At 43.7% G+C, this 144,179-nt stretch overlaps 1 protein-coding gene and 1 long non-coding RNA gene across 2 annotated transcripts; one reads left to right on the forward strand and one right to left on the reverse strand.

Annotated features, from left to right (window-relative positions):
* Window positions 1-1,133: 1,133 nt before the first annotated feature.
* LOC141092976 (bombesin-like) lies at window positions 1,134-32,911 on the reverse strand. The gene is made up of 3 exons (XM_073579361.1): window positions 32,672-32,911; window positions 7,114-7,277; window positions 1,134-1,463 (listed from the first exon to the last, which is right to left on the reverse strand). The coding sequence occupies exons 1-3, from the start codon at window positions 32,832-32,834 to the stop codon at window positions 1,413-1,415; spliced, it is 378 nt and encodes a 125-aa protein (XP_073435462.1). The 5' UTR covers window positions 32,835-32,911; the 3' UTR covers window positions 1,134-1,412.
* Window positions 29,952-97,367, forward strand: LOC141092977 (uncharacterized). Its single transcript, XR_012232966.1, has 3 exons — window positions 29,952-30,060; window positions 96,139-96,280; window positions 96,612-97,367. It is a non-coding gene; the product is annotated as an uncharacterized lncRNA (long non-coding RNA).
* The last annotated feature ends 46,812 nt before the right edge of the window (window positions 97,368-144,179 follow it).

The following is a 144,179-nucleotide window of genomic DNA, read 5'->3' on the forward strand; positions in this document are numbered from 1 at the left end:
TCTATTTATTTTTGAATAATAAGTGTTCTAACATGGTACAATCCCTTTAAATGGAAACTGTTTATAGACTCAAGTAAGTCTTGCACAGACAAATCCAGCCATACTTTTAACTAGACTGTCTGTTCTCCTGTTACAGGACATTCAGTATTTGAATCAATTTACAAACGACACTGAAGTGCTTTTGTCATATAGAAGCACTTCCCAAGCCACTCCTCTAATCCCTGCCCTTGGTGGTCTTCTGCTTGACTTTTTGATTCTTTGCTGTGTGACTTCAAGCAAAGGAACTGTCAGTCAAGCAGCAGAAGGCTCCGGAGTGTGTGGCTGATGTTTTTGTATGCAGCTGAGCGCTCCTGTCCGAGTGCCCGCGGCAGTGCTGGGTATTGAGTCGCGAGACTAGTGCAAGATTCTCACAAGTGTGACCCCGGCCTTCCCGAGTTTTCTGTTCCTCCATGGTTCTCTCTATCAGAATCATGTATCATCTTCAGCATGGACCAGCTGTCATTGGCTCTTGGAATTCCTGAGAGATCTTCTATGTCTGTAGTAGGAATTCATAAAGAGACTGACTTCTGGTCCACGCTGAAGACACTTATAGGATGTGTGGTACAGGAACAGAGGCTATGGGGGGAAAACATTCTGCAACAAAACTGACTGTGGGCAGCAAAATGACTTCCATACACTACTGGCCTGACTGTACAAGCCTTGGTTGGTGTGGCTGACATCTAAACTTATTATTGTAAGAATTAATTACATTTTACTTGTAATCTCAGGGTTTCTATTTGTTGCCCATGAAATTATTTCAGCTAGAAAACCTCAGCTATTGACACCCTCAGGTCCTAGGAAGAAACTAAACATGAAAAAAAAATCCATCACCCTATGGCCTTCCTTTGATGATCATGGCCTATACAAAAACATGGAATTGCTGCATTGACTGCACCCTGCTTGTGATATCTCTGCTGAGAAAACAAGAATCAATAGAAGTGTAGTGAAAAAAAAATCAATTTTGCAGGTAGTTGTTCTATTCCAAAGTCTACATATCTACTGACATGTTTTCTTTCCATTCCTTGTCGTCACTCAGCGGTTAGATGTGTAATACATCAAAACATCACATTAGTACAGAGAGAATGATGTTCTACTTTGTGTGCAAAGAACGCCTTTTATTTATAGATTTGCTTAGATAGAACACTGTGTGAAATGGCACAAAGGATACTGCACATATGTTTAGCATGAAGGAACTACTTGTTATCACTTAACAGAGAAATAAAATGCAGGATTCGGAATGAAAACACTCCCATTTTCAATAGTATTTTCTTTTTATTTGTAAACAATAGCCTTTGGAATGTCTGAAATAAGTTCGGGATCTCAGGCACAAATATATTTATACGTTTTATATGTACAAGAAATAAATATCTTCTCTACTTCTGGGACATTTTAGAATACTGCTCCAGGAGTTTCCTTAGTATTCGCTGAAAGATAAAAAGGAGACTATTAGCACAAGACAATATTAGTAGTAAGCATACATTTAGCAGTAAGGCAATTAGCATAAGTCTTAAATAAAAAAAAAAACAACTTATAGTGTCCCCAACAGGGAAATATCCTAGTGAAACATTCCTAAGGTACAAAAGATCAGATTTTACTATAACCTTATAGATCCTACAACTGTGAAATAGTAAATTGTGTTCATTGTAGAAAAATCTCCTGGGTTTCTTTAATTATATACGTACATCATGTGTATTTTCTATAACCATTCAAAATTCTGCCAATATGTTTGATCCCACTTGTTCAACCCCTAAAATGCTGTGGTCAACAGTGATCGAAGTGTGATTATGGGTTCCATGGAAGCTGGGGCCGAATCTAACCCCCCATGATTGCCGTTATCATACTCCTATTAGTCCCCGCAAGAAGTAAGGCCTAATATGACAACTATCAGTGTTCCACTGACAAGAACAATGCCATGCTATGCTATGTCCCCTATTGCTGTCTTTTTTTGGTTCACGTCACCTCCTAAAATTTTTTAGAAAGTCCATTAAAAAGTCTTAAATACAAAAAATGGTAGTAATGAAAAGATCAACTCATCAAACACTCAAAAAACATGATGGCACAATACATCTCTATGGGGTTTAGAGAACTCTAAACTTCTACATGTAGCAGAAATTTTCTACCTTAAGGATATGTACACACGATCCGGAAGTGACAGTGCTTTGGATGCAGCACATATCCGTCCAAAGCGCTACCGTCTATTGAACACAGGTGAATCCACATGTGTTCACTGAACCGTGCGGATTCACTGTGTCCACTACATTTTATGGGTGAAATTGACATACGGCTGTCTGGAGAGACGCGCCGCATATCTGTCTCTGCGGGTGAGTCGGGGGCTTCTCTGGATGCATATTGGGCATCAGATTTCTTGAAACCCCCCTCCACCATGTTGTAAGTTGGTGGCCACCAAAAACATCCAGCAGAAGTGTGTTGTGGGGGTCTGGAATTCTCAGGTGATTGGGCCGTATCTGGTATCGGCTGTCCAGGGCCCGGAGACTTACCAGCTGGAGTTACCCACATACTTGCCCATACACCTCTCGTTCCCCAGATCGGCGCTTTGGAGATGTGTGGTGCCTCCAGAACATACATTGCCAATAGCAGCGGTGCTCGTTTGTCATAAACCTGAAGTGCAGGTAGTTGCTGGGGTGAACTCTGGACCAGGGCATCCCCGCTGTAGGTGGTTCCCTGATGAGGAGCGGTCTTGAGGGTCCAGAGGCCCCTCATTAAGGGGAGGGTACTGTCATGATCCATGCTGGATCATGACAGATAAAAGCACATGTAACCTTTTTTTTTTCCTTAAGCTTGTGCTTAAGTTTTGGTTTTGCTCCCGGTGGGCATTAGGATTATTACACAGTGGTGTCTTTTGTTCTAGTTTGCCCCCGGTGGTGGTGAGCGTTATTGCACATGATTATGAACCATGTGTGATTGCTGGCTCTTACCTATAAAAGAGTGTCAGGTGGTTGCAATCACTGTTGGTGATAGTGTTCATTTCAACCATCCTTGGTGGAGGAAGGATGTAGAGAGAGGTCCTGGCAGCTCAGTCAGAGCCCTGGTGTGGAAGAAGTTAGAGGGGATTTCCTTGCAGCTCTGACAGAGCTTGGTGGCAGCTATTCAGGAGGAAAGCTGCATTCTGGTGGTGGACTCTGTTGCTGGGATCAAAAGCAACAGAGCAAAGCTAAGTGATGTTTCCCTGTTTGTATTTTCCCTGGTGTGTATTAGTACAGCGGTGGGGCCAGTGCCTGCACCACCCAGCTCCCTAGCAAGGGATAGGTGTAGGGTGTGCTAGGGTGACAGGTATCCTGATTGGCGCCCAGTGCAGAACCGGCCTAGGGAACGTTAGGAGTGTGAGGGACACTGACTCAGGGGAGTGCAGGAGGTCTCCACGTCCCCGTTCCCTATCGCAGGGCCCACCATTGTAACTGTTTCCCCTTTCCCCGTGTCTTGTTGTTTTAGTTACCGGCCTGCGGGCCGTGTCACACAGGACAGTTTCATGTGCCGTGTCTTGTTGTTTCAGCTACCGGCCTGCGGGTCGTGTCACACAGGACGGGTTCACGTGACAAATAGGCTGCCTATGGGGAGTGCATTATAATAGGCTGCCTATGGGGAGTGCATTATACTATATTGAGGACTATCTGGTGTATTAGGATATGGATGCTATCTAGGGGGCCATCATACAGTGTGGGGATTATAGTGTTGGGGCCATCATACAATGTTGGAGCCATTAAATAGTTTGGGGATATTAAGGGGTCAGTATACATACAGTGAGGGGGCGTTATACTGTGTATAGAGGAGCTGTACAGGGGGAAGCTTGGGACATTATTAAACGTAAAGTGGGCATTTTTTGTTATAGGGGAACTCAGGTTACTGTGACTGTCAAAGGGGTACACAGGGCAATATTACATTCTAGGGGACAAAATGTGGGCCCTGATTTCTAGGGCACTTGCACCCAGTATTACCATTTTCTAGAGAGTTGCTTTAGAATTTAGAGGTCACACAGAACCACACAGCAGGTGCAGTAATAGAGACACATACAGCAGCAGCGGCTCAGCATTGGGGTATCCGGTGCAGTAATAGGGATACATACTGCAGCAGCGGCTCAGCAATGGGGTATCAGGTGCAGTAATAAGGACACATATGGCAGCAGCGGCTCAGCATTGGGGTATCAGGTGCAGTAATAAGGGCACAAACGGCAGCAGCGGCTCAGTATTGGGGTATCAGGTGCAGTAATATGGGACACATACGGCAGCAGCGGCTCAGTATTGGGGTATCAGGTGCAGTAATAGGGACACATGGCAGCAGCGGCTCAGCATTGGGGTATCAGGTGCTGTAATAGGGACACATACGTCAGCAGCTGCTCAGTATTGAGGTATCAGGTGCAGTAATAGGGACACATACAGCAGCAGAGGCTCAGTATTGGGGTATCAGGTGCAGTAATAGGGACACATACGGCAGCAGCGGCTCAGTATTGGGGTATCAGGTGCAGTAATAGGGACACATACGGCAGCAGCGGCTCAGTATTGGAGTATCAGGTGCAGTAATATGGGACACATACAGCAGCAGTGGCTCAGTATTGGGGTATCAGGTGCAGTAATATGGGACACATAGGGCAGCAGCGGCTCAGTATTGGGGTATCAGTGGCAGTAATAGGGACATATGGCAGCAGCGGCTCAGCATTGGGGTATCAGGTGCAGTAATAGGGACACATGGCAGCAGCGGCTCAGCATTGGGGTATCAGGTGCAGTAATAGGGACACATACGTCAGCAGCTGCTCAGTATTGGGGTATCAGGTGCAGTAATAGGGACACATACGGCAACAGCAGCTCAGTATTGGGGTATCAGGTGCAGTAATAGGGACACATACGGCAGCAGAGGCTCAGTATTGGGGTATCAGGTGCAGTAATAGGGACACATACAGCAGCGGCTCAGCATTGGGGTATCAGGTGCAGTAATAGGGACAAATACGGCAGCAGCGGCTCAGTATTGGGGTATCAAGTGCAGTAATAGGGACACATACGGCAGCAGTGGCTCAGTATTGGGGTATCAGGTGCAATAATAGGGACACATGGCAGCAGCGGCTCAGCATTGGGGTATCAGGTGCAGTAATAGGGACACATACGTCAGCAGCTGCTCAGTATTGAGGTATCAGGTGCAGTAATAGGGACACATATGGCAGCAGAGGCTCAGTATTGGGGTATCAGGTGCAGTAATAGGGACACATACGGCAGCAGAGGCTCAGTATTGGGGTATCAGGTGCAGTAATAGGGACACACACGGCAGCAGCGGCTCAGTATTGGGGTATCAGGTGCAGTAATAGAGACACATATGGCAGCAGCGGCTCAGTATTGGGGTATCAGGTGCAGTAATAGGGACACATACGGCAGCAGCGGCTCAGTATTGGGGTATCAGTGGCAGTAATAGGGACATATGGCAGCAGCGGCTCAGAATTGGGGTATCAGGTGCAGTAATAGGGACACATGGCAGCAGCGGCTCAGCATTGGGGTATCAGGTGCAGTAATAGGGACACATACGTCAGCAGCTGCTCAGTATTGGGGTATCAGGTGCAGTAATAGGGACACATACGGCACCAGCAGCTCAGTATTGGGGTATCAGGTGCAGTAATAGGGACACATACGGCAGCAGCGGCTCAGTATTGGGGTAGCAGGTGCAGTAAAAGGGACACATAAGGCAGCAGTGGCTCAGTATTGGGGTATCAGGTGCAGTAATAGGGACACATACAGCAGCAGCGGCTCAGTATTGGGGTATCAGGTGCAGTAATAGGGACACATAAGGCAGTAGTGGCTCAGTATTGGGGTATCAGGTGCAGTAATAGGGACACATACGGCTGCAGCGGCTCAGTATTGGGGTATCAGGTGCAGTAATAGGGACACATACAGCAGCGGCTCAGCATTGGGGTATCAGGTGCAGTAATAGGGACAAATACGGCAGCAGCAGCTCAGTATTGGGGTATCAAGTGCAGTAATAGGGACACATACGGCAGCAGGGGCTCAGTATTGGGGTATCAGGTGCAGTAATAGGGACACATATGGCAGCAGCCGCTCAGTTTTGGGGTATCAGGTGCAGTAATAGGGACACATACGGCAGCAGCGGCCCAGCATTGGGGTATCAGGTGCAGTAATAGGGACACATACGGCAGCAGCGGCTCAGTATTGGAGTATCAGGTGCAGTAATAGGGACACATATGGCAGCAGCGGCTCAGTATTGGGGTACCAGGTGCAGTAATAGGGACACATACGGCTGCAGCGGCTCAGCATTGGGGTATCAGGTGCAGTAATAGGGACACATACGGCAGCAGCGGCTCAGTATTGGGGTATCAGGTGCAGTAATAGGGACACATACGGCAGCAGTGGCTCAGTATTGGAGTATCAGGTGCAGTAATAGGGACACATACGGCAGTAGCGGCTCAGTATTGGGGTATCAGGTGCAGTAATAAGGACACATATGGCAGCAGGGGCTCAGCATTGGAGTATCAGCAGGATGAGCAGTTTGTGCAGGTTGAGAATAGTCCAATTGGTGACAGTGCTGAAAATATGAGAAGTGAAACGTGTCTTTGTTGTATCCTCTGTAGCTGAGTCCTGGCTGGAGGAGTCGCCATGTCGGTCTGGGCCAGATGGAAAAGATGTGAAAAGTGAACGATTCCATCAGAAAGAAAGTCAGCAGTAAGTCATTATCTGTAACTCTGCTATAATCTATTATATGTTCTGTAGGACTGGTATTATTTACCACTGACCATATGGTGGTAATATTAATACTGTTTTTTTAGATATAGATTATTTTTGGCAACAGTGCGGTCATCTGCTGAGGTTCTCTGGTTAGGGGCCCACTCAGAAGTTTCGCCCCCCGAAGCAAAACCCTAGCTAGGTCTATGCTATGGATTTATATTTTCTTTGCTGTGAGATCAGGGTAGGAAATATTCTGTCATGTCTCAACTATTGGGAAGGAGAATTAACCTAACTATTTAATGCCTAATTTACCTTTGTGTAAATTCCAGCCATAAAAGTCACTACTTGAACATTTCTGTAGTTTTAAAAGAACACCTTAATAATATATCCATTATACCTGTGGTCCTTGAAATTGAATGGGTGATGCTACTCTGCGTTGCTCTTGTAAAAGCGCAGCTCTCATGCTTTCCATAATGCGTGGAGGGAAGACAGCCGATTCCTCCAAATCTTGTTCACTCAGTCTATTCGTGTCCTGAAGACTTTTCTTTCCCATAAAGTGCCCTGGTCAGATAAATGATGTGACATTCAATGTTGTTGTTTCATAACTACATTACTATAAAAAGCCTAAAACAAATACAGCAAAAGAAATAATAAAAAAAAAGTTTGGTATAATTATATTGACCTTCAAAATCATGTTCACAGGTCATTTTCACCACACAATGAAGTCTTTAAAAACCGAACCCCAAAAACAATGGCGGAATTGTGGGTTATTTCACTGCACTGGGAATTTTGTTTCCCTGTTTTCCAGTACTGTACATTGTATTGTAAAATGATGGGTGTCTTTCCAAACTACAGCTCGTCCCTGAAACAAGCCTACAAAGAAAAAAAAAATTAAAAAATCATGACTCTTGGAAGAAGGGGAGGTAACGACAAAAATTGGCCACGCCAGGAAGATAAAGTCACTTTCAGAATCATCTATAGGGGACAGCATGATGCAAGGCATTTAGAATCATTCAGTGGTGCAGAATTTTGCCTGAAAACAAATAAAGCTGTTGTCTTTAGCTGGCCATAAATATGGAATAAATGTTAGCCAGAAAGTTGATTTTAAACTATTGTTCACAGTTGATAGTGATTTATCAGTTACTTCAGAAACAACCAATAAATGCCAGATAATGGATTCATTATTGATCCATCTTGTTTTTAAAGTTATGAAGATTTTTTTCGCTGCTATTTCCTGATTGCGGACACATAGCCTTAAATGGATATAAGTAAGTTGTTGATAAAAAAATGGAAGGAAATGTGCTACAGATCTAATATTATGCATATAGAAAACTAGTTACATAATTTCCAGGTACAGTTTGCTAAAAGTTGACATAGGATATAAATGAAAAGAACATTTTTTTCCTTCCCCAAGTGGATGAGATTAACATTGATAATAAAAACACTATATAATTACATAGAGGTTCATGTTATTTTTTTCTAAAAATTCATCAAAGTCTTTTTGAAGCCAACCGTTCCCCCTGTAACCTATTCCTGGGATGACCATTCCACGATTTCACAATTCTCATAGTAAAAAAGTTGTGTTGCCTCTGGAAATTGAACCTTTTTGTTTTTCTCTAGATCAGCGTTTCTCCAAACTCCAGTCCTCATGGACCCCAACAGATCATGATTTTAGGATTACCTTATTATTCCAAACATGATCTGTTGGGGGCCGTGAGGACTGGAGTTTGGGAAACGCTGCTCTAGATGGAGAAACGTGATGCAGCGTTTAACCATATTTTTATGTAAGGCTAATTTATATAATAATTCAGACAAAAGTAATTCATTAAAAATCAAAACGTCAAGAAGGAACATTAATGGTTTATGGGTACAGAAGGGTTGTATGTAAAGAGTGACATTGATCCTCGGCAAATCGCTAGATGTTAAACAAGGAAGTGAAGTGAAAATGAAAGGTCATGTTGTGGATTGGGAAACGAGCAGAATATATTAGCACATTGCTAGATGTTAATAAGCGGCATTGATATGGCTTTGTGCTTGTCAATGTCTTAATTTCTCACTTCTGTTGCAAATGCTGTGATAGCAACACGTAGCAGTCAGCCTCATGGGCACGTGTATTAATTCACTGGTATCACAAATATCTACATTATTGATGTAATGTAGCTAATTAATATGATGTTCTTATCTCTTATGAATTACATGACTTGTCTGCTACTTTGCCACCTTCTCTTTTGTCAGTGTAGATCCATTCCAGATTCGAGTGAGGTTTGACCTTAGTCTAGTTTCTAGTAATAAACCTGACAACCACATAGTGCTCAATTATTTCTCAGGTGTTGAGTCTCTAGAAATACATTTGCCTTAAATTCCTCGGATCTTCATCTAAAGATGGAGCTGCCACTAAATCGAGGATCAAGACAGGGAAGGAGTTTTGGCAGAAATAAAGCCATGCCATATTAAGTGTACTTTGATTAGCAAAATGTATTCTTTAAAAAAATTGTATTAAAGTTTTTAATATTTTAAAAAATAAGGTATCCAATTATGGAAAGTTATATAATAAAATAAGAAAGTTAAATAATAAAATAAGACTCTGGTAAAACTTATTACATGAATACAAAACATTACAATTTGTATAATAAAAACTGCAAGAGATTTTTCAAAGATTCATTGCATCAAAAATTCAGGGCAATGAGTTAATAACAAGATAGACTGACTGCTTTTGAACATTTTTCAGGATTGACGGTAAATTCTTGACAATATAAGATATAGCTTATGTCATAACCATAAGAAAAACTATATACATATGTAAAAATAATAGAAAGAAAAGGGGAGGATGGAGGATGTCCATGGGTCCTTGAATGCTCTATTTTTTTAAGTTGCTTGACAAGATTTACATAAGCAGCTCTTCTTGTATTTCACTTTAAGTACAAGTAGTTTTTCTATGAATATTTTATGTAGTTCATGTGGTGGTTTATCCATATTTGGAAGACTGATTTTTTTTTTTTTGCTGCTACTGAAATGAGATGTAGGAGTTTTCTAGAGCTTTTGGGGTCTATCCAAGCGAAGAAAAGTTACGGTTGAGTCAGTCATATGATGGCTATCCAGACAATAATATAAGAAAAACCACGGTACTCTTTAGCTGCAGTGAAGAAAATTACATTTAGCATGTCATTATCAGGAGTACCATACTTTACAAGATGGCTAATGTTTTGGTCTGGCTGGACCTAGATCATGGCCTGTTAAGAGCAGTGTGGTGGATGCTCTATGATGAGGTTAAGAGCTAAGAAGTGCCGTGGTTTTTCCATTATTACCCAGTCAAAGAGGCTCCAAAATATGCGGAAAGGCGAAAATGTAATATTTTCAATAGGGATGAGCGGACCCATGGAATTTCGGGTTCTGGTACTTTATTACAAAGTTTAGCCTGGGTACCAGAACTGTACGTGAAACTCTCTCTCGCTCTCTATTTTTCTCATTTTAAACAATTACTTTAATTGTCAATTTTTTTTCTATAGTAGAAACTCTTGTGTCATTTTTATTAAGCTGTACAGTCTTGATTAAGCAGCAATCTGGAGCGTCATTTCTGAGAACTTTGTATTGTATTGACCCTCTTATTTCTCCTACAAGTGTATGACTAGGTAGATAACTTGCTGGAAATGGTAACACCTAGTTGGAAATGTATCCATGAATATTTAGGAGGCTAATAGAATAATAGTACAATGAAAATATTCTACAATTGTCATTTCATGAGGAAGACAAGTATCTACTAACACAGACATGTCGGGAGATATGTCAGGTCCCTTTTGAAGGCAATGTCCTGAATCTATTCAAACTGAGCCATGTAAGTAAATATCTGAAAAATATGGATAATGAAAACATGAATAATGTGATATATTTTATTTTAGAGGTATTTTATTTGCAGTGCCATCTTGACTCCATACAACCATGCCTGAAAAATGGTCCCAATGGTTCTGCCATAAGGACATCCTAATAGATGGGTAACCCATGAACTCTGAAAATTAAGGTAATTTGGTTTTGGATTATACCAAGTATAAAATTACAGTGTTTCAAAATAAAATTATTCTCTTTTTCTATTTCCTTCCTTTGTAACATTTTAATTACATCAACAGATTAACCTCCGTAGACGCTATAAACGTAGATTACACATATGAAGTAAACTGATTTACACGTCGCATGCAGTCCAGTTCAGGGAAACTGTCTGGAAATGATCCATAATGACAGCAGCAGAACCCAACAATGTAATACAATTATTGGATTCATTTTACAAAACTTTTCTCCTGAATAACAATCTTACATATACACAAACATTCTGCATTTGGTTTTGCAATGCGAAACCCTGTAAAAAGATATTTTCTATATATCGTTAAAAAAAAAAAGCTTGGAGAAAAAATTAAATACTCACCATGTGTGATCACCAGTTTTAGGAAAGTTGACTGCAGTATGAAAACACTTCCTTAAAAACTTTGCTTTGATTTTAAATCATTACTTAAATCATCATTTAATCATTAATCAATCACTACTTAAATAATTTCCCTAAAGACTGCTTTGATTTTGAATCATTACTATGCCAATTCGTGTGCACAGCTTTACCCAGATGAAAAATGTTAAGCAAGCCAATAGGCAGTGTAGATAAATCTGTGCTGTGCAGCTCAAGGAAACAGAAAAAAGCAACTTTTGAGGTTTACATGAATGCGAAAAATGCCAATACAGAAGATATGGTCAGTTTCGGGGTTCTGACTGGTGGCATCAACTTGTGGTTGGTGTTGGATGAAGAACATTGGGACCCAAGAGCTTTTCCTACCTTTTTTCTTTCCAATACTCTTATGGTTTGGGATAACTAAAAATATTTGGAACTTTATAATTCCACTAAATAATTTTACATAATCAGAGTTGTACATTCGAATAATCCAGTTTCACATGGTCTTTGTTCATGGATCCAGCTCACATTGGACTTGACCACTAGGTCTCCTGACTTGGGTTAGCAGTTTCGTAGGCATATATGAAGCAGTTAGCTCAGGTAGGAAACCTTCCTTTCCAAGCACGGCCTTGATTGATGAAAGATTAATATATGTATTACAGTTGTGATGATTATAAACTATATTTTAGCTGTAATGTCTGACATTTTTAATTTATCAATGCTAAGAGGTAAGGTGGCCACATTTATAATGTCTTGTATGAAACTCAATTTTCAGTGCTGTGCATACTGCTGGGAGCGTTAATAACAAATCACCTGCAGACGATTACTGTTCCTTCTGATCCATCTCACTTTTAGTCTAGATACAATCTTATTATTCATAGTTGGATTATTGGTTTGGCATGGATGCAAATTATAAGCTAAGACTAAAAATTTAATGATATCATGCATTACATGGATAACGGAAGCACTGGCAGACACAGACCGAAAAGGGCCCCTCTTCAAGAACAATATATGGGCCCTTTGCCATCCAATAGCTCATCATAATGTAGAATTTCACCTGCTTTAGGAGTGCAAATGGACCCCCTTGCCTCTTGGGCCCCTGTATGACTGCACAGGTTGCACCAATGATATAGTATGTCCACCACTGAGGTGATGGTTGGTAGAAATTTTTAGCCCTTACTTTTAACTTACCATTATAGCAAAGATTGCATTGTATACTTCAAACTATTTTTTTCTTTCTCTACATAAATATAAAATGAAGAATGAAGTAATTTTACAATAGATGTTGATGTAAATCGGCCTTATTTTACATGCAATCCTATTTGTGGGCAGCATGATATAGAGCAGGAGGAGCTGAGCAGGGTGATATAATGTTATGATGTTTTGTGGGAAAAGATTCAGTCTAACTTGTAGGTGTCATTATTCAAATCCCTTCCATGTATACTAGTCCAGGGGGCACTACTAAATAGTGAGTGACAGCTATCTCTGTATGAACGTATGTACATCCATACAGGGCTGCCAATCACGGAATAGTAATACTAAATCTTTTGCCATAAATCTATATATCCATGTTATGTGCTCCATCTACATACAGATCTGACAACTTTATCAACATAACAGAGGCCCTTTAAACCCCTCCTGACATGGCATAAATGTGTGTAAGTAGTCGTGTTGTAGTGGTATGAAGTGTATACTCACAAAATGATTGATTACCAATAATCTCTGTAAAGCGCTGTGGAATTAATGGCGCTATATAAATGAGTAAAATAAAAAAAATAAATTAATCTTTCTTAAAGGAACCTTAACTTATATTTCAGACTACTGAAACTTTTATTAATATATTACTTTAACTAATCCATCCACCCAGTTAAATAAGTTCTAATCTATTTAAGTCTGCTTTAATGTCCAAAAGTATACAAATATTTAAGGTAAAGTTAAAGAATAGATGTCTGAACTATTTATGTAATGATCTGAAGCATGATATTCAAATTAACATGTTGTCCCTCAAAATACATATAAAAACCATCTTATCTATGTACCAGAGTCCAGTGAAACCACATAGTAGGAGCATTTCCATAGATGGTGCTTCAGGGTAAGATTTAACACTAGTTTTATGGTGGTGAGTATCCTGAGCTCAAGTCACATAGTTCCAAAAAAAGAGACTGAACAAAAGCTTCTTAAGAGAATTTCTGTGACCCATAGGTTTATGGAATTCCTGGCATTCTCATAATATATTGGTCCACCATCTTTTGTACAGTCTGTTAAAACTGTTTTCCATTTCTCTGACACGTACTGCTCACCATGTCTCCTGTCTTACACTGACTGTCCATGTCCTGTACTCTGTAGTGCAGCGGTAGCATACTTATGCAGTGAGGAGGCAGTGACCCTCAAAGTTCAAACACAAAACTCCCTTAATGCATTCCTTCCCAGCATTAAATGTCCAATTCACACACAAGTGCATATAATATTAGTGCCCATTTCACAGCACTACATACAGTACTACACGGCATCCTTTAGACTACAGTCACTAAACACGCTGGACTTGCCTTTGACCAGTAGCCATGGGAAACTGCACCACCGTGTCAATGTCTCTTACTCACAGCTTTTACACAGTACACGATATCCTTTAGATCACAGTCACTAAACAGACCAGTCTTCCTCTGACCAGTTAACGTGGGCGACTACACAACCGTGTTAATGTCTCTTTACTCACAGCTTAACACAGTCCATGATATCCTCCAGATTGCAGCCAGGAACCATATCCTCCTGTTTGCAGGCACTAAACACGCCAGTTCTCCTTTGACCTGTTGCAGTGGGCATCTGCACAGCTGTGTGCGCTGGGGTGCCAGACCTTTCAGCTGCCTTGGCTGTTCGGCTCTGCTTGCTTGTGTCTCTTCACACACAGCCAGCGCTCCGCAGGGCCTCCTGCTCTGCACTCCTTCCGAACACCAGACTCACACTGACATTACACCTGACACACCTAAACCTTTTCCTGCAGGGCTTTTAACAAAGAAACTTGTGGCCTTCAGCCACATGGAAAACCCCGGCCTGGAATGAAACTGACTGCATGACTACCATCCTGCAGCCTGTTTCACAACACAACATCCCAGAGCAGGTTTTCCCTACATCTGCCTTGGACACTAGCATGTCCAAGACTACACTTATTTTTATTATTTCTCATCTGCATTGCAGTCACCGCTACGCCCGTGACTGCCATGCACTCCTATGGCCTTCATACGCCTCCATGCACACCCTGGGGAGAACACAGTGACCCCTACCTGTGACATCAGTCACTGCTTCACCATTGCAATCACACCTATACCTGTGACTGCAATGCCCCCTCATGACCTCAATACGCCTCCATGCGCATCTTGGGGCGCACAATCAGCGACCCCCTACCTGTGACACCAGTCACTGCCTCACAACTCTCACACAGACTGCTCCATATGCTCATATCTCAGTCACAGACAGTCCTTTATGACCACACTCATATAAACTACTCATTGCACCCCACTTACATGAAGCTTCCCATAACACTGACCTCACCATACACAGACTACTCTCTATTCTTACTCTCTCACACTGCCCTTCAAGTCTTTGGCAGGAGTGTGAACTCTGGTTATTCACCTGCCTGTTCCCTCCCTCTGCTGTTCACAGAGGACTGTCAACAGATATCAGGATTATGGCTAGCTGAGAAGCTTAATCAGTGCTGTATACCGCACTACCTGAGATCCTCAGTCTCAGGTTAAAGAAGAGACACATGCTTAATTGTGCTTAAAATATAAATCTTTTATTTAAATATGCATTAAAAAAATCACAATAAAAATGAGCAGGAATTACCCAGAGAGAGCATGAATAGTGCAGAAAACACATGGATAGATTGTAGAGGATGTCCTTATAGTTTAATAAAAGTACAAATGAAACACAAATGTTAAAGTGCCAGTGCCAGCTATGGGGAAAAGGGAACTGCACCTCCAGCAACTCCCATAACGGCAATTAAACATATGCCTTAAACTATTTACATGAATATCATTATCACGCGCATACTTATCTCTAACTACACTTAGTTATTAGGTGAAAGCATTATTTTTAGTTTTGATCAGCACTAGCACTTTAACCTAATTTGATCCTATCTATGGTTATGCATGACTACATTTGGCTTTACCCTGATAGCAGCTGTGGTTTACACTGGCACCTGCACTTTAACATTCGTGTTTCATTTGTACTTGTGTTCAACTATAAGGATAACCTCTATAATCTATACATGCATTTTCTGCACTATTCATGCTCAATCTGTTTGGGTAATCCCTGCTCATTTTTATTGTGAGAGTTTTTAATGCATGTTTACATAAAAGTTCTATATTTTAAGCACAATTCAGGCACGTATATTTTCTTTAGGCCGGGATCACACTACCACATGTGATGCAAGAAACTCGCTCGAGTCTCGCACAAACACCCGGAGGACCAGAGCTGCAGCTGCATAGAAAAACATTACACACGGTAGTGTGATCCCGGCCTTAACCTGAGACTGAGGATCTCAGGTAGTGTGGTATATTGTCTATGTTGAAAAGTTATGTACATTATTTGTGGACAAGTGTGTGTTTAGCAATTCATCAGTGACCATTAAGGGGAGAGCTCAGGGAGCAATTGTTTCCTTGTCAGAGAGAGGAGGTTTTAAGTTGCATGGCATGCTGCCAGTGGGCATCTCTATTAGTAACTGTTCACAATAAGCTGTGTGTCACACAAACAAGGGTAGGTGGAGCTGGTGGTGGAATAGAAAGACGCATAGGCAAGTCAAATATTGTGACAAAAGTAATACTAGAACTGAGACCACCATCATTCCTTCTTTATCAATAGCTGAGTGACAAGTGGTTATAGTTCAATTTTGGGAATCTGTCACAAGGTTTATGCTACTCCATATGAGAGAAGGATAATGTAGTTGTAGAAACCCTGATGCTAGTGATGTATCACTTACTCGCTTGCTTAGTGTAATTATGATAAAATCACAGTTATATAAGGAGGAGATTATCAGTAGAGGAATAGTTAGCCTGCTGCCAGGTAGTCAAGCATATTCATGAGCTATCAATAACCCCACCCACAAGACTGTTTTGGTAGCTTTCTGTGTACTCTGTACAGTGTTGTGGATGGGGCTATTCTGAGCTCAGCATTCAGAGATCTGATAGATCTGCAACAGATAAAACAGTGATTTTATCAAAATGACAGCAAGTAGCCCAGTAAGTGATACATGGCTGGAATTAGGGTCACTGTCCCTACAATGTGCTCTCTGATGGGCTAATGAAAACCTGGTGACAGATTCCCTTTAAAGCATTGCATTGTTCCTCCTAAACATCTCCAGCTATGTTCTAAGGTGATCTCTTAATACTTGCATTACTTATGAATAACAAATTCTTGAGTGTCCATTTTTATAACTCTGTATTGTATTGTTCATCTGGTATTCTCTTAGAAATTTATTAATAAATTGCTAACTGTGTATTTTCCTTTTTCTAATGAGTGTTAGTACTAATTAGACAATGTCAAAGTATGCAAGAGAAATCAGAGGACTCTGAGACAAGTAAGAGAAGTATGAAAACATAGTTAAAAACAGCCAGAATTGTTATATCATAGGGAATATAGCTACTCATTAACCCCTTAACCCCCAAGGGTGGTTTGCACGTTCATGACCGGGCCAATTTTTACAATTCTGACCACTGTCACTTTATGAGGTAATAACTCTGGAACGCTTCCATGGATCCTGGTGATTCTGACAATGTTTTCTCGTGACATATTGTACTTCATGCTAGTGGTAAAATTTCATTCATATAACTTGCGTTTATTTGTGAAAAAAATGGAAATTTGGCGAAAATTTTGCAATTTTCCAACTTTGAATTTTTATGCCCTTAAATCACAGAGATACGGCACACAAAAAACTTAATAAGTAACATTTCCCACATGTTTACTTTACATCAGCAGAATTTTGGAACCCAAATTTGTTTTTCTTAGGAAGTTATAAGGGTTAAAAGTTGACCAGCGATTTCTCATTTTTGCAACACCACTTTATTTTTACGGACCACATCACATTTGAAGCCACTTTGAGGGGTTTATATGATAGAAAATACCCAAAAGTGACACCATTCTAAAAACTGCACCCCTTAAGGTGCTCAAAACCACATTCAAGAAGTTTATTAACCCTTCAGGTGCTTCACAGGAATTTTTTGATTATTTAAAAAAAATGAACATTTAACTTTTTTTCACAAAAAAAATATTTCAGGTTCAATTTTTTTTATTTTACCAAGGGTAACAAGAGAAATTTGACTGCAAAAGTTATTGTGCAGTTTGTCCTGAGTACGCTGATACCTGATATGTGGGGGGGAACCATTGTTTCGGCGCATGGCAGAGCTCAGAAGGGAAGGAGTGCCGTTTGACTTTTTCAATGCAAAATTGGCTGGAATTCAGATCGGACGCAATGTCAAGTTTGGAGAGCCCCTGATGTACCTAAACAGTGGAAACCCCCCACAAGTGACCCCATTTTGGAAACTAGACCCTCCAAGGAACTTATCTAGATATGTGGTGAGAAATTTGAACCAACAAGGGCTTCACAGAAGTTAATAACGTACAGTGGTGCAATTAAAAAATCATATTTTTTCCACAAAAATGATCTTTTCACCCTCAATTCTTATTTTTCCAAGGGTAGCAGGACCCTAAAAGTTATTGTGCAATTTGTCCTGAGTACGCTGATACCCCACATGTGGGGGTAAACCACTATTTGGGCGCATGGCAGAGCTCGGAAGGGAAGCAGCGCCATTTGACGTTTTTGGCTGGAATTGAGATCGGACACCATGTCACGTTTGGAAAGCCCCTGATGTACCAAAACAGTGAAACCCCCCCACAAATTACACCATTTTGGAATGTAGACCCCCCAAGGAACTTATCTAGCTGTGTGGTGAGCACTTTGAACCCCCCAGTGCTTCACAGAAGTTTATAACACCCGGGCGTGAAAATAAAAAAATCGCATTTTTTCCACAAACATGATCTTTTAGTCACCAATTTTTTTTATTTTCCCAAGGGTACCAGGAGAATTTGGACCCCAAAAGTTGTTGTCCAATTTGTCCTGAGTACGCTGATACCTCATATGTGGGAGAAAACTACTGTATGGGCACACGTCGGGGCTCGGAAGGGAAGTAGTGACGTTTTGGAATGCAGACTTTGATGGAATGGTCTGCGGGTGTCATGTTGCTTTTGGAGAGCCCCTGATGTACCTAAACAGTGGAAACCCCCCATAAGTGACACCATTTTGGAAACTAGACGCCCTAAGGAACTTATCTAGATGTGTGGTGAGCACTTTGAACCCCCAAGGGCTTCACAGAAGTTTATAAAGCCCGGGCATGAAAATAAAAAAATCGTATTTTTTCCACAAACATGATCATTTAGTCTCCAATTATTTTATTTTCTCAAGGGTACCAGGAGAAATTGGACCCCAAAAGTTGTTGTCCAATTTGTCCTGAGTACGCTAATACCTCATATGTGGGAGAAAACTACTGTATGGGCACACATCGGGGCTCGGAAGGGAAGTAGTGACGTTTTGGAATGCAGACTTTGATGGAATGGTCTGCGGGTGTCATGTGCGTTTGGAGAGCCCCTGATGTACCTAAACTATTGAAACTCCCCACAAGTGACCCCATTTTGGAAACTAGACCCCCCACGGAACTTATCTTGATGTGTGGTGAGCACTTTGAACCCCCAAGTGCTTCACAGAAGTTTATAACGCCCGGGCGTGAAAATAAAAAAAACATTTTGTTCCACAAAAATGATATTTTTGCCCCCAATTTTTTATTTTCCTAAGGGTAACAGGAGAAATTGGACCCCAAAAGTTGTTTTGCAATTTGTCCTGAGTATGCTGATACCCTATATGTGGGGGTAAGACACTGTTTGGGTGCATGGCAGAGCTTGGAAGGGAAGGAGCACCATTTGACTTTTTCAAAGCAGAATTGGCTGGAATTGAGATCAGACGCCATGTTGCATTTGGAGAGCACCTGATGTGCCCAAACAGTGGAAACACCCCCATTTCTAACTCCAACCCTAACCCCAACACACCCCTAACCCTAATCTCAGCCCTAGCCCTAACCCTAGCCCTAATGGGAAAATGGAAATAAATACATTTTCTTTTAATTTTATTATTTTTCCCTAACTAAGGTGGGTGATAACGGGGGTTTGATTTACTATTTATGGCGGGTTTTTATGTTTGGCAGCTGTCGCACGCTAAAAGACACTTTTTATTGTAAAAATAGTTTTTGCATCACCACATATTGAGAGCTATAATTTTTCCATATTTTGACCCACTGAGTCATGTGAGGTCTTATTTTTGCGGGTCGAGTTGACGTTTTTATTGGTATCATGTTCGGGCACGTGACATCTTTTGATTGCTTTTTATTCCGATTTTTGGGACGCAGAATGAACAAAAACCAGCGTTTCATGAATTTCTTTTGGGGGGTGCGTTTACACCATTCCACGTGCGGTAAAATTGATAAAGCCCTTTTATTAATCAGGTCAGTACGGTTACAGCGATACCTCATTTAGGTCTTTTTTTATGTTTTGGCGCTTTTATGCAATGAAAACAATTTTATATAAAAAATAATTATTTTTGCATCGCTTTATTCTGCGAGCTATAACTTTTTTATTTTTTCACTGATGACGCTGTATGGTGGCTTGTTTCTTGCGGGACAAGATGACGTTTTCGGCGGTACAAAGCATATTTAAATGTGTCTTTTTGATCGCGCGTTATTGCACTTTTTGTTCAGCGGTATGATAATAAATCATTTTTTGTTTCGTTTTTTATTTTTATTTTTTAAGGGGTTCGTTAAAGGGGTTAACTAATGGGACAGTTTTATAGGGCGGGTCGTTACGGACGCGGCGATACCAAATATGTGTACGTTTATTGTTTTTTTTATTTCTAAAAAATGAATTAGGGAATTTTTTTTTTTTTAAATTATTTAGCGATTTTTTAAAAATTATTTTTACACTTTTTTTTTTTAAAACTTTATTACATTGTCCCAGGTGGGACATCACTGTCCTGTGACAGATCGCTGATCTGTCACATCACAGATCACTGTGACAGATCAGCGATCTGTCACAGGCACTGCACAAGGCTTCCTCCTTGCCTGCGCTTTGCTCCCTGCAGGCCCCCGAAGGTACCCGTCGCCATCTTGGATTCGGGAACCTGCAGGGATGGAGCCCCCCGCAGCAGCGCTGCACATTGCGCTGCTGTGGGGGGCTCAGGGAAGCACGGAGGGAGCCCCCTCCCTGCTGATGCTTCCCTTTAAGCCCCGGTACACCGCGATCGTGTTTGATCGTGGTGTGCAAGGGGTTAACGTGTTGGGTTGTCAGCTGAGGTAATCAGCTGACACCCGGCTGCGATCAGCAGCGCTCACCACGTGGGCGCCGCTGATCGCTGTGACGTACTATCCCGTCCCTGGGAATTAAGTCCCAGGGCACATGGACAGGATAGTACGTCACATGACAGAAAGGGGTTAATAATGTTCTCGAAATGTAATTAGTCAATAATGTATGGCAATTAAAAATAACATAGAAAAACCACAATCTTGTGATATAACATGCACCTCCCTATGCAGCAGCGACTTTACTTTTTTTTTTCAACAAACGTACATATATTAACCCCTAGTGACCGAGCCAATTTTTACAATTCTGACCATTGTCATTTTATGAGGTTATAGCTCTAGAATGCTTCAACGGATTCCCGACTCTGACATTGTTTTCTCGTGACATATTGTACTTCATGATAGTGGTAAAATTTCTTCGATATGAGTTGTGTTTATTTATGAAAAAAAAATAAAAAAATCTGGCAAAAATTTTGAATATTTAGCAATTTTCAAAATTTAAATTTTTGTGCCCTTAACCCCTTCACCCCCAAGGGTGGTTTGCACGTTCATGACCGGGCCAATTTTTACAATTCTGACCACTGTACCTTTATGAGGTCATAACTCTGGAACGCTTCCATTGATCCCGGTGATTCTGACATTGTTTTCTCGTGACATATTGTACTTCATGTTAGTGGTAAAATTTCATTCAAATAACTTGCGTTTATTTGTGAAAAAAATGGAAATTTGGCAAAAATTTTGAAAATTCCGCAATTTTCCAACTTTGAATTTTTATGCCCTTAAATCACAGAGATACGGCACTCAAAAAACTTGATAAGTAACATTTCCCACATGTTTACTTTACATCAGCACAATTTTGGAACCAAAATTTTTTTTTGTTAGGAAGTTATAAGGGTTAAAAGTTGACCAGCGATTTCTCATTTTTACAACACCATTTTATTTTTAGGACCACATCACATTTGAAGCCACTTTGAGGGGTCTATATGATAGAAAATACCCAAAAGTGACACCATTCTAAAAACTGAACCCCTTAAGGTGCTCAAAACCACATTCAAGAAGTTTATTAACCCATTAGGTGCATCACAGGAATTTTTTTGAATATTTAAAAAGAAATAAACATCTAACTTTTTTTCACAAAAAAAATACTTCAGGTTCAATTTTTTTTTATTTTACCAAGGGTAACAGGAGAAATTGGACTGCAAAAGTTATTGTGCAATTTGTCCTGAGTACGCTGATACCTGATTTGTGGGGGGGAACGACTGTTTCGGCGCATGGCAGAGCTCAGAATGGAAGGAGCGCCGTTTGACTTTTTCAATGCAAAATTGGCTGGAATTCAGATCGGACGCCATGTCACGTTTGGAGAGTCCCTGATGTACCTAAACAGTGGAAACCCCCTACAAGTGACCCCATTTTGGAAACTAGACCCCCCCAAGGAACTTATCTAGATATGTGGTGAGAACTTTGAACCCACAAGGGCTTTACAGAAGTTTATAACGTACAGCGGTACAATTAAAAAATCATATTTTTTCCACAAAAATGATCTTTTCACCCCAATTTTTATTTTCCCAAGGGTAACAGGACCCTAAAAGTTATTGTGCAATTTGTCCTGAGTACGCTGATACCCCACATGTGGGGGTAAACCACTATTTGGGTGCATGGCAGAGCTCGGAAGGGAAGCAGCGCCATTTGACGTTTTTGGCTGGAATTGAGATCGGACACCATGTCGCGTTTGGAAAACCCCTGATGTACCAAAACAGTGGAAATCCCCCACAAATGACACCATTTTGGAAACTAGACCCCCTAAGGAACTTATCTAGATGTGTGGTGAGAACTTTGAACCCCCATGGGCTTCACAGAAGTTTATAACATAAAGCCATACAATTAAAAAAATCATATTTTTTCCACAAAAATGATCTTTTCACCCTCAATTCTTATTTTTCCAAGGGTAACAGGACCCTAAAAGTTATTGTGCAATTTGTCCTGAGTACGCTGATACCCCACATGTGGGGGTAAACCACTATTTGGGCGCATGGCAGAGCTCGGAAGGGAAGCAGCGCCATTTGACGTTTTTGGCTGGAATTGAGATCGGACACCATGTCGCGTTTGGAAAACTCCTGATGTACCAAAACAGTGGAAACCCCCCACAAATGACACCATTTTGGAAACTAGACCCCCTAAGGAACTTATCTAGATGTGTGGTGAGCACTTTGACCCCCCCCAGTGCTTTACAGAAGTTTATAATGCCCGGGCGCGAAAATAAATAATTCGTATTTTTTCCACAAACATGATCTTTTAGTCACCATTTTTTTATTTTCCAAAGGGTACCAGGAGAAATTGGACCCCAAAAGTTGTTGTCCAATTTGTCCTGAGTATGCTGATACCCCATATGTGGGAGAAAACTACTGTATGGGCACACGTTGGGGCTCGGAAGGGAAGTAGTGACGTTTTGGAATGCAGACTTTGATGGAATGGTCTGCGGGTGTCATGTTGCCTTTGGAGAGCCCCTAATGTACCTAAACAGTGGAAACCCCCCACAAATGACACCATTTTGTAAACTAGACCCCCCAAGGAACTTATCTAGATGTGTGGTGAGCACTTTGAACCCCCCAGTGCTTCACAGAAGTTTATAACGCCCGGGCGTAAAAATAAAAAATTCGTATTTTTTCCACAAACATGATCTTTTAGTCACCATTTTTTTATTTTCCCAAGGGTACCAGGAGAAATTGGACCCCAAAAGTTGTTGTCCAATTTGTCCTGAGTATGCTGATACCCTATATGTGGGTGAAAACTACTGTATGGGCACACGTCGGGGCTCGGAAGGGAAGTAGTGACGTTTTGGTATGCAGACTTTGATGGAATGGTCTGCGAGTGTCATGTTGCCTTTGGAGAGCCCCTAATGTACCTATACAGTGGAAACCCCCCACAAATGACCCCATTTTGAAAACTAGACCCACTAAGGAACTTATCTAGATGTGAGGTGAGCACTTTGAACCCCCAAGGGCTTCACAGAAGTTTATAATGCCAGGGCATGAAAATAAAAAAATGGTATTTTTTCCAGAAACATGATCAATTAGTCCCCAATTTTTTCATTTTCCCAAGGGTAACAGGAGAAATTGGACCCCAAAAGTTGTTGTCCAATTTGGCCTGAGTACGCTGACACCCCATATGTGGGAGAAAACTACTGTATGGACACACGTCGAGGCTCGGAAGGGAAGCAGTGACGTTTTGGAATGCAGACTTTGATGGAATGGTCTGCGGGTGTCATGTGCGTTTGGAGAGCCCCTGATGTACCTAAACTATTGAAACTCCCCACAACTGACCCCATTTTGGACACTAGACCCCCACGGAACTTATCTAGATGTGTGGTGAGCACTTTGAACCCCCAAGTGCTTCACAGAAGTTTATAACACTCGGACGTGAAAATAAAAAAATCATTTTTTTCCACAAAAATGATATTTTTGCCCCCAATTTTTTATTTTCCTAAGGGTAACAGGAGAAATTGGACCCCAAAAATTGTTTTGCAATTTGTCCTGAGTAGGCTGATACCCTACATGTGGGGGTAAAACACTGTTTGGGCGCATGGCAGAGCTTGGAAGGGAAGGAGCACCATTTGACTTTTTCAACTCAGAATTGGCTGGAATTGAGATCAGACGCCATGTTGCATTTGGAGAGCCCCTGATGTGCCCAAACAGTGGAAACCCCCAATTATAACTCCAACCCTAACCCCAACACACCCCTAACCCTAATCTGAGCCCTAACCCTAGCCCTAACCCTAACCCTAACCCTAACCCTAGCCCTAACCCTAGCCCTAACCCTAGCCCTAACTCTAGCCCTAACCCTAAGGCTGTGTGCACACGCTGCGGATTTTACTGCGGTTCCGCAGCGGTTTTGGCTGCTGCGGACCCCAGTACCATGATTCCCTATGGGAATCAAAAACCGCAGTGCAGACGGTGCGGAATTTTCCGCGCGGATTATCTGCGGTTTTCAATCCGCAGAAAGAATTGACATGTCAATTCTTTCTGCGGATTCTCCTGCGGTTTGCCATCTCCTCTAATGAGGAGATGAAAAACCGCAGGACAAAACCGCGAGCAATCTGCAGGTAAAACCGCAGGTCTTTTGACCTGCGGTTTCACCTGCGGAGTTTACAAAATCCGCGCAGATGAATCCGCACCTAATCCGCAGCGTGTGCACACAGCCTTACCCTAACGGGAAAATGGAGATAAATACTTTTTTTTAGTTTTATTATTTTTCCCTAACTAAGGGGGTGATAACGGGGGGTTTGACTTACTATTTATGGCGGTTTTTATGTTTGGCGGCTGTCACACGCTAAAAGACGCTTTTTATTGTAAAATAGTTTTTGCATCACCACATTTTGAGAGCTATAATTTTTCCGTATTTTGACCCACTGAGTCATGTGAGGTCTTATTTTTTGCGGGATGAGTTGACGTTTTTATTGGTACCATTTTCGGGCACGTGACATTTTTTGATCGCTTTTTATTCCTATTTTTGGGACGCAGAATGAACAAAAACCAGCGTTTCATGAATTTCTTTTGGGGGGGTGCGTTTACACCGTTCCGCGTGCGGTAAAATTGATAAAGCGGTTTTATTCTTCGGGTCAGTAAGGTTACAGCGATACCTCATTTAGGTCGTTTTTTTATGTTTTTGTCGGTTTTATGCAATGAAAACTATTTTATATAAAAAATAATTATTTTTGCATCGCTTTATTCTGTGAGCTATAACTTTTTTATTTTTTCACTGATGATGCTGTGTGGTGGCTCGTTTTTTGCGGGACAAGATGCCGTTTTCAGCGGTTCCATGGATATTTATATGCGTCTTTTTGATCGCGCGTTATTACACTTTTTGTTTGGCGGTATGATAATAAATCATTATTTTTTGCTTCGTTTTTTATTTTTATTTTTTAAGGGGTTCGCTAAACGGGTTAACTAATGGGACAGTTTTATAGGGCGGGTCATTACGGACGCAGCGATACCTAATATGTGTACTTTTATTGTTTTTTTTATTATTATTTTCAAAAAATGAATTTATTGGGGAATATTTTTTTTTTTTTTTACTAATTTATTTGGCGATTTTTTTAAATTTATTTTTACATTTTTTTTTAATTTTTTTTTTACTTTATTACATAGTCCCAGGTGGGACATCACTGTCCTGTGACAGATCGCTGATTTGTCACATCACAGATCACTGTGACAGATCAGCAATCTGTCACAGGCATTGAAGCAGACTTCCTCTTGCCTGCGCTTTGCAGGCACTGAGGAAGCCAGCTTCCTCAGGTCCCCGAAGGCCCCCGTCGCCATCTTGGATTCGGGGGCCTGGAGGATAGGAGCCCCCCGCAGCAGCGCTGCACATTGCGCTGCCGTGGGGGGCTCAGGGAAGCACGGAGGGAGCCCCCTCCCTGCCGATGCTTCCCTTTAACTCCCGGTACACCGCGATCATGTTTGATCGCGGTGTGCAAGGGGTTAACGTGTCGGGGGCGGTCCGTGACCGCCCCTGACACATAGTGCCGGATGTCAGCTGTGATAATCAGCTGACACCCGGCCGCGATCAGCGGCGCTCACCACGTGGGCGCCGCTGATCGCGGTAGACGTACTATCCCGTCCACGGTCATACGGGCCCGGGTACCGTGGACGGGATAGTACGTCGGATGTCAGGAAGGGGTTAAATCAGAGTCGTGTCACACAAAATAGTTAAAGTGAACCTGTCAGCAGTTTTGGCCGATATAAGATATGGCTACTGTCTTCCAGGGCTTATCTACAGCATTCTATAATGATGCAGATGAGCTCCCGATCTGACCTGCAAGATATGAAAAATAAGTTTTATTATCCTCACTCGGGGGCAGTCCGGTGCGGTCCAGTCCGATTAGTGTCGCAGGTCTATGTCCGGCGCCTTCCATCTTCTTGCGATGCCGCCCTTCTGCTTGCTTTATCACTCCCCAGCATCGCCTGGCGTACTTATCTGCCCTGTTGAGGGCAGACCAAAGTACTGCAGTGCGCAAGCACTGGGAAAGGTCAGAGAGGCTCAGCGCCTGCGCATTGCAGTACTTTACTCTGCCATCAACAGAGTAGAGATGTACGCCTGCGCAGGAGTGCGATGCCGGGGAGCAATGAAGCAAGCAGGAGGGCGACATTGCAAGAAGATGGGAGGCGCCGGACACGGACCCCCGACACCCATCGGACCGGATCCCCCCCTGGATGAGTATACTTAAACTTATTTTTCTTATCTTTCAGGTCGGACCGGAGGCTTATCTACAGCATTATAGAATGCTGTAGATAAGCCCTGAAAGGCAGTGGCTGCATCTTTTATCGGCCAAAACTGCTGACAGGTTCACTTTAATAAATAACATTTTCCACATGTCTACTTTACATCAGCACAATTTTGGAAACATAATTTTTTTGTTAGGACGTTATAAGGGTTAAAAGTTGACCAGCGATTTCTCATTTTTCCAACAAAATTTACAAAACTATTTTTTTAGGGACCACCTCACATTTGAAGCGAGTTTGGGGAATCAATATTAAAGAAAAATACCCAAAAGTGACATCATTCTAAAAACTACACCCCTCAAGGTGCTCAAAACCACATTCAAGAAGTTTATAAACCCTTCAGGTGCTTCACGAGAACTAAAGAAATGTGGAAGGAAAAAATGAACATTTTACTTTTTTCATAAAAAATTTATTTAAGACCCAAACTTTTTTATTTTCACAAGGGTATCAGGACAAAATAGATCTCAGAATTTGTTGCGCAATTTCTCCTGAGTATGCCGATACCCCATATGTAGGGGAAAGCCACTGTTTGGGTGCATGGCAGGGCTCAGAAGGGAGGGAGCACCGTTTGACTTTTCGAATGCAAAATTGTCTGGAATCAATGGCGGGCACCATGTCGCTTTTGGAGACCCCCTGATGTGCCTAAACAGTGGAACCCCCCCCAATTCTGTCTCCAACCCTAACACAGCCCTAACCCCAACATAACCCTAATCCCAACGCTAACCAGAACCGTAACCCCAACACCAACACCACAACCGTAACTTCATCACCACAATCACACCACATCCGTAGCCCCAACACCACAACTATAACCCCAACACCACAACCATAACCCCAACACTAACCCTAGACCCAACCCTAACCCTAGCCCAACCTTAACCCTAGCTCTAACCCCAACCCTAACTCTAGCTATAACCCCAACCCTAACCCTAGCTCTAACACCAACCCTAGCCCCAACCCTAACTGCAAAGAATAGGAAAAAATACATTTTTTTTTATTTTAGAATTTTTACCTAACTAAGGGGGTGACAAAGGGGGTTTGATTTACTATTTTTTTTATTTTGATCACTGTGATAGGCCCACTGACTGGCAGATCATGGTGGGCGCACTGCGGATGCACCCACCATTTTCTTTCAGGAAGAAGACGTGGAGGGCCAGGGGACGGAGCTGTATGGATCGAGGATGGTGGAGGTACCGGGGGAGCTTGGGGGACCCCATTTATCTCTTCTCTGGTGTACTAGATCATATCAGAGAATAGAGAAATGAATGGGAAACTGGACTTTTTTTGCAATCATAATACTGGGGGCAGTAAAAACCGACCCGAATCATGTTCTCCGGGGTCTCAGCTACCCCCAGTTGCCAAGACCCTAGAGATTTTCCAACGCTGGTGGGCGCTACACCCTTATATGTCACTCCCAAAAAAGAGCAGCGCTGAGGAATAAGTATCCTTAATTACGGCCATTAAAAAGCATATCGACGGTTGTTAAGGGGTTTATCACAGTTCTATGGTTCTCTTCTTATTTTCTTGGAATTATAGTTATATCGCAAGATTGTGTTTTTTCTATGAAATACAATTACTACAGAGAGCTGACAAATCCTCTTTAAAGGGAATCTGTCACCCCCTTGGACGTATTTAACCTATTAATAAGGGTATACAGGTTCTAGAATGCTTAAAATTGTCATACCTGTATGTCTCATATCTGCGGTCTTGTTGTGCTGAAATCCTCTTTTATTCCTTTATGTTAATGAGCTTTTCCAGGCGGGCGGTGCCTGGAAGAAAACTCTGCCTCTGGTCTTCATTAGCATGTCTGTCATCTCCCATCAGCGTCACCATACCCTGTGATGCCTAAGGGTTGTCCCGCGCCTGCGCCCTGCAGTGGCGATATTCCATGTTAATTTTCCACCTTTCTATGGGCATTGGCTTCTTGTTTGTTCTGTGCAGGCCAACACTGTGACACCAATGGGAGGTGACAGGTACGCTAATGAAGACCGGAGGCAGAGTTTTCTTCCAGGCATCACATGCCCCAGCGCCTGGAAGAACTTATTAACATAAAGGAATAAAAGAGGATTTCTGCACAATACCGCAGATATGAGGCATAAAGGTAGGACTAGATAAAGCTTTCTATAATCTGTATGCCCATATTAATAGGTTATATACATCCAAGGGGGTGACAGATTCCCTTTAAGCTTCGGAAGCGTACTAAATGACCCTATGGGATTTCAGATGATGATTCCCCTGCAGAATACAGACTGCCATTCCTACTTGTATTCTTTCAGGACAGAATACAGGCTATCCTAAAGCATGCAGAGGGATTCTCCTTCCATGAAGCCATTTTATGGCTTGTATATAGTCTCTATTAATCCCCACAGAAATAAAAATTAGCATGAATTTATTTAATCAATATTACGAACAAAAGTAACTTGTGTGTAATGTATTGATCACACTAAGGCCTGTTTCACATTTCCGTTTATTAGATCAGTTGAAACCCGCTAAAATGATGGAAAACGGATCCGACAGCGGCAGGATAGCAACGTGGGGCACCAGAGCGTTGTGTTGACGGATCCGGCGAAGGTTGCATTTTAAAGGAGAGATAGAGAGATTCTTCAGCCGCCAGAACGGGATTTAGGGTTAAATTTCCGCCAAAGGCAATTCTTCCGGGCATGCGCAGTGACAAATGCGGATCTAGCCAGCCAAAAAAAAGTTTCATTGTCCGTCCTCACATGTCAGCGGACGCCAATCCGTGAAAAATCGGATCCAACGGATGACCATCCGTCAAGATCCGCCGATAATGCAAGTCAATGGGAAGAAAAACGGTTCCGCCAAGAAAAATGGCGGATCCGGGTTTTTTTGCAAAACGGCGGATTTTGACTGATGGAGACAAACGGACGTGTGAAAGAGGCGTAAGCAATACACACGTCTTATGAAACCTATGGCTCTCCCAGTTTGTGTGAACATGTGAAAGCCTCAAACTATTATGTCAGCAGCAGGAGAGCCACAGACTGTAATGCAAGTCAATTCATAGACACTTAAATGTTTGTAGAAATATATAAATAATGTATGTGAACATAGAAAACATGCACGTGCAGGCTGCAGCCAATCAGTGGGCGCTCGTGAGCTGCAGCTTTTACTAAACCATCAGAATGGATGTCTGCTCTGACCGAATATTGATTAGCTGCAGCCTGCAGGTGACATGACAAATCGCGCCAATCTCCGGGAACATCGCTGGAACTGCGTCGATGCAGGAGGTGAGTGTCCATTATTTTTATGTTAATTGGGCTCCTGAAATATTTAAGATGGGGTTGTCCGGTAGTGGACCACTACTTTAATCTAGACAGGCACTGATAGCTCACCAATTTACTACATAACAACTAGGCATTCAAGGCAAAGAGTCATTACATTCTCAAGGGAGGAAGTAATTGTAGTCCAGATCATTCCAACTTTAAATGGACTCTTACTCCAGGTTTTTGCTCCCCCATCTGTGAACAGCGTGATGTAGGGGCAGGGACTCGGAGTCCAGTGATGTGTCATACAAATACTAGGCTGTTTGGTTACTATTTTATCTGCTGCAGATCTGCCAGTTCTCGGAATGCTGAGCCCTGTATACCTCCTCCAACACATTGATTGGCAGCTGTCTGTGTACACTGTGTATAGGCAGAAAGCTGCCAATCAGTGGTGGGGGTGGGATTACACAAAGCTCAAAGATATGGAAGACTACGTGGCAGCATTCTAGTGATAATCTGCTGATAAAACAATGATTTTATCAAAACTACAACAAGAAGCCTAGTAAGTGACACATCACTTGAATCAAGGGCTTTGTCTCTACCTCATACTGCTCTCAGATTAGGTGTCAAAAGATTCTCTTTGCATAAGGTTAAGCTACTTGTTTTTCAAGAAACATTAACAGCAATTTTATTATAGACCCAATAACACATACTCTGAATGTTGATTTTAATTAACTAGAAATGGCTCAAACACTTTATAAGAAGTCAAATTATCTGGACATTTCTCTACGCTCTGGTAGATTGCTTGGCAGTGAGTAATATTTATATGCATATTTTTGACTCCGGTAATTTTACCCGTAGCTTTATTGTTTTACAATAGGAATGTGAATGTAGGGTGTATAGAACTTTGTGAAAAATTTCATTTTTAAGATCAGCCTAGTTTTGTAATTTGGGTAAACTTAAGTCCAACAACATTTAATGCCTATCCAAAAATAGATGATAATGGTATGATGAATGGGGATCTGACCATTCAAACTGCCACGATCAGGAGAACTGGGGTCCCATGTCCTTCATGTGAAAGAAACCATAAGGCACAAATGGCCATGGCTACCTGTCACTGTCTACACATCTAGTTAGGCGGCGGACATTCATATGCATTATGGCTCCATTCACATGGGGAACAAGGGGCCCGATTTCTCATGATCATGGTCCTGTTAACCTATTGATGAGGCCCCCATGATCATACATTTATTACCTAAACTGTGAATGACTGATAAAAGTTTGCATTGGGTTATCCCCTTTAACATCAGGCAGCCTGATTCTGCTATGACATGTGTTTCCTTTGCTTTATTGTGCCCAACTGTTCAGTGTGTCAGATAATACAATTTCTGTCTAATCAGACTAACATCAATTTAAATAGTGTGTAAACGGCCGATTCATCTCAGTGAAGTCTGTCTTATCTGACACAAGACTGACGTGTGTAAAAATTTGTCCGGCACAATCATTGTAGCGTGTAAATGGTATCTGACAGATATCTACATTATAAGGGATAGAAAGGTTATATTTTAGGATATTCCAGATAAGAATTGGTTCTAAGCTAAGAAAATATCGGTAGGACCAGTCCGGTCAGAAATCTGTGTGTTATACCAGCTTCAAGGAAGTGTTAGAAATAAAGAATTGTTCCAGATCAGTCCAACTTTCTTTTTACAATTTCTAAACTTTCCCATATGGAAGTGATCTTTAGTGTCTCACTCAGATATTGCTTAGATACCTGCTGCATTGTATTACGCTACACAACTGTAGTACTTATCAGTAGCTACCAAGAAAGTCTATACTTGTCCCTATCGTTAGAATGTCAGTATTATTACAATAGACCTGATGGTCTTTACTGTCAGATGATCGTCATCCGACAACGGCCACCAGCTATACCAAGTCAAAGTAGAATCAGAGCTGCCAAATGAAGCCTTGGCTTCTTGCTGTGCTTCCCCCAGGGTGTAGCATACATGTCTCAATTATTCTGGGCATTTATGCATGACAATTACAAAGAATACAATCAGTTCATTCTGCATAAATCATGTAGTATGACTTTATCCATCACATACATGTACACAGGTTACTAACAATCAAGCATATAGTTCATCTTAAATTTCCTTTTCATTCTGATTTCTCTTTCTTCATCACTTTTCATCAGTAATAGTATTACTCCCTATTATGTCATTACTGCATTATCACCCCGTGAAACATGTCGTTGACTCTTTTGGAAGTGCTAGTAGGACCATTTGATGGCACAGAATACTTCCCCTCTGAAATCTTAAGTGGCAATCCGTCCCTATGAGCACACGCCAGAATGACTCTTTTCATGTATGATACATGGCACTGCCTGGATTTGACCCCATATTCTTAAAAGGCCATTGTAAAGGTCATTGTGGCCATTGCAAAGGTCATTGTTGTCAAGTCATTTGCCTGTCTTTACATCTAGTGTTTAGCTTCAGTGCCAAGAGAATATTCATTTTACTTCTCTTTGATATAATAAATGGTCAGACCAATGTCTTGCATGGTGGCGGGGTACCCGGTACTAACCCTATAACCTAGCGTTGGCAGTGTCGTGAGTGTAAATTGTCAAAGTTCTCCTTACCAATTGCCCACTGGTTGCCTCCTCTCTGAAGTAAGTTGATTTTGCCTAGTTTGCCGGATTCTTCAGTGAATTCCACGCAGACAGTGAGTGAGACAAAAGAGAAGAGAAGTAGGTGAGCAAGGAACCCGATGGGCAGGATCCTAGTGAGAGGAACTGCAGACATGTCTGTGCTGTGCCTTCTGTGGGGCTGTGCGAGTCTGAGGGATGTGTGCGCTGATCTCTCTCCTCTACCCTCAGCCACTTTATATAGTAGGTTCTCTGGGAGGGGGCAGCAGGCTTGTGAGGAGTAACGCATGTGTTTGCAGAATTTAACCATTTCCACTGTCCTTGGTGGCACTTTGCTTATAGTGCGCAGGTGGAAGTTAATACGTAATATGTGTGAAAGAAATAGGATATCATGCAACAGGCGCAGCTGGTGAACTGCGACGGATGCATGAAAACATAGAGTAACCCCTAAAGTGCCAGCAGAGTCGTAAACCAGTGCGCACATAGAAACATGTTTGGGATTCTAACAATATTGATATTAATAATTATCTTAGAAACACAATTTCTTGTATTTATAAATATCAGACACAATTGCAATTTGTTATACTCAACGTGTCGTTAAAAAATTTGTTAATGGGCTTCTCAATCTGAATTTCTTTTTTTCAAAAAACCATCCAGCATAAAGTCTAACTCCTGCTGTTGAGCAAATGTAAGCCCTTCAGGTTCTGAGATACTGTAATTATTGTGGTTCAGAATATGGTTTTTTGCTGTTTTCTAAAAGATATGTTTCTTTTGTTTTATGCTATGGGAGTTTTTGCTTCAGAATTTCATCTGCTTCAAATCCTCCCTGCACACATCTGATCAAGTTTACAGACTCTAACAGATAAGCTTGAATAGAGGTTGGCGAACCACTTCTGCAGAACTTACCAGCTTTCCTGACATGTCTATTTTTCAAATACTAGAAGTCTGTGTTGTGCCATTTTTCTATTATTCATCACTGAAATGTGTGATTAAATGACAACTAGGTTTAGTAGAGCATACCATTACACACCTTGACACAGTCCAATCAGTACTGACAGCAAAAAACTAGGCCTATAATATGGGGCATCCGCTTATTCCAATACTTCTCTCTATAGCAGAGGAATAGCGATTTCTAATAAACATTGCGCTAACATTATTTTTTCATAGTGCATCTAAATATTTATGAAAACTGCCATGACATGAGAACTGACAGAGCTTCTTTAAACTTATTTGAAGCTTTTTTGTCACAAAAAACTGGGAAAGCATTCGCGTATAAGCCTAGGGTGCACAGTGAGTGGCCCCAGATAATGCTGCACAGTGAGTGGCCCCAGATAATGCTGCACAGTGAGTGGCCCCAGATAATGCTGCACAGTGAGTGGCCCCAGATAATGCTGCACAGTGTGTTGTGGCCTCAGATAATGCTGCACAGTGTGTGGCCCCAGATAATGCTGCACAGTGAGTGACCCCAGATAATGCTGCACAGTGTGTGGCCCCAGATAATGCTGCACAGTGAGTGACCCCAGATAATGCTGCACAGTGTGTGGCCCCAGATAATGCTGCACAGTGAGTGGCCCCAGATAATGAGGAAAGTGAGTGGCCCCAGATAATGCTGCACAGTGTGTTGTGGCCTCAGATAATGCTGCACAGTGTGTGGCCCCAGATAATGCTACACAGTCTGTTGTGGCCTCAGATAATGCTGCACAGTGTGTGGCCCCAGATAATGCTGCACAGTGAGTGGCCCCAGATAATGCTGCACAGTGAGTGGCCCCAGATAATGCTGCACAGTGAGTGGCCCCAGATAATGAGGACAGTGAGTGGCCCCAGATAATGAGGACAGTGTGTGGCCCCAGATAATGCTGCACAGTGAGTGGTCCCAGATAATGCTGCACAGTGAGTGGCCCCAGATAATGCTGCACAGTGAGTGGCCCCAGATAATGCTGCACAGTGAGTGGCCCCAGATAATGCTGCACAGTGAGTGGCCCCAGATAATGCTGCACAGCGAGTGGCCCCAGTTTTGCTGCACAGTGTGTGGCCCCAGATAATGAGGACAGTGGCCCCATCATGTTGCTGCTGCTGCCTCCGTTACAAAAAAAACAAAAAAACCCAAAACTGTATACTCACCTCCTGCTGCCCGCTGCTCATCAGCGTTGCCAACTCTGCAACGGGGACTGGTGAATATGGCTCCCCCCATTCATGCTCACCCCCTCCTGGCACTCGTCTATGCAGCGCAGCCCCTGCTTGTTCCATGTTCTCAGAGGCTGCTCTTCGCCTCTTCCTGCTTCAGCGGTCACGTGGTACCACTCATTAAAGTCATAAATATGCACATATTCATGAGTTTAATGAGCGGTAACACGTGACCGCTGAAGCAGGAAGAGCAGGGATGCTGAGAACATGGAACAAGCAGGGGGCTGCAGAGAAGAGCCAGGAGGGGGTGAGTATGATCTCTGACACCCCCGATCCCCCTCCCTCGCCGATCCCCCTGGTATATGACCTGTGTATAAGCCGAGAGGGGGACTTTCAGCCCCAAAAAATGGGCTGAAAATCTCAGCTTATACGCGAGTATATACAGTAATTAAAAAATTAGTGTAATCCTGTAACTAAAGAAGTTTATACCTGATTTAATGTGATATTCAATTTATTCTCAATAATAAGGTAATATTGTAAACTCACTTTAATGCTACGTTCACACGTTCAGTATTTGGCCAGTATTTTACATCAGTATTTGTAAAGCATAATCAGGAGAGGAACAATCAGAAGAAAAGTATAATAGAAACACGTTGTCATGACAGCTGTCGGGTGACCCAGGACCAGGTGCTCTTTCCTTGTCCCTAACACTATGGGGCACCCTAGATTGCCCTATTACCTGGAATACTTCTGAAGATGAAGTTGCCAGGGCCGCCACCCTTGCCTTATCTCCTGAATCAGCCCTCCATCTGTTCTCTTCCCCCATCCAGGGAAGAGGGGCGCTACCGTGCACTGCAGTACACCAACCCGACGAACAAGGCAACGTGAACAAGGGTAACTGAAAATACCAAGCATATAAATATTCACTCACATATAACAAAGGAATGCATCGGGGAGTGGAGGACAAGGAAAAACCAAAGTAAGAGGAGGGAAGGAAATTATCACACTTACAAACCCACTCACAGATAACACCTCTTCTCCAAGCTATGTAGCATAAGCTTGCTCTGACAAAGGTTTCAATCAGGACCCAGATTATAAAAGGAATGGGAGTGGCTAACCGAGCTCAGCTGAGAGCTCAGACTACCAGAGCTCAAAACATGCCGATTAACCCCTATTCTACCAAAAGAAATTAACGTTATTTAAAAAGAAGGTGAATTGCTTCTTTTCAGTGCAGAAGTAGGAGCAATCAGACGTTGCAGTAACCCCATGACAGTACCTCAGGACCGGGTTTATCGGAGTGTGCCACGTGAAAAGACCGGATTAGTCTGGCCGCATGGACATCAGATGATGGTACCGGCATCCTCTCCTCAGGACCATACCCCCTCCAATGTACCAGATACTGAAGCCACCGACGAACTAAATGAGAATCCATGATTTTCACAATCTGAAGCTCTAAGTTCCCATAGACAATGACAGGAGATGGTGGTAGTGGTGGTAGTTCTGAAGCTGTAGCGTATTTTTTGAGGAGAGATGAATGAAATACATTATGGATCCTAAAGGTGGGTGGCAAAGCAAGGTGGAATGCTATGGGATTGACGATGGCTACGATCTTATAAGGACCGATTAACCTGGGACTCAGGTTCCAAGATGGAACCTTCATCTTAATGTTCATAGAGGACAACTACTATTTGGATCCCATCTTCCTTAAATTGTTAGTATCCCCCTGCCATACGGACCTAATAGATTATGAAAACCTTTCCTCTTCAAGTAATCCAGGAGAACGATTTTTATTAAATGAGCTGAAATGAGGATGGAACCCATACGCCCTGAAAAACGGGGACTTACCAGTAGATTCCTGACAACGATTATTTACTGCGAATTCGACTAACGGTAAGTAGGTAACCCAATCCTCCTGATTCTCAGACACAAAACACCTAAGATAAGTCTCTAGATTATGGTTAACCTGTTCAGTCTGGGTACCCAAGCAGTGTCCTCGACAATACTCGCTCCACTTTACCACTTCCAGAGTCTTCCAATCTACTACAGGATTGTGCAGAGCAACCTAAAGAAGTCCAAGAACCACAGGTGAGGTTAAACAGTCTATTACCTCAGAGTGCATGGCTCCTGCCTTAAGATGTAAACCTTGGACAACTTGAGTAAAATACCCCTGTCTCAAAGGAGTGAAGTCAATGGCAATTATGGGTCTGGACAGAGTATGGATTGAGGCTTTGGACCTGGACGAACCTAGCGTCAATCAAGTTAAAAACTGGCCCACTGTCCAGAAATGCAGACACATCTACCTTAATTTCACCCAGGTGAATTTCAGCTGGCAGAAAAAATTGTGTCCTACCCATGGAGGTGTTGAGTACACCCGGTTGCTAACCTAACCGCAATCCGAGCCACTTAGTTTTCCGTCGGCTGTTTACTGTGAGGTAGGGAAAGACACGTGCCCACAAAATGACCCGTTTCACCACAGTAAAAACACACTCCCCCTTTCCGCCGAACAACAGACAGTTTTCCAGAGTGAGTTGCCGCACTCACCTGCATGGGTTCCTCAGATGACTCAGTCCCCAAATCCCTTGGCTCTGAACCTCCCGCATAAAAGGGTGTCTCCCTATGTCTCTGGCGAAGACGGCGATGAAACCAGATTGGCAGAGACATGGCTGCCTCAAAGGAGACTGGAGTCTCATACAAGGCTACAGCATTATTCACCCTTACTGTATGCCCCTCACAGAACTGGCTACGGAGTGTGGGATCATTCCACTTAGTTTCTTCTGTCTCCTTTCTGTTGCGGTAACCCCGTGACACATGTCATCACTTCTGTATTTTTCACCCACTCCTTTTTGGCTTACCAAGGCTGATGTAAAATACTGACCAAATACTGAACGTGTGAATGTGGCCTGAATCTAACATATAATGTAGGTAAAATGCTTTTATTTTCTCTCACTATGGTTAAAATTAAAAGAGATGTCTCATCTTACTAAACCATTTAAAGTGTTTGTAAAAACAAGCAACTTTCCAATTTATGTCTTATTGGAAATCCTCTCTGTTCTAAAGAAAAGAGGGATTTTTCATTATTTAGTTAACATTTCATTGCCAAACTTACCGGTCACTTCTGAGTTGTATAAGATATGGATATTTTCCTAGGCAAGTAGCACAAGCCTGCAAGCTCTTTGCTGTACAAATTGCAAGTGCTGGATTCAGCCAACTTCAGTGACCCTGTGCTCTTCTGATGTTGCATAGGCATGCTTCTGCTATCAGCTTCAGAGGAGCTTAGTTCTATCCAGTGACTCAACCATTTCAACAACCCAAACTATAAATTATCATAAGTGCAGAAGGCAGGGGAGCTGTGCGCTCCTGAGCAACCCCCTTTAGGCTATGTGCCCACGTAGCGTTTTAAAACGCTCACTAAAAACCGGACTCTTTCCCAGAAATCGCGCGTTTTTTTCCACGCGATTTCACCGCGATTATGGCCGTGATTTTCGCGTGTGATATTCAAGCACTTTCCAAGCGATTTGAAGCATCGCTTGGAAAGTGATTGACAGGTTGGTCACACTCGTCAAACATAGTGTTTGACAAGTGTGACCAGGTTTTTACTATTGAGGCGCCTATGCGGCATCAATAGTAAAAGATAGAATGTTAAAATGCTAAGAAAAATAAAAAAATCGGGGTATATTTACCTTCCGGCGTCCCGCGCTGCATTCCCGGGCCTCAGCGTTCCCAGTAATGCCTTGCGAGACCTGTGATGACGTAGTCTCGAGTTGCTATAGCGATCTCGCGAGACCGCTAGAGTCACGCGAGACCACGTCATTACAGGGCCTTGCCGCAAGGCATTACTGGGAACGCTTAGACCGGGAATGCAGCGCGGGACGCGAGAAGGTAAATATACCCCAATTTTTTATTTTTTATTCTTTTTTTACAGGGGTATGGTACCCAGGGCCTGGAGGACAGTCTCCTCTCCTTCACACCGTGGGTACCAACCGCACATGAGACGCTTAACTTCCCGCATGGTGGGCATAGCCACATACGGGAAGTAAGCGATTCTCATGCATTCCTAAGGGTGCGGAATCGCGGCAATTCTTTACGATTCCGCACAAAAGAATGAGCATGCTGCGATTTTTTCCGCGATGCGATTCCGCCGCGGAAAAAAGCGCAGCATTAGCACAGCATGTGCGGAATGCCATTGGAATACATGGGGGGCGTTCTGTACACGATTTTTAATCGTTTTCGCGCCGAAAATCGCGGCAAAAACGCTTAAAAATCGCTACGTGGGCACACAGCCTTAAGCACTATTCTATAATGCTGCAGATAAGCCCCTGATCTGACCTGAAAAATAAGAAAAATAAGTTTTACTATACTAACCGCAGTCTGGTCCAATGGATGTCGCAGGTCTGGGTGCGGCGCCTCCCATTTTCTTGCAATGCCGCACTCATGCTTGCTTCATGGCTCCCTGGCATTGCGCTCCTGTGCAGGCGTACTTTTCTGCCCTGTTGAGAGCAGAGCAAAGTACTGCAGTGCGCAGGCACTGAGCCTCTCTGACCTTTCCTGGCACCTGTGCACTGCAAGTACTTTAGGGCAGAGAAGTACACCTGCGCAGGAGGGCGACCAGTCCGCCCCCCCGGGTGAGTATAATAAGTCTTATATTTCTTATTACTCAGGTCGGATGGGGAGCTTATCTACAGCATTATAGAATGCTGTAGATAAGCTCTGAAAGGTAGTGGCCACATCTTATATTGGCCAAAACTGCTGACAGGTCCGCTTTAAGGTGAAAAACTTGCATTGTAAATTGCCCCATTTTTACTTACTAGTTAATCAGAAGTATAAACAGTAGCTAAAATGTGGCAGTTTTCCATTGAGTTGTGTCAAACATTTTTATAAAAGCAACAATGTATCCTGCCATATGCTATATCACTTTTTAGGAGCCACTAAATAGGTAAAGTTGCCTTACAGTGTGTAGTGCTATTGCTGGTGCCCCTGTAAGGCATCCCCTTTCCCCTCCGTGCAGGGACGCCGGCTTACCTGCAGCCCCGGCTCTCAACATTCTTCTGCTTCCCTGTCACTTCCTGGTCTGTGTGCGTGCGGTCCGGCAGCACACCTAGTATGCGTGTACCTGCGCTTCCCCGTTCTTAAAGGGGCAGCGCACGGGTGTTGCTAAATACCCTCAATTTGTTGCTGAGTGGCATTTAGCATAAGTAGTATACCTGCAAGCTGGCTCCCAGCCAATAGCTGGGAGGCATCTTGTATAAAAGACTCCCTCTCCCCTAGGAAGTCGCCAAGCAATGTATTGAATAATTAGTGAGGTGTACTATTTGTGAGTTGTGAAGACACCTGGTCCGGGTGTGGCCAGAGCCTGAACGTTATCCCCTGGTCCCAGTGGGACCAGTCCTGTGTCAATAGTCCCCTGGTCCTGGTGTGGCCAGTCCTGTGTTTGTAGTCCCCTGATCCCAGTGTGGCCAGTCATGTATCCTCATCCCCTGGTCCTGGAGTGGCTAGTGCCTGAACCACTAAACAATTAAATTAGCTCTCTGAAGTGCTTTGAACCATGCAAACATGAAATATGAAAATTGAATTGCATTACTGCACTATAAAATATGAAACATTGAGAATACTTAGCGCATAAATTGGCCAATTCATGTGTGCCCGGCAGCCACGATAAGGTGACTCTTTCCAGGACCTGCCTAATGTGAATCTTCTCTTAGACTAAAGTTTACATCTCTATGGGAAGTAGTGATGGGCAATCTAGTTCATTTTGGTGATTAGTTCACCATGAACTAGTTCACTGAAAAGATTAGTTCAAAAGATTAGTTCATTTAGTTCCTTTAGTTCAGTATTTCTCTGGATTCGGCTGAGAAGAGATTGATCAGTTCTAGTTCGTTACACAGAAGCTGTGGCTCCTAGGATGAGTTATAGTTTTGTTAAAATGATCAGAAATAGTTAATACATCTGATCACTATATAACAAACTCTTGTTAAAGGGGTACTCAGTCTGCAAAAAAAAATTCAAAAGTTATTTCTTCAAGTTAGTAATTTCCTTTTTTTTCTTTTTTAAATCTTCAAGCCTCCCAGTACTTCTCAGCTGCTGTATGTCCCACAGAATGTCATGTTGCAAGGAGCGCTGTGTCAGACTGGGAAGATCACATGACTTCCGGCATACAGCAGCTGATAAGTACTGGAAAGCTTACTTTTTTTTTAAATGTATAACTTTCATCAGATTTCACTTGCCAGAGCAATATCAGAAAGCTGACCTGTGATTGGTTGCTACGGGGCAAAGAAAATCTTCCTATAAGACAGCCTGATAATTCTCCACCCTATCCTGTGAGGAGCTGATAGGAAATGCATCATGTGACCTGTGAACTAAATGAACTATATGAACTGCTGAACTAAATGTTCTATTGAGAATGAATCAGGACAGCCTAGTTCAATCTGATGCATCTAACTGAGCCCAGCAGCGCCACCTGTGGTAGTGTAGAGTACTGACTCCTAATGATTGTGTATGAGGGAGCTGAGAAGCAGTTCAGCATCCACCATTTTGAGATCAGAACAGGAGCCAGTGGTAAAGATTTTAGCAAGACTGATCTTCTAGGCTACAGGAGGCTGATCCTCTACAGGAGGCTAATGTTATCACAAAGACAGGTGAGGGGAATGAACCACACACAGAAACACTCTCTCTCTCATACACACATATGAGCTGTGTCTGTCTACTGTGCAATTTCAGTTTTTATTAATAATATTATTATTACTATTATATTTGTATTTGATGTGTTGTATAGTGTTTTACTACCTTCTTTTCCAGCATCAGGAGCTATAAAGAGCAAGTGTGAGACAGACCTGGGAGCTTCCTGGAGCTGTATGAGGGATCACTCTCTGTCTCCTCCCACTTGCTGTTTAGTTCACAATGAACTATCTGTCAGGATGGTGAACTAGATGAACTAGTTCACGCTGAAGATTAGTTCATTTTGAACTATTCACTCATGAACTACCCATCACTAATGGGAAGGGAGGGTCCTGCTGTGGTTAAAAATACCTGAGGCTGAGGGGTGGAGTACTCAGTCAGAGAGCTAATGCATACAAATATCAAAAGACTGACTGTCACTTCCAAACAGAAATCAGGTATGAACATGTGCTTACTAAGAGTAGCCATCTCCATATACAACTAAACAAATAAAGTAGCACTCTGTTGCGCTATAGCATGCAAACACACAATACAGTCTGTGTGGCTGCAGGGATCTTCCTGCTCAGGGTAAAACACCACAATTCTGTTCTCTTTAACACGAGCACTGCTCTAGAGCTCTATACGCCAGACACACCAAACACTGAATAAGTCCAAAGGCTCCTCATTTAGCTTCTGAACCATGCTCTGTTTACATCCTGTTAGCGTGGGTAGTCTGGAGCCGGAAACTCCAGGAGTGGACCCTCTGGGACGTGGCACCGAGGGGCCCCGGGCGAGCTGCCAGGTGGAACCGACCCCTATACAGGGTTCGAGTACCACGGTAGCCGGTACCGAGAGGGGCGGCTCAGGATGGACCGGAGTAGGACTGTGGAACAGAAGTATAGATGACGGAACAGGAACACTGGAGGCAGGACTGGAGTAGGACGGCAGGACTGGAGTAGGATGGAACAGGAACACTGGAGGCAGGACTGGAGTAGGACGGCAGAACTGGAGCAGGATGGAACAGCAACACTGGAGGCAGGACTGGAGTAGGACGGCAGGACTGGAGTAGGATGGAACAGGAACACTGGAGGCAGGACTGGAGTAGGATGGAACAGGAACACTGGAGGCAGGACTGGAGTAGGACAGCAGGACTGGAGCAGGATGGAACAGGAACACTGGAGACAGGACTGGAGTAGGATGGCAGGAACACCGGAGACAGGACTGAGAGGCTGCTGTGGAGAGCAGGCAAGAACAGAATTGCAGGAGCTGAAAGCACACGATGCAGCGAGGCCAGTGTGCTTGGAAACACAACGATCAGGCACCTCCCACAGGGGGAAGCAGCCTGATATGCTCTTGTCTGGTCTGCCATTGGTCAGGGAGGTGCTTCCGGGTCAGGGCATAGCCGGAGCACAAGAAGCAGGAGGGAGGCGCGGCCGCGGCCTATGGCGCATGCGCATTGCATGCAGGGACGCCGCCGACCTCGCACCTGCCAGAGGCGACCTCCGTGGATGTCGGGCGGTGGGAGGCTGCAGCGTGAGAGCGATGGCTGGGTGAGTACGCAGGGACGGTGTAACACATCCCCATCAAGTTCTGCCTATTTTGGTGTAGTTGACCAAAACACAGCAGTTACATTATTATTCTGCCTCTTCCTGATGGCTGAAAATCCCAAGCATTCTTATTATCAGCTTCTTAGATAATTGTATAAATCGTATTCACACCACCAGGCATCCGCAGATAGTTTTAACTCCACCAGCAATGCAACTGTAGAAAGACCAGGAGAAACAATGCTGTTTTCTTCCTAAATCTTATATTAGTTACAGTGAACAGTAGGTAAAAAGGAGTAACCTGTACAGGGCAGTACACATGCGTCTAGAGTAATGGCTGCTGTAGACTAAAACTGAGGAAGAGAGGAGCAACCTAATACAGAGCTCAACTACAGGAGGGACATAGGGACAATCTTCACATAGTCTAATTCTACCTAGCAACAACAGGGAATTTTGCTGATTGGAGGAAAAGCCTCAAACACAGAGAATATACATTACAGGTTGTTCCCATTCGTGGGACACAACAATTATAGCAATCTATCCATTAATAGTATAAGTTAAAATCTATATATATATAAAACTCAAAATCTGTAGTAGCCCGCTCTATACAAATCCACAGTTCTCGCCCGATTTTGGTGAAATTTGGCACGTCCCCTCTCCATCCACAGGAGCAGAATACTGAGACAATTACTTATCTTCACCATAAACTAATGTTTAACCCCTTCATGACCCAGCCTATTTTGACCTTAATGACCTGGCCATTTTTGGCAATTCTGACCAGTGTCCCTTTATGAGGTAATAACTCAGGAACACTTCAATGGATCCTGGCGATTTCGTGACATATTGGGCTTCATGTTTAGTGGTAAATTTAGGTCAAATTGTTGCATTTCTTTGTGAAAAAATGGAAATTTGGTGAAAATTTCGCCATTTTCACATTTTGAGTTTCTATTCCGTTAAACCAGAGAGTTATATGACACAAAATAGTTAATAAATAAAATTTCCCACATGTCTACTTTACATCAGCATGATTTTGGAAACAAAATTTTTTTTTGTTAGGAAGTTATAAGGGTTAAAAGTTGACCAGCGATTTCTCATTTTTATAACAAAATTTACAAAACCATTTTTTTTAGGGACCACCTCACATTTGAAGTTACTTTGAGGGGTCTATATGGCAGAAAATACCCAAAAGTGACACTATTTTAAAAACTGCACCCCTCAAGCTACTCAAAACTACATTCAAGAAGGTTATTAACCCTTCAGGTGCTTCACAGCAACTAAAGCAATGTGGAAGGAAAAAATGGACATTTTAATTTTTCCAACAAAAATTTTCTTTTAGCATCAATTTTTTCATTTTCACATGGGTAACAGGATAAAATGGATCCTAAAATTTGTTGGGCAATTTCTCCTGAGTACACCAATACATCATATGTGGTTATAAACCACTGTTTAGGCGCACGGCAGGGCCCGGAAGGGTAGGAGCACCATTTGACTTTTTGAATGGAAAATATGCTGGAATATTTAGCGGTTGCAATTTCGAGTTTGGAGAGTCCCTGTGTGCCTAAACATTGGAGCTCCCCCACAAGTGACCCCATTTTGGAAACTAGACCCTCCAAGGAACTTATCTAGATGCATAGTGAGCACTTTTAACCCCCAGGTGCTTCACAAATTGATCCGTAAAAAAAAAAAGGACCTTTTTTTACAAAAATTTTCTTTTAGCCTCAGTTTTTTCATTTTCACATGGGCAACAGGATAAAATGGATCCTAAAATTTGTTGGGCAATTTCTCCTGAGTACAATAATACCTCATATGTGGTTATAAACCACTGTTTGGGAGCACGGCAGGGCCCGGAAGGGAAGGAGCACCATTTGACTTTTTGAATGGAAAATTAGCTCCAATTGTTAGCGGACACCATGTCGTGTTTGGAGAGCCCCTGCGTACCTAAACATTGGAGCTCCCCCACAAGTGACCCCATTTTGGAAACTAGACCCTACAAGGAACTTATCTAGATGTGTGGTGAGCACTTTGAACCTCCAAGTGCTTCACAGACGTTTATAACGCAGAGCAGTGAAAATAAAAAATCATTTTTTTCCTCAAAAATGATTTTTTAGCCCGCTATTTTCTATTTTCACAAGGCTAACAGGAGAAATTGGACCACAAAAGTTGTTGTACAATTTGCCCTGAGTACATTGATACCCCATATATGGGGGGAAACCACTGTTTGAGCGCACGGGAGAGCTCAGAAAGGAAGGAGTGCAATTTTGGAATGCAGACTGATGGAATGTTCTGCGGCCATCATGTTGCGTTTGCAGAGTCCCTGATGTGCCTAAACAGTAGAAACCCCCCACAAGTGACCCCATTTTGGAAACTAGACCCCCCAAAGAGCTTATCTAGATGTGTAGTGAGCACTTTGAACCCCCAAGTGCTTCACAGAAGTTTATAAATGCAGAGCCATGAAAATAAAAAATCATTTTTTTTCCCCGCTATTTTTTTATTTTCATAAGGGTAACAGGATAAATTGGACCTCTAAAGTTGTTGATCAGTTTGTCCTGAGTACGCTGGTACCCCATATGTGGGGGGAACCACTGTTTGGGCAGACAGCAGGGCTCAGAAGGGAAGGAGCGCGATTTGACTTTTTGAATGGAAAATTAGCTCCAATCGTTAGCGGACACCATGTTGTGCTTGGAGAGGCCCTGTCTGCCTACACTTTGGAGCTCCCCCACAAATGACCCCATTTTGGAAACTAGACCCCCTAAGGAACTTATCTAGATGCATAGTGAGCACTTTGAACCCCCAGGTGCTTTACAGAAGTGTATAACGCAGAGCCGTGAAAATAAAAATATTTTTTTTCCTCAAAAAATGATTTTTTAGCCCGCTATTTTTTATTTTCACAATGGTAACAGAAGAAATTGGACCCCAAAAGTTGTTGTCCAGTTTGTCCTGAGTACGCTGGTACCCCCATATGTGGGGGTGACCACTGTTTGGGCACACGTCGGGGCTCGGAAGGGAAGTAGTGACGCTTTGAAATACCGACTTGATGGAATGGTCTGCGGGCGTCATGTTACGTTTGCAGAGCCTCTGATGTGCCTAAACAGTGGAAATCCCCCACAAGTGACCCCATTTTGGAAACTAGACCCCCCAAGGAACTTATCTAGATGTATGGTGAGCACTTTGAACCCCCAAGTGCTTCACAGAAGTTTATAATGCAGAGCCGTGAAAATTAAAAAATCATTTTTTTCACAAAAATCATTTTTTTAGCCCCCAATATTTTATTTTCCCAAGGGTAACAGGAGAAATTAGACCCCCAAAGTTGTTGTGCAATATTTCCTGAGTACGCTGATACCCCATATGTGGGGGTAAACCACTGTTTGGGCACACGTCAGGGCTCGGAATGGAGGGAGCGCTGTTTTTGAACTCAAAATTGGCTGGAATAAATCTGGGCGCCAGGTCGCATTTGGAGACCCCGTGATGTGCCTAAACAGTCGAAACCCCTCAATTCTAACTCCAACTCTAACCCCAACACACCCCTATCCCTAACCACACCCCCAAACCTAATCCCAACTCTAACCCTAACCACAAGCCTAACCCTAATCCCAACCCCTACCCACGCCTAACCCTAATCTTAACCCTAATTCTAGCCCTAACCCTAATTCCAGCCCTAGCCCTAATTCCACCCCTAACCCTAATTCCACCCCTAACCCTATTTCTAACCCTAACTGTTGTGAGTTCATTTTCCCCTCCGTCACTGAGGCCTGGTGAACTCCCTATTCTAGTGAAGGAAGGTAGTGAGCCTGATTATCAGACACCTGGGACTAATGAAGACGATTGGCTGAGTGGAGTCACTGACTGGATTTAAGGCAGCCTACGCCCTTTCTGCCCTGCAGGTGATTTCTCTGTGGACTCTTGGACACCAGTCTGATTCCTGCTCTCCTAAAGCTAAGTTTTCTGTTTTGGCTTTTTGCATCTAAGATTTTTGTTTTTCTTGCTTTTTGGATTCTGCCACTCCCTGCTGGAGTGTGCAGTGTTCCGTGAGCTCTGTCTTCTGAAGGTACCTGAGTGCTGATTTAGTTTTTGAAGCTTAGTTGCTTCAGGGCCATTTTTATATCAGCTTGTTGGCTTTTGTCTCTGATAGGGTTTTGGCAGATTGCAGACAGCAGCCTTCCTATCCGTTCCTATCTAGGTAGTTTTTGGGCCCCGTCTTTGCTCAGCCTGTCTTTCTGTCTGTGTAAGTGTTTTCATCTTGCTTCACCGTCATTATATGTGGGGGGCTGCCTATTGCTTTGGGGTCTGCTCTGGGGCAGTTAGATTTCCCCTTTCCTTCTTTAGGCCTATGTATCTCTCCGGCTGTGATCGAGGGGTCTAGGTCATCGTAGGAACCCCCCACGGCTACTGCTAGTTGTGTTGATAGGTTCAGGGGTCTGCAATCTGATAGTTGCCAACTTCTCTGGTTTTCAGGACTTAGCTAGCATTTCTGTTTTTGCCTCCTACGGTGACTCGATCATAACACCTAACCCTATCCCTATCTATAACCCTAATTCCAACCCTAATCCCAACTCTAACCATAAATGGAAAAAAAAAATATTTTTTTTATTTTATTATTTGTGCCTGGCTATGGGGGTGATAAACGGGGGGTGTATTTTTTTTTTTCATTTTGATCACTGTGAGAGTTTATCACAGTGATCAAAATGAAAAATGAATGGGCAGCCGGCAAATTCATGGGCGCCGCTATCTTGGACAATAGCAGGCACAATGCGCATGCGCCCGCCATTTTGCAAGATGCCGGCGCCCGTGATCCGGATGGCGGGACACCGGGAGCCACAGCAGGACATCAGAGGTAGTGGGGAGGGGAATCGGAAGGTGGGGGGGAGACAAAGGAAGGGGAGGGGGAGCAGATGATGACGGCGGCGACCAATCGCCGCCGTCCATTGGTGGCGGGGGCAGATCGCCCCTGCCAGTCGGTGTGGGGGGGGTCGGGTGTCGGTGTCCAGCCATGTCCGATGCTATTGCAGCATCGGCCATGGCTGGATTGTAATATTTCACCAAATTTCATTGGTGAAATATTACAAATCGCTCTGATTGGCTGTTAAAAGTGAAACAGCCAATCAGAGCAATCGTAGGCACGTGGAGGCTAAGCCACGCCCCCTGGGATTAACTATAGAGTGTCCTCTGTGTGCGGGTCGGGTGACCTTTCAGTGACCCCAGTCACCCGACCCGCAGGAACGCTATTTATAGCATGACGCCAACGGGGGTGTCATGGGTCGTTTGGGCACAACTTTTCATGACGCCTACGTAGGCGTCATGGGTCGTGAAGGTGTTATAGGTATGTGCACACATTAAGTATTTGCAATATATTTTTTTCTGCACCAAAACCATGAGTGTTGGTAAAAATTACGCTGCTGAAGATATGCATGTTTTTTTACTCGTTTTTATGTCGTTTTGATGTGTTTTTACTTGCATTTTCTTCCCATTCAATTGAATAAATGAGAATTGTTGCTATAACTTGAAACATTTAGCATATTTGAAATATGTTGTAGTAGCATATTTCATAATGTAATTAGATCATCAGTGACCTACACTTTATAGTTGGCACTTAAATTCCACACTATTTTAACAGCTAAAAAATGATATAATGGCAAATGAAACAAAACTGGTAGTGAAATAGATAGAGGTAAACGGTGCATTTATATAACTTGCAGATGTTACCATGAAAATGGGGACAGATGGTGTAGAACAGACAATATATAGTTAGAATGGTATTACATACACATGAATAATTAACAGAGATATTGTTACAGTATAACACAGGATTTTGTTTACTAAATTGCCAGTGATTTATAAATTTACTGTATATTATCAATATATTATACATTTTATAATAAATAATAGAAACTATATAATTATATTACATATTGCTATAATAATTCACATTCATTTGTTTTCAGGATTATTTTTCTTTTCCTCTTTATGTTATTAGCTGCAGTACACAACAAAATGTTGCCAGTGGAGATGATCGATTTTAAAATTAAAATTTGCCAGGTTCTACAAATTTTTTCCAAAAATTTGATTAAGAGCAAGTCGATTTATCATAAATTACAATACTACATATCTTCCAATTTCCTTAAAAAAATGTGTGTAACACTGATGTCTCTTAGGACTTGACCTCACCATAGAAACGGATGGTAACAAGGTAGTAACCAACATCCCATTAAATAATACAGTGGACTAACAGAGTTTTCATGTTTTTTTACATGTCTGCAAATGGAGTTTCTGATTTGGCTTCTCAGTCAAACTCATATGGCAAGGCTCTTTATAGGACTGACATTGACTTATAGGACTGCTTCTTCCAATGTGCCATATTAGAGTTCCTGTTCTCTTCCTTTCTGAATAGGTTATTTACTTTCTTAAACTAAATACAGTCCAAAAATTATCCCATTTAGTAATCTGAGATTAGGAAGATCTTTACTTTCAGAAGATTGACCCAATCTGACTGTGTTGCTGGCAGAGGTAACAACATTCTGCTGTGATTTAAATGAGTGATGTGTCATGTATTCATTACCACTTTCTGCTTACACTATACTAATTTGCATGTTTGAGGTAAAGTATGCTAATGGAGACCTGGTATTTGCTGGTATTACTGCCTGGACAGCTGAGGACAGTGGTGGTGGTGGTGATGATTTTGATGCTGCCAGGGGCTCCAAAATTCTCAGCCATAGTATGGGACTTTTTAATTTAAACTAATGAGTCATTAAACCATTTGCCAAATGGACTTAAGTACTCAGATGTACGAAAAGCAAAATGTGGCCGAAGGTATGGCATTTATTATTGTCAAATTGGACTTATAAAACAGGTGTGCAAAACAGGCATACACTGTTAAAAGTCTATATTTTTAATATTTTTTATTTAACAAAATTAAACTCTTACCAAAAATGTTGATGCATAAGAAAGGTTAGGTAGGTGCACATCCAAAATCCAGCCTCTGCAACAAGGCACTGTATTCACTGTATTGGCATGGCATGTACTGCTATAAAATGTGAGCAGTAAAATAATAATTGCTTGCAACATGCCAATTTTGTGAGGTAGACATTCACAGTGAAATATCTGGATTTTGGGGAATTTTCTTATCCCCCTTATGCAAAAAGGATTGTACAAAAATGCAATGATTTAGTATAGTTGCTCGTGACAAGCATGCACTACAGTTTCTGACTGGCACTGATTTCAAAGTTTATTTTCTATAAAAAATATTATGCTGCCTTGATATTGCTTTCTAGTACATTAAGGTTGAAGAAATAAGAAACTGTAAAGATCTTTTAAATGCAGCAGTCTGAGTCTGGCTATGCTGCTGCTAACACTGGTTCTATCTCCCTCTTCCCTCTACTAATTGAATCTTTGTATTATTTGCAGACTACTACTCTTCTTCTTTACTGCTGCAATTGTACTACACATTATTGCTTGAAGTATTTGTCCAATGTTTTTGGACGTTCCCCTCCTATCTCTATTGATGACCTGTAAGCTCTGACATTATCTCACTATTCTAAATCACCCTAACATGGCTGCTGCATTCCATGCCTTGACTTTTATACAGACTATGATATGATTGCATTATGGGAAGTGCATGCGGTTGCATCTGAGGTCATGTAGGTTTTTTTTTCCCTTGCTGATGCAATCTTCTCATACACAAATTAACACAAAATTTGAGTTGTATAGAATCGGTCTTCCCTAGTTTCCAGTCTTCAGTTAGCTAAGAGGAATACATTTTATGTATTCTTTCATGTAATTTGCATCAGATTAGGTTCACACTTTGAATACTATATTATCATCATTCCCCACTATTAAATTTTAATAATTGTCTATGATCAAAACCTAAGAATTACATATACATGAATGTACTACAAGTCATTTGGAGAATGCATATTTTGATGCATTCTGACACGTTATCAGATTAGCATTTCTGAAAAGAATGCTTAAATGCAGCAGAAAAATCCATTTATGTCTAACTAAATCTAAGGCTACGTTCCCAAGATGAGCTTGTATTGCGTATTTGAAGCTGTGTGTTTTCCCTGCACCATAAGTGGATGGGATGTATAGAAACCTCATTCCCACTGTGCTTCTTTTTTTGACTAAGTAAATTGATCTGCGGTATGTCTTTCTATTACGCAGCATGTCAATTTCTCTTGCAAGTATGCTAAGTTTTCTGTATGGATTTTCTTTGAAGACTGACATGAGATGCAGAAAATCCACAGGTAAAACAGGGTCCAAAATTATGAGGTCTGCGTTGTTTGCGGGTGATATCGTGTTATTTATGCATAATCCGTATAAGGAATTAGCTCAGACATTGAATCTCGTAGAAAGGATTGGGGAGTTTTCGGGTTTCAGGCTCAACAAGAAAAATGTGAGTTGTTGTTCCTGAAGGGAGGTGATCGGACAATACAGTAAAATATAACCAACACTCTGAGGTATCAGGAATTCTAATTGCAAGATCACCAATCAAATATTTGGGTATTTATCTGGGCCGCACGATGGGCTCAGTCTATGCCTTGAACTACCACCCACTTACCTCAAAAATTGAATCACAAGAGGCTGGAGTGGTCTGCCATTGTCGCTGCTGGTGAGAGGCCACTTGATAAAAATGAGTTTTCCGAGGCTGTTGTATCCGCTTCAGACGATTCACATGCTGCTCAAACATGGCGATATTTCCAGGTTGAATAGTGCTTTTACAAAGTTTCTTTGGGGGGAACCTAGAATAAAGTTGAATACACTCATGTCCACCATGAAAGGGGGAGGGATCAGACTTCCTAAACGTCAGGGGGTACAATCTTTCTTGTTTATCTAGACATGTAGTTGATTGGTTGTGCGGGACAAGCCGGCATTCGGATGTTAGTTTGGAGAGTGAGTTCTGCTGACCTTGGGACTTAGCTTCAGTGTTGCATTCCCCCTTGTTTGAGCCTGGCTATTCGGAACTCAATGGTGTGTAGGGATACAATAGTGTCCTGGAAGGCGATATGGAAAAAGCTGGGATTACCAAGGAAGGTATCCAAATACCTTAATCCCTGGGCTCACCCGAACTTCCTACTAGGTAGGGAAACAAAATGTTTAAAGCGTTGCAAGAGAAGGGTGTTCTGAGAATGAAAGATTTGATGCACGTGAATGAAAGAAGATGGAAGAATGAGGTATAGGTGGTTGAGAAGTTTAACCTTTACAAATTTCAGAGTTTGGATTACTCACAACTAAAAACATTCATTATGCATGACCTGCAGGATGTTTCCAAAGAGATGTGTAAGAATGAATTTGATGATTTAATGAAGTGCAACCTCCCCAGTTTAAATGTGTCAAAGATTTATTACATCTTGAAAGAATGGTTAACTCCAGTAGGAAAACAGACATGTGTAAGGGAGTGAGATATGTATTTCTTGCTTCGCTTCCTCAGATTGCCCCTTCATATGTTATTATGTATAGATTGATAATTGATAAACATCTGCGGTACTGCTACATAGAAATATGCATTATCGCTCATCTTTATTGGTATTGCCACATGTATGTGTTACCATTGTGTAGAAAGCTGTAATATATTGTCTTCTGTTTCCGTATTATATTATTGCATAATATAGTGTGTCTGTTGTGCATGTATAGTTAGGGTAAGTTAGTGCATCCTTTTGGGGACATTAGAGGAGGGCACTTTAGTATATAGTTTACATAGTTATGGGTAAGTGTAGTTCTGTTGCGGGCCATTAGATGGGGGGGAATACTATTGGGTCTTATAGGTATAGCAGATAGGATTTTCATAGAGGGTTAATTGTAGGAGGGGCTGCTGGGTAGTAAGCGGGGACCTCATAGGAAGTTAGGTGAGACGGGGCCAGGGTGCCCTAGTGTCCACATTGGATATAAGCCGGGACAGCCTGGCAGCCATGCAACATTCAAGCACTGCAGCCCACATTACCCACGGCCACTGTGTGTCATAGCAGAGGGCCAGTACAGAAACGGAAAGATGTGGCGACTTATCGCCTGGGCCGATGCTTTTAGGGCAGGAGTCGGCTGGACCTCAGCAGGTGAAGGAAGTTGGAGCTTTGACAAGTTCGGTACAGATGGGCTGGATGCTTTACCAGAGGCAACCAAACCTGGTGACTGATTATTTCGAGTCTGGGGCGAAACAGGCAGAAGGAAATGTCATCATGGCGAGGTCAGGCCAGGAAGGAACTGGGGAGCTGTCTAGGACGGTCTGGTCCAGGTATGTACTGCACAGAAGTGACAGCCAGAAATGGTGAGAAAACAAGTAAATGTCACAATGTAACAACTGTGGATGTAACGTGTGAAGTACTCAGTAAAGAAAGTGTTAAAGTTAACTTGGACTGTGTCTCCGTTGATGGGGGTCGCCTGAAAGAGGGACCGTCATTGCCTGGGAAGCGCCCAGAGGAAGCTGAATCTGGAGATGCAGGTATGCCAGAGAGAAGAGTACAGTTTTCTGTAGGGGAAGGACTGGATCTCGATATTGCGGTTACTCAGGTCATGACTACTGTCCTGTCCCTCCCATACACATGTGCAAAAGCATGGGTAAGACTGATGAGAGATCCAGATATTATGGACAAGATTATACAGGGCTAGGTTTTGTTAAGAAAGAATATTATTAATGAGAATTGGAGGGACACCCAGTTCAGAATTATACATAGGGCTATATATGACTTCAATCTTTCACAACACTCAGTTAGTTCAGGCAACCTCCAGAAATGCCCGAAATGTGGGACAGGCCGCACGGATTTGTTTCATGGTTTGTGGGGATGCAGTGTCATACAAAGATTTTGGAAATCAGTACGTCACTTCCGCCTAGGGATTGGGGGAGAAGACTGGGAACTGGATCCAATGCCTTTGATTTTTCATTATGTTGTGGAGGGGGTTAGCGGGGGGGGAGAAGTCACTCCTACACGATATAGCAATCACAGCAAAGAAATGTATACTAAGGCATTGGATTACAGTGGAGATTCTGATTATGAGTGAGCTGTTGAATAATAAACAGCTGTTGTATCTAGAAAAATTGGATGCTGAAATGGATAAAACAAAAGCAACGGAGAAGTTCTTCAAGATGTGGAGGGGATTTATTTATTAAGTGCTCCCAAGATGGGATAGGACGGATATTGACTCCGTTCTTGCATGCGGATTGGTATTTGATGAATGACCTTCAGGGTACTTTGTGGAAATTAAAGGTTTAATCCTCTTGAATGTTGTAATCTCATATAGGCAAGGTGGTGCTATTTGGTTTAGGGACATGATAAAGAGTAGGTTGGGGTTTGTGGGATGTTCTGATTTGAATGGGAAAGTGATTATGTTGATTTCTGTAACTATTTTGATTTATGAAAATAAATAAAAAGGATTTGTTGAAAAAAAATGCACGTGTGGTTTTGCAGCGGAAACATCAATAATGCTTGTAATCTGTACCTAAGTATGTTAAGAAAGTTTTGTTAAAGCAAAAAAGTAGAACTCTTTAAAGCAGGGGTCTCAAACTCGGCAGAGTAAATGGGCCGCACATAAAAAAAAATTTGAGCTGGGGGGCCGCATTCCTTTCAAACTTAATACACCTTGTACACACATAGCTCCACTCCATGCACCTCGTACACACACGGCTCCACTCCGTACACCTCGTACACACACGGTTCCGCTCTGTACACCTCGTACACACACGGCTCCGCTCCATACACCTTGTACACACGTGGCTCCGCACACCTCGTACACACACTGCTCCGCTCCGTACACACATGGTTCTGCTCCATTCTGTACACACACGGCTCCACTCCGTACACCTCGTACACACACGGTTCCGCTCCGTACACCTCGTACACACACGGTTCCGCTCCGTACACCTTGTACACACACGGTTCCGCTCCCGTACACCTCGTACACACACGGTTCCGCTCCGTACACCTCGTACACACGCGGCTCCGCTCCGTACACCTAGTACACACACGGTTCCGCTCCGCACACCTAGTACAAACACGACTCCGCTCCGCACACCTCGTACACACATGGCTCTGCCCCATACACCTGGTTCACATGCGGCTCTGTACACACACGGCATGGCTCTGCTCCATACACCTTGTACACACAGCTCCGCTCCGTACACACACAGCTCTGCTACATCCACCCTGTAAACCCGTCCTGACCCCACACAGAAACTTTACCTCATCCAGCACCATGACAACCAGCACAGATAGCAGTGTCTTGCATACATGGAGGCCCCTGATCATGTGACTCCAGACTCCTCCCCCTCCTGTGACCTCATCCCAGGTCCTGTGCAGAGTGTGCAAACAGAACAGCCATCGCGGATCGCACGCTCCTGAATGTGCGCCTTCCCCCTGCCTCAGGGAGTGAGACATGTGGTGCACCACGGGCCGCAAATGCCTGCCTCAGGCCGTGGGCCGCATGTTTGAGACCTCTGCTTTAAAGCATGACACAGCAAACAGAGACAAAAAAGCGATAAAAACACATCGAAAATGCGCAAGTAACCAAATTTAAATAATACAGTAGATACTTTGGTTGATGAAATCTATCTTGTGGTTGTTGTTTAATCTTTATTTTCAGTTTTGAGTTAATGATATGCTTGTGCTCCAGGCCGCCCGTGGGGGGGGGTCTTCATGTGGTGCTCTGATTAGATATTCATCTAGCAAAACAAAAACCAGACTCATCATAGACTGCACTGGGTGTACTCACACCCAAATAAGTGCGATTAGCCACTGCTAAAGGATCAGGAAAAACAGGAGAACAATGAGAGTTTAGCATAAAAAGATGAATAATCTTTATTAATGTATACAAAGATTAAAAACGGTATTGCAAACATAGACAATGTATAGACACCAATGAATCCGGAGTATATCGCACGACACTGTCAGGTAACGCCAAAAAGTCCTCCCATGAATAGTAAATTTCCCATACCAATAAGGAGTTAAACCATGTTCATATCAGATTGAGAGCCACATCACAATAGAATGGAACTCAGCCAGCCATATGGCCTTTGTATCATATGTTTAACAACCCAATAGCACAGTCACAAATGGTAAGCTGAACATGGAAGAGAGAAGAGGAGAAATGACTACTCACATAATTGGCACAGCGGAGACTACCCAGGAGACCCCGACGTGCGTTTCGCTACTCCACGGTAGCTTTCTCGAGGGGAAGTGTGGTTGATCGCTGCACAGGACCTTATATCAATGAGGTAAATAGTCATGTGATCATCAGCTGGCCCGTTCTCATAGCGCTGTGTATTGTCGGCGCATGCGCCGGTCCCCGGCATCCACAAGCCCCGACACCCGGCGGCGCCCTGTCAGCAGGCGAGCGGGGGCAGAGATCCCCAGTCACATGTCGACCCGGGCTGTGCCGGATTCATTCATCTGTGTGGCTTCTGACATACTGACATTCTGATCATACAGCATATAATATTGTTTGAAAAAAAAAAATAACATTCATCAGGTAGGAGGTGGTGCATGCGCTGTAGCATGATACAATCTATAATATTCATGTATTCATTTGATTTTGCCATATAATTTTTTGGGAAAAAAAATAAAAATTATCTTAAATCAATAGCACCATTAATGCTACTACGCAGGTGCCGCAGCTGGCGCCATTTTGCTAGAGAAAAAAACATTTGGCTAATTTATTTTCTCTAGCAAAATGGCGCCAGGACCTGTGCAGTAGCATCTATCGCGTTCCGAATAACATGACTGCACAGGAGCGGTTACTGGTGCCATTTTGACTAAGAAAATTTTTTTTTACCAACAAAATTAAATGACAAAATTAAACAAATACATGGATATTATAGATCGTATCATGCTACAGCTCTTGCGCCGCCACCTGCCTGATGAATGTCAATTTTTTTTTCTCAAACAATACTCTATGCAGTATGTAAACTAGGGGCCAAGTCACTGAGGGTTCAGTGACCTGTAAGAAGCCATACACATGAATACCTAAGCAGATGTCATGGAGTGACTGGCCAGTGCAAACACGACCCAACGATTGGTCGTTCACCAAACGGTAAAGCAACACAATGCCGATGGAAAAGGGGAGAGGGAGTCCCTGACAATAAGGAACCAGGGACGGTCACCTCCTGAGCTGCAACCTGAGCTTGTCCCTGATTTCACCTAACACCCTATGCAGGTCCTTCCCCCTGCCGACGTCAGGATACCTCTTTGCTAATTGTCACCTAGATTGGCCCTGGCTAGTGTACAGGCTGACAAGAAGCACTAACCTCACCTCTGCAGATAACACACACACAGGGCGAGGGGGGGACATGACAGACATCAAAAGGACAAGGTAACAAAAATACAACTTAGCTTATCTCTGCTGCAAAGCACCACACAGCAGCTCGTCGTTGAAAAGGGGCGTCAAACACAGCGATGCATGCTGCTCTGCGTGACACCAGCGATCAAAAAAGGATCCTGAACGTTCGCACACGATCAGCGACATCGCAGCAGGGAGCCGGTCGTTTCTGCGTGTCACACTTAGCGAGATCGCTAACGATGATGCTGTTGCGTCACAAAATCGGTGTCGCTCAAGCGATATCGCTAGCGATATCGCAGTGTGTAACGGGGGCTTAAGGCACCAGACAAGCAAACTCAGCAGAGCACACCAGCACCCAGAGAGCTCCTTCCTGCAGCTTGGTTGCTGTGGAATGAACTAACACTGACAATCGGCTGAAGCATCAAGTGACCTTTTAAAGGATGTGGGAGTGGTCACCACCCACACCAGCTGACCCAGAAGCAATGCAATTACACCAGCAGGCCAGTGAGGGGAAAAACTGACATTAACCCCCGATGGCCTGAAAGGAAAGTTTTTATCTGCCAAAGGTCCAGAAATGGATCGTGACAGTACCCCCCTTTCAATGAGAGGCCTCTGGATCCTCAACACCGGACCTCACCAGAAAACAACCTACAGTGAGGACACCTCGATTAACCAGAGTTCACCTCTGTAGTCACCTGACTCTCAGGTTTATGGTGAATGCAACATGATGGAGATGACAACAACGTAGGCTTCAGAGGTGCCACAAATCTCCAGAGCCCTGACCTGTGGAATGAGTTGTGTACGGGCATTACTGGGGGCGTCAGTGTTAATGTCACGGAGTGACTGACCTGTGCGATCTCGACCCAATGATTGGTCAGTCACCAAATGGTAAATCAACACAATGCCGATAGAAAAGGGGAGGGAGGCCCTGACAATAGGGAATCAGGGACGATCACCTCCTGAGCTCCAACCTGAGCCTGTCTCTGATCTCACTTAACACCCTACGTAGGTCCTTCCCCCTGCCGATGTCAGGATACCTCATGTCAGGGTTAGGGGGTTATATTGACCTTTGGCCGCACACAGCTATCACATGTGCAGGGGAGCTTATCTTAGTTATCTCACCACTGCCACAATGTGATGAAAACAGTCAGCTAGTCTTGACCTATCAATTTACCGCAGGGGGGCTTATTTTAGTTATCCCACCACTGCCACACCATATCACGAACTGCCGGGATTTATGTATATCCCACTTTTCAGTTCCACTTTGGAACTTGCAGCTCTTTGGAACTGCACCTATGATAATTAGGAATTATAAATGCTTTGGCCGCAGCCACCCAATCAGCTTATAAAACCCCTTGTCACGGTCATGTGTGTCTGGACGCAGCGAGTACCGCAAGGCGAACCCATATGACGCACGTGACCCTGGATTCACCGCCTCCAGTGGGGCGAATTTAAATAATAAACACGTGCAGCTGGATATACCGCCTCCAACTGGCGAATTTAGACATTACACGTATATACAAGTCTAAAAACCCCGCCTCCAGTAAGGCGAATATAAACAATAAGGGAAACCTGGGAAACATTAACAATGGTGGGCCCTGCAATAGGGAATAGGGAAGTGGAGACCTCCTGAGCTCCCCTGAGCCAGTGTCCCAGCACTCCTAACGTTCCCTATGCCAGTTCCGCATCGGGCGCGCAACAGGAACCTAAACACCCTAGCTCTTCCTGACCTAAACCCTCACTAGGGAATTGGTCGGTGCGGAAACTAATCCCACCACTGCACTAAAACACACATGAGGAAAGATGACAAAACAGGGAAAACACCACTTAGCTTTGCTCTGTTGCGTACGCTCCTAGCAACAGAGCCCACTGTTATGATTGAGTCACCGTAGGAGGCAAAAACAGAAATGCTAGCTAAGTCCAGAAAACCAGAGAAGTTGACAGCTATCGGATTGCAGACCCCTGAACTTATCAACACAACTAGCAGTAGCCGTGGGGGGTTCCTACGATGCCCTAGACCCCTCGATCACAGCCGGAGTATTAAATAGGCCTAAAGAAAGAAAGGGGAAATCTAAACTGCCCCAGAGCAGACCCCAAAGCAATAGGCAGCCCCCCACATATAATGACAGTGAAGCAAGATGAAAACACTAACACAGACAGAAAGATAAACTGAGCAAAGACGGGGCCCAAGCTAACTACATAGGAAAGGACAGGAAGGCTGCTGTCTGCAATCCGTGAAAAACCCTATGAAAATAAGAGCCAACAGACTGACAGTGAAAAAGGCCCTGAAGACGCTAGGCTTCAAAAAGCTATGTCAGTACTCAGGAATATTCTGAAGACAGAGCAACAGGCAAAAGGAGACTCAGCTCACCCCAGCAGGGAATGGCAGAATCCAGAAAAGCAAGGAAAACAAAAACAAAACACAAATGCAACAGGCAAAGCAAAAAACTTAGCTTTAGGGGAGCAGGAATCAGACTGGTGTCCTAGAAGTCCACAGAGAAATCACCCACAGGGCAGAAGGGCGTCGGCAGCCTTATATCCAGTCCGTGACTCCACTCAGCCAGTCATCCTCATTAGACTCAGGTGCCTGATAATCAGGCTCATTACCTTCCTTTACCAGAATAGGGAGTTCACAAGACGAAGGGGAAAATGAACTCACAACAGTACCTCCCCCTTGAGGAGGGGTCACCGAACCCTCAACCACGCCACCAGGGCGATCAGGGTGAGCCCGATGAAAGGCACGCACCAATCTTTTGGCATGAATATCAGAGGCAGAGACCCAGGAATTATCCTCCTGACCATAACCCTTCCACTTAACCAAATACTGGAGTCTCCATCTAGCCAAACGGGAATCCAGTATTTTCTCTACCTCATATTCCATGTTACCTTCACCCAATACAGGGTCTGGAGGTGCCACCCCAGGAACAACTGGTTCAACAAACCTCTTCAACAAGGACTTATGGAACACATTATGGATTTTAAATGTGACAGGAAGAGCCAAACGAAAAGAGACCGAATTAATAATCTCCAAAATCTTGTAAGGTCCAATAAATCTAGGCTTAAACTTAGGAGAAGCCACCTTCATAGCAATATTTTTTGATGATAACCACACCATATCACCAATCTTAAACTGGGGACCAATGGTCCTATGTCGATTGGAAAACCGCTGGGCCTTTTCCTGGGAGAGAGACAACTTATCCACCACTTGGTCCCAGATCTGGTGCATTCTCTCCACCACAGTGTCAACACCTGGGCAGGCAGAAGGCTCCACCTGCCCTGATGAAAATCGAGGATGAAACCCAAAGTTACAAAAAAAAGGTGACATCAAAGTGGCAGAACTAGCTCAATTATTTAAAGCAAATTTGGCCAAGGGCAAAAATGAAACCCAATCATCCTGATCAGCGGAAATAAAACATCTCAAATACGATTCCAAGGTCTGGTTTGCTCTCCCTGTCTGCCCATTGGTCTGGGGGTGAAAAGCAGAGGAGAAGGATAACTGAATTCACAGCTTGGAACAGAAAGTCCTCCAAAATCTAGACACAAACTGAACTCCTCTGTCAGATACAATGTTCCCAGGAATCCCGTGTAAGCGAACCACCTGTTGCAAAAGCAGGGGCACCAACTCAGAGGAAGATGGCAACTTAGGGAGTGGTTCAAGATGAACCATTTTAGAGAACCTATCACAAATCACCCAAATAACAGTCATTCTTTGAGAGACCGGCATATCAGAGATGAAATCCATTGAAATATGGGTCCATGGCCTCCTGGGGACCGGCAAAGGCATCAACAACCCACTAGAGCGAGAACTAGATTTAGACCGGGAGCAAGTCCCACAGGACTGCACAAAATTCCTGACATCATGAGACAAGGTGGGCCACCAAAAAGAGCGACTCACCAGATCTCTAGTACCAAAAATACCTGGATGACCAGCCAATGCAGAGCAATGAACTTCAGACATCACTCTCTTCTTCCACTGGTCAGGAACATACAACTTTCCACTGGGACAACACTCAGGTTTGTCCTCCTGGAACTCTTGCAGCGCAAGTCTCAAATCGGGCGAGATGGCAGAAAGAACTACCCCTTCGCCTAAGATGGTAGCAGGCTTGGTCACCACAGGAGAATCAGCAAAGAAACTCCTAGAGAGGGCGTCTGCCTTGACATTCTTAGTTCCAGGAAGAAAAGAGACCACAAAATCAAAACGTGTAAAAAACAAGGCCCACCTAGCCTGTCTAGGGTTCAAGCGTTTAGCCGATTCTAGGTAAATCAAATTCTTGTGGTCAGTGAGGACCACAACTTGATGTTTAGCTCCCTCCAACCAATGTCTCCACTCCTCAAATGCCCATTTCATGGCCAACAGTTCCCGATTCCCCACATCATAGTTACGTTCAGATGGAGAGAACTTTCGGGAAAAGAAAGCACAGGGATTCATTTTAGATGTTACAGGATCCTTTTGGGACAAAACAGCTCCTGCACCAATCTCAGAAGCATCCACCTCTACCTGGAACGGGAGTGAGACATCAGGTTGCCGCAAAACCGGGGCGGAGGTAAACCTGAAAGGAAGCAACAGCCTCCGGAGACCAATTCAACACATCAGCACCCTTCTTAGTCAGATCAGTCAATGGCTTGGCAATACTAGAAAATGTTGCTATAAATTTCCGATAAAAATTAGCAAAACCCAAAAACTTCTGGAGGGCCTTCAAAGAAGTGGGCTGAACCCAATCATAAATGGCCTGTACCTTGGCCGGGTCCATTTCAATAGTTGACGGAGACAAAATAAATCCCAAAAATGAAATCCTCTCTACTCCAAAAAAGGCATTTCGATCCTTTGACATACAGGGAATTCTCCCTCAAGACCCGGAACACAGTCCGAATATGTTCCACATGAGAATCCCAATTCTTGGAGAAGATCAAAATATCATCCAGATAGATAATCAAAAATTTATCGACAAAGTCTCGGAAAATATCGTTCATGAAGCACTGGAAGACAGAAGAGGCATTAGTGAGCCCAAAAGGCATCACCAGGTACTCAAAATGTCCCTCCGGAGTATTAAACGCCGTCTTCCATTCATCCCCCTGCTTAATGCGGATAAGATTATACGCCCCCCTGAGGTCAAGCTTGGTAAACCAGCAAGCACCTCTAACTCTAGAGAATAGATCCGAAATCAGGGGTAACGGATACTGATATTTAATAGTAATTTTATTGAGGGCACGATAATCAATACAAGGCCTTAAGGAACCATCCTTTTTGGCCACAAAAAAAAAACGGCACCTAAGGGTGACGAGGATGGTCTAATATGACCCTTCTCCAACGCCTCCTTAATATAGGACCGCATAGCCTCGTGCTCGGGTACAGATAAATTGAAGAGCCGACCCTTGGGAAATTTACACCCCGGGCTTAGTTCAATTGCACAGTCATAACTCCTATGAGGAGGCAAGGACGCAGACTCATTCTCACTAAATAATCATAAAAGTCCGCCAAATAGTCAGGAACATCATGCGACTGAGGAGAGGTGGAAAAAACCGGAGCCTCACTAAAGGCACACCGACAACCCCAACTCACCACAGACACAGATTTCCAATCCAAAACTGGATTATGAATTTGCAACCAGGGAAACCCCAGAACAACGGCATCACGCAGACCAGGCAACACCAAAAATCTGCAATTTTCTTGATGGTCTGGGGCGACCCGCATGACCACCTGGGTCCAAAACTGAGGTTTATTTTTAGCCAAAGGAGTAGCATCAATCCCCCTCAAAGGGATAGGAGTCTGCAGAGGTGTCATCGGAAATCCACAACGTTTAGCAAAATCCAAGTCCATTAGGTTTAGCGCTGCTCCCGAATCCACAAAAGCCTTGGCGGAAAATGTGGACAGGGAGCAGATCAGAGTAATTGCCAGAAGAAACTTAGGTTGAACACCACCAACAGAAAACGTGTGTGCAAAGCGTTTCTCTCGTTTAGGACAAACAGAAATAATATGCGAGGCATCTCCACAAAAAAAACACAGCTTATTACGCCTTCTGAACTCCTGACGTTGCGCCTTAGACAAAACTCTATCACATTGCATAGGTTCAGACGTCTGTTCAACCGGTGGCAACACCTCTCGTGCAATCCTGCGTTCACGCAAACGCCGACCAACCTGAATGGCTAATGACATAGAATCGTCCAGACCAGAGGGAACAGGAAATCCCACAATAGTATCTTTTACGGCTTCTGACAAACCCTTCCAAAAGAGAGCAGCCAAGGCATTATCATTCCAGGTAGTAAGGACCGCCCACTTTCGGAACTTTTGACAGTACAACTCTGCAGAATCTCGACCCTGGTTCAATGCCAACAGGGTCTTTTCAGCCTGATCAATAGCATTAGGTTCGTCATACAACAACCCCAAAGCTTGAAAGAATGCGTTCACATTAGTCAGAATAGGATCATCTGGTTTCAAAGAAAACGCCCAATCCTGGGGATCGCCACGCAGCAAAGAGATGACGATTTTAACCTGCTGCGCGGAGCTCCCTGACGAGTTAGGCTTCAAGGCAAAAAATAATTTACAATTATTTTTGAAACTCAAAAATTTAGATCGATCCTCAAAAAAAACATCAGGTGTAGGGATCTTTGGTTCAACAGCATGCGAATGAGCAAGGTAGGCGGAAATTCCCCGCACTTCCGCAGCGAGCTGCTCCACACGATCAGACAATTGCTTTATCTCCATTGAGAGAAAAAAAAAAATCCCCCCTTGGCCTCAGAGATATAGAGGAAAGAATATACACACACCTTTTTTTTTTTTTTTTTTTTGCACAATTCTTTCCTGCTATTGAGTACCCTAGGATCTGCGGTATGGCGGGTGATTCTGTTATGATTGAGTCACCGTAGGAGGCAAAAACAGAAATGCTAGCTAAGTCCAGAAAACCAGAGAAGCTGGCAGCTATCGGATTGCAGACCCCTGAACTTATCAACACAATTAGCAGTAGCCGTGGGGGGTTCCTACGATGCCCTAGACCCCTCGATCACAGCCAGAGAATTAAATAGGCCTAAAGAAAGAAAGGGGAGATCTAAACTGCCCCAGAGCAGACCCCAAAGCAATAGGCAGCCCCCCACATATAATGACCAGGAATTAGACTGGTGTCCTAGAAGTCCACAGAGAAATCACCCACAGGGCAGAAGGGCGTCGGCAGCCTTATATCCAGTCCGTGACTCCACTCAGCCAGTCATCCTCATTAGACTCAGGTGCCTGATAATCAGGCTCATTACCTTCCTTTACCAGAATAGGGAGTTCACAAGACCTCAGTGACAAAGGGGAAAATGAACTCACAACAGCCCACCATCTGTGTGCATCTTCTCCTCCACCAAGATCCAACACCAATACTGGATTCTTCACCATAGTGCAGCCTTGGAGCAGAGTCCACCACCAATTGCAGAAGTCCAGTAACAATGTCCCAAAGATGAGTTCAGCTCCTGCCCAAAAAGTCAAGCATGCTTGAGTCCAGCTCTCAGCAACCAAGTCCCACATGCTGAGTGCAACTCTCTCCATATTCATCACTCCACCAAGCCATGCAAGCACTTCCTGCGAACACTATAAACTGTGACTCCACCACGCCATGCCAGCCCTTCTTGCAGACCACCTAGCTGCCACTCATCCCCTCTGGATGGGCTGCACAGGACTCATGTTCAGCTCCTTCATTCACCCAGGCTTCCTTGTGAATGACTAACACACAATATCATCAACAGTGATTGAACCCACCTGGCTCCCTTTTATAGAGCCTAACACCTGATTTGTAATTGCGTGCACATTAACCCTAAAACTAAGGTGCGATACCACTCACCACCACCGGGCAACTTAGAATGAAGGACACCACGTGTAATAATTCTAATGGCCACCGGGGGCAATCACATCACTTTGGCACTTAGCCAAAGGAAAAAAAGTTCACTTATCCATTTAATCTGTCAGATCCACGCTGGATCATGACAGTACCCCCTCCTTAATGAGGGGCCTCTGGACCCTCAAGACCACTCCTCATTAGGGAAACACCAACAGCGGGGATACCCAGATCCTGAGTTCACCCCACCACTACCTGAAACTTTAAGTTAATGACAAACGCACTGCTGGTATTGGCAATATGTGTTCTGGAGGCACCATTCATCTCCACAGCGAAGACCTGGGGAACGAGTTTATGTATGTGTATGTTTGCTATGAGCTGATCAGACTCCACAACACACTTCCACAAGATGTTTTTAGATGGCCACCCATACAAGCTCGTTCACACATAGGTCCGGACCTGAATGTTTATTGCACACATTCATTTGTCATATATTTGGTGAACTCCTTCTGGACACGACAACAGAGGCGTCCCCCTGCTGTCACCACACTCACTCTCCCGCTATTCACCAAGGGACACCACCCTCCAACCCTTTCACCATGAGGTCTGCGCCTCCCAGGGTTGGTTAATGGCGAGAGTTGAGATTTCTCCCTACTCCCCCGCAGCGCACCTGCTGCTCAAACCTGGAGGAGAAGGAAACAGGAATATGGAGGAAATATACACTCGCTGGTCGCCTTCCTCCAAACGACCAGGAGGGGGCGGCCTCTTCGGTGGTATAGAAGATTTGGCGTCAGCCCCGCGGACTATACAAAAGTCTGCTCACTACAGGGACGTAACCGTTCACCACGGGGAACCCCAGACAGCACCATGGGGATCACCAACTCCACCCACCTGTCTGGTTACGTCCACCTGTATGAACAAGTCCCGCTCCCCAGCAGCGACTCAAGGGGCTTTTGCCAGACCCGCAATTTGCCAAAGCCGCCATTTTGATTTCCTGGTTATCTGAGCAGAGGCCCCAGACCCTGATAACTGCTGCTGCAGCGGCTCTAACACTCCTTGCCGCTCCCCACTAACCTCAGTGAGGCCCGGCAGCAATTACTCACAGGTCTCCACATGGCCAAAGCTCACCAGAAAAATAAAAATGTAGGGTTGGTGATAATGTCACGGTCACGTGTGTCTGGACGCAGCGAGTACCGCAAGGCGAACCCATGTGACGCACATGACCCTGGATACACCGCCTCCAGTGGGGCGAATTTAAATAATAAACATGTGCAGCTGGATATACCGCCTCCAACTGGCGAATTTAGACATTACACGTATATACAAGTCTGGAAACCCCGCCTCCAGTAAGGCAAATTTAAACAATAAGGGAAACCTGGGAAACATTAACAATGGTGGGCCCTGCAATAGGAAATAGGGAAGTGGAGACCTCCTGAGCTCCCCTGAGCCAGTGTCCCTGCACTCCTAATGCTCCCTATGCCGATTACGCACCGGGCGCGCAACAGGAACCTAAAAACCCTAGCTCGTCCTGACCTAAACCCTCACTAGGGAATTGGTCGGTGCGGAAACTAATCCCACCACTGCACTAAAACACACATGAGGAAAGATGACAAAACAGGGAAAACACCACTTAGCTTTGCTCTGTTGTGTATGCTCCTAGCAACAGGGCCCACCACCTGTGTGCATCTTCTCCTCTACCCGGATCCATCACCATAACTGGATCCTTCACCATAGTGCAGTCTTGGAGCAGAGTCCACCACCAATTGCAGAAGTCCAGTAACAACGTCCCAAAGATGAGTTCAGCTCCTGCCCAAAAAGTCAAGCTTGCTTGAGTCCAGCTCTCAGCAACCAAGTCCCGCATGCTGAGTGCAACTCTCTCCATAGTCGTCACTCCACCAAGCCATGCAAGCACTTCCTGCCAAAACCATAAACTGTGACTCCACCACGCCATGCCAGCCCTTCTTGCAAGACCACCTAGCTGCCACTCGTCCCCTCTGGCTGGACTGCGCAGGACTCATGTTCAGCTCCTTCATTCATCCAGGCCTCCTTGTGAAAGACTAACACACAATATCACCAACAGTGATTGAACCCACCTGGCTCCCTTTTATAGAGCCTAACACCTGATTTGTAATTGCGTGCACATTAACCCTAAAACTAAGGTGCGATACCACTCACCACCACCGGGCAACATAGAATGAACGACACCACGTGTAATAATTCTAATGGCCACCGGGGGCAATCAACCCACTTTGGCACCAAGCCAAAGGAAAAAAAAAGTTAACTTATCCATTTAACTTGTCAGATCCAGCCTGGATCATGACATAAAATATGTACAATGCGAATACAAACAAAAGGGGATTAAGAGAAGAAATAAACTCACGTATTGTTTAGATCATTTCAGGCAGAACCAGGCTGGTAGGAGGAGACAAACCTCACAATGCATTGGGGGGTCTGGATGCAGCGGTTTCCCAGGCTAGAATGAATGAAGTCTGCAGGAAAGTATCTTATACCTCTGGGCTTGTGACATCACTAAAGGGGCTGGTTTTTCGGCCCCCTTCCACAGCTCGGAGTTACAGATCTGGTTCTGAAAACTTATAATGATCATAACTGGGCTTGAGAACCTAGCAGAATATTGGCAGAACCCTCATTCATCTTATATTGAAATTAGCTTTCCAATGATTCCAAACTCGGGCTAGTTATTCCACTCGGTTCAGGATAAATCCATTTCTCTGGTTCTGTTAGCATTGGAACCGGGAAAAACATGGGCTAGGACGCATAGTTGACGCATGTCCCAGATATGTAGTTTATATTTTTCTATCACCACCTCACATCGCTTTATGACCAAATTATTAGATTCCCATTATTGTCTATAGGAAGTAAGAGCACATGGGAGGACAAAGGGAAACCCTGCTGGTGTCTCATGTTACACTGAGCGTGTATGCAGGCTGGGGGGAGCAAAAGAGAGGTGGACAATGTCAGGCTGTGAGTGATTAGAAATTCATAGGCATGACAGGCAAAAGAACAGTAGGGGTAGAACCGTCACCACTGGCATAACAGAGCTCAGTATGTGAATAGACGATTCTGGAAATAGGGAAAATACATGATACTTTACATTCTCATTACACCTCATCCCTAATTGTCACCTAGATCGCCCCTGGCTAGTGAACTGGCTGGCAAGGAGCACTAGCCTCACCTCTGAAGATAACACACACAGGGGCGGACGTGACAGATACCAAAGGGACAAGGTAACAAAAATACAACTTAACTTTTCTCTGCTGCAAAGCACCACACAGCAGAGTAAGGCACCAGACAAGCAAACTCAGCAAAGCACATCAGCACCCAGAGAGCTCCTTCCTGCAGCTTGGTTGCTGTAGAATGAACTAACACCAACAGTCAGCTGATGCATCAGGTGACCTTTTAAAGGATGTGGGAGTGGTCACCATCCGCACCAGCTGACCCAGAAGCAATGCAATTACACCAGCAGACCAGCAGGGGGAAAAACTGACATTAACCCAAGATGGCCTGAAAGGAAATAAGTTTTTATCTGCCACAGATCCAAAAATGGATCGTGACAGCAGAGCACTACATGTAGACCCCCTCACAGGCCACCCCGAAGCATGAGCATATAATTAATTCAAAACTGAAAATAAAGATTAAACAACCATAAGATGGATTTCATCAACCAAGGTATCATTTTAATCAGTGTAACAGCGCCAAACTGACACTGCCTTTAGGAGTTTTGGGATTGCAGAAAAGATGCATGCACATATTGTAATTTAATGTAATTGAAAAGATTTGTGCTTCCCTGGTCTGGCATCCAATCCAGTGTTCCATGGCAGCAAGACTGGGGCACTCTTCATTTCTTTGGCTGCCATTCTAAAACCACCATCTTAGCTCCTTTGGTGTTTTATTAGGACCTGCAAGTTTAGTAGGCCACACAAGTTCATGACATCACATGAAACTTACTTTATGCCAGCTACAGAAGTGAAAATTGAATTGGTCTGCCTGCCACAGAGGACAAATCAGGACATGGGACAGGACATGGGACCTGGGCAGCACAAATCTTTTTGCTCAACTCAGATTACGAGCTCACATATTTTGGCCAAAATATCAGCTAATACCTCACTATTTTTGTATTTTTTTGCACTGTTTTTCAGGGTGCAGCCAAGCCCGATCACGTCTGGTCTCGCACGAGGGGTGTTCTCACTGGGATGCATTGAGAGTGTGCTGGACAACCCGCCTAATCGAAAAGAAGGGGCGTGACTAATAGGCTGTGAACCAGACACTATGCAGTACCTTTGTGTGAACAACGTCCTATGCGGGCCTTTATTGTGCATTTGTATACTGGGCAGCCACCCCCTCCAGGAATGGACAGGTGGAGAGTGGCTGTTAATCTGGCATTTTGCACCTGAGTTGCTACAATCTTGCTTTATGGGCTGTGTTGTGAATTCGCTTTCTGGCCTACCTCTGGTTACTAGTGAAGGTAGTGGAGCTGAATCTCTTTCTTGGCTCCCTCTGGTGGTTACTGGAGGTAATGGAGCTGATCTAATTAACAGAGGCCTGCCACCTGATGATGAGGAGGATGACTGGAGATCTGGAGTTTCTGACTGGATTTAAGACAGCCGACTCCCTCTATCCCTGCTGGTGATTTTTTCCTGCCTCCTGAGGTCTTAGTTTCCAGCTCAGTCCCTGCATGCTCAAGCTAAGTGTTCTTTTGCTATTGTTCACATTTGATTTGGCTTTGTCTGTTTCAGTTTTGTGTGGTCAGCCAGCCCCGGCTGGGGCTGCGCTGAATTTCCACCCTTATGTTACTGTTTGTGCCAGTTTGTTTTTGTTCCTTATTAGATTGACCTCTTTTTGCTCTGCTTTCAGAATATACCAGAGTGCTGATATAGTGGGCGAAGTCTAGTGACTTCAGTATTTTTCTATCAGACGTGTTGGGCATTTTTTGCAGGGTTTTTTGCGTGATTGCAGACAGAGTCTTTCCTTTCCTGTCTAGTTAGTGTGGGCCCCATCGTTTGCTCAGTCTATTTTCCTACCTGCGTTTGTGTTTTCATCTTGTCTCACTGACAATATATGTTTGGGGGCTATCTATTCCTTTGGGGTCTGCTTTGGGGCAGTTTAGATTTCCCCTTTCTTGCTTTAGGCTTATTTAGTTCTCCGGCTGTGTCGAGGCGTCTAGGATCATCGTAGGTACGCTCCACGGCTACTGCTAGTTGTGTGGATATGTTCAGGGGTCTGCAATCCGCTTAGTTACCAACCTCTCTGGTTTTCTGTGGCTTGGCTTTGGTCTTGCTTTCCTCCTCGGTGACCCAATCATAACAGAATCACCAGCCTAAACCGCAGATTCTAGGGTACTCCAAAGCAGGAGAGAATTGTAAAAAACATAAATAAATAAAGTGTCAGAATTTTTTTTTTATATATATTTTTTCCTCTTTTTCTCTGGGACCGTAGGAGGATTTTTTCTTTAATGGAGATTAAGCAATTGTCTGATCGTGTTGAGCAGCTCGCTGCTGAAGTGCGGGGAATTTCCGCCTATCTCGCTCAATCATCTGCTGTTGAACCAAAAATCCCTACTCCTGATGTGTTTTCTGGGGATCGGTCTAAATTTTTGAATTTTAAGAATAATTGTAAACTATTTCTTGCCTTGAAGCCTAACTCATCAGGGAGCTCTGTGCAGCAGGTTAAAATTGTCATCTCCTTGCTGCGCAGCGATCCCCAGGATTGGGCTTTTTCTCTGACACCTGGAGATCCTATTCAGACTAATGTGGACGCATTTTTTCAAGCCTTGGGGTTGTTGTATGATGAACCTAATGCTACTGATCAAGCTGAGAAAACCCTATTGGCATTGAACCAGGGTCAGGATTCTGCAGAGTTATACTGTCAAAAATTCCAAAAGTGGGCGGTCCTTACCTCATGGAATGACGGTGCCTTAGCAGTGCTCTTTCGGAAGGGTTTGGCAGAAACCGTAAAAGATGTTATGGTGGGATTTCCTGTTCCCTCTGGTCTTGATGATTCTATGTCATTAGCCATTCAAGTTGATCTGTGTTTACGTGAACGTAAAACTACACGAGAGGCGTTGCCACCTTTTGAACAAACGCCTGAACCCATGCAATGTGATAGGGTTTTGTCTAGGGTACAACGTCAGGAGTCTAGAAGGCGTAATAAGCTGTGTTTTTTCTGTGGAGACGCCTCTCATACTATTTCTGTCTGCCCTAAATAAGAAAAACGTTTTGCGCACACATTTGCTGTGGGAAGTGTACAGCCTAAGTTCCTTTTGGCAATTACTCTGATCTGCTCCTTGTCTACATTTTCCGCTAAGGCTTTTGTAGATTCAGGAGCAGCTTTGAATCTGATGGACTTAGACTTTGCTAAATGTTGTGGTTTTCCTATGATACCCCTGAGGACTCCTATCCCTTTGAGGGGTATTGATGCTACTCATTTGGCGGAGAATAAACCCCAGTTTTGGACCCAGGTGATAATGCAGGTCACCCCGGACCACCAAGAAAATTGCAAATTTTTGGTGCTGCGCAATTTGCATGATACTATTGTTCTGGGTTTTCCCTATTTGCAAACTCATAATCCTGTTTTGGATTGGAAATCTGTGTCTGTGGTGAGTTGGGGTTGTCAGTGTGTACTTAGTGACACTCCTGTTTTCTCCACCTCTCCCCAGTCTCATGATATTCCTGACTATTTGGCTGATTTTTCTGATGTATTTCGTGAAAGTAAGTCTGCGTCTTTGCCTCTTCATAGGAGTTATGACTGTGCAATTGAGTTAATGCCCGGGTGTAAATTTCCCAAGGGTCGGCTTTTCAACTTATCGGTAACCGAACATGATGCTATGCGATCTTATATCAAGGAGTCATTGGAGAAGGGTCAAATTAGACCATCCTCTTCTCCCTTAGGTGCTGTTCTTTTTGTTGCCAAGAAAGATGGTTCATTAAGGCCTTGTATTGACTATCGTTCACTTAACAAAATCACTGTTGGATATTGGTACCCGTTACCCCTTATTTCTGATTTATTTGCCAGAGTTGGAAATGCCTGCTGGTTTACCAAGCTTGACCTCAGGGGGGCGTATAATCTTATTCGCATCAAGCACGGGGATGAATGGAAGACGGCGTTTAATACTTCGGAGGGACATTTTGAGTACCTGTTGATGCCTTTTGGGCTCACTAATGCCCATTCTGTCTTCCAATCTTTTATGAACAATATTTTCAGGGACTTTGTGGATAAGTTTTTGATCATTTATCTGGAAGATATTTTGATCTTTTCCAGTGATTGGGATTCTCATGTGGAACATGTCCGGATTGTGTTCCGGATTTTGAGGGAAAATTCCCTATATGTTAAGGGATTGAAGTGCCTCTTTGGTGTACAGAGGATTTCATTTTTGGGATTTATTTTGTCCCTGTCGGCTATTGAAATGGACCCGGCCAAGGTACAGGCCATTTATGATTGGGTTCAGCCCACTTCTTTGAAGGCTCTCCAGAAGTTTTTGGGTTTTGCTAATTTCTATCGTAAATTTCTAAGTCATTTTTCTGGTATTGTCAAACCACTGACTGATCTGACCAAGAAGGGCGCTGATGTGGTGAATTGGTCTCCAGAGGCAGTCTCGGCATTTCAGGAGCTTAAGTGGAGATTCACTTCTGCTCCAGTTCTACCGCAACCTGATGTCTCACTCCCATTTCAGGTGGAGGTAGATGCTTCTGAGATTAGTGCAGGAGCCGTTTTGTCCCATAAAGATCCAGTGACTTCTAAAATGAATCCCTGTGCCTTCTTTTCTCGAAAATTCTCCCCATCTGACCGTAACTATGATGTGGGGAATCGGGAATTGTTGGCCATGAAGTGGGCATTTGAAGAGTGGAGACATTGGTTGGAGGGAGCTAGACATCAAGTTATGGTCCTCACCGACCACAAGAATTTGATTTATCCTGAATCAGCCAAACGCTTGAATCCTAGACAGGCTAGGTGGGCCTTGTTTTTTACGCGTTTTAATTTTGTGGTCTCTTTTCTTCCGGGCACTAAGAATGTTAAGGCGGACTCCCTTTCTAGGAGTTTCTTTGCAGATTCTCTTAATGTGACCGAGCCTACTACCATTCTAAATGAGGGGGTAGTTCTTTCCGCCATCTCACCCGATTTGAGACTTGCCCTGGAGGAATTTCAGGAGGACTAACCTGAACATTGCCCTATGGGGAAATTGTATGTTCCTGACCAGTGGAGGAAGAGAGTAATGTCTGGAATTCATTGCTCCGCGTTGGCTGGTCATCCAGGTATTTTTGGTACCAGAGATTTGGTGAGTCAGTCTTTTTGGTGGCCTGCCTTATCTCGTGATGTCACGAATTTTGTGCAGTCCTGTGGGACTTGTTCTCGGTCTAAACCCTGTTCTCGTTCTAGTGGGTTGTTGATGCCCCTGTCGGTGCCCAAGAGGCCATGGACCCATATCAATGGATTTTATTTCTGATCTTCCTGTCTCTCAGAGAATGACTGATATCTGGGTGATTTTTGATGGATTTTCTAAGATGATCCATCTTGTAACACTCCCAAAGTTGCCATCTTCTTCAGAGTTGGTGCCCCTGTTTTTACAACAGGTGGTTCGGTTGCATGGGATTCCTGAGAACATTGTGTCGGACAGAAGAGTCCAGTTTGTTTCCAGATTTTGGAGAGCTTTTTGTTCCAAACTGAGAATTCAGTTATCTTTCTCCTCTGCATTTCATCCTCAGACCAATGGGCAGACTGAGAGAACAAACCAGACTTTGGAGTCCTATTTGAGATGTTTTATATCTGCTGATCAGGATGACTGGGTCTCATTTTTGCCCTTGGCCGAATTCACGCTAAACAATAGAGCTAGTTCTGCCACTTTGTTGTCGCCCTTTTTCTGTAACTCTGGGTTTCAACCTCGATTTTCTTCAGGGCAAGTGGAATCTTCAACCTGCCCTAGTGTGGACACTGTGGTAGAGAGAATGCAGCAGATTTGGGACCAAGTGGTGGATAAGTTGTCCCTCTCTCAGGAAAAAGCCCAATGGTTTTCCAACCGGCATAGGACCATTGGTCCCCGGTTTAAAGTGGGTGATATGGTTTGGTTGTCGTCAAAGAATATTCCTATGAAGGTTGCATCTCCAAAGTTCAAGCCAAGATTCATTGGACCTTATAAGATTTTGGAGATTCTTAATCCTGTTTCTTTTCGATTGGCTCTTCCAGTTACGTTTAAGATTCATAACGGGTTTCATAAATCTCTGTTGAAGAGGTTTGTGGAGCCAGTAGTTCCTATGGCGGTGCCTCCTGACCCTGTATTGGTTAAAGGCAATGTGGAATATGAGGTAGAGGAAATATTGGATTCTCGTTTGGCTAGACGAAGACTCCAGTACTGGGTCAAATGGAAGGGTTATGGCCAGGAGGATAATTCTTGGGTCTCTGCTTCTGACATTCATGCCGATAGATTGGTTCATGCTTTTCACCGTGCCCATCCTGATCGGCCTGGTGGTGTGGATGAGGGTTCGGTGACCCCTCCTCAAGGGGGGTACTGTTGTGAATTCGCTTTCTGGCCTACTTCTGGTTACTAGTGAAGGTAGGAAGGTAGTGGAGCTGGTTCTCTTTCTGGGCTCCCTCTGGTGGTTACTGGAGGTAATGAGGCTGATCTAATTAACAGAGGCCTGCCACCTGATGATGAGGAGGATGACTGGAGATCTGGAGTTTCTGACTGGATTTAAGACAGCCGACTCCCTCTATCCATGCTGGTGATTTTTTCCTGCCTCCTGAGGTCTTAGTTTCCAGCTCAGTCCCTGCATGCTCAAGCTAAGTGTTCTTTTGCTATTGTTCACATTTGATTTGGCTTTGTCTATTTCAGTTTTGTGTGGTCAGCCAGCCTCGGCTGGGGCTGTGCTGAATTTCCATCCTTATGTTATTGTTTGTGCCAGTTTGTTTTTGTCCCTTATTAGATTGGCCTCTTTTTGCTCTGCTTTCAGAATATACCAGAGTGCTGATATAGTGGGCGAAGTCTAGTGACTTCAGTATTTTTCTATCAGACGTGTTGGGCATTTTTTGCAGGGTTTTTTGCGTGATTGCAGACAGAGTCTTTCCTTTCCTTTCCTGTCCTGTGAAGTTAGTGTGGGCCCCATCGTTTGCTCAGTCTATTTTCCTACCTGCGTTTGTGTTTTCATCTTGTCTCACTGACAATATATGTTTGGGGGCTATCTATTCCTTTGGGGTCTGCTCTGGGGCAGTTTAGATTTGCCCTTTCTTGCTTTAGGCTTATTTAATTCTCCGGCTGTGTCGAGGCGTCTAGGATCATCGTAAGTACGCTCCACCGCTACTGCTAGTTGTGTGGATAGGATCAGGGGTCTGCAATCTGCTTAGCTACCAACCTCTGTGGTTTTCTGTGGCTTGGCTTTGGTCTTGCTTTCCTCCTCGGTGACCCAATCATAACAGGGCTGGCTGCAGGTAAGGCCTGTTTCACACCTCAGTTGTGTGACGTCAGTTGAAATCCTAACCTTCTCAAAGAGTGAATAAACCAAAGCCAAGTCCCAGGTTAATGAAGACTTAAAATACATAGATTTTATTTAATTACACATCATAGATAAAAAGAGAACCAGACAAATGGACATAATGCAATACTATAATTATATCATAATGTAAGGAGATAATTTCATATTGAACACATGGGCCATAGGTAAATTCAGTGATAATATAGATTCCATAGACCATATAAAGTGCATATAGTGAACAGACAGAGTCTGAAATAAAGTGCATAAGAAATACAAGAAGATCATAAATACCTGTGATAAATGGCTCAGTATGCCTCCAGCTCCAACGTACGTTTCGCCTACCGTGGCTTTCTCAAGGAGTGAGGTAATAGGGAAAGGGGGAAATATTTATATGTAACCCGGACCAATGCAAGCTCTTGGTTCCCATGTGACTAACTAATTAATTAAACTTCTACAAATATCAGTGATCAAATCCTAGGTTCAATATAATGCCTCCCGATTTAGACATAACAAAATGAAAGAAAAAATATATTTCAAAGGCATAATCAGATGCGTTCCAAACTGGAGCGCACGCCGCCGCCGCCATTACAGGAACCGGAACTTCGGTAAGTAAAGCGCCCTTGCGTGGAACGCAAGCCGCCGCCAGAAAGCCGGAACCGGAAGTGACGCGACTTGAGTAAGCGCTCCGAAATGAAGGGCAGGCCAGAAACACCACCTCCCTTACAGCTTGTATGGAGCGCAAGTCACCGTCACAAAACCGGAAGTGACGTGAGTTAAACTGAACGCTCCGGAGTGGAGGGCAAAACAGCGGTAACTCCTCCCCTGTAACAACAAATACAGCGTCGCTATGGCTGCGCTACACAATAGAACGCAAACAACCAAAGTATCCGGAAGAATACTAAAATGGAGGGCATAGAATATAACCATAGAGCAAGATGTTTGGATGACATTATATACATACAAAATACTTTAAAGACCATCACATATAGATTAAAACAATAGTAATAGTACAGTGTCTAGATAAATATCAGAAAATCCAATCACTGCCATATTACATCATATAGGGAATACATATAATGGAAAACACATCCATACAGATATATCCATAACATATTCTTATTATAAAAGAATCTTTGACATTACTATATAAATACAAATATAGATATAAAAATAAAAAACTATATAAATATATAAGGTGAAAAAAAGTGAAGTGAAACACATGTGCGATCGAGTGAAAAAAGTGCAAATTATGCAAATATCCTATAAATAACTATAATATAGGTAATAAAGCCTAAAATGCGTTGCTATAAAATATGGACAATCGAATGGATGAAGAGTTTCCAGGAACCGGGTACAAGCTAAAAGCAAAGAAAGAAGAGAAAGAAGGAGATTTTTATATAAAATATTATAAAAATGCATTAAAAGATAACTGTTCATTTAAACCCTTGTGTGCAATAGTGTCCAATCTAAAAATCCACTTGGACTCTATTTGTGCGAGGCGTTTCTTGATGTCACCCCCTCTAGCACTGAGTATAGCATGATCTATCCCTCGAACTTTTAAGGGTGTGTGCACACGCTGCGGATTCTGCTGCGGTTCCGCAGCGGATTTGGCCGCTGCGGATCCGCAGCAGTTTTTGCTGCGGTGTACAGTACCATAATATCCTATGGATATTAAAAACCGCAGTGCAGACGGTGCGGATTTTTCCGCGCGGTTTTCCTGCGGTTTCAAAACCGCAGAAAGAATTGACATGTCAATTCTTTCTGCGGAATGCGCTGCAGTTTGCTATCTCCTCCATTGAGGAGATGAAAAACCGCAGGGCAAAACCGCAGAGCAATCCGCAGGTAAAACCGCAGGTCTTTTGACCTGCAGATTTACCTGCGGATTTTACAAAATCCGCGCTGCCAAATCCGCACCCCAATCCGCAGCGTGTGCACGTACCCTAATAGTGATTCATTGCATTGGTGAAACAAAGTGCTTTGGCAGTGTTTTGAGAGAATCAACATCAGAGACATTTTGTGCTGCTCTGATGTCCAAGATATGTTCCCTCACCCTACGCCTAAATTCCCTAGAAGTTAGGCCAACATATTTCAATTTGCAGGGACAACTCGCACAATAAATTACTGCCAAGATATATGATGCAGTATTTTGAATGTAACGTTTCCGCTATGTAACAAACGGATGCACTGGAGCCGTTTTGTGGATGTATCCGCCAGTGTATGAAATTTAAAGGAACAGATGTCTGGAAAAAAGGAGAGAGAGATCGTTTTTTTTTATAAAAACGGCGGATTTTGACTGACATCAAACAACTGAAGTGTGAAACAGTCCTACCCTAAGTGTTGCTGCATTTTTGTCTGCTCTATAAAAAAAAGGCACAAAACTTTTGAAAAAGGAAAAAAAATTACAATGTATGAAGTACATGGTACTTTTACATGCATTTAAAATTGTAAGCATTTTTCATGGAACACTGAAATAATGTTCCTTTGAAGTGAATAGTATTTGAGCGCCACTTCTTGACAGAGGTCTTTATACTATTATCAGTTTTGTTCACTGTTTCCATTTGGCTGCTGTCAGTGGAAAGAAGCAGGTATCCTGAGGACCTGACATCAGTGCCATAAGAACGGACAATCCTCTTAGCAATCACTCTGTGATGTCCGCTTGTGCACTAATGTAATATTTACTTTGTGGAAGGAAAAGAAATAAGGAAAAGAAGAGTAGTTTTCTTCCTGAAGTTGAGTTGAAATTGTAGTTTCAGATGATATTCATTAATGTAATTAATCATTAAATGTATTATGTGCTGTATCTGTAATTTAGGTGACAATTTCTAACCATGGTTGACTCTGGTTGGGTATTTCTTCTTCTAGTCTTGCAGCATATATCCTAACGCAATATCTCCAGGAAAATAATTTGTATGCTCCCGGAATAAGCATATACACTTGGGAACTCGCTGCTGAACATGTTCCACCTGTAAATGCTAGATGAATATAATAAATAGTAGGAGTCACGTAAGTTGTAGAATGGTTACATTTTAGATTCGTCCTGGTGATACTTGGACAATTTAGACCATTATGTAGTTGATATACATACTGATCGTATTTGTACACCAGGAATACTGCAGAGATACACATTTTCCACTTTATTTCATTATACTGCACTCCAAATTTATGCTTACAAATAATGATGCAAATTACTGACTAAAATATTGCCATGTGAAACGGGCCTCACTACCACAGTATTCTACTCACAGCTGACATTGATGAGATTTTTTTGTGCTGTTCTTTGACTTGCTTATTAATTCTTTACTTAAAGGGAAGCTGTCAGCACATTTTGCTACCTCATCTAAGAGCAGGATAAAATAGGAAAATATACCCTGAATTCAACAATGTATCACTTAGTTTACCGGATGCAGTAGTTGTGATACAGTCAGAGTTCTTGTGTTTGGCATGAAGCAGAGCTGAGAAAGATAATCCCGCCCACATCAAACTCTCTTTGTACGTAGTCTATAGACAGTGAGCTGCTTATCAGAAGGTGTGGTTAAATAAGTGCATCCGTGGCAGCTAGTCACAGCACTGATATTGTCTTAGTGATAAAACCTTCATTGTAAGTAAACAACAGCACACAGCCTGATAAGTGACACATCATTGAAAGCTGTGTTTTAATCCCTATGCCATGCTGTCTTCAGAATACATAGCAAAAACCTGCTGACAGATTCCCTATAATGCAATTTTGACTTTTTGTAGACATAAATCCTTTTTTTTGTAGAATTGAGCAAATAGTAATCTGGAAAAAATGGATATTACAAATGAGAAAAAAGTAATTAAGGGATATCAATTTAGAAAGGGTTACAACACCCTTTTCTATAGATTATGACAGCGGTACATTTTCCTATTGGTCATACCATTCATTGATTCTGTGATCTTTTAATATGACACACTTCTTGTATTGAATTTATATATTTCAATGGGGTCAGGAACATCATATTAATATGTAGCGATACAGGCATAATTCACATAAAATGCCTGAATGATTATAACTGATAGGGCAACGTTGAGTCAGAGAAACTATGTCAGAAGCGGTTTAACTGCGAGAACACAAAGCTGTGTGCACTGATCCTGTAAAGTGTTACATTTGGGTCTGCACTACAAAGGGGAACTATGCAAAACAGCATGGGTTAGGCAATACATACAAGATTTTTGTCTCATTCATTCTGAGTCTTTATTTAAAATTGGAGGATTATGGAGCTACAGTAAAGAGTGTATACGATTAATGGCTCATTATGTAGCTGCGTAAGAGTGATCAGTGACATGCTGATGTTCATTAACATGAAATAATTCCAGAAATGTACTAAATTATACTAACAAAATGAGAGAAATTAAATATTTAATCACAGCTGAAAGAGATTATAAATTTAGATCTTCGTAAACAGCGTTTTTCAGACACAGCTTTCTGGTATTGAGTGTGTGCAAGGCAAAACCCTCGACCAATTCTCAAAAAATATGGATTTCAGCGGCAATTAACCTAAAATGAGTAGAAATTCATAAAGTTGCAAAACTTATTTTTAATCTAAGACGCAACAAAGTTATTTTAAACTATTTTAATGTATACAACTGTATGGTCCAATGGGTATGTGCAAATAATGTACTATAGGTAATCATGCAGATGACTATCCCTGGTAAATATGAGTACAGGTGTTAAGCTTACTGAGCATACCAGAGTACCCCAATGGAATTCTTATAAGAGCTGCTGCCTTCCTTAGTAGAACCATCTGCTGTGATTTTACAAAATTCTATGAAAAATGCTAGACCTAGTGTGACGCTAATCACTTCTCGTGGCCAAGCCGTGAGTCAGACTGGTCAAGGAGTTCAAGATCAAAAGCCATGAGGGTACGTCAGGGGTGGGCAATTAATTTTCTCGAGGGGCCACACGAGAGACAATGACTGTTATGGAGGGCCGAACCAATAGGCTGAAATTAATTCTACTCAATATTAACCCCTTCATGACCGGAGCTTTTTCGATTTTTCGTTTTTGTTTTTTGCTCCCCTTCTTTCCAGAGCCATAACTTTTATATTTCTCATCAATCTGGCCATATCAGGGCTTATTTTTTGCATGTTGTGTACTCGAAAACGGGAAAAAAATTCCAAGTGTGGTGAAATTGCAAAAAAATGCAATCCCACGCTTGTTTTTTGCTAGGTTCACTAAATGCTAAACTGACCGGTCATTATGATTCTCCAGGTCATTACGAGTTCACAGACACCAAACATGTCTATGTTCTCTTTTACCTAAGTGGTGAAAAAAAATTCCAAAGTTTGCTAAAAAAAAAAAAAAATAAAAAATGCACAATTTTCCAAGACCCGTAGCGTCTACATTTTTCGTGATCTGGGGTCGGGTGAGGGCTTATTTTTTTGTGTGCCGGGCTGACGTTTTTAATGATACCAAATTTGTGCAAATACTTTTTTTCTCGCTACGCCGTTTAGCGATCGGGTTAATCCTTTTTTTTTATTGATAGATCGGGCGATTCTGAACGCAGCTATACCAAATAAGTGTATGTGTGATTTTTTTTTTTATTGTTTTATTTTGATTGGGGCGAAAGGGGGGTGATTTGAACTTTTAGTTATTTTTTATTTTTTTTAACTTTTAAACACTTTTTTTTTTAACTTTTGGCATGCTTCAATAGAAGCATGCCACACTTGATCGGCTCTGCTACATATGGGCGATGAGCAGATCGCCTATATGTAGCAGATTTACTGCATTGCTGTGAGCGCCTACCACCGGACGGCGCTCATAGCAATGTGCCTGCAACAGCCATAGAGGTCTCTATTAGACCTCTGGTTGTCAAGGCAATGCTTCGCCGACCCCCGATCACGTGACGGGGTTCGGCGATGCGCTCACTTCCGGCCCGGTGGCCGGAAGTGGTAGTTAAATGCCCGCTGTCAGTGTTTGACAGCGGGATTTAACTAGCTAATAGGCGCAGGCGGATCATGAATCCCCTAGCGCCTATTGCGGGTTTAAAACAGCTGACATGTCACCGCCGGAGCCCACCTCAAAGCAGGGGACTCTGACCGCTGACGTACTATCCCGTCAGCGGTCAGAAAGGGGTTAATATCAACATATTAATTATAATTATTATATTAATAATTATATTAAGATCAATTATAACACTTAATATTGAGCAGAATTAAGCATGCTAACATCCCCCTATATACCATTTGAACCAGAATACAGCCCCTTTAATATATCGTATTAGGCCCACACAGCCTCCCCATGTCCAGCATATGAGCCCCACACAGCCTCCCCATGTCCAGGATAAGGCCAACACAGCCTCCCCATGTCCAAAATTTGAACCCCACACAGCCTCCCCATGTCCAGCAGGAGGCCCACACAGCTTCTACCCATGTCCGTGTTAAGACCTACATAGACTCCCCATGTCAAGATCCCCATAGCCTCCCTATGTCCATAAGACCCACGTAGCCTCCTCATGTCCATAAAACCCATATAGCCTTCCCCTTGCCTATGCTAAGACCCATATAGCCTCCCCATGTCCATGATAAGACTCCATAGCCTCCCCAAACAGCCAAACATCCCATACACAAAAATAAATAAAAAAACACATACCTTTCTCCCGTTCCCATGGCACTCTGCTATGCTTCTGCCTCCGATGCGCTGACTCTCAGCAGTGCACAGATGATGTGATGACATGATGTCATCACGTCAGCTGTTTCACACGTCGTCGATTGGTGGAGGAAGTGGCTGGATACCTCTCCTCCACCAATGCAGTCAACGTGAATGGAGAGTGTAGACTGCAGAGACTGTCTGCAGGCATGCGGGCAGGCAGAGATTGTGGGCAGGCAGTGACTGCGGGTGTAGACAACAAGCAGCGGGCACGGTGCAGACCGTGGGCCACTGTTTTCAACTCCTTGGATGTCTCGGTCCGCGGGCCGGACTGGAACAGTCAAAGGGCTGGATGTCGCCTGCGGGCCGCACTTTGCCCAGGTCTGGGGTATGTCATAATCAGAAGGAAGACACAAAAGCGTGGTCAGGTAATGTTGAAAGGTCATAGTACGGGAGTATAACGGATCAGAACTGAAGGAGTTAAACAGATGGATGGTCTGAACGAAGTCCAAGGTCAGGCAACAAAAGATCAAGCATACAGAACTCAAGGCACAGGAAGCACAAACCATACTTGGCTGAATGTACGTCTGGCAGAGGTCTAGGAGAAACAGCTCAGTTGAGTATCATGGCAATCACCTGGAATAATGAACACTTGGAGACTGCCGACACCTCCCAGTCTCAGACTGGATGGTCGAGCTGTCAATCAAAACACTGACAGCTGGGCCCTCTACCAGATTGGATGTCCAAGCTTTCAATCAAAGTACTGACAGCTACAGCATGCCCCTATACCAGATTGGACGGCTGTCAGAAAAGGCGATCACAGAAAACCGTTCTGGGGCTTATGAAGACAAAAAAAATGCCCAGATCTGAGGACGCCCACGCAGTAGCGACATTATTATTCCCACCCACTGGAACTCCTCCTCTGACAACCGGGGGCACAGGGTAAAAAATAACCTACAACTTTCCCTGAATACCCTAAACTGGTCTTTCTCTTCAGAAAATTTATCAGGGAGGGATATCATAGGTTCGGGAGAGACCTACTGTACATCAGAGGGTACCTGGTAGTGGAGGGCGCATGGGCCAGATGTAATGTGATGCTAGTCACTTCTCACAGTCCAGTTGTGAGTCAGAATGGCCAAGGAGTCCAAGGTCAGAAGCCAGGAGGGTATGTCATAAACAGAAGGAAGAGACAAAAGCGTGGTCAGAGTACCGGGAGGTTAATGGATCAGAGCTGAAGGGGTTAAACAGACGGATGGTCAGAATGAAGTCCAAGGTCAGGCATCAAAAGATCAAGCATACTGTACTCAAGGTATAGGAAGCACAAACCACACTTGGTTGAATGTACGTCTGCTAGAGGTCTGGTAGAAACAGCTCAGTTAAGTAGCATGGCAATCACCTAGAATAGTGAACGCTTGGAGACAGCCAATGCCTCCCAGTCTCAGACTGGATAGTCGAGCTGTAACACACTGACAGCTCAGCATGCTCCTGTACCAGATTGCATGGCGAAGCTGTCAATAAAAGTACTGACAACCTCAGCACGCCCCCATACCAAATTGGACGGCCGAGCTGTCAGTAACTGCATCCTAGACACACTGAGGGGTGAAACCGTGACACATAGGCTGTTAAAAAATTAGTGCCAACAACAAGAGGTATCAATAGACATAGGATATAGGATGCAGGAAATCGGTAAATACGGTATAGGATATCGGTAAATGCCAATCACCTGCAAAGAAATGATAATTGCATTTAGAAACAACAACTGCATGCTACTCTGATTAACCATGGGGATTCCAGAGAGAGAGAAAAAAAACCCTATGCAGGAAAACATTGACTGTTATATAGCAGGTAAATTGACAAAAATGAAGGTGAGATATAAAGATAGTTGAATTAATAAATATAAAATAAATAATTTTTGTAGTTCATCCCATTAGGGAACTTTGTATTTAAAGAGAACCTGTCACCCTCCCAGGGCGTTTTTAAGTTAAAGAGCCACCTTCAGCAGCCCTAAGGCTGCATTCTGTGAAGGTGGCTCTTTTGTTTCTGACCCCTAGTAATGCCAAAATATTGACTTTTATAAATAGGTCCCCATACCTGTATTGCGTCCCATAGGTATGGTGTCTCCCCCTGTATCAGCCATTTCCCAGCCGTCCATCATGCCCCTGATGTGTCTGTGCGCCGCCTCCCAGTCATCCATCATGCCCCTGTCTTGCGTCTGGGCGCCGCCTCCCAGCCATCCATCATGCCCCTGTTTTGCGTCTGGGCGCCGCCTCCCAGCTATCAATCATGCCCCTGTGCGCCGCCTCTTCCTGTGTTGCATGCCAGTGCCTGCGCTGTGACAGCAGTTCTCGGGCTTGCACATGTTTTCCTCCTTCGGTATCAGCTGATGAGCTGAGCTCCACACAAGCAGGTCACTGGCAGGTCAGCTCATCTGCTGATGCCGAGGGAGGAAAACAAAAGAGGAGGAGGGAGATGGGGGCAGGCGCAGCTAGAGTTGTTCACTGTGCAGGCGCCAGATTCCAAGCCCCGCAGTGTGAATACATAATAACACACTGCAGCATGAGATCTGGGGCCTTTGCAACAGGCAGGCGCGATAGCCCGATGTCAGTTCATGGGCAGGGCGCACTGCACATGCCTGAGAACTGTTGTCATAGCGCAGGCGCCGGCATACAACACAGGAGGAGGCACCACACAGGGGCATGATGGACGACTGGGAAGTGGCTGATACAGGGGGAGACACCATAACTATGGGACGCAATACAGGTATGGGCAGTGGCGTATCTAGGGGGGGGCAGCCGGGGCAGTTGCCCCGGGCGCAGCCAGCAGGGGGGCGCAGTTGGGCCGCCTAATGCAGCAGTCCGCAGTGTCCTCCCTGGCGGCTGCGTTCTGCCGCCCCCCGGCCTGAGAGTCGGCGGTTCTCTGTGTCAGCTATACAGACGCCAGTACAATTGAAGCTCTGACCGCCGGGCCAGAGCGACGTCAGCAGCGTGATCAGGTCATGTGATCACGCTGCTGACGTCACTCCCCGGCGCCCAGAGCAAACGCTGGTGGTAAGTGTGCTCCACTGTGGAGCTGAAGAACCACCGAAGATGGGAGATGGGGGGGTGTTAATGAGTGGAGATGGGGTGGATTTGTAGAGGGGATGGCGGTTAATGTGTGGGGGTATTTAGAGTGGGGATGGGGGTTAATGTGTGTGGGGGTTAATGAGTGAGGATGCCATGGGGTTAATGTGTGGGGGGATTTGGAGTGGAGATGGGGGTTATTTAATGTGATGGGGGTTAATGAGTGGGGATTGGGTTAATGTGTGCGGGGGTTAATGAATGGGGATGGGGGTTAATGTGTGTGGGGGTTAATGAATGGGGATGGGGGTTAATGTGTGGGGGGGTTAATGAGTGGGGATGTCATGGGGTTAATGTGTGGGGGGATTTGGAGTGGAGATAGGGGTTATTTAATGTGATAGGGGTTAATGTGTGCGGGGGTTAATGAATGGGGATGGGGGTTAATGTGTGGGGGTATTTGGAGTGCAGATGGTTATTTAATGTGTGGGGGGATTTGTAGAGGGGATGGCGGTTAATATGTGGGGGTATTTAGAGTGGGGATGGGGGTTAATGTGTGTGGGGGTTAATGAGTGGGGATGCCATGGGGTTAATGTGTGGGGGGATTTGGAGTGGAGATGGGGGTTATTTAATGTGATGGGGGTTAATGAGTGGGGATTGGGTTAATGTGTGCGGGGGTTAATGAATGGGGATGGGGGTTAATGTGTGTGGGGGTTAATGAATGGGGATGGGGGTTAATGTGTGGGGGGGTTAATGAGTGGGGATGCCATGGGGTTAATGTGTGGGGGGATTTGGAGTGGAGATAGGGGTTATTTAATGTGATAGGGGTTAATGTGTGCGGGGGTTAATGAATGGGGATGGGGGTTAATGTGTGGGGGTATTTGGAGTGCAGATGGTTATTTAATGTGTGGGGGGATTTGTAGAGGGGATGGCGGTTAATATGTGGGGGTATTTAGAGTGGGGATGGGGGTTAATGTGTGTGGGGGTTAATGAGTGGGGATGCCATGGGGTTAATGTGTGGGGGGATTTGGAGTGGAGATGGGGGTTATTTAATGTGATGGGGTTAATGAGTGGGGATTGGGTTAATGTGTGCGGGGGTTAATGAATGGGATGGGGGTTAATGTATGGGGGCGTTAATGAGTGGGGTTGGGGTTAATGTGTGGGGGTATTTGGAGTGCTGATGGGGGTTAATGAGTGGGGATTGGGTTAATGTGTGGGGGGATTTGGAATGGGGATGGGGGTACTTAATGTATGTGGGGGATTGGGGATGGGGGGATTTAATGTGTGGGGAGATTTGAGGACACAAAATAAAGACTATGTATGAGGAAACAGTATGGGGGATTGGTGCAGACAGTATGGGGAGCGAATGCGTTAATGTATGTGGATGTGACACAGTATGGGGAGTCAGGGATATGTGTGAGCAGACAGTACAGAGAGTGAGGGGGTAAATATATGAGGAGACAGTATGGTGAACAGGTGGGATGCTAGAGGGGAATAGTGTGAGGCGACAGTATATTGCAGATATTTTTATTTAGGAGCATTATAATGACACTTCTGTCTTTAAGGGCGTCGTGTGGAGATTTGCTGCAGAAGACCGGAGAAGATGGACATCTACAGAGACGAGATGTGGATGAGAAAACTCATCATGGGGTCTAGAAGAAAAGGAGAACGACTGCAGAGATGACGTCATCTATAAGGTACTTGGATGTAAATATTATTTGTGATACTGACCAATTCTCATGTTTTTATTTGTTAGGAGCATTAAAGGGGTTGTCCAGGTTTGTGCTGAGTCTGCTGTCATTCTATGTGACTGCAGACTTCTGAATTCTCACAGTGCTCACTGAACGCTGTTAGGAGTCTCTCATGCCGGTAATTTACATACATGCGGTCACATGCTGACTAGACATGTGTGGCCTCACTCAATGAAAATGAACGGAGCGAGGCCGGGCACGTCTAGTCGGAATGTGGCCAGAAGTATATAAATCACATACTTGTGCTGACATGACTGTACATCAGCAAGGGAGAATCCTAAAAGTGTGCAGTGCATTTGTTGTGAGAATTCAGAAGCTGCAATGTCAGGATTCAGCTCTGCAGGTTCCAGTAGTCATCACACGGACACTTCACTCATATGAGATTTTCATACTTATAGTCCTGTGAGAACAAGCTTCTCTTGCAGCTTCTCTCAGTTTTTTACTGAACATTGAGAGCAATAGGAGGAGCAGCTCGCAGGTACATGGCTAAGTGTTCAAATCGCATATGTGCGGTGGCGGGGGGGCGCCGAACCGAATTCTTGCCCCGGGTGCCAGAAAGCCTAGATACGCCTCTGGGTTATGGGGACCTATTTATAAAAGTCAATATTTTGGCGTTACTAGGGGTCAGAAACAAAAGAGTCACCTTCACAGAATGCAGCCTTAGTGCTGCTGAAGGTGCCTCTTTTACTTGAAAACGCCCTGGGGGGTGACAGGTTCCCTTTAATTTCAAATTCCAAAAAGCCTCCTTCAGTGCAAAAAGTGCTCTTGCCAATTCCCCCCTTGGGGTGGACACAACACATTCTCTATACCATAGAATTTAAAATGTGATAAATCACTATTGTAGATACTTTAGTAGTAAAGTGCTTAGCCGCACTTGAGTAGCTACTATTCTTGTTGCTAATATTATTTATATGCTCTGCTATTCGCTTTTTGAGCTTCTTGAACATCCAACCAATGTACATGACATTTCATGAACAGCATTCAATACAATAAACATGGTGAGAATCACAACTGATGAAAGATTCTAGGACGTGACCCACACCATTTGGTATAGAAAATATATTTTACTGTTCATTGCAAAACTGCATACATTGCAGCGACTCCCTGAATATTTGTTGAATTCCCTGGCAGAAAGTTAAAAGGATGGTGGCTGCAGAGACCGTACCAATAAGCAACCACATCTGGCAAGACACCTGCAGCCCCTGTCCACAATTTTACAAAGTATATCATCCTGGTTAATAATAGGTAAATGTTTTAAAATAATCTGTTTGATCTGATTGAACTGAGAACTGTATGGTGTAGAGAAAGTGACAGGATGGCATTCATATTGCGAATCAGTGTGGCGGTTATTAAATTTATACAGAAGTTCAAGTCTGGATTTCCTTTTGTCACGATTAAATGCCCATTTATTGTTGTGCCCGCCATAACCCCTGTCTGCAAGTCTGTTGCCAGTGATGACACCCTTCTATAGGAAGGTGTCATCACTAGAAGGAAGGAATTGAGGGTAAACTGATTAAATTTGCTGATGACACAAAGCTAGGAGGGATAGCTAATACTAGAGAAGAGAGAGAGAGGATTCAAAAAGATTTAAATAAACTGGAGAAGTGGGCAGCAACTAACAGAATGGTTTTTAACAGGGAGAAATGCAAAGTACTACATCTGGGCAATAAAAATGAAAAAAGCATATATAGAATGGGAGGAATAGGGCTAAGTGACAGCACATGTGAAAAAGACTTGGGTATATTAATAGATCACAGACTGAATATGAGTCAACAGTGTGATGCAGCAGCAAAAAAGGCAAATGCAATTCTAGGATGTATTAACAGAAGCATACAGTCTAGATTATGTGAAGTCATTATTGCCCTCTACTCCTCTTTGGTCAGACCTCATCTAGAATATTGTGTCCAGTTTTGGGCACCACATTTTAAAAAAGACATCAACAAACTGGAGCAAGTTCAGAAAAGAGCGACCAGAATGGTGACTGGTCTGCAAACCCTGTCTTATGAGGAAAGGTTGCAGGATTTGGGAATGTTTAGTTTGCAAAAGAGAAGACTGAGAGGAGACTTAATAGCTGTCTACAAATATCTAAAGGGCTGTCACATTGTAGAAGGATCAACTTTATTCTCATTTGCACATGGAAAGACTAGAAGCAATGGGATGAAACTGAATGGGAGGAGACACAGATTAGATATTAGAAAAAACTTTTTGACAGTTAGAGTGATCAATGAGTGGAACAGGCTGCCACGAGAAGTGGTGAGTTCTCCTTCAATGGAAGTCTTCAAACAGAGGCTGGACAGACATCTGACTGGGATGATTTAGCGAATCCTGCTTTGAGCAGGGGGTTGGACCAGATGGCCCAGGAGGTCCCTTCCAACTCTACGATTCTATGATTCTATGATTCTAGAACATATGTGCCAGGCCCGTGTAAACTCTCCTTGTGGAATGGCATTGATGTTGTGTCGTGGATGCCGACTTCTGGATAATAAGGTGGTATTGCTAGAAATCTCTTTTCTGTACACAGATGTTTCAAAAATGGCAAGTGGAACACTACTAATGAGTATAAGATCAAGAAAGGAAGTTTGGTTGTCGAGTAAACTCGGCGTAAATGTAAAGTTATAATTTTTGAAATTGAGATAATGGGTGAAATCTGGAACCAATGATTGCATCCCAACCCATTGTGAGGCAATGAGGGGAATCATATGTGAGGGTAGTTATGTGTCCCCAGAATGTGCATATGTGGTATACTGAACCGGTGGAACATTGAGCAGGGAAGACTCAAGAAAATCTGGATGCCCTGTCATAGGCACCCAGTATGGTGACAGGTTTGAACAGAGGGTGTGGAGGGGTGTAAGGCACTGAGTGGAATTATATATGACGGTCATTTTGTGTCCCCCAGTATACACATTGTAATTACAGCCATGCCTGTGGTTACAATTTAAAATAAAAGAGAGAATGGATTTGTTTATACTATTTGACCAAGCCAGATTTAGGAAAACACAAAACGGCTTTTTATTTTTGGAGAAGTCTGCAGGTTGGTAGTGGGGTGAATCTCTCCCTCCTCTTCGGGTCTTGGGAGTGGCCCATGTCCACAAAACCCATTTAAACTCTCAGTTAAGGTTTTAGGTGTGTCAGAGTTTTGTTTGCACGTAGCAGGGCAGGAGGCTCTATGCAGGACAGGTCTGTGCCTCTTAACTCAGGTCAGAGAAGGCAAAGCTACTGACACATACACGAGTGATACAGTGGTGCAGTCGCCCATGGCAACAGACTGATGCTCCACTCTCCGGCTGTGAACCAGAGGTTAAAAGTTCCATACTTATTTTATGAGTTTTGAAAATAAAGACATTTAAGTTGAACTTTCTTGGGTCATTGCCTCATTGCTACATGGACACAAAAGCTGCTGCATTACACCATACAAGGAGATCATCCACAAAACTACAAAACCATGCAATATTAGAGAAAAATGGATTATGATTAGTGATGAGCGAGTATGTGCGTTGCTCGGGTTTCCCAGAGCATCCTCGAGTAGGCTCCGAGTATTTGGAAGTGCTCGGAGATTTAGTTTCTGTCAATGCAGCTGCATGATTTGCAGCTACTTGGCAGCCTGAATACATGTAGGGATTGCCTGTTTGTTAGGGAATTCCCACATGTGTTCAGGCTATCAAGTAGCCGCAAATCATGCAGCTGTGGCAACAGAAACTAAATCTCCGAGCATTTCCAAATAGAGATCACCCAAGCAATGTGCATACTCGATCATCACTAATTATGATCAGAAAGAAAACACTCCTCCCAGCAAGCCATATACAAAATTGCTAGGAATGGTAAGAATTTAGACCCCATATGGGTACCTGTGATCTGTAAAAAAAAATTTTGAATTGAACATAAAACAATTGTGACTGAGTACCCTAAACAGTCTAGATCTAACTTAATGAATAGTTTGAGATTGAATGAATAAGCACTGAAACAATTTAAATAGTGTTGCATGGGAATCTTGGCCAATGCATGTGGAATAGCTGAATAAAAGGTTAACTACATCACAAGTGAAAAAAGAAAAATCTTGCCAACGGAAACTATCAAAAACTTGTAGGACTGAGGATGTATCTTTAAGATATCCTGGGATCTTGATTACCAGGGGCCACAGGTGCTCATCCAGCCATTCACTAAGATTTTATCAGATTACCGGATGGTACCGTAATATTGGAATTAGATTGTATGTCTAATCAGAGCACCACATACATGAACCCCGCCTTAGGACACAAGCATATCATTAACACAAAACTGAAAATAAAGATTAAGAAACAGCCATAAGACGGATTTTATCTACCAAGGTATCATAACGGTGCCGACCTGACTGTGTGTAGGTTACTGTGCACAATCCTGCTGACAGGTTCCCTTTAATAGCTCTAGACTTTTCCCTATCCACATTGCTGAATAATGGCTTGCTGCAGGTGCCTTCATGGAGTCTTCTGAGATCACATTCAACCAGGTTTTGAAATTGATGCAATATAGGAGGCCTTACACTTCAATTGTTGTAACGTGAAAAGCGCATTTTGTTCAGGAAAAGACATAAGGGTGATAGATCCATCAGATAGAATTTGTTCAGACTCGCTGACAACGTCATCACCATCGGACTTGAACAAATGTCTTTTAACAGTCAATGCTTGAGTAAATCTGTTGATGTCTCTCATAGTTTTGAACAAGTCAAAATTATGACTAGTTAAAATTTTAAACCTTTGTCTAATAAATCTATCTGGGTGGGAGATAGAATTGTAGGGGTGAGAATGAGGACGCTTTGTAAACACTTATTCAATTATGGATCATTTTCTTTTTGTTGTTCCTTGTTGAGTAGCATTTCCAATTTCTTTCGTCCTCTATCTCTCGTCCCCCCCCTCCTTCTGGTTTTTTGAAAGAGATACTGTCCGAATGTCCCTGGTATCTAACTCAGGGATTGAAGTGTCTGTGCCATAATCAGTTATATCCTGATCTGAAGAGGAAATATACACCAGTTTTCTGCTAAATCGCATTTCCAGGATGTGATTGGCGGTGTTTCACCATGAATTTGCGATTTTTGTTGTCTGTGCCTTTATTTGACCATGTATAAATGTTATTATTTTTGTAGTCCAAGGTGTCCCGATGGAACTTAAATATTTTAATCATAAGAATAGAATCCTCAAGTGCATTATCTGTCATTTTCTTGTGCATATTCTTGTAATCAGTCATATGATTAAACTTGAACAGGGCATTGTTGGTTTTGTCAGTTTCCAGTCTGAGTTCACTCAATCTGGTATCCTCATATGAAGCATTTAACCCCATAAGCTCCAAAAAGCATTTAGATAATATGGATTTCTATCTGTAAAGAAAATCTTCGCAAAAATATAAGTGGGAACCTTTTTGAGGCACAAACCTCTGGGAATCATTTCCTCTTCTATATATTTCTTGAGAGTGTTCTAGTTCCACCATGTATGTAATTCCTTCCTAGAAATATGCATTCATTTTGTAATACTACTGCCCAGGGCTGCCACTAGGAATTTTGGGGCCCCATACTGGTAAAATTTTCGGGGCCCCTTGAGACTCCGCCCAGGCTCCAGCACGCCTCCACCCCTCGAACTGTCCAAAGTCCCACCGCTCTCTTGGAAAAACTCCACTTCTCACCAATCACACATTAACAGTTCCCATCACCAGATCACACATATAGCCAGCAGCTTTTGTTTTGGCCAAAAGATTTTTTAAGCCGCCACCATAACACTGTAGACTCTTTTGGCCGTGCCCTAATCTACTGTAACCTATTAAATATTTGTTAAAATATGTGATACAATTTAGGTATATTTTTATTTTTCAATTTTTAAAATGACCAATAATATCACATAGAAGGGAAAAATACCACTGCACCATGTCCAGACCACATAGTGACCTGCCATGTGCAGACGTTGCGGATTTAATTGCGGTTCTGCCGCGGTTTGTACCCCGCGGAATTGCCTAAAATCTGCAGTGTAGTGCACCTACAATGGAAGTCTATGGGAACCGCAGACTTGCTGTGCACATGCAGCGGAAAAAAACGCACAGAAACGTAGCGGTTTATTTTCCGCAGCATGTCACTTCTTTTCTGCGGTACCGCTGCGGTTCTGCACCCATAGACTACCATTGTATCTTGCAAATCCGCAGCAAAACCGCAGATCAAATAAAGATCTGCGGTTTTGCTGCTGATTTGGTGTAATTTGGGCTAGCAAAAACCGCATCAAAGGGAAATGAGGTCACAGGAAGGAGGAAATGTATGTGCTGTCTGAAAATAAAATGGAGTCGTACCGTCGTATGGGGATGGATGTGAGGCGTATGGTTGATTTGGTAAGTAATGTCTGTGTGTGTCAGTCTGTGTGTGTGTGTCAGTCTGTGCGTTAGTCTGTGTGTCTGTAGTGAGAGATTGTGGTCATTCGTCGGATGGGACAGCTCTCCCATCCAAATATGATGGGAGAGTTGTCCCATCATCAGGCGAATGACCAAAATGGGTTAAAAAAAAAATCACAACACACATGTAACAAACAGTACATACAACACACAACATGTAAACATACTCACCACATACGACTTGCGCCCGTCCGAAGCCTTCCCTCACTGCTCTTCCAATAAAATTTAAACAAAGAAAAAACCCTGGCTTTTGTCCCACGATGTCCTCCGGTGATGCACTGCAAGAGTTAAATTGCTCCTACAGTGTTCTTCGGTGGTTTCCCGCGGTTCAATGAACTCCGGGACCTCACTTTACGGTCCGGGAGCTCACTTTACGGTAATTGACCTGTCGGAATTGCCGTAAAGTGAGAGTTCCGGAGTTCATTGGACTCCGGTAAACTTTCACGCATGCGCAGTCACACTGCAGGAACTTTCTCCTGTTAGTGTGACTTTTTAACCCGTGGAGAGCAGTCACATCTCCTGATGTGACTGTTCTCCACTAGAGATCGTCGTGGGACACTCGATTTTAAATGGATTGCGTAGGACAGGTTGGTATTTTTGTGGTTTTTTATTTTATTTTTTTTACAGGTTATGGTTTTTTATTGGTAAGTATGGTTAAATTAAGAACATTAAAAAAAAAATTTGTGTGTGTTTTTTAACTATTTAGCTATAGGATTAATAATGGATCGGCGTCTTCTTTACGCCTCTCCATTATTAACCTGGCTTAATGTCACCTGTCAATCATTTATTACCCCACATCCCGCCGCCGCTGTGCGGGATGTGGGAAGAGAGGGGCTAAGTGCTGGAATTGGCGCATCTGATAGATGTGCCATTTCTGGGGCGGCTGCGTGCTGATATTTGTAGCCGGGGGGGCCAATATCCATGGCCCCTTCCTCGGCTATGAATATCAGCCCGCAGCTGTCGGCATAGCCTTTCTGGCTAAAAAATATAGGGGGACCCCACGCCATTTTTTTTTCAAGTCCAGACAGGGAAAAACAGCAACTACGTGTTGATTTTTTGTAGCCTGGGAAGAGGTTAATCTTTCCAGGCTATGAATATCAACCCGCCGCTGTCAGCAGAGCCTTTGATGACTAACAAAATATAGGGGGACCCCACGTCATTTTTTTTGGTGGGGGGCCCCATATTCTATTAGCCATCAAAGGCTCTGCTGACAGCGGTGGGTTGATATTCAAAGCCTGAGAAGATTATCCCCTTCCAAGAAAACAAAAAATCAGGCCCCAGTTACTGGATTTCCCGATCTGGACTTGAACAAAATGGCAGGAGCCCACGCCATTTTGTTCAAGTCCAGAACGGGAAATCAAGTAACTGGGGCCTGATTTTTGGTATCCTGGGAAGGGGATAATCTTCCCAGGCTATGAATATCAACCCGCAGCTGTCTGAACAAAGAGCATCCATCAAGATCAAATTTGTAAACCAATGGAGGCCTGTATTTGGAGAGACACCCCAAATGAATGTGGAATCTAGTTCAAATTTGGCTTAGTATTGTGTGTGGCCTCCATGTGCCTGTATGACTTCACTACAACGCCTGGCTCTCAAAATAAATACCACCCCACACCATTATTACTGACCCTCTGCTAAAATGGTCATGCTGAAGGATGGCGCAGGCAGCAGGCTCACACTCAGCACATATGACATACATGACAGAGTGTGGAGACAACATACAGAGTGATCTGTTGCCTGCAGCATCATAAAGCATGACATGTTTGGCAGTGGGTCAGTAATGGTGTGGGGTGGATTTTCTTGGTAGGGCCACACAGCCCTCCAGGTGCTTGTCAGAGGTAGCCTGACTGCCAGTAGGTACCGAGATGAGATCCTCAGACTTCTAGTGAGACCATATGCTGGTGCAGTTGGCCCTAGGTTCCACAATGTGTCAGCAGGTCCTGCTAGATGAAGGCATTAAAGCCATGGCCTGGACCGTCCATTCCCCATAATCCGATTGACACCATCTGGGACATCATGTCTTGCTCCATCCACCAATGTTACGTTGCAACTCAGACTGTCCAGGAGTTGACGGATGCTGTAGTCCATGTCTGGGAGGAGATCCCTTAGGAGAACATCCGCAACATCATCAGGCCAATGGGCAGGCATTGTCGGGAGGTCATACTGGCTCGTGGAGACCATGCACAAGACTAAGCCTCATTTTTTCATTTTTCTAGTTTAATTTGTTATGTGTCTCTAAATCCAGGCCTCCATTGGTTCAAAAATTGGATATCCATTGATGATTTTTATGTGATTACGGTTACAGCACAATCAACCTTGTAACAAACAAAATATTCAATTAGAATATTTCATTCATTGACATATAGGTTGTGTTATTTGTGTCCCCTTTTATTTTTCGGAGCTGTGTATACATAACATATAGAGATGTGTGTGTCTCTATATATATATATATATATATATATATATACAGTATATATATAATATAGGTGTGTCCGATGCTATCACATCGTGAGGGAAGTGTGTGTACGTGTGTGTATGTGAGTGTGTGTGTATGTCAGTGCAGGTGGTGGTGAGGGGGGTCAGCGGCGGCAGGTCCAGCGGTGGGGGGGCCTGGTGGCAGGCAGCAGGCAAGCTGCAGTCTGACGGAGGTGGGTGTGCTGGTACCATGACTGTGTTATTTTGATATGGCGGTGGGCGTACTTATGGCCTGCAGAGTATATATTTTTTAAATTCATTTTCTGTATGCTAACAAACTAAATATGAAGATATTAATAACATTGTTATCCATTACAGATAAGTGACATGCCAGCTATCTGGGACCCGGCCGATGAGGCCTACAAAGACAAATAAACACAGGATATGTGTTGGTCCAGAATCTGCCGTCAGCTGTATCCAGATTTTGATGGGTACACCGGTGCCCTGCAGCAGAAAATTAGTAAGTAATTTTTGGTATGTTGTTTATACAGAACGACTCTTCATTTTAAAACGTATTGCAAGGATCATAATGTGTTGTGATTTTTAATTTTAGCTCATGATGTGAAGCAATGCTGGAGATCGGTGAGAGATAGATTTAAAAAAATCCAAGCCAAGATTGGTACAAGTGGGTCATCACCGGCCAAAATCAAATTCAGTCTCTATCAAGATATGTGTTTCTTGCTAACCAGCAGGACTTTGAGGAGGAGATTTGTTAGATATATTTTGAATGTAGTTATGATGACTAAAATTTGAATTATCACTGAAAACTCAGTTATCTTTTTTTATCACAGCACTGAAGGAAACATTTCGCCTCCTGATGAAGATGGGATCCACTGATTCCATGGATGGGTCTTCATTGTGTGGACCTGATTCTCCATGTACTTCAGGTGTAGCGTCGGCTGCGTCATCTTCAGGGACGGCATCTTCTTCTGAGCCCCAAAATACTCCTGCCCCAAACACTGAAAGACCTGCCAATCCGTTGTCAGTAACCGAGCCACTGGCCAAAAAAAGCAAAGCCAAAACCCAAAAAAAAAAAATGGATGAGACAACTAAAAGGGTAAATGACACCATCGATCTCATCAACAAATCTTCAAGGGAAGATCACTTAGATTTCTTTGGTGCCAGCACAGCCAGCAAAGCTCGGTTACTGTCAGCGGAAAGGCAGACAAAGTTCATGACAACTGTGAATGCTATATTGTCAGAATTCGAGGACCCTTCCCCTATCGCACCATTAGCAGACATTGTTATGGGGGCCACACAAAGTGTGCGGGCAAGGCGTCCACCACCACCATTGCTGCCCCCACAACCACCACTGCCACCACCACCATCACCACAACAGCGTGATGACCAACTCTATCAGCGGCCTCCAATGAACTATTCATACTACGGTGATGTTAACTCTGAACACATGAGTTACAACCCAGAATACATCATGTTAAATTAGTTTAAGGCATAAGGCAGGTCCTGGATGATAAAGTCTTCCATTAACTTCAAAAGTTCTGCATTGCCGACATCAGACCTACTATCACTTGTTTGTGATGCCATATTCCGACAACAGTCGTGTTTGTTGCACCTATTCTTTGTTGTGGAAACATTATATATTTTAAAAAAAAAAACACTATGTTGGTCATAAAGTCTTTATTGGTTTTATAATAAATTAATATTTTCAAAATTTTTTACTATTATTTGTGGAAAAATAACATAAGGGATATATACCATTGTTTTTTGGATAAAGAACATCTAATTTGTCGGTTGTCTTTGTCTTCACATCAGTTTTCTTCCCTCCTCTGCTCTTCACCGACACAGGAGTATTGCCAGTGCACGGCGCCTTCAGGACTCGAAGTATTCAGTGAAGGCTTCTCTCACACTCACACCGTTGTTTGATGGCCTTCCCTGACAGACGTTGGTCACTGGATTAATTACTGGCTGCTGGTACTCCACATCTATGTCAGTGCTGTACTCCCGAGCATAGTTGTGGAGTACACAGCATGCCTTAATCACAGCGTCAACGGTGTCAGTATCCAACTGGATGGCAGTGTGAAAGATCCTCCACTGACTACACATGATCCCGAAGGTGCATTCCACATATCTGCGTGCACGACTCAGCCGATAATTAAAAATCCTCCGCCGGGCATTCAGTCCCCTCCGTGGGTATGGGCGCAGCAGGGTGATCATTAAGGGAAAGGCCTCATCCGATACCATCACAAAGGGCACTGGATGTGCGGAACCCGGCAAAGGCCTTGAGGCTGGGAGCGTTCCGCCATCTCAAAGAATTTGCTGACCAATCTGTGACGTTCGCAACACCCGAGAATCCCCAGTTCTACCATAGGCACCAACGTCGATGGCAACAAATTTGTAATGTGCATCAGCCACCGCCATCAGGACCACCGAAAAATACTTTTTATAATTAAAGAAGCGTGATCCTGATATTGGTGGCTTCTGCACTCTTACATGTTTACCATCAACTGCACCTATGCAGTTTGGGAAATTGGCCACAGACTGAAAGCCTGCTGCGACCTGCAGCCAAGTCTCCTTGGTTGGGGAAGGCATCACCATGGTCTGCAATTTCTGCCAGATCACGTTACATGTGCACCTCACAATTTGAGAGATGGTGGATTTTCCAACTCTAAATTGGAGGTGTAGGGATGTATAGCTCTCTCCTGTGGCCAAAAATCTGAAAATGAAAAAAAAAAGATTATTAGAAATGATTGCCGCTATAAGATGGGGACACCGCCATTCATGGTTTTGTACAACATTCAGAAATGGTGTTGTAAACTCCCAAGTCCAACAATACCAATAATAATTTTGGGTGGACTTAAATGGAGAGGGCCCAGTCTAGTAATATGGGTTCGCCGCAGCAGGTGCAAAAACGTCTCTCACTATTACCTGTTTGCGCCAATTGTCAGCTGAGCTGGGGAGAGAGCATCTTCAGCACCTGCCGCCAGGGAACAGCACTGTTGCGTTTTTCCAGCGGCGTCAATTTGTGTCACAGAGAGTACATCCATGTGTGTTTTGTGGCCCGTGCTACCATTAAAAAAAAAAAAAAAAGGCACACGTACACACATTCCATGACACCACGCTGACATGTGCATAGACCCAATCATTGAATTGGGTGTACGTGTGGCAGTGTCTCCAGAACATGTGAAAAGTGTGACCACATGTACCAGAGACACTGACAGGTGAAAAGGCCCTATGACGCAAAAAAAACCCAAAAATGAAACCATATACTTACCGCAAGGTGAGGAGCAGCCTTTCCTCAGCAAAGATGGACTTCCTCATCACTGTGTCCATATACGTAAGGTCTTCTCCCATTATGCTCAGAAGCCGGTTAAATGCCGGGATGGTGAGCCGGCAAAAGGGCACAAATTTCTCGGGATATAAGTAAAAAAAATAGTAAATTACATCAGATACAGATTTATTATACTGACAAAATTTTTACAAAACAAAATCTCTTCACATATGGTTAACTTACCTTCTCAAATCTTGGTATAGCACACGAAAGTGACCCTTTTCTGTACGTTCTGCCACAATGGGGTGTACCCACATTCTTCTGGTTCTCTTTCTGGCCTGCAAGTAAGATAAAAAAATTTGGGTTAAGGTCCCGTTACAGTCAGCGACGCTCCAGCGCTGACGAAAACGATGTCACCTAAAGATGGGTGGTACGTCGCTACATGGTCACTATTAAGCTGTCAAACAGGCAGAGCTATTCAATTACACAGCAACTATACGGCAAGCCGTAACAACCTCAGCGGTCATTGGGACCTTGTCACACAGCAGCTATTCTGAGGACTCCCGCCTGCGTCCCTGAATTCTGCGTCACCATCGCAGTCGCTCATTGGCAGCAAACATAACAATGCATGAGGTCAGCGGGACAGCAGCGATCAAAAAATGGACAGGACATTCAAGCACAATCAGCGATATTCAGCAGGGGGACGGTCGCCCATATCCGTCACATGTAGCAAGATTGCTGGCCAGGTCGCTGTTGCGTCACAACAGCTGTGATGTTTCAGCGATCTGACTAGCCATCTCACTATGTATGATGAGGACTCAAAAACAATATTTTTACATATAGTGTTGCTTACCTGGAGTCTTTGCTGATTCAGATAATCGAGCAATACTCCCAAAGACTGGAGGCGTTGTGGCCTGCGTAGCCATACATTAGTTTCACCATGTTCTTCGCCATGCTGTGTGCTTCGTTGTTCACTCCGCTCATTTTCAAGGTTAGCACTCATGATTACGAAAGTGTGCAGATTCCAAAATGGAGAAAGAGGTTGGACTAGGAAATTACATAATTTTTTTTTTCTTTTTTGAAGTTTCTTCTCTTTATTTATGCTTACAAAAAAGGCAGACAAATCAGGCTGAAAAACGCAAGCAAAACCGCACAAAAAATGCATGAAATCAACATAGAAACTGCATGAAAAAGTGTTTGAAAAACGCATTCAAAAAACCGCATCAAAACCGCATCAAAACCGCAAGCCTTCCACCATGCGGTTTCTGGCAGCAGATGCAGTTTTTGTGCAGAAAAATCTGACCAAAAATATGCAACGTCTGCACATGGCCTGATAGCTTCTTAATACATTTTTTTCTAGAGTTAAGGCAACCAAAAACTCACAAATCTGGCATTTCCATTTTTCTCTTTACAGATTGGGTTAATTAATATATTTTGATAGATTTAATTTTTTTTTTTACACGTTGATACAAAATGTGTGAATTTCTTTTAATAGTTATTGTTAATTTGGGAAAATGTGGGGCTTCATCGAATTTTTAGATCTTTTTAATTAATTTTTACATTTTTAAATACTTTATTTCTTTACTTTTTGTTAGTGTTTTTAGGGAACCTGATCTTGCGATTGTCAGTATTTTTACTGCCAAGAGTGAAGGTTTTGGCTACAGAATAAAATGCTGCAAAAACTCCATGTATGAACATACTCTGACATTGAAATATGAAATAATATCACAGCGAAGGTACATAACAGCATGCTGTAAATAAATATCCGTAAAACATATGCTGTTTAAATACTGGACAATTATGGATCAGTCGTTATATTTAACAAAGAGCAGGGGTGTGGAAAAGCACACAAATCACGACTTCCAGATCCGAATGACACAATAGAAAATAACTTTATTAAAGATCACGGACTGAACAGAAAAAATGGGGGAGCATGTGCAGGGGAAAATAAAGTGCAACAGTGCTGAAAGACGCGCCAGACCTGACAAAATTACACCAGACACAGTAAATATATCCAAAGTTGCAAACAAACAGCAGTTGTAGAATTCATGTGCCACAGTGGTATAATATCTAATAATATTCATATATATGCCTGCTCAAATACATGATAACACCCATGATGCAGATTCTGAGAATTAATTAGTTAGCCCATGAGACTGTCCCTTTACAGGAGCCCATACAAAATTGAAATGGCACCTCCAAAAAATATATAAAACTAATTATACATAATAATTGTGCTGAACAAGGTCAGGGGCTAAAAGGGTGATGTAATAATCACCACCTGTCACGGAATGTGACCATCACAGCATCCATAGTCCACATGGTATCCCCCAGAATAAACAAATTAAAGCATATGGCTATATATGAGTAATGCGCTACCACCACAGGTGAGAGTACATGATAACCTCCCACAGGACATTACCGGGGGGAAGAAGAGACAAAAAGTCGCAGTATATACCTGTGTGGGCACTGATGTTGTCAGGCAGGCAACGGCACGTCTCCCCGACGTGCGTTTCGGAGCGAGGCTCCTTCATCAGGGGCGTGGGGCTCCGAAACGCGCGCATGTATAATTGGTTTTATATATTTTTTTGGAGGTGCCATTTCAATTTTGTATGGGCACCTGTAAAGGGACAGTCTCATGGGCTAACTAATTAATTCTCAGAATCTGCATCATGGGTGTTATCATGTATTTGTGTAGGCATTTATGAATATTATTAGATATTATACCACTGTGGCACATGAATTCTACAACTGCTGTTTGTTTGCAACTTTGGATATATTTATTGTGTCTGGTGTAATTTTGTCAGGTCTGGCGCGTCTTTCAGCACTGTTGCACTTTATTTTCCCCTGCACATGCTCCCCCATTTTTTCCTGTTCAGTCCGTGATCTTTAATAAAGTTATTTTCTATTGTGTCATTCGGATCTGGAAGTCGTGATTTGTGTGCTTTTCCACACCCCTGCCCCATTGAAACATGAAGAAAAGAGTACAATGTCACTAAACCAGAGTTTGGTGCAGAAAGGTCTGTGCTGTTTTAAGGTTTTGTGTGTCAAATCTAAAACGTCAACGACAACAGTGGTCAAGACCGTTGTTCTGCTTGGTCTGATAAGCCCAACAACTGTTCTGTGCAGTGGGCAACTGAGGATTTCTTAAAAGGAACCTTCCAGCTGAATAATACCACCTAAACCACAGGCAGCATGAATCAGAGTCTGACTGCATGATTGCAGCCAGGTATATGTTTCACAGAAAAGCTCTGGCATTTCAGAGAAAGTGTAATTTCAATATTCTCCCCACTCCACTCTAGATGATTGACAAGTCTCTCTCACTTATGTACTGGACTAGTCTAGTCTCTGCCTATGGCGGGGAAAACTTTTCCCAGAGAATCCCCAGTTGATCATCAGGTCTCCACCGATGTAAAACCATGAGAGAGACCTGTCAATCCCCTAAAGTAGCGCAGGGAGAAGTTGCTCAGGGACGGTGCTGAATTGGATCTTCATGCTATATTTTATCTGAAACACTAGAGCACATCAGAGAAAAACATACCTGTCTGCAATTGTGTAGACAGGCTTTGATTCATCATGCCCCTGGTTTGGACAGCTTGAATCCCCTGACAAGTTCTATTTACCTTGTACAAGTTATCCAGATCTAATACAAGAAGACCATTATTGAGATTTGATTAAAAAAAAGTAATTTTACTAGGATTGAACACACACACTGAACATGGCCCCAGTGGAAGAACATTATATGGATCCTTTGCTGTCCAACACCTCATCAAAAACAAAATTCCATATGCTTTAGAGGTGGAAGTGGGCTCCCTTACCTCTTGGGCACCGTGCAGCTGCACATATTGCCCCCAACTTTAAAAACATGCTTGTCTGTTCCTTGAATCCATAACTGCACAAGCCAGTGCTTTGTGAACTTGAACTTACTGAACTGAAGGAACATCTTGGCAGGTTTGCAAATCAGAAGGATTACCAGAACCCAACGTTCAATGCCATTACCAAGATTACTTGATTAAGCCAATATGAGGTAGTTAAAAACCAAGTAGTCATCTTAAAAACTACCAACAGTTATAATTTTCAATATTTGTCATGTTGCATTTTCAACAATTGCATAAAAGGGAACAACTTCTAAAATTCACATCTACGTACATCAAAAAATATCAAAGGTTGTTTGCACTAGTAATTCAGGTAATGCATTAGGTAGATGAGAAAAAAACAATGTGTGTAATGCAGAATCAAGCTAAATAAATCTACTATTCTGAAGCCTTGAAGATCACATTTTGTACCTAGCAACAGGCTTGGGGACACATTTTTAGTAAAAGAAAAATGTAAGATGAATCATACGAAGGTGTGCAATGCAGACGTATGTTAAAGTGAACCTTTCAGCAGGATTTTGCCAAATAACCTACAGACACTGTCAAGTTAGGCCTGTAGGTCTTATCTTACTGCTTTAAGCCAGAGAAACCAAGGAGAAACCTGCCCACAGGCCGCCCCGAAGCACAAACATATTCCTCATCATAGAGACAGACTGTTTGTACTTCGGGGCGGCCTGTTGGCATTAGTCTCTCTGACTCAGAGCAGGAAGATAAGGGTACCATTACACCTAGCGATTCACCAGCGATCCCGGCTAGCGATATGACGCGGTCAGGATCGCTGGTGCATCGCTAGGTGGTTGCTAGTGAGCTGCCACACAGGCAGATCTCACCAGCGACATCGCTGGGGACGGGGATCGCTACTTACCTGTCACACCAGGCAAATCCTGACGTCCTCCCGCCCGGCTCCACGCGTCGCTCGTCGGCGCCACAGGAAGCCCCAGCAGGAAGTGACCGACGAGGAATGGTCCAGGAGCTTCTCGCGCGATCAGCGATAACCAGCGGGGGAGCGGGTCGGAGGTAAGTATCACATGCAGCGATATCGCTAGCAATATCGCTGCAACGTCACAAAATCGGTGACTTTACAGCGATATTGCTAGCGATATCGCAGTGTGTAACGGGGGGCTTAAGACTCTGCCCACAGTCCTGCCCCGGAACACGAGCATCTCATTAACTGAAAATTTCTAACACTGATTACACAAGAACCACATGGCGGATTTCTTCACCCAAGGTATCATTTTAATCAGTTTAACACTGCCAACCTGACAGTGTCTGTAAGTTACTTAGCAAAACCCTGCTGACAGGTTCGCTTTAAGGCCATCCCTCATCAAGCAGGAGAACACACTTCCTTCCTCACACTGATGTAAAATCACATTGGCCTATGAGCCTTTCCTTTAGGTCCAGTGGGTTTCTCAAGATAATGATTAACATCTCCTCAGTCCCTTCAAACACAGCCTCTTCTATCTTGATGGAAGTGGATGATGTCTAATATGTTATCCACATGTTGCTCAAAGTCTTGCACCTGCGCAGTTGAATCAGAGACCTGCACTCGCCTAAACTATTTCATGCACAATGAACACGCGTTTTAAGACACATCGTTCAATCTCTCAAACCATTCATATCACTCAATTATCGTGAATGTCGTTGGCATTAGAATCTGACAGATTGACAGCCAGTGTAAATGGTCCTTTACTCATCTACTGTGCAAGAGGGAGTCTTCTTATCTCCAACTGCATTTGGACACTTTACAACTGAGCAAAGGACAGGCACTCTTTCAATCATTGCTAAGAGATTTATTTGCATTATCATAAGCACCATAAAATATTAAAAAAAACTTGTCCTCAGTCAGGGAAAGTCTGTTTCCTGATGAAACTTTCTGCCTGATCAAAAAGAGAATCGTGCAGCCATTCAGTAGCTTTGCAGCCCTCTTCATCTCCATACAGTCATCTCTACAATTAGTGCAGGGAGCAAATAGGAAGCTGCATACTTTTTGGATGTCAGTCTTAATCTGATATGCGATTGATTGAGATACAACAAATTCATAAAGAAGCATGCATCACTTAAAGGAGTGGGCTGATACCTATAAAGCCAATTATAATCACCTATCTTTAACCCTTAACCACTTTTGTAATTAGCTTTATTAATAAATATCTTACACTTCCCCCTAACATTTAGTTTGTGAAGAGTTTCAAATTGAACGTCACAGGAGGCTGGGGTTGAACTCACTTCTTTGTAGCATCTATCATCCCTCTTAAACTAGGATGTCATCAGGGGACGGCAAGGCAGTCACTTAACACAGCTTCAATCACTGTCACAGTCACTGCTTCAAACACTCTCTTATCCTGAAATGAGTCATCATCAGGAGACAGTGATAAAAGCCAGCACTGCCTCCTGATGATGATTCATTTGACGGCAGTGATAGAAGCTGTGGGGGGATGCTGCTGTCACTTAGGCTGGGTTCACACGTAGCGGAACTCTCGCGGAAATTACCGCGAGAGTTCCGGAATTCCATTCCGCGGGAATATCACATTTTAAATTCCCGCGATTTTCCCGCGGAAAAACTAGCATTTTGCAAGTGTAATTAGCTTGCAAAATGCTAGCGTTTTCCAAGCGATCTGTAGAATCGCTTGGAGAACTGATTGACAGGTTGGTCACACTCGTCAAACATAGTGTTTGATGAGTGTGACCAACTTTTTACTACTGAGGCCGCCTATGCGGCCTCAGTAGTAAAAGATAAAATGTAAAAAATAATAAAAAAAAATAAAAAATGGTGTTATTCTCACTTTCCGATGTCCCACTCAGCCTTCCCGCCTCTCTTCACGCTCCCATTCCCAGTAAGCCTTTGCAAAAATGCCTGCGATGATGTACGTTCTCGCGGGATCGCGACGTCTCGCGGTAATTCGCGATGACGTCGTGTGAATTAGCGTGAGACTTTGCGATCCCGCGAGAACGGACGCCATCGCGGGCATTTTCGCAAAGGCTTACTGGGAACGGGAGCGTGGAGAGAGGCGGGAAGTCGGAAGGTGAGAATAACAATATTTTTTATTTTAAACTCTATTTTTTACAGGGATATGGTACCCAAAGCCCGGAGGACAGTCTCCTCTCCTCCGGACCGTGGATACCATCCGCAATTGTTCTGCTTATTTTTCGCATGGTGTGCACAGCCACATGCGGAAAGTATGGGGAACAATGCATTCCTATGGGTGCGGGATCGCCGCGATTCCGCAAAATTAATGAGCATGTGTCATGTCGGACACTGTTCGCACCAGGGTGTCCGGCAGACAGCGGTAATACCCCATCCTACCACTTGGTTCTCAGTGGCGCTGGTTGGTCTTCTGATCCGGCTTGGATTGGGTTAACCAGGTTGTCATTCTGGCTGAGGGCTTAGCCACGCCCTCTGTCTTTAAATTGTCCTGCGTGACTATGGGCGTCGCCGACTATAGCTCTTGCCTTGTGCTAGCGATACCGGTTTGGAGTGGTGGTCTAAGGAGCATACGGTTTCTGGTGTAGTATATTCCGTTGTTGCCATTTTGCCTCCCTGTGTTGTATTTTTTGGTTGCCCTTGCACATTATTGTATTCTCCTGTGTGTATGTGGTGTGGTGCGTTTCCTTTATCCCTGTCCATACTTATTTGTGGGGTCTGGTGTTTGGTCTCCTCACTGGGTGGAGGGTGGTGGGTTCAGCTTAGGGCTGGACAGGAGACAAGGACAGGGTGGAGGCCCAGGCAGGCACACCTTCAGTGTAAACCCTGGGTTGAGGGACAGACAGGGTCTCCCCTAGTCTGAGGGACACCGCAGTGGCCCCGGGGTTTCAGCCTAAAGTTACCTAGGCTTCCCATGACATAGTCGGCCCAAAAAAAAAGGATTATTTACCATGGATCCTATAGTCTCCATAACCAAGCAGCTGGAGGCTCTGTCCATACAGGTCACTGAACTGAGGGGGGCGGTCCAGCAACAAGGCCTGTCAGTTCCTGCTGTGCAAACTGAGGCAGCAGTCAGGGCAGCTGAACCCAAGTTACCTCTTCCTGAACGATTTTCTGGTGATCGCTGTAAGTTCGTTGTATTTCGTGAATCCTGCAAATTGTATTTTCGTATGCGTCCACTCTCCTCAGGAAATGAGGCTCAGCGTGTGGGCTTGGTAATTTCCTTGCTGAGTGGTGATCCACAAGCATGGGCTTTTTCACTACCTTCTGATTCACAGGCATTTGAGTCCGTAGACTTTTTTTTTCTGCTCTTGGTTTAATCTATGACGATCCTGACAGACTGGCGTTAGCAGAGTCTAAAATACGCTCTCTACTCCAGGGTGAGCGACTGGCGGAGGATTATTGTACGGAATTTCGTCGCTGGGCTGTGGACACTCAATGGAATGACCCTGCACTAAGGAGTCAATTTTTGCATGGGGTTTCTGGAAGGGTTAAACAAGCTCTGCTAATGTATGAGACTCCCGCCTCTCTGGAGGCTGCTATGGTGCTTGTAGTACGCATTGATCGCCGCTTTCGTCAGAGGTCGCAGGAGACATTGCCTGTGGGGGGGCAGTCTCTGGTGAGGTTGCCTCGGGTGAATCCGTGGAACCTATGCAGATTGCTGGTATATCACATACACATAACAAGCATAAATGTCCCTTGCCCAGAAAGCAAGGGGTCTGTTTTTTTTGTGGCAAAAAAGGACATTTTATTAATACTTGCCCCCTGGTACCTAAGAAAGACGTGCCGGCGGAAAACTGCTAGGCTCAGAGGGTTTGGAGGAGTCTAGTCTGAGCCTTTGCATATCCTCCGTGGTGGTCTCCCAGTGTATGCTCCCTGCCAAGGTAGTAATCGGGGGCCAAGAGCTGTCGATTACTGTATTTGTAGTTAGTGGTTCAGCCGCCAATCTCATTGATGAAAAGTTTGCGCGTACAGCGGGGTTTAAGGTAGAGACGCTGCCTAATCCTATCCGGGTGGTTACCATCAATGCCTCCCCTCTCTCACAAGGGGAGATTAAAGAGTTTGAGGCGGATGTAAAACTCCACATTGGGGTCCTACACTCTGAGCGGGTAACATGTAAGGTGCTCAGTAATTTACCTGCTCAGGTAGTTCTGGGGTTTCCATGGTTGTCTATGCACAATCCGGTGATTGATTAGAAAACCCAGGACATAATCCAGTGGAGCAGATATTGCCAGGGGAGTAGTCTGGCCACATGTATCTCCGCTGTGACTCCCAGCATCCCGGAGCCACTGCTGGACTTTGCTGATGTATTTTCTGAAAGAGGTTGTTCAGAGCTGCCACCACACCGACCCTATGACTGTGCTATTAGGTTAAAACCGGGGGCCAAGTTACCGAAAGCCAGGATGTTTAATATCTCAGGTCCTGAGAGGCAAGCTCTCAAAGAATACATTGCAGAAAGTCTTAGCAAAGGGCACATCAGGCCTTCATCATCTCCATTGGCGGCGGGGTTCTTCTTTGTCAAGAAGAAAGATGGCGGATTACGCCCGTGTCTGGATTTCAGGGAATTGTTGGCCATCAAGTTGGCATTTGAGGAATGGCGACACTTCTTAGAGGGGGCTGTCCATCAGATTACTGTTATAACAGACCATAAAAACCTGCTTTATTTAGAGTCTGCTAAATGCCTGTCCCCCAGACAGGCTCGCTGGGCGTTATTCTTCACCCGGTTCAATTTTTTTGTGACATACCGACCACGTTCTAAGAATACTAAGGCGGGCGCCTTGTCCAGATGTTTTCCGGGTGGAGAGCCACGTGAGGATCCGGTGCCTATCCTCCAAAAGGGAGTTGTGGTCTCGGCTCTCACAACAGAAGTTGAGGCAGAGATTGCTGAGGCTCAGGAGGAGGTACCACCGGATCTGCCTCCTAATAAATCATTTGTGCCACTACACCTACGCTTAAAGGTGCTAGGGGAACATCATGATACTGTCCTGGTGGGCCACCCAGGGGTTAAGGGCACTCTGGAACTTGTATCACGTCGTTTTTGGTGGCCCAAAATCCGGCAGGACGTGGCCTCATATGTGTCAGCCTGTACCACGTGCGCACGGACCAAGACACCACGCTCCCGTCCTGCTGGCACGTTGCATCCTCTCTGTGTGCCCAGTAAGCCATGGACTGAGATTTCCATGGATTTCATTACGGATTTGCCCTCCTCGGCTGGGAACACGGTCATTCTGGTAATAGTTGATCGGTTCTCTAAAATGTCGCATTTCGTTGCTTTGCCATCTTTGCCCAATGCGAAGACCCTTGCTCAGGTATTTATTCGTGAGGTGGTCAGACTTCATGGTGTCCCATCTGACATTGTATCTGATAGAGGTACACAATTTGTGGCAAAATTTTGGAGAGCTTTTTGTTCTCGCCTAGGGATTAAATTGTCTCATTCATCGGCTTTCCATCCGCAGTCGAATGGGCAGACTGAGCGTATGAACCAAAACCTGGAACAATACTTACGCTGTTTTGTGTCTGACAATCAGGAAGAGTGGTCCGCGTTTCTTCCTCTGGCTGAATTCGCGATAAACAACCATTGTCAGGAATCGTCTGGGGAATCTCCTTTCTTTTGTGTTTATGGTCAACATCCCCAATTCTGTACCTTGCGCCAAGGGTGCTCTGCGGGTGTCCCTGAGGAGGACCAGTTGGGAGCACAACTGTCATCCGTTTGGATGAGAGTAAAGCAGCGCTTGCTGAATGTAGGTTATAGGTACAAACGTGTGGCTGACGGTAGACGTGTGCCAGGTCCGGACCTGTGTGAATCATAGAATCATAGAATCATAGAATCGTAGAGTTGGAAGGGACCTCCTGGGCCATCTGGTCCAACCCCCTGCTCAAAGCAGGATTCGCTAAATCATCCCAGTCAGATGTCTGTCCAGCCTCTGTTTGAAGACTTCCATTGAAGGAGAACTCACCACTTCTCGTGGCAGCCTGTTCCACTCATTGATCACTCTAACTGTCAAAAAGTTTTTTCTAATATCTAATCTGTGTCTCTTCCCATTCAGTTTCATCCCATTGCTTCTAGTCTTTCCTTGTGCAAATGAGAATAAAGTTGATCCTTCTACAATGTGACAGTCCTTTAGATATTTGTAGACAGCTATTAAGTCTCCTCTCAGTCTTCTCTTTTGCAAACTAAACATTCCCAAATCCTGCAACCTTTCCTCATAAGACAGGGTTTGCAGACCGGTCACCATTCTGGTCGCTCTTTTCTGAACTTGCTCCAGTTTGTTGATGTCTTTTTTAAAATGTGGTGCCCAAAACTGGACACAATATTCCAGATGAGGTCTGACCAAAGAGGAGTAGAGGGAAATAATGACTTCACGTGATCTAGACTGTATGCTTCTGTTAATACATCCTAGAATTGCATTTGCCTTTTTTGCTGCTGCATCACACTGTTGACTCATATTCAGTCTGTGATCTATTAGTATACCCAAGTCTTTTTCACATGTGCTGTCACTTAGCCCTATTCCTCCCATTCTATATATGCTTTTTTCATTTTTATTGCCCAGATGTAGTACTTTGCATTTCTCCCTGTTAAAAACCATTCTGTTAGTTGCTGCCCACTTCTCCAGTTTATTTAAATCTTTTTGAATCCTCTCTCTCTCTTCTCTACTATTAGCTATCCCTCCTAGCTTTGTCTCATCAGCAAATTTAATCAGTTTACCCTCAATTCCTTCATCTAAATCGTTGATAAAGATGTTGAACAATACAGGGCCCAGGACAGAGCCCTGTGGTACCCCACTTGAGACATTCTTCCAACTGGATGTGCAGCCATTTACGACCACTCTTTGGGTCCGATCACTAAGCCAGTTATGAATCCACCTAACAGTTGCCTTGTCCATTCCATACTTAGTCATTTTTTCAATAAGGATTGTATGAGAGACTTTGTCAAATGGTTTGCTGAAGTCAAGATATACTATATCTACAGCATTTCCTTGATCCACCCAATCAGTGATACCGTCATAGAAGGAAATTAAGTTAGTCTGACATGACTTATTAGTTAGAAACCCATGCTGACTCTGTTTAATCACTTCATTCTTATCCAGGTATTGACATACATGTTGTTTAATAATTTGTTCAAAGATCTTTCCTGGTATAGAAGTCAGACTCACCGGCCTATAGTTGCCTGGGTCCACCTTCTTCCCCTTTTTGAAGATAGGAACAACATTTGCTCTTCTCCAGTCTTCTGGCACTTCTCCTGTTCTCCAAGAATTTTCAAAGATTATGGAGAGGGGTTCAAAAATTTCTTCTGCTATCTCCTTCAGTACTCTGGGGTGTAATTCATCTGGAACTGGAGACTTGAATTCATTTAGGTTAGCTAAGTGTTTCCTCACTATCTTTCTGTTTATAGATATCCTGGATTCTTCTATTCCCTTAATAGGACAGTGAATAACAGTTGATGTTGCATTTCCTTTCTGAGAGAAAACAGATGCAAAATAGGAATTTAAAAGTTCAGCCTTCTCAACATCCTGTCTTACCATTTCATCATTTTCATCCTGTAAAAATCCTATAGCATCTTTGACTTTTCTTTTACTTTTGACATATCCCCAAAATCCTTTATTATTGCTTTTGACATCTCTTGCAAGCCTCAGTTCATTTTCAGCTTTAGCTAATCTGATTTGTGCCCTGCAGGTTCTGCAGACAGCATTATATTCTTCTTTAGATATGCCTCCCTCTTTCCATTTTATAAACATTTTTTTCTTCCTTTTTAGCATGTGCTTAAGTTCTGTGTTCATCCATCCTGGTTTCCTTAAATGCTTCCTATTCTTCCCTCTTTTCGGAATTGTTAACAACTGTGCTTTGAGAATTTCATTTTTCAAGATTTCCCATCCTTCCTGGACATTTTTGTCTTTAAGGATATCCAGCCATTGGATCCCTCCAATTCTCTTTCTGAATCCCTTAAAATCTGCCTTTCTGAAATCTAACCTTGACGTCTGAGTCTTCACAGGTCTTCCACCTCTAGTTATCCAAAATTCTAAAATAGCATGGTCGCTACCTCCTAGGGTCCCAGCCACTTTTACCTCCTCAACCATTTCCTCCCTGTTTATAAGGATTAGATCCAAGGTAGCAGTTCCCCTTGTTTTCTCCCTTACCTTTTGGAAGATAAAGTTGTCAACAAGAGAGGATAAGAATTTCCTTGACCTGTTAGTTTTGCCTGAGAGAGATTCCCAACAAATGTCTGGATAGTTGAAGTCTCCCATGACAACTATGTCATATTTTTTGGAGAACTTGGCCATCTGATGCATAAAGAGTTCATCTATATCTTCGGCTTGCACAGGCGGCCTGTAGTAAATGCCTACAATGGTGTCCTTTCCATTGTTCTGTCCTTGTATTCTTACCCAAACAGTTTCCACAGAACTCCCAGTCTCTGAAGCTTCAATCTCTGTGCAGATATACGCGTTTCGAACATACAATGCGACACCCCCTCCTCGTTTATCAAGTCTGTTTCTTGCAAATAAGTTGTATCCTTCTAGTCTTGTATTCCAATCATGTGTGTGGGTGATTGGGTGTGGTTGTCTACAAGGAACATCAAACTCAAAATACCATCGCTTAAGTTGGGTCCCAGGTTCATTGGTCTGTTTAGGATCTCCGCAATTATCAACCCTGAGGCATTTCGTTTGGAGTTACCTGCCGTATACAAGATACATAATGTGTTTCACAAGGCGTTACTTAAGAAAGTCGTAGGTGCTGTTGATGTTTCTCCCGTGCCACCACCTCCCGTCTTGGTGGATGGCACGTTGGAGTTTGAGGTGTCCAAGGTGGTTGACTCTCAGGTAGTGCGTTGCACTCTACAGTACCTGGTCCACTGACGTGGCTATGGTCCTGAGGAGAGGACTTGGGTGCCGGCTTCGGACATACATGCGGACTGACTGTTTACAGGGTTTCATCGCCGCCATCCGGACAAGCCGGGTCCTCGACATTGTGAGGTTCCTGGGGTCCCTCGTAGAAGGCGGGGTACTGTCATGTCGGACACTGTTCGCACCAGGGTGTCCGGCAGACAGCGGTAATACCCCATCCTACCACTTGGTTCTCAGCGGCGCTGGTTGGTCTTCTTATCCGGCTTGGATTGGGTTAACCAGGTTGTCATTCTGGCTGAGGGCTTAGCCACGCCCTCTGTCTTTAAATTGTCCTGCGTGACTATGGGCGTCGCCGACTATAGCTCTTGCCTTGTGCTAGCGATACCGGTTTGGAGTGGTGGTCTATGGAGCATACGGTTTCTGGTGTAGTATATTCCGTTGTTGCCATTTTGCCTCCCTGTGTTGTATTTTTGGGTTGCCCTTGCACATTATTGTATTCTCCTGTGTGTACGTGGTGTGGTGCATTTCCTTTATCCCTGTCCATACTTATTTGTGGGGTCTGGTGTTTGGTCTCCTCACTGGGTGGAGGGTGGTGGGTTCAGCTTAGGGCTGGACAGGAGACAAGGACAGGGTGGAGGCCCAGGCAGGCACACCTTCAGTGTAAACCCTGGGTTGAGGGACAGACAGGGTCTCCCCTAGTCTGAGGGACACCGCAGGGGCCCCGGGGTTTCAGCCTAAAGTTACCTAAGCTTCCCATGACAGCATGCTGCGGCTTTTACTGCGAAGCGATTCCACCGCGGTAAAAACCGCAGCATTAGCACAGCATTGCGGAATCCCATAGGAATGCATGGGATGCTTATTTTTCGCTGCAAAATCGCGCGGTTAAAACCGCTGCGGAAACGCGAAAGAAACGCCACGTGTGAACTCAGCATTACCCTTTTTCTATCACCAACCTCAAATGATATTGTCATCAGAATGTGGCACTGGCATCACTCACACTGCTTCTATTACTGCCTTCTGAGGACGATTTGTTTCATGGATAAACATGGCAGTGACTGAAGCTGTGGTCACTTCTCAATCACCATTTCTGAACCAGGGTTTCATCAAAGGATGGCGGTTACAGTAGCTGTGGTAAGTAACCGCAGCGACACTGCAGTGACTGAAGCTGTGGTCACTTCTCAATCACCATTTCTGAACCAGGGTTTCATCAAAGGATGGCGGTTACAGTAGCTGTGGTAAGTAACCGCAGCGACACTGTCTAACGATGACTTGTGTCAGACACTGCAGAAAAGTGGGTACAGTCCCAGCCTCGATAGGCAGTCCCAGCCAGTGATATCCTGTTTGAGACTTTGCCCTTACAAAACATCACAGGGAGTAAATAACACATGTAGAAAATAGCAGGATATGGAGGAGTCTAGGGAATTTAAAAATGAATGCCCCTCCTGCTAAGCTGCACTGAGTTTTCAAAAAGTTGACAGGGTTGGAACTAAAATGGCAAAAGTACAACTTGCACAAAAAATTAGCAATATCACCGTTTAATTCTCGATTTCTGGCACAAACTATTTTATGAGTCTACTCTTAAAAGGGTTTCCAGGCTTGGGAAGAAAGACTGCAGTCACTCTATATGACTGCAGACTTCCGAATCCTGACAGCGTGCATTGCACCCACAGACAGGATTCTCAGGTTTTGCCGGTGAGTGCAGGTGGTCATGTGACTGCAAGTATGCAATTTGCATAGCTGTCGTCACGTGCCAACTAGATGTGCTTGTCCTTTCTCAAGAGAAGTGTATTGAGAGAAGACAAGCATGTCTAGTCCCAATATGAATGGAACTATGAAAATTGCGTGCTTGAAGTCATGTGACCACCCACTCTCATCGACAATACCGGAGAATCCTGCCATTGTGTGCAGTGTGCACTGCACGCTTTCAGGATTCATAAGTCTGTATTCACATAGGGTGATGGCAGACTTTTATTCCAAGCCTGGATAACCCACTTACATATTTAACTTTCTACTGCAGAGATAATTAAGGGGTATACAAAGAGAAATATAAGGTATGGTGTGCCGGCGCGCCGCAACAGGCAATGTGCATCTTGTCACAGGGAGGCTTGGCGCTCTCACGGCCATCAAAATGGCTCTGCAGCTTCAAAGGAGTCCCTGTGCCTTCTCTGTGACCCACTGCTAAAGGTGCATACGCGATGACATCATTGCATATGTGCCATCATGTAAGAGCGCCAGGATGCAAGTCCAAAAGTGGAACTGCAGGAGATCGTACGAGAGGCTATTACATCATTTTTTTTTTAATAGAATTAATTAAATGGTATTGGGGGAAAGCAAGTGATGGATTAGGAGTGGGGGCAAATGATAATTTGGGAGTTAGTGGTGGGGAGAGCAATGATGAATTTGGAGTGGGTAGTGGGGAGAGAAAATGACAAATTGGGAGTGAGGAATGGGGAGAGCAAATAATGATTTGTGAGTGGGGAGAGAAAATGACAAATTGTGAGTGGGGGAGCAAATGACGAATTGGGAGTGGAGGGAGAGCAAGTGATGATTTGGAAGTGGAGGTGGGGAAGGCAAATGACAAATTAGAAGTGGAGGTGGGGAGAGCAAATGCTGAATTGGGAGGGAGAGCAAGTGACAAATTGGGAGTGAGGGGTGGGGAGAGCAAAGAATGAATTGGGAGTAAGAGATGAGTAGAGCAAATGATGAATTGTGAGTGTGAGAGAAAATGATGAGAGGAGGGTGGGGGACAGCAAATGAATTGAAGGTGGGGTGGGGAGAACATATGATGACTTGAGGATGCAAGACAACAAATGAATAACTGGGGGTGGGGGAAAGTAAATGATGAATAGAGGGTAGGGGAAGGAGAGAGGAAATTACATAATGAATTGAGATAGAGGGGTACATGTAAATATAATGAATTGGGGGAGCAGGAGGTACAGAGTGAGGATGACGGAGGATGACTGGTAATGAATTGATGGAAAGAGTACATGGGCTAATTAATTTATATATTTATTAGGTGGAAAAATGGCTATAGTTGGTGGAGGCACAGTGGTGAATTATAATTTAGATTTGGAATGGTGGGTTGCATAATTACTAATTATATATTAACCCCTTTACCACCAAGGGTGGTTTGCACGTGAACTCCCGGGCCAATTTTTACAATTCTGACCACTGTCCATTTATGAGGTAATAACTCAGGAACGCTTCAACGGATCTAGGCGATTCTGACATTATTTTCTCGTGACATATTTTACTTCACTTTAGTGGTAAAATTTCTTTGCTATAACTTGCGTTTATTTATGGAAAAAACGGAAATATGGCGAAAATTTTGAAAATTTTGCAATTTTCTAACTTTGAATTTTTATGCCCTTAAACCAGAGAGTGACACAAAATAGTTAATAAATAATATTTCCCACATGTCTACTTTACATCAGCAAAATTTTGGAAACACATTTTTTTTTTGTTAGGAAGTTATAAGGGTTTAAAGTTGACCAGCGATTTCTCATTTTTACAACAAAATTTACAAAACCATTTTTTTTAGGGACCACCTCACATTTGAAGCCACTTTGAGGGGTCTATATGGCAGAAAATACCCAAAAGTGACACCATTCTAAAAACTGCACCCCTCAAGCTACTCAAAACTACATTCAAGTAGATTTTTAACCCTTCAGGCGCTTCACAGGAGCAGAAGCAACATGGAAGAAAAAAATTAACATTTAACTTTTTAGTCACAAAAATGATGTGTTTGCAACAATTTTTTTATTTTCTCAAGGGTAACAGGAGAAATTGGACCACAAAAGTTGTTGTCCAATTTGTCCTGAGTACGCTGATACCCTATATGTGGGGGGACTACTGTTTGGGCGCACGGCAGGGCTCGGAAGGGAAGCAGCGCCGTTTGACTTTTTCAACCTAAATTTGGCTGGAATTGAGATTGGACACCATGTTGCATTTGACGAGCCCCCGATGTGCCCAAACAGTGGAAACCCCCCACAAGTGACCCCATTTTGGAAACTAGACCAAGGAACTTATCTAGATATGTGGTGAATACTTTGAACCCCCAAGGGCTTCACAGAAGTTTATAACGTACAGCCGTACAATTAAAAAATCATATTTTTTCCACAAAAATGATCTTTTCACCCACAATTGTTATTTTCCCAAGAGTAACAGGACCCCAAAAGTTATTGTGCAATTTGTCCTGAGTACGCTGATACCCCATATGTGGGGGTAAACCACTATTTGGGCGCATGGCAGAGCTCGGAAGGGAAGCAGCGCCATTTGACTTTTTTGGCTGGAATTGAGATCGGACGCTATGTCGCGTTTGGAAAGCCCCTGATGTGCCAAAACAGTGGAAACCCCCCAATTCAAACTCCAACCCTAACCCCAACACACCCATAGCCCTAACCCTAGCCCTAGCCCTAATGGGAAAATGGAAATAAATACATTTTTTTAATTTTATTACTTTTCCCTAACTTAGGGGGTGATAAAGGGGGATTTGATTTACTATTTATAGCGGGTTTTTATGTTTGGCAGCTGTCATACGCTAAAAGACGCTTTTTATAGTAAAAATAGTTTTTGCATCACCACATTTTGAGAGCTATAATTTTTCCATATTTTGACCCACCGAGTCATGTGAGGTCTTACTTTTTGTGGGAAGAGTTGATGTTTTTATTGGCACCATTTTCGGGCACGTGACATTTTTTATTGCTTTTTATTTTGATTTTTGGGACGCAGAATGAACAAAAACCAGCATTTCATTAATTTCTTTTGGGGGGTGCATTTACACCGTTCCGCATGTGGTAAAATTGATAAATCAGTTTTATTCTTCGGGTCAGTACGGTTACAGTGATACCTCATTTATGTCTTTTTTATGTTTTGGCGCTTTTGTGCAATGAAAACAATTTTTTATAAAAAATAATTATTTTTGCATCGCTTTATTCTGCAAGCTATAACTTTTTTATTTTTTGCTGATGACACTGTATGGTGGCTCGTTTTTTGCAGGACAAGATGACGTTTTCAGCGGTACCATGGTTATTTATATCCGTCTTTTTTGATCGCGCGTTATTGCACTTTTTGCTCTGCGGTATGATGATAAAGCTTTATTTTTTGATTCGTTTTTTTATTATTTTTTAAGGGGTTCAATAAAAGGGTTAACTAGTGGGACAGTTTTGTAGGGCGGGTCGTTACGGACAAGGCGATACCAAATATGTGTACTTTTATTTTTTTTATTTTCAAAAAATCTGTCACAGGCAGTGCTACAGGCTTCCTCATGCCTGCGCTTTGCAGGCACTGAGGAAGCCACCTCCCTGCAGGCCCCCAAAGGTCCCCGCCGCCATTTTGGATTCGGGGACCTGCAGGGAAGGAGACTCCTGCGGCAGCGCTGAACATCGCGCTGATGTGGGGGTCTCAGGGAAGCACGGAGGAAGCCCCCTCCCTCCCGATGCTTCCCTAAACACTGAGACACTGACAGGACAGGAGGGCATGGCTGGCACACTGTCAGGACAGGCGGGCACAGCTGGCACTCTGGCAGGACAGGTACTGACTAGGTAGTGACAGGAATACAGGCAGATATATGGAAACAGGTAGGGGCCTGTTCAGACTGGAGTGCTTATGGGAACAGGTAGGGACCTGTTCAGACTAGAGGAACTGGAGCTGATTTGGGAACCAGTACAGACTGGTAGGACAAAGGTCCGCATTATGCGGAATGGAAGCAGAGAAGAGCCGCAAGGAGCGGAGGAAGGCAGAACCGCAATGACCGGAGCAAGGCAGGACCGCAGGTATGCGGAGCAGGGCAGAACTGCAGGTATGCGAAGCAAGGCAGAACCACAGAGAGCGGAGCAAAGCAGAACCACAAGGAGCGGAGCAAGGCAGAACCGAAAGGTGTGGAGCGAGAGCAAAGCGGAACCGCAAGGTGCGGAGCGAGAGCAAAGTGGAACCACAAGGTGCAGAGCGAGAGCAAAGCGGAACCTCAAGGTGCAGAGCGAGAGCAAAGCAGAACCGCAAGGTGAAGAGCAAGAGCAAGGCAGACAGAGTAAACAGAGGATACACACAGAAGGGAAAGGAAGCCACAGAAAAGGATACATACAGGTACAGGTTAGGGCTGAGTTCAGACAAGGTCAGGTACTGGAACAGGATCTAGGATACAAGAATAGGGCACAGTACAGACATGGACAGACACGGATACTGAACAAGGACAATGGTCTGAGTGTGCAGCCCTCAGGGAGGCAGAAACATAGGACACAAAGCGCACAGTAACAGGTCTGAGAATGCAGCCCCCAGAGAAGATGGAAACAAGACAGGACCTGGCACCTCAGCAGCAAGACACTGACTGAAGGAAATAGTTGCACAGGTATCCTCGTATGGGCGGAAATTCCTTAAGTACTTGAGGCCACTTGACAATTGGCTGGAAACATCTTAGGAAGGTGCACAGTGACTCAATAAGAGCCAGATAGTGCCGTCGCCGCCCCCCTATGCACTCAGCTAGGAAGTACAGTATGCAGAGAGCAGGCAGGAGACAAGAGGCACCCAGCATGGAGCCGGCAGAAGACAGAACTCACTGCATGGCCCGGAGTAGTGAGTAAATTGGTGTGTAAAGCAGGTGGGGGATTAGTAGCCATGCAGTGATGCCGGCAGGGTTGTTACAGTATGTGGTGTTAATATGTGGTCTGGTCAGTGTGGCAGTATTTTTTCCTTGTATGTGGTATTATTTGGTAACTATGTGGTGGTAATATGTGGTCTGGTCACGGTGTGGCAGTATTTGTTCCTTGTATGTGGTATTATTCGTTAACTATGTGGTGGTAATATGTGGTCTGGTAATAGTGTGACAGTATTTGTCTCTTGTATGTGGTATTATTGGTCATTTTAAAAAAATGTATGAGACACATTTCCTTAAAGAGAAAATAATCAAAATCTACCTAAAAAGAGTATTGGACATTTTAAGAAATATTTAATAGGTTGGAGTAGATTAGGGCCCTGCGAAAAAAAAGTCTAGCTTGTCGTGGTGGCAGCTGAAAAAATCTTTTGGCCCAAAGCTGCTGGCTACGTATGTGATCAGGTGTTCAATGGAAACTGTTAATGTGTGAATGGTGAGGACGTGGTGCAGAAGTGAAGTTTTTCCAAGAGAGGTTGATGGGACTGTGGAAGTTTCGAGGGGTGAAGGCAAAGCTGGGGTGGAGCCTGTGCGGAGTCTCAAGGGGCCCAAAAATTTTGGCAGTATGGGGCCCTGAAATTCTTTCTTATTGACTGCCCCGCATGCACTATTCAACTTCATGTAGTAGCCAAATCAGTTGTTAGAAGTATTATCTATAGATGTTGTCAATCAGTGATTAAATCTTAATTTAAGATGTGTGATTTTGTTAAAGGTTTTGTACATCCGTTGAGTCAGAATAGACAAATGCAGATAAGCTGAGTGGGTAAGTGAAACTTATGCTTAGCAATGTGTTAGGAAAGCTAACAATATGTTCAGGGCAAGAAAAAAATTGAGCCAAGTAGAGGAGACTAATTAAATTAGTACATACATGTGGGTGTATTAAGCACTTGTTACATTTATATTTGGAGCAGTTAAGTCACAATGCAATAACACTCCCTATATTTGAAATGTGACAGATTCAAAATTAAAGTATCATACTTTTATGTAAAACCTACATAGATATAAAAACAAAAGTATTAACACAGTCAACATGATCAGCTGTTGTCATTTCCCAAGTTAACATACAGATATTCTGTAAATTGACCTGAGGGACATTAACCTCTTTACCCCCCAAGCCTGTTTTCACCTTCCTGACCAGGCCAAATTTTTACAATTCTGACTGTCATGGTCACGTGTGTCAGGACGCAGATGATACCGCAAGGCGAACCCATAACACACGTGACCCTGGATACACCGCCTCCAGTGGGGCGCATTTAAATAATAAAACGTGCAGGTGGATACGCCGCCTCCACCTGGCGAATTTAGGTATTACACGTTATACAATAATCAAATAATAAAGGGGGAACCTGGGTAACTTTAACAATGGTGGGCCCTGCGATAGGGAATGGGGACATGGAGACCTCCTCAGCTCCCCTGAGCCAGTGTCCCTGCACTCCTAACATTCCCTATACAGGCTCCGCACCTGTCGCCGCACACGAACCTTAACCCCTTGCTCGCCCTGACCCTAAACCCTCACTAGGGAATGGGTCGGTGCGGAGACTAATCCCACCACTGCACTAATGACACACATGAGGAAAGAGACAATACAGGGGGAACACCACTTAGCTTTGCTCTGTTGCGTGCGCTCCTAGCAACAGAGCCCACCACCTGCGTGCATCTTCTCCTCCACCTGGATCCATCACCTTAGTGCAGCCTTGGAGCAGAGTCCACCACCAGTTGCTGCTGCTTAGAAACAGAGTCCCCAAGATGAGTCCAGCTTCTGCCACGAAGGCAAGCATGCTTGAGTCCAGCTCAGCAGCCAAGTCCCACATGGTGAGTGCCACTCTCCATAGTCACCACTCCACCAGTCCATGCAGACACTTCCCGCCGACACCATCACTGCGACCCCACCACGCCATGTCAGCCCTTCGTCCAGACACCATAGCTGAAACACATCCCCCCTGGCTAAGCAGCGCAGGACACCTCTCCAGCTCCATCCTTCCACCAGGCTCTCAAACTCAGAGTGAACACAATCTCACAATATAACAGGCAGTGATTGCACACCCCTAGCACACCTTTATAGGGTGTCACACCTGATACATAATTAAGTGCACAAAAACCTAAAGTGAAATACCACTAACCACCACCGGGGACAGTCAAGACACCTTGGAACTTTCCAAAGTAAAAAAAGTTCACCCAGTGCAATTTAAAACTGTCAGATCATGACACTGACCAGTGTCACTTTATGTGGTAATAACTCTGGAACTCTTCAACGGATCCCGGTGATTCTGAGACTGTTTTTTCGTGACATGTAGTACTTCATTACAGTGGTAAAATTTCTTCAATATGACTTGCTTTTATTTGTGAAAAAAAATGGAAATTTGGCAAAAATGTTGAAAATTTTGCAATTTACAAACTTTTAATTATTATGCCCTTAAATAAGAGTCATATCACACAAAATAGTTACGGTATTAAATAACATTTCCCACATGTCTACTTTACATCAGCACAATATTTGGAGCATTTTTTTAGTTAGGACGTTATAAGACTGGTGGCATGTACATCACAAGAGGGGCTGGGAACATATACATCACATGAGACATCTGGCATATACATCATGGGAGGGGCTGGGGAATCTATACATCACAGGAGGGGCTGGAGGCATATACATCAATGGAGGGACTGGGGGGCATATACATCACTGGAGTGGCTGGGGGCATATACATCAAAGGACTGACTGGGGTCATATACATCAATGCAGAGGCTGGAGTCATATACATAACAAGATGGGCTGGGAGCACAGACATCACAAGAGGGGCTGAGGCAAATGTAGCAGTGGTGAGGGCTGGTGATTTGCTCCCTGACTCTTCAAGAGTTAAATGCATTTGATGTTTATGTATGTTATAAAAGGATCATACCCACTGGGGTTGCAATTAGCTTAGACAAGGTTAACTGTAATGGCAAGCCCAGTTTGGGAGGGGGGACTGAGAGTTAGTGGCAAGTCCAGGAAGCAACAGAGCCAGTCAGAGTGTGGAAAGTAGCAGGCTTAAGTCAAGAGGCTGCTAGCGAAAGCATGTGCCTAATACTCGGGGCAGTGGATTGCCGAAAATACCCTTCCGTGTCATTCCGTCTCATGGCCTGGAGCAACCTCGAGGAGGACATCAGGGGCCTGGGGCAAAGTCAGCCTGTGAAGCTACAGGGAAAGATGGACTCAGACTTCATGGGGCAGAAGGCATTGCAATTCAAATATACTGCTAATGTTGGAGAAACCTCCCTTGGGCTAGAGAAGCCAGTTAGAAGGACATTTTACCTATACTGAGAACCAGGGCTAAAGTTATATCCCGTATCTGTGGGAAAGATGACAACCCGTTGGGCCTCTTCATCTTCATCTGACTGTAAATACTGCTATTCACCAAGTAAACGTTTGGTTGTTTATATGAATCTTGTGTCTCCTGAATTAATTGCTGCCCTTGTTCCAGAAGAGGGATTCCTAGTCTCAGAAGAAGAGGCCTGCAGCCCTAAAGTAAGTGTGATGCACTTCACACATGGCATAAGGGACACGAGATGTCTGTAGGATGTCAAAGCGAGTGGGAACAGAAGCTTACCTATGACTGCCTCACCTGGGCATCTTACATTTATACAATGGCATGTCAAATTTTGGGCAACCCTGGTCAAAATTACTGTTATTGTGACCAGTTAAGCAACTTAAAAATGAAATGATCCCTAAAAGGCCCTAAAGTTAACAGGAACAGTGGAGGTCAAGATAAGGTCTGGAAGATTAAGCAAAATTTTACTGAGAACTGCTCATAGAATTGCTAGAGACATAAATCAGAACCCTCTACTTGACTGCAAAAGACCTTCAGAAAGATTTAGCAGACTCTGGAGTTGTGGTACATTGTTCTACTGTTCAGGGATACATGCGACTTCAAAATAGCAGTGCATACAAGACCAAGGAATCTCACAGAACTAGAAGAATTTTCCAAGAAAGAATGCATGAAAATCCCTCAAACAAGAATTGAAAGACTCTTGGCTTGCTACAAAAAGCATCTTTAACTTTAGGACTTTTAGGCTATGTGTGCACGTTGCGTATTTGCTTGCAGAAATTTCTGCACGGTTTCTACATCTCTTGGCAGAAAAACGCAGTGGAAAATATGCGCATTTTTTATGTGTTATTTCATGCGTTTTTGTAAATCCATAGAGCTAAATAAAGACATATTATTAAAAAAAATAAAAAGAATTGTGATGTCATTTCCTTGTTCAACCTCTTTTCCATTTTCCATTGAAGACCATAATGTCATTGCATACCATGTTCAAACTTATGTTTACACACACAAACCAAATATAAGTGAATATACGAGTATATACAGGGGTTGGACAAAATAATGGAAACACCTGAAAACATCAACAAAAGTTAGTTTAATATGGTGTAGGTCCACCTTTTGCAGCGATTACAGCCTCAATTCTCCGAGGTATGGATTCATACAAGGTGTGAATTGTTTCCAAAGGAATTTTAGCCCATTCTTCAGTTAAAACACCCTCCAGTTCTTTGAGCGACGATGGCGGCGGAAATTGACGTCTAACTTGAATCTCTAAAATCGACCATAAATGCTCAATAATGTTGAGGTCTGGGGATTGTGGGGGCCAGATGAGATGCTCAACTTCATTTGAATGTTCCTCTTGCCATGCTTTAACGATTCTAGCTGTATGAATTGGTGCATTATCATCCTGAAAGATGGCGTTCCCTTCCGGGAACAGTGCTTGAACCTCGGCTGTTAATTCTTCCATGAAGGGATATCATTGGCCAGGCGGATCTCCACGAAATAGCACCCCAGATCATCACAGAACCTCCGCCATGTTTTACGGTTGGGAGTCTGGATGGAATGCTTCTTTCGGCTGTCTCCAAACGTACACTCGGCAGGAGGTTGGAAATAGGGTAAACGATGATTCGTCTGAGAATATCACATGTTTCCACTGCTCGAGGGTCCAATTCTGGAGGTTTCTACACCACTCTAAACGCTAGGAAACATTTGTCATTGAGAGCAGCGGTTTTCTAATTGCAGCTCCTCCGAGGAATCCAGATTTGTGCAGCTCCTGACGAACAGTTTTCGTGGAAACTGGGTTCTGTAGGTGTTCATTGAGCTCAGCAGTGATTTTGGGAGCCGTGGTCTTGCGATCCTCTCTCACAATTCGCTTTAGAGTCTGACGGTCTCTCTCAGTCAACTGCGACTTTCGGCCGGACCTGTGCTTTGCTGTGGATGTTTTTCCTTCTCTTTCAAACGCAGTCATTACTTTGGAGACAGTACCTCTTGACACGCGAAGCATTCGGGCACTTTCTGTTACACTAGTGCCTGCCATACGAGCACCAACAATTTGGCCTCTTTGAAAATCCAAGAGGTCTGCCATTGGTATCAGGTTCTCATCAATGTTCTTACAATTCTGCAAAACAAACAGTTAATTTTCATACACATATCACATAACACAAATAATCAACTACAAAACATTACCATATGTAAAGGTTTGCATGGTTATAACATGTTCGAAGATTATGATGCCAAAACGTTAGGTGCTGCCATTATTTTGTCCAACCCCTGTATATATATATATATATATATATATATATATACACAGCGAGCATGAGGTTTAGTAATGAACAGGTGTCATTAATAAAATGGTACATAAAGAGATAAATAAGGACACACACAAACTCACCAGCCTATGTAGGAGCATTAACATAATTAACCTACATATGCTGGAACAAAACAGCTACTGTCATGGCCAAAAGTATTGACACCCCTGCAATTCTCTCAGATAATACTCAGTTTCTTCCTGAAAATGATTGCAAACACAAATTCTTTGGTATTATTATCTTCATTTAATTTGCCTTAAATAAAAAAACACAAAAAGAATTGTCCTAAAGCCAAATTGGATATAATTCCACAACAAACATAAAAAAGAGGGTGGACAAAAGTATTGGCACTGTTCGAAAAATCATGTGATACTTCTCTAATTTGTGTAATTAACAGCACCTGTAACTTACCTGTGGCACCTAACAGGTGTTGGCAATAACTAAATCACACTTGCAGCCAGTTGACATGGATTAAAGTTGACTCAACCTCTGTCCTGTGTCCTTGTGTGTACCACATTGAGCATGGAGAAAAGAAAGAAGACCAAAGAACTGTCTGAGGACTTGAGAAACCAAATTGTGAGGAAGCATGAGCAATCTCAAGGCTACAAGTCCATCTCCAAAGACCTGAATGTTCCTGTGTCTACCGTGTGCAGTGTCATCAAGAATTTAAAGCCCATGGCACTGTGGCTAATCTCCCTAGATGTGGACGGAAAAGAAAAATTGACAAGAGATTTCAACGCAAGATTGTGCGGATGTTGGATAAAGAACCTCAACTAACATCCAAACAAGTTCAAGCTGCCCTGCAGTCCGAGGGTACAACAGTGTCAACCCGTACTATCCGTCGGCGTCTGAATGAAAAGGGACTGTATGGTAAGAGACCCAGGAAGACCCCACTTCTTACCCCGAGACATAAAAAAGCCAGGCTGGAGTTTGCCAAAACTTACCTGAAAAAGCCTAAAATGTTTTGGAAGAATGTTCTCCGGTCAGATGAGACAAAAGTAGAGCTTTTTGGGCAAAGGCATCAACATAGAGTTTACAGGAGAAAAAAAGAGGCATTCAAAGAAAAGAACACGGTCCCTACAGTCAAACATGGCGGAGGTTCCCTGATGTTTTGGGGTTGCTTTGCTGCCTCTGACACTGGACTGCTTGACCGTGTGCATGGCATTATGAAGTCTGAAGACTACCAACAAATTTTGCAGCTTAATGTAGGGCCCACTGTGAGAAAGCTGAGTCTCCCTCAGAGGTCATGGGTCTTCCAGCAGGACAATGATCAAAAACACACTTCAAAAAGCACTAGAAAATGGTTTGAGAGAAAGCACTGGAGACTTCTAAGGTGGCCAGCCATGAGTCCAGACCTGAATCCCATAGAACACCTGTGGAGAGATCTAAAAATGGCAGTTTGGAGAAGACACCCTTCAAATATCAGGGACCTGGAGCAGTTTGCCAAAGAAGAATGGTCTAAAATTCCAGCAGAGCATTGTAAGAAACTCATTGATGGTTACCGGAAGCGGTTGGTCACAGTTATTTTGGCTAAAGGTTGTGCAACCAAGTATTAGGCTGAGGGTGCAATACTTTTGTCTGGTCCATTTTGGGAGTTTTGTGTGAAATGATCAATGTTTTGCTTTTTGCTTCATTCTCTTTTGTGTTTTTTCATTTAAGACAAATTAAATGAAGATAATAATACCAAAGAATTTGTGTTTGCAATCATTTTCAGGAAGAAACTGAGTATTATCTGACAGAATTGCAGGGGTGTCAATACTTTTGGCCATGACTGTATTGTCAGAAATCTGCGCGAAACGCAATATGTTTATTTTTCAAAACTTTTTTTTTAAATTGCATGGGTTCCCGCATAATTTTGATAACCAACAGAGGGAAAGCCGACAGCTGAGGGCTGATTTTATATTTCTGGGAAGGAGCCAATAGCCAAAAAGGTTCCTATGCTATTAATATCAGCTCACAGCTGTTTGCTTAGACTTCACTGGCTAGTTTACAGGGGAACCCCAGAAAAAATTCACATGGGGTCCCCCTATAAAATCAAACCTGAAAAGGCTAGGCAGACAGCTGCAGGCTGATATTAAAAGCCTGGGAAGGGGCCATGGATATTAGCACTCCCCTAGGCTAAAACATCAGCTCTCAGCCTTCCCTGAAATGGCACATCTTATAGATGCGCCAATTCTGGCACTTAGCCTCACTTTTCCCACCTGCTCGGTAGCAGTGACAAGTGGGGTTCATATTTGTGGGGTTGATGTCACCTTTGTATTGTCAGGTGACATCAAGGCCACAGGTCATTAATGGAGAGGCATCTATAAGACCTATCCATTACTAATCCTATAGTTACATGGTACATAAAGACACAGGCAGAATAGAGTCCTTTATTTGAAATAATCACACAAACTCCTTTATTGAATCTTAACTTACCATACTTATTGAATGCCTAATCCCCGATGCCCTCGTCTCCTACAATCAAAAAATAATAAACCAACATATAAAACTATCCTGTCTGACGTAGTCCATTTAATACTGAGTGTCACATGGCGATCTCATGTGTAGAATATTTACATCGGGAGATGTGACTGGCACTGCTCTACCTGGACTCTGGCGATACGCTTACAGGAGTTAATCGTTTCCGCAGTGTATCACTGTGCTGCCGTGAAAGTTCACCGGAGTTCATCAGCTCCGGTACTCTCACTTACGGCACCGCTGCGTGAGAACCGGAGCTGATCAGCTGATGAACTCCGGTGAACTCTCATGGCAGTGCAGTGATACACTGCGGGAGTGATCACCTCCTGTCAGTGTATCGCCGGAGGCCGGGTAGAGAGGTCACGTCTCTAGATGTGAATGTTCTACACATGAGATTGCCGTGGGACACTCGTATTAAATGGACTATGGTGGACAGGGAGTATATGTTGGTTTATTATTTTTGATTGCTTGCAGGAGAGAAGGGCGTCGGGGATTAGGTGTTCGGTGAGTATGTATTTTGTATGTGAATATGTATGTAATTATGTAAATGTTTTGATTTTTTTTTACAATTGAACACAGGCCCTGGATGATGAGACTATTCTCCCATCATCGGCTCATGCGGTCTCTGTTATATGTGAAGCAGACATAGCCAGGTGGGAGTAGTAGTCCCATCAGACGACGCCTAAGTACAATCACTATGGGCTGTTCGATGCATGGGTACACACACACACAGAGAGTCACTCGCAGACAAACGCAGACAGACATAGACACAAAGACACACGCAGACAGATACAGACAGACGCAGACAGACACAGACACACACAGACACCCGCAGACAGACACGCACATATTCTCCACTCACACATATTCTCTGCTCACACACTCTTCCTCCTTCTGACATCATTTCCTTTGACAATTCTGCAGCGTTTTTGGCAGCAAATCTGCAGCAAATATGCAAACCTTTTTACACCTGCGTATTTGCTGCAGATTTGACTGACTCAATTGAAGACAATGAGTCAAAAACGCAGCAGAAACGCAAAAAGAATTGATATGCTGCAGAAAATAAAACGCTGCAAATACAGACGGAAATTTACTGGTCATGTGTACAACACTTCTGGATTGTCATTGAATTACCTTGCTTTAGTATTCCATTGTGTTTTTAGAGCATTTACGCACGTAGAAAATGCATCAAAAATGCATCGTGTGCACATAGCCTTAGAGATCATTTAATCTTCATCTTGCTTAACTGTTCACAATAACAGTAATTTTGATCAGAGGGGTCCAAACTTTTACATGCCACTATACATCACAAGAGGGGTTGGGGCTTATATACTGTACATCACTAGAGGGGCTTGGCATCTATACATTGCAGGAGACGCTGGGGGCACATGCATCACAGGAGGGGCTGGGGACATATACAACAAAGGAGGGGCTGGGGCTTATATTCATCACTGGAGTGGCTAGGGTATACATTAATCACTGGAGGAGCTGGAAATACATATATCACTGGAGGGGCTGGGCCTTATATAATCACTGGAGGGGCTGAGGCTTATATACAATCACTGGAGGGGCTGGGGCTCATAGAATCATAGAATCGTAGAGTTGGAAGGGACCTCCTGGGCCATCTGGTCCAACAACCTGCTCAAAGCAGGATTCGCTAAATCATCCCAGTCAGATGTCTGTCCAGCCTCTGTTTGAAGACTTCCATTGAAGGAGAACTCACCACTTCTCGTGGCAGCCTGTTCCACTCATTGATCACTCTAACTGTCAAAAAGTTTTTTCTAATATCTAATCTGTGTCTCTTCCCATTCAGTTTCATCCCATTGCTTCTAGTCTTTCCTTGTGCAAATGAGAATAAAGTTGATCCTTCTACAATGTGACAGCCCTTTAGATATTTGTAGACAGCTATTAAGTCTCCTCTCAGTCTTCTCTTTTGCAAACTAAACATTCCCAAATCCTGCAACCTTTCCTCATAAGACAGGGTTTGCAGACCGGTCACCATTTTGGTCGCTCTTTTCTGAACTTGCTCCAGTTTGTTGATGTCTTTTTTAAAATGTGGTGCCCAAAACTGGACACAATATTCCAGATGAGGTCTGACCAAAGAGGAGTAGAGGGAAATAATGACTTCACGTGATCTAGACTGTATGCTTCTGTTAATACATCCTAGAATTGCATTTGCCTTTTTTGCTGCTGCATCACACTGTTGACTCATATTCAGTCTTTGATCTATTAGTATACCCAAGTCTTTTTCACATGTGCTGTCACTTAGCCCTATTCCTCCCATTCTATATATGCTTTTTTCATTTTTATTGCCCAGATGTAGTACTTTGCATTTCTCCCTGTTAAAAACCATTCTGTTAGTTGCTGCCCACTTCTCCAGTTTATTTAAATCTTTTTGAATCCTCTCTCTCTCTTCTCTAGTATTAGCTATCCCTCCTAGCTTTGTGTCATCAGCAAATTTAATCAGTTTACCCTCAATTCCTTCATCTAAATCGTTGATAAAGATGTTGAACAATACAGAGCCCAGGACAGAGCCCTGTGGTACCCCACTTGAGACATTCTTCCAACTGGATGTGCAGCCATTTACGACCACTCTTTGGGTCCGATCACTAAGCCAGTTATGAATCCACCTAACAGTTGCCTTGTCCATTCCATACTTAGTCATTTTTTCAATAAGGATTGTATGAGAGACTTTGTCAAATGCTTTGCTGAAGTCAAGATATACTATATCTACAGCATTTCCTTGATCCACCCAATCAGTGATACCGTCATAGAAGGAAATTAAGTTAGTCTGACATGACTTATTAGTTAGAAACCCATGCTGACTCTGTTTAATCACTTCATTCTTATCCAGGTATTGACATACATGTTGTTTAATAATTTGTTCAAAGATCTTTCCTGGTATAGAAGTCAGACTCACCGGCCTATAGTTGCCTGGGTCCACCTTCTTCCCCTTTTTGAAGATAGGAACAACATTTGCTCTTCTCCAGTCTTCTGGCACTTCTGTTCTCCAAGAATTTTCAAAGATTATGGAGAGGGGTTCAAAAATTTCTTCTGCTATCTCCTTCAGTACTCTGGGGTGTAATTCATCTGGACCTGGAGACTTGAATTCATTTAGGTTAGCTAAGTGTTTCCTCACTATCTTTCTGTTTATAGATATCCTGGATTCTTCTATTCCCTTAATAGGACAGTGAATAACAGTTGATGTTGCATTTCCTTTCTGAGAGAAAACAGATGCAAAATAGGAATTTAAAAGTTCAGCCTTCTCAACATCCTGTCTTACCATTTCATCATTTTCATCCTGTAAAAATCCTATAGCATCTTTGACTTTTCTTTTACTTTTGACATATCCCCAAAATCCTTTATTATTGCTTTTGACATCTCTTGCAAGCCTCAGTTCATTTTCAGCTTTAGCTAATCTGATTTGTGCCCTGCAGGTTCTGCAGACAGCATTATATTCTTCTTTAGATATGCCTCCCTCTTTCCATTTTATAAACATTTTTTTCTTCCTTTTTAGCATGTGCTTAAGTTCTGTGTTCATCCATCCTGGTTTCCTTAAATGCTTCCTATTCTTCCCTCTTTTCGGAATTGTTAACAACTGTGCTTTGAGAATTTCATTTTTCAAGATTTCCCATCCTTCCTGGACATTTTTGTCTTTAAGGATATCCAGCCATTGGATCCCTCCAATTCTCTTTCTGAATCCCTTAAAATCTGCCTTTCTGAAATCTAACCTTGATGTCTGAGTCTTCACAGGTCTTCCACCTCTAGTTATCCAAAATTCTAAAATAGCATGGTCGCTACCTCCTAGGGTCCCAGCCACTTTTACCTCCTCAACCATTTCCTCCCTGTTTATAAGGATTAGATCCAAGGTAGCAGTTCCCCTTGTTTTCTCCCTTACCTTTTGGAAGATAAAGTTGTCAGCAAGAGAGGATAAGAATTTCCTTGACCTGTTAGTTTTGCCTGAGAGAGATTCCCAACAAATGTCTGGATAGTTGAAATCTCCCATGACAACTATGTCATATTTTTTGGAGAACTTGGCCATCTGATGCATAAAGAGTTCATCTATATCTTCGGCTTGCACAGGCGGCCTGTAGTAAATGCCTACAATGGTGTCCTTTCCATTGTTCTGTCCTTGTATTCTTACCCAAACAGTTTCCACAGAACTCCCAGTCTCTGAAGCTTCAATCTCTGTGCAGATATACGCGTTTCGAACATACAATGCGACACCCCCTCCTCGTTTATCAAGTCTGTTTCTTGCAAATAAGTTGTATCCTTCTAGTCTTGTATTCCAATCATGTGTATTGTCCCACCAAGTTTCAGTGATTCCAATTACATCATATTTCTGTTCCTGTGTTAGTAGTTCCAATTCCCCTTGTTTGTTGCCCATGCTTTGTGCATTAGTATAGAAACATTTTAGTTTGTGATTGGTTTCTCTTTCTCCAATATTTTTATTAATTAGATTCTTTCGTCTTTGTTCTTCCTTTCCACTTCTAATAGCAGAGTTCTCAATAGCATTTGTCAGGTGTATGGCTTTTTCTGGTCTTTTGCTTCCCTTCCCATGTTGTTCTAGTTTAAAGCTCTCCTTACAAGTGTAGCAAGGCGACTTCCAAATACATGCTTTCCAGTCTTCGTAAGGTGCACCCCATCTCTAGCAAGTAGTCCATCGTATAAGTAGTTCACTCCGTGATCCAGAAATCCAAATCGTTGCTGACGGCACCATCGACGTAGCCAGTTGTTCACCTGCAGAATCTTATTCCACCTCCTTGTTCCATGGCCATCCACTGGGAGGATGGAAGAGAAGACCACCTGTGCTCCCAGTTCTTTCACTTTCTTGCCTAAGTCTTCAAAGTCTCTGCAGATGATTTCCAGGTCGTTTCTTGCGGTGTCATTTGTCCCCACATGTAGTAGCAGGAATGGGTAGTCATCTGTAGGTCTGAAGAGTCCTGATATCCTGTCAGACACATCTTTAATTTTTGCACCTGGAAGACAGCACATTTCTCTTGTAGTTATATCCGGTCTGAAGATAGCGGCCTCTGTTCCTCTCAGCAGGGAATCCCCCATGACCACCACTCTCCGTTTCTTCTTCACAACATTTTTCTTTCTCCATCCAGGAGGACTCTGAGGGCGTACAAGGTTGCTGTTTGTTGGCAAAGTCTTATCCTGATGTATTTCTTCATCGTTTTCCTGCGTGAGAGCCTGGTACTGGTTCCTGAGCAGTATGGGTGCTGACTGCCTCCTGATCCTCCTGCTTCTCCGGGTCACATGTCTCCATTCCTCTGTTTCTTCAGGTGCACTTCGAATTTCTTCTCTTTCTGTAACATGAAGAGATAATTCTGCTCTGTCCAAGAACTCTTCACCTTCCTTAATGATCTTCAACGTAGCTAACCTCTCTTCGAGATTTTGCAACTTTTCCTCCAACAGGGACACAAGCTTGCATTTGTGGCATGTGAAGTTTGGCTTTTCCACTGGTAAATCTGTGAACATGTAGCACGAAATGCAGCTCACCAAATGGCTCCTGGCCTCTTCCATCTTGAGATTTCTTAAAAACGATGAAAGATGAGCCAAATTTCGCGCGCCTCTTCACTTATCCCAGAAGGCACTGGGAATATGCAAATGATCTCCTCAAGACTCTTCCCCTGGTTTTCCGATTTCCTCTTTTCAGCTGCAACGGCCAAAACCCAGTGATCGTTGAGCTCGCGGAGACTCTTCACTTATCCCAGAAGGCACTGGGAATATGCAAATGATCTCCTCAAGACTCTTCCCCTGGTTTTCCGATTTCCTCTTTTCAGCTGCAACGGCCAAAACCCAGTGATCGTTGAGCTCGCGGAGACTCTTCACTTATCCCAGAAGGCACTGGGAATATGCAAATGATCTCCCTCTTTTCAGCTGCAACGGCCAAAACCCAGTGATCGTTGAGCTCGCGGAGACTCTTCACTTATCCCAGAAGGCACTGGGAATATGCAAATGATCTCCTCAAGACTCTTCCCCTGGTTTTCCGATTTCCTCTTTTCAGCTGCAACGGCCAAAACCCAGTGATCGTTGAGCTCGCGGAGACTCTTCACTTATCCCAGAAGGCACTGGGAATATGCAAATGATCTCCTCAAGACTCTTCCCCTGGTTTTCCGATTTCCTCTTTTCAGCTGCAACGGCCAAAACCCAGTGATCGTTGAGCTCGCGGAGACTCTTCACTTATCCCAGAAGGCACTGGGAATATGCAAATGATCTCCTCAAGACTCTTCCCCTGGTTTTCCGATTTCCTCTTTTCAGCTGCAACGGCCAAAACCCAGTGATCGTTGAGCTCGCGGAGACTCTTCACTTATCCCAGAAGGCACTGGGAATATGCAAATGATCTCCTCAAGACTCTTCCCCTGGTTTTCCGATTTCCTCTTTTCAGCTGCAACGGCCAAAACCCAGTGATCGTTGAGCTCGCGGAGACTCTTCACTTATCCCAGAAGGCACTGGGAATATGCAAATGATCTCCTCAAGACTCTTCCCCTGGTTTTCCGATTTCCTCTTTTCAGCTGCAACGGCCAAAACCCAGTGATCGTTGAGCTCGCGGAGACTCTTCACTTATCCCAGAAGGCACTGGGAATATGCAAATGATCTCCTCAAGACTCTTCCCCTGGTTTTCCGATTTCCTCTTTTCAGCTGCAACGGCCAAAACCCAGTGATCGTTGAGCTCGCGGAGACTCTTCACTTATCCCAGAAGGCACTGGGAATATGCAAATGATCTCCTCAAGACTCTTCCCCTGGTTTTCCGATTTCCTCTTTTCAGCTGCAACGGCCAAAACCCAGTGATCGTTGAGCTCGCGGAGACTCTTCACTTATCCCAGAAGGCACTGGGAATATGCAAATGATCTCCTCAAGACTCTTCCCCTGGTTTTTGTAGGGGCTAGGCTTATATACATCACTGGAGGGGCTGGTCATACATATATCAATGGAGGGCTGGGCATACATATATCACTGGAGGGGATGGGCATACATACACTACCGTTCAAAAGTTTGGGGTCACACAGACAATTTTGTGTTTTCCATGAAAACTCATACTTTTAATAATCAAATGAGTTGCCAAATGAATTTAAAATCTAGTCCAGACATTTAGAAGGTTCGAAAAAAAGATTTTTATTTGAAATAATGATTTTCTCTTTCATACTTTGCTTTCGTCAAGGAATGCTCCCTTTGCAGCAATTACAGCATTGCAGACCTATGGCATTCTAGCAGTTAATTTGCTGAGGTAATCTGGAGAAATTTCACCCCATGCTTCCAGAAGCCCCTCCCACAAGTTGGTTTGGCTTGATGGGCACTTTTTGCGTACCATACGGTCAAGCTGCTCCCACAACAGCTCAATGGGGTTGAGATCTGGTGACTACGCTGGCCACTCCATTACAGATAGAATACCAGCTGCCTGCTTCTTCCCTAAATAGTTCTTGCATAATTTGGAGGTGTGCTTTGGGTCATTGTGCTGTTGTAAAATGAAATTGGCTCCAATCTAGCGCTGTCCACAGGATATGGCATGGCGTTGCAAAATGGAGTGATAGCCTTCCTTATTCAAAATCCCTTTTACCTTGTACAAATCTGCAACTTTACCAGCACCAAAGCAACCCCAGACCATCACATTACCTCCACCATGCTTGACAGATGGTGTCAGGCACTCCTCCAGCATCTTTTCGGTTGTTCTGCATTTCACAAATGTTCTTCTGTGTGATCCAAACACCTCAAACTTGGATTCGTCTGTCCATAACACTTTTTACCAATCTTCCTCTGTCCAATGTCTGTGTTCTTTTGCTCATACTAACCTTTTCCTTTTATTAGCCAGTCTCAGATATGGCGTTTTCTTTGCCACTCTGCCCTGAAGGCCAGCATCCAGGAGTCGCCTCTTCACTGTAGACATTGACACTGGCGTTTTGCGTGTACTATTTAATGAAGCTGCCAGTTGAGGACCTGTGAGGCGTCGATTTCTCAAACTACAGACTCTAATGTACTTGTCTTGTTGCTCAGTTGTGCAGTGGGGTCTCCCACTTCTCTTTCTACTCTAGTTAGAGCCTGTTTGTTCTCGCCTCTGAAGGGAGTAGTACACACCATTGTAGGAAATCCTCAATTTCTTTGTAATTTCTTGCATGGAATAGCCTTCATTTCTAAGAACAAGAATAGACTGTCGAGTTTCACATGAAACTTCTTTTTTTCTGGCCATTTTGAGAGTTTAATAGAACCAACAAATGTATTGCTCCAGATTCTCAACTAGCTCAAAGAAAGGTCAGGTTTATAGCTTCTCTAATCAACCAAACTGTTTTCAGCTGTGCTAATATACTTGCACAAGGATTTTTAAGGGTATTCTAACCAACCATTAGCCTTCTTACACAGTTAGCAAACACAAAGTACCATAAGAACAATGGAGTGATGGTTGTTGGAAATGGGCCTCTATACACCTATGAAGATATTGCATTACATACCAGACATTTGCAGCTACAATAGTCATTTACCACATTAACAATGTATAGAGTGTATTTCTGAAACATTTAATGTTAGCTTCATTGGAAAAAAACTGTGCTTTTCTTTCAAAAATAAGGATATTTCTAAGTGACCCTAAACTTTTGAACGGTAGTGTACATCACTGGAGGGGCTGGCGCTTATATACATCACTGGAGAGGCTAGGGCTTATACATCCCTGGAGGGGTTGTGCTTATATACAGCACAGAAGGGGATTGGCTTATATACATCACTGGAGCGGCTGGGGATGTTATACATCACTAGACGAGCTGGCAATATATACATCACAGGAGGAGCTGGGGCTTATAAACATCACTGGAGGAGCTAGGGTTTATATACATTACTAGAGGGGCTGGGCATACATATATTACTGGAGAGGCTGGGGCTTATACACTTCACTGGAGGGCCTGGGCATACATATATCACTGGAGGGGCTGGGGTTTATATACATCACTAGAGGGGCTGGGCATACATACATCACTGGAGGGGCTAGGGTTTATATACATCATAGAGGGGCTGGGCATACATACATGTCATGAGCTCATTTTCTGCTCCACCAGTTGAGAGTTCCCTTTCCGTTCTCCCTCTGGTGGTGACAGGAGGTAGGTAGGTTGGTTTAAGTGGTAGTGATCTGCCACCTGGTGAGGAAGATAATGATTGGATCTCTGGAGTATCAGACTGGATATAAGACAGCCGACGCCCTATCCAGGTGCTGGTGATTCAGTCTGCTTCTCAGGTCTAGGACTCAGCTCTGTTCCAGTCTTCTCAAAGATAAGTTTGTTTTTTGCTAATGTTCACACTTGCTCTTGTTGGTCTTTTCAGTTTTTTGTGTGGTCAGCCAGCCCAGCTGGGCTGTGCTGAATTTCCACTCTTATTTGCCAAATTGCCTTTTTTGTCCCTTATTAGATTGGCCTCTTTTTGCTCTGTCTCAGAATATTTCAGAGTGCTGATATAGTGGGAGAAGTCTAGTGACTTCAGGGTTAATTTTGCTATCAGTTGTGTTGGACATTTTGTAGGGTTTTTTGGCAGACTGCAGACAGTGTCTTTTCTTTCCTGTCCTTTCAAGTTAGTCGGGCCCCATCGTTTGCTTAGCCGATTTTCCTGCCTTTGTTTGTGTTTTCATCTTTTTTCACCGTCAATACATGTGGGGGGCTGTCTCTCCTTTTGGGTCTGCTCTGGGGCAGTTAGTTTTCCTCTTTTCCTGCTTTAGGCTTATCTAGTTCTCCGGTTGTGACGAGGCGTCTAGGACCACCATAGGAACGCTCCACAACTGCTGCTAGTTGCGTGTTAGGATCAGGGGTCTGCAGTCTGCATAGTTACCAACCTCTTTGGTTTTCTGAGACTTAGCTTGTATTGTTTTTTATTTCCTCCTCGGCTACCCTTTCATAACAGAATCACCAGCCATACTGCAAATTCTAGGGTACTCAAAAGCAGGGAAAAAAAAAAAAGAAAAAAATTGTCAGAATTTTTTTCTATATATGCATTTTTTCCTCTTTTTCTCTGGGGCCGTAGGAGGATTTTTTCCTTAATGGAGATTAAGCAATTGTCTGATCGTGTGGAGCAGCTCGCTGCTGAAGTGCAGGGAATTTCCGCCTATCTCGCTCAATCACATGCTGTTGAACCCAAAATCCCCACTCCTGATGTGTTTTCTGGGGATCGGTCTAAATTTTTGAATTTTAAGAATAATTGTAAATTATTTCTTGCCTTGAAGCCTAACTCATTGGGAAGCTCTGCGCAGCAGGTTAAAATTGTCATCTCCTTGCCGTGCGGCGATCCCCAGGATTGGGCATTTTCTCTGACACCTGAAAATCCTATTCTGACTAATGTGGATGCATTTTTTCAGGCCTTGGGGTTGTTGTATGATGAACCTAATTCCGTTGATCAAGCTGAGAGAACCCTGTTGGCCTTAAACCAGGGTCAGGATCCTGCAGAGTCATATTGTCAAAAATTCCGAAAGTGGGCGGTCCTTACTACATGGAATGATAGTGCATTGGCAGCTCTCTTTCGGAAAGGTTTATCAGAGACCGTAAAAGATGTTATGGTGGGATTTCCTGTTCCCTCTGGTGTGGATGGCTCTATGGCATTAGCCATTCAAGTTGATCGGCGTTTACGTGAACGTAAAAATACACGGGAGGCGCTGCCACCTTTTGAACAAATGTCTGAACCTATGCAATGTGATGGGCTTTTGTCTAGGGCGCAACGTCGGGAGTTTAGAAGGCGTAATAAGCTGTGTTTTTTCTGTGGAGATGCCTCTCATACTATTTCTGTCTGCCCTAAACGAGAGAAACGTTTTGCACACACATTTGCTGTGGGCAGTATACAACCTAAGTTCCTTTTGGCAATTACTCTGATCTGCTCCTTGTCCACATTTTCCACTAAGGCTTTTGTGGATTCAGGAGCAGCTCTGAATCTGATGGGTTTGGACTTTGCTAAACATTGTGGTTTGTCCATGATGCCTCTGCAGCACCTATTCCTTTGAGGGGTATTGATGCCACTCCGTTGGTGGAGAATAAACCTCAGTTTTGGATCCAGGTGATAATGTGAGTTGCCCCGGACCACCAGGAAAATTGTAAATTTTTGGTGCTGCATAATTTGCATGACACTATTGTTCTGGGGTTCCCCTGGTTGCAAACTCATAACCCAGTTTTGGATTGGAAATCTGTGTCTGTGGTGAGTTGGGGTTGTCAGCGTGTTCTTAGGGACGCTCCTGTTTTCTCCACCTCTCCTCAGTCTCATGATATTCCTGATTATCTGGCTGAATTCTCTGATGTATTTAGTGAGAGTAAGTCTGCGTCTTTGCCCCCTCATAGGAGTTATGACTGTGTAATTGAGTTGATGCCTGGGTGTAAATTTCCCAAGGGTCGGCTTTTTAACTTATCTGTACCCGAACATGATGCTATGAGATCCTATATTAAGGAGTCATTGGAGAAGGGTCATATAAGACCATCCTCGTCACCTTTAGGTGCTGTTTTTTTTGTGGCCAAGAAAGATGGTTCATTAAGACCGTGTATTGATTATCGTTCCCTTAGCAAGATGACGGTTAAATATCAGTACCCGTTACCTCTGATGTCTGATTTATTCTCCAGAGTTAAGAGTGCCTGCTGGTTTACTAAGCTTGACCTCAGGGGGCGTATAATCTTATTCGCATCAAGCACGGGGATGAATGGAAGACGGCGTTTAATACTCCGAAGGGACATTTTGAGTACCTGGTGATGCCTTTTGGGCTCTCCAATGCCCCTTCTGTCTTCCAGTCCTTTATGAATATTTTCTGAGACTTTGTGGATAAGTTTTTGATCATCTATCTGGATGATATTTTGATCTTTTCTAGTGATTGGGATTCTCATGTGTAACATGTCCGGACTGTGTTTCGGATTTTGAGGGAGAATTCCCTGTTTGTTAAGGGATCAAAATGTCTCTTTGGTGTACAGAGGATTTCATTTTTGGGATTTATCTTATCTCCATCGACTATTGAAATGGACCCGGCCAAGGTACAGGCCATTTATGATTGGGTTCAGCCTACTTCTTTGAAGGCTCTTCAGAAGTTTTTGGGTTTTGCTAATTTCCATCGTAAATTTATAGGTAATTTTTCTAGTATTGTCAAACCACTGACTGATCTGACCAAGAAGGGAGCTGATGTGCTGAATTGGTCTCCTGAGACTGTCTCAGCATTTCAGGAGCTTAAGCAGAGGTTTACTTCAGCTCCAGTTTTACGACAACCTGATGTCTCACTTCCATTGCAAGTGGAGGTAGACGCTTCTGAGATTGGTGCAGGAGCTGTTTTGTCCCAAAAAGACCCTGTGACTTCTAAGATGAATCCCTGTGCCTTCTTTTCTCGAAAGTTCTCCCCATCTGAACGCAACTATGACGTAGGGAATCGGGAATTGTTGGCCATGAAATGGGCATTTGAGGAGTGGAGACATTGATTGGAGGGAGCTAGACATCAATTTGTGGTCCTCACCAATCACAAGAATCTGACTTATCTGGAGTCAGCTAAACGCTTGAATCCTAGACAGGCTAGATGGGCCTTGTTTTTCACGCGTTTTAATTTTGTGGTCTCTTTTCTTCCGGGCACTAAGAATGTTAAGGCAGACGCCCTTTCTAGGAGTTTCTATGCTTATTTTCTTAATGTCACCGAGCCTACTACTATAGGTAAGGGGGTAGTTCTTTCTGCCATTTCGCCCGATTTGAGACGCGCCCTGGAGGAATTTCAGGAGGATAAACCTGAGCGTTGCCCTATGGGAAGATTGTATGTTCCGGACCAGTGGAGAAAGAGAGTGATGTCTGAAGTCCATTGCTCCGCATTGGCTGGTCATCCAGGTATTTTTGGTACCAGAGATTTGGTGATTCGGTCGTTTTGGTGGCCTGCCTTATCTGGTGATGTCAGGAATTTTGTACCGTCCTGTGGGACTTGTTCTTGGTCTAAACCCTGTTCTCATTCTAGTGGGTTGCTGATGCCCCTGCTGGTGCCCAAGAGGCCATGGACCCTATTCTCAATGGATTTTATTTCTGATCTTCCTGTCTCTCAGAGAGTGACTGTTATCTGGGTAATTTGTGATAGATTTTCGAAGATGGTCCATCTTGTACCACTCCCAAAGTTGCCATCTTCCGCTGAGTTGGTACCCTTGTTTTTACAACAGGTGGTTCGGTTACACGGGATTCCTGAGAACATTGTGTCCGATAGAGGGGTCCAGTTTGATTCCAGATTTTGGAAAGCCTTTTGTTCCAATCTGGGAATTCAGTTATCCTTCTCCTCCGCGTTTCATCCCCAGACCAATGGGCAGACTGAGAGAACAAACCAGACCTTGGAGTCTTATTTAAGATGTTTTATATCTGCTGATCAAGATGATTGGGTCTCATTTTTGCCCTTGGCCGAATTTGCGCTGAACAATAGAGCTAGTTCTGCCACCTTGATGTCACCCTTTTTCTGTAATTTTGGGTTTCATCCTCGATTCTCTTCAGGGCAAGTAGAATCTTCATCCTGCCCAGGTGTGGACACTGTGGTTGTGAGAATGCAGCAGATATGGGACCAAGTGGTGGATAAATTGTCTCTCTCTCAGGAAAAGGCCCAGCGTTTTTCCAACCGGCATAGGACCATTGGTCCTCGGTTTAAAGTGGGTGATATGGTTTGGTTGTCATCTAAGATTATTCCTATGAAGGTTGCATCTCCAAAATTTAAGCCAAGATTTATTGGACCTTATAGGATTTTGGAGATTCTTAATCCTGTTTCTTTTCGATTGGCTCTTCCAGTTACGTTCAAAATCCATAACGTATTTCACAAATCACTGTTGAAGAGGTTTGTTGAGCCTGTAGTTCCTGTGGTGGCACCTCCTGACCCTGTGTTGGTTAAAGGCAATATGGAATATGAGGTAGAGAAAATATTGGATTCTCGTTTGGTTAGACGGAGACTCCAGTATTTGGTCAAATGGAAGGGATATGGCCAGGAGGATAATTCTTGGGTCTCTGCCTCTGATATTCATGCCAATAAATTGGTTCGTGCTTTTCACCGGGCCCATCCTGATCGGCCTGGTGGCATGGATGAGGGTTCGGTGACCCTTCCTCAAGGGGGGGGTACTGTTATGAGCTCATTTTCTGCTCCACCAGTTGAGAGTTCCCCTTCCGTTCTCCCTCTGGTGGTGACAGGACGTAGTGAGGTTGGTTTAAGTGGTAGTGATCTGCCACCTGGTGAGGAAGATAATGATTGGATCTCTGGAGCATCAGACTGGATATAAGACAGCCGACGCCCTATCCAGGTGCTGGTGATTCAGTCTGCTTCTCAGGTCTAGGACTCAGCTCTGTACCTGTCTTCTCAAAGATAAGTTTGTTTTTTGCTAATGTTCACACTTGCTCTTGTTGGTCTTTTCAGTTTTTTGTGTGGTCAGCCAGCCCGGGTGGGCTGTGCTGAATTTCCACTCTTATTTGCCAAATTGCCTTTTTTTGTCCCTTATTAGATTGGCCTCTTTTTGCTCTGTCTCAGAATATTTCAGAGTGCCTATATAGTGGGAGAAGTCTAGTGACTTCAGGGTTAATTTTGCTATCAGTTGTGTTGGACATTTTGTAGGGTTTTTTGGCAGACTGCAGACAGTGTCTTTTCTTTCCTGTCCTTTCTAGTTAGTCGGGCCCCATCGTTTGCTCAGCCTATTTTCCTGCATTTGCTTGTGTTTTCATCTTTTCCTGCTTTAGGCTTACCTAGTTCTCCGGTTGTGGCGAGGCGTCTAGGACCACCGTAGGAACGCTCCAAGACTGCTGCTAGTTGTGTGTTAGGATCAGGGGTCTGCAGTCTGCATAGTTACCAACCTCTTTGGTTTTCTGAGACTTAGCTTGTATAGTTTTTTATTTCCTCCTCGGCTACCCTTTCATAACACATACATCACTAGAGGGGCTGGGCATACGTACATCACTGGAGGGGCTAGGGTTTATATACATTTCTAGAGGGGCTGGGCATACATATATCACTGGAGGGACTGGGGCTCATAGAGGAGCTGGGCATATAGACATCACTAAAGTGGCTGGGCATACATGTATCACTGGAGGGCTGGGGTTATATACAACACTGGAGGGGCTGGACATACATATATCACTGTCACTATCACTATATAGCTAACTGACAATACTCTATACTCCTCCTTCTAGACCTGTCCACTGCTTTCGGCAGTTAACCACTGCCTCCTACTACAGATCCTCTCTTCCTTTGGCGCCAAAGACTTTGCCCTATCCTGGATCTCCTCATACCTTTCTGACCGCACATTCAGAGTCTCCCACTCCCACACTACCTCCTCATCCCACCCTCTCTCTGTTGGAGTCCCCCAAGGCTCTGTTCTAGGACTCCTACTCTTCTCAATCTATACACTTCCCCTGGGACAACTCAAAGTCTCATGGATTCCAGTACCACCTTTATGCTAATGACACTCAGATCTACCTCTCTGGCCCAGAAGTCACCTCTCTGCTGTCCAGAATCCCAGAGTATCTATCAGCCATATCCTTCTTCTCCTCTCGCTTCCTCAAACTCAATGAGGACAAATCTGAACTCATCATCTTTCCTCCATCTCACAGATCTTCCTTATCTGATCTATCTATCAATCACAATAAATGACATCACACTTTCCCCTATATTAGAAGTCTGCTGCCTCGGAGTAACACTTGACTCTGCCCTGTCCTTCAAACCGCACATTCAAGCTCTTTCCACCTCCAGTCTCCTCCAGCTCAAAAATAGTCCATCCTTTCCTCAGCCCTCAATCTACTAAAATGCTTGTGCATGCCCTCATCATCTCCTGCCTCAACTACTGCAACATCCTCCTCTGTGACCTCCCTGTTAACACCCTCGCACCTCTCCAGTCCATCCTTAACTCTGCTGCCCGACTAATTCATCTCTCTCCTCGCTACTCCCCGCCTCTCCCCTCTGCAAATCTCTTCACTGACTCCCATACCCTCAGCGTATCCAGTTCAAATTAGTAATGCTACCTACATAGCCATCCATAACCTGTCTCCTCCATATATCTCTGAACTAATCTCCCCTCACATACTGTAATCTCCGATCCCCCAAGACCTCCTTCTCTCCTCCACACTTATTCAATCCTCACCTAAACGCCTCCAAGACTTCTCCCGAATATCCCCCATCCTCTGGAATTCTGTGCCTCAACACGTTTGACTATCAACCATATTTGGATCCTTCAAACGGAACCTGAAAACCCATCTCTTCAAAAAAGGTTACAGCCTGCAATGATCCCGCTGTCTCCTCACCGCTACCGGAGCTAGTGCCTCACCATCACAAGAGCTGCTGCAACCCCCCAACCTACTGTCTCCTTCTCCACCATCCTGTAGAATGTAAGCCTGCAAGGGCAGGGTCCTCTCTCCTCTGTATCTGTCATTGATAGTTTGTTTACTGTAAGTGATATCTGTAATTTGTATGTAACCCCTTCTCATGTACAGCACCATGGAATCAATGGTGCTATATAAATAATAATAATAATAATCACTGGAGGGTCGGGGGTTATATACAACACTGGAGGAGCTGGGCATTCATTACTGGAGCGACTGGGGCTTATATACATTACTGGAGGCGCTGAGGCATATACAGCACAGGAGACATGATGGCTATGGCTGCTGTTGTCGTTAAGGGGTTGCAGATGGTGGTGACTCCATCTACAAAGTATGTCATTGCCAGTACAACTTGACGGCACTCGCTAACATCAGAATGTAATCCTTCATGGGGTGTGCAGCAGTGTTTTGTAATGAACGCTTGGTTTGCACACTTGCGCGCTGTGATTGTAGCAATTAAATGGATGGCAAAATGTAGTGGCT

This window comes from Dendrobates tinctorius, unplaced genomic scaffold (genome assembly GCF_039654945.1).
Source record: "Dendrobates tinctorius isolate UK_male_01 unplaced genomic scaffold, ASM3965494v1 ptg000062l, whole genome shotgun sequence".
NCBI lineage: Eukaryota > Metazoa > Chordata > Amphibia > Anura > Dendrobatidae > Dendrobates > Dendrobates tinctorius.

Bases quoted from the DNA above. Each gene is read 5' to 3' on its own strand.
- LOC141092976 (XM_073579361.1), bottom strand. From the start codon at position 32,834: ATGTCTGCAGTTCCTCTCACTAGGATCCTGCCCATCGGGTTCCTTGCT. The intron at 7,278-32,671 runs GTAAGGAGAACT...TTATCTGACCAG, and splicing joins AGGCAACCAGTGGGCAATTG to GGCACTTTATGGGAAAGAAA. The intron at 1,464-7,113 runs GTATAATGGATA...TTTATCTTTCAG, and splicing joins TTCAATTTCAAGGACCACAG to CGAATACTAAGGAAACTCCT.